The sequence below is a fragment of the Schistocerca nitens genome, chromosome 4 (genome assembly GCF_023898315.1).
Source record: "Schistocerca nitens isolate TAMUIC-IGC-003100 chromosome 4, iqSchNite1.1, whole genome shotgun sequence".
Lineage (NCBI taxonomy): Eukaryota > Metazoa > Arthropoda > Insecta > Orthoptera > Acrididae > Schistocerca > Schistocerca nitens.
The window spans coordinates 958799953-958923567 of NC_064617.1; the positions used below are offsets into that span (position 1 = coordinate 958799953).

The following is a 123615-nucleotide window of genomic DNA, read 5'->3' on the forward strand; positions in this document are numbered from 1 at the left end:
TGCGTCTATGCCAGCGGACCCGGGCCTCACATTTCAGATCTACTCGTGCAGAGTCCACATAAATTAAAGTTCCAGTTTCAAACCGCTGTAGAAACAGAACCACTGCTCAGAATGACGTAAAAATTGAGCAGCAAGTTATTGGTGCAGGGGAAAACGTCATGGGAAAAATAAATAAAAAATAAAATGAAAATTTGAGCAATAGATAGCGCTGTGAGCGTCAGAATATGCACACCCAACAACCGCGTGTCACAAAAGCTGTTCCTCAGTTGGCTACTTAGACGCCCAACATGAATGTGTCCATGAAGAATCGCGCGCTGCTAGTACAGCTCTTTAACGAGAACGTGACTGCGAGCCATTGTGCCTCCAGAAGTTCCGGACACTCAAAGGTGTAAAAAAAGGCATTGGCCCCGAAGTCTGCCCAGTCTGAAGAAAATGATAACAAAATTCTATAAGACACGGTCTACTGAAGTGCAACGCGACAGAGGGACGAAAGCAGTTGATCCGATGTCTACTGAAGACGTGATCACAGTATTACAGGAGAGGTCGAGCTGTGGTGTGCACAGGGAATTGCCAAACATTGAACATACCTACAAGCACGATGCGTAAAATCCTACGAAACATACCGCACTGCTAATCCATACAAAATCACCCATGTTCAGAAGCAGCTTCATGCTGAACTACCACCGAGACAAACGTTCATTCAGGAACATACTGACTTGTTAAAAGTCACTGAAATAAGACCAGTGCATAAAAAGGGAAAAACTACTGATGTACAAAATTACAGTCCTATTTCATTGACATCAGAACTTAGTAAGTTGTTGGAACGGCTATTTCTTGATCAAATGGAATCATTTTTCTCTAAGTACAATATATTAAAAAGTTCTCAACACGGTTTCAGGAAGGGCAAGTCTACAATAACAGCCATAGCCACATTTATTCAAGCAGTATTGAATAAACTTGATGATGGAAACAAAGTTATTGGCACCTTTCTAGACCTATCTTTTGATACTGTAAATCACTCCATTCCTCTACATAAGTTAGAAACCTATGGGGTCAGAGGAGTGGCATTAGATTTGTTAAGATCGTACCTTGCTGACAGGAGACAATGTGTTAAGTTGTATCATACAACCGGGGGACTTATACAAACAGTAAAATCATCTTATAAAATTCTTAACTGTGGAGTCCCTCAGGGAAGTATTATTGGGCCTTTTCTGTTCATTGTGTACATCAATGATATAATAATTCCAAAAAATGCAGACCTTGTGAATTATGCTGACGACACCTCCTTCATAAGCTGGGGTCCTACAAAACAGCTAGCAGTGCAAAATAATATGAAGAACACTAGCCTCATCACAGAATATATGCCTAAAAATAAATTGACATTAAATAAGGAAAAGACAATTCTAATGGAGTTTATGCTAAATTACAAATCAAGACAAGTGGATACTGAGCCAGAGTTATCAATTGAAACAATTGATAAACATAAATTCCTGGGTATTATAGTTGATGAACATCTTACATGGAAGGAGCACATCAGCTACATGTGTAAAAAAATCTCGTGTAATACTTACCTGCTAAAACGCATTTCTAACATAATAGCGTCACCAGTCTTAAGACAAATCTATTTTGGTATTATACACTCCCACCTACAATACGGTATTGAGATTTGGGACGGGGCACCAACAGTATACATGGATAGGGCTTTTAGAGCCCAGAAGAGAGCAACGCGAATACTAGTAAACGTCAATCCTGTAGAGGATACTTCATTAAGTATAACATACTAACAGTGTATTTATTATATGTTCTAAGGACTATACTGTTTCTAAAAGAAAATATGCAGCACAGAATAATAAATAGTGATATCCATAGTTATAATACAAGGAAGAAAAAGGATTACCACATAAAATTCAGAAATAAAAAAGCAACCGATCATAATCCATTTTCTGCTGGAAGGTTTTTTTACAACAGACTGCCAAATACCATAAAAATGTTAAAAGGAAACATATATATATACAATTAAATTAAAGCAGCTGTTAATTGCTAAATGTTTGTACTCCATCAAGGATTTTTAATGTTGTATGTACTTTATTTCTACTACTAAACTATTATTATTGTTCCTGTATGTACTGACTATGTCCACGACTGCAAAAGTTATTATGGACAAATAAACCATTATTATTATTATTATTATTATTATTATTATTATAACACCTTGCTCATATGGAAGTGCGAAGTGACTGGTCATGGACCATTCTGTGGAGAGGCGAACACTATTTCCATTTTCAAGGACATGTCAATATGCAGAATACCCTCGACGGTAAATCCGTACGCGCATCAATTGGTACCACATCATTCTGCACAGATGAACTATCTGGTGCAGGTTGGTTCCATCATTTATCGTAGGTTCGTATTTTTTTCGAGGAGATGAGTCCTGCGCATCCTGTTACCTGTACCATCACTGGTAAATGCTATGAGAGTCTTTGCACACCAGTGTCATTCCATCCCTTCTACTGCATGGACATGTGGGTAGGGTCAATTTTATGCAAGATGACGCTCCTCCGTGCATTGCACAACTAGTGAAGCGGCTGCTGCAAAGGCATTTCGGAAATTCTAGAATTATCAGTCGTCATTTCCTTACAGCCTGGCCATACAGATAGTTCAGTGTGCCAATTATGAAATGAAGGCATGCATTGCATACACATTCTGAATGTGACACCCGAGACATTCCGATCTGTTTCTTGATTTCAACTTTTGACAGGAAAGGGTGGACGGCATATTGAGATGCCTTACATCAGTCTCACAATTAGAAACTGATGCTTTTTATATGGTTTTTGGCCCCAGGGCAGTTGAAAATCGGTTTCATTTTGCTTTTTAAGTGGTTTTGGCATCAGGACAACTAAAAACCAATTTTTCCCCATCAATGTGATACGACCAAGCCATGGAGGATGGGGGTTACCTAACTAACAGTATCACACCTGTTGACTGCCAGACTTGTGCAGTCATGCACAATGAACAATGTGGATGGTGTAATGTGCAACTCAAACCGTAACCGTTGCATTGTGATTCATCAGTCATTTGTAGCTGACCCCATTTACATTAAGATGTTTACAGCGCCATCTATTGGTAAAAGTTTCGTTATTATTTTTTCCACGACACATCCCCATGCGTCAATAACATGCTGCTCAAATTCTCTTTCTACATCATTTTGAAACTGTAACATTGATTATGGACACACTGTATGTCTGTGAAGGACCTCATTGAAAGTACACTCTACGACAAAAAATAAAATAAAATAAACGAGGCACTACAAAGGAATTATCCGAATTAGATGAAAATTTTGTAGATGTGATATACATCTAATTCTGGAAACATGATTATTTCAGAAAAACTGGATGATTTATTCAAGTGAAAGACCTTCATGAACTGAGAAAGCCAATATTGCATTGCTCACCTCTTCACATCTGGCCCTTATGCAAGCAGGCAGTGATTGATAGATTTGTTGGATATCTTCCTGAGGAATACCATGCCAATTTTGTCCAGTCGGTGCATCATGTCATAAAAATCCCCAGCTGGTTGGAGGCCCTGTCCATAAAACTACAAACACTCTTAATTTGGGAGAGGTCCAGTCACTTTGCTGGGCACGGTAGGGTTTGGCACACACAAAGACAAGCAATAGAAACTTTCGCCCCATGTGGGTGTGTATTACCTTGCTAAAGGGTAAGCCTAGGATGGCTTGCCTTGAAGGACAACAAAAACTGAATGTAGAATATCATTGACATACTGCTTTGCTGAAAAGGAGCCGCAGATAACCAAAGGCATCCTACTATGAAACACAATTGGACCCCAGACCATCACACCTGGTCGTCAAGCTACAATGATGGGCGACAGTCAGATTGGCATCCGGGGTGTTTCCAGACAATTTTAAGTAGGGCTCATCACTGACGACAATTCTACTCCAGTCAATGAGATTCCAGGGTGAAGACATGTCTGGAGACAGCCCGGACAATGGTGGGGTACCACAGCAGTGTCCTTCCAACAGTGCAGTGGGCCAATCTCTTGCCAATTGGCTTGACCACTGGCTGGGTGGTCATTCATCAAAGATAGGCTATCTCTGCAAGATTCCACTATGTGCCACTGATGTTGGTGCTGTGGATCACACAACAGCGGTGCGCCCAGTACCAAATGCAGACGTTAGAAAAGCAAGGCTCCAGCACTTATTGCAGCCAGGTAGGTGGACTCTAGCCACCAGCTAACCAACTACTGCCCCACTCCTATGATGCAGGGGCGTGAATGCCTCCCCACTACACCAAAGAACCAAGGTATAAGTTGGAAATAATGTGTTAATTTTGACAGCCATTTCTTCCTGAGACTCGGCCTGCCATCCAGTCTGACCCCTAAGCCACCCAGACTCATGCAACCGCCCCACACCAACCCCACCGTTGGCTATAATTAAAACAATAATGTCATTGCTTCAAAGCTTCAAATTATTGATTGACAAATAAAGTTATGACTATGCTCCCTCTGAGTGCTAGTAGAGTAGCTTCTTCGCATGTCACACTGAATCATATGTGGGATGTTAGGAGTGGGGTCCACACTACAAGTTAGAAATAAAAATCCAAACTAATTGATTTGATATATTGAGAACTCTGTGAATGATTTCAAATGGTAACAAAAGACAAACTGTAATATTTCCTAACAGAATTTTTCACCTTGAGTGTCGGTTTGGTGGGGTTTAGGTAATTTTTTGAATCTCCGAAACTATTATATGTACAGATTTGAAATTTGGAGGAGATCTTCTTCTGAATACTAAAAAATAGTATACCAAGTTTGAAAATAATCGGTTAATATTAAGGGGGTATGAATATACGGTCGTTCTAAGTGACACAGAAGCCCGTTCTCACACTGGGTAGTAACAACAGATGTGCTATGAGTCATGGCTAAGACACCAGTTTGCAGCCTCCTGTATGTTCACTGGGCTCCACGTCTAGGTATCTTACTGCAATAATTGTTATCCCATAATAACTTGCGATGGCACAAGTTGATGTTACTTTTGTTTCTGTTGAACAAAGATCACCCAGCAACAGCTACTTTTGATACATTGAGAATGCTCTATGAACTCAAATGGGAATCCCTGGAGGGAAGAAGGTGTTATTTGCACAAAACTCTATTGATAAAGTTTAAAGAACTGGGATTTGCAAAAGATCGCACAGTGAGCCTGCTGCCACCAATATACATTTCACATAAGGACCACAAAGACAAGGTAAGAGTAGTCAGGGCTTGTGCAGAAGTATACAGTCTGTCATTTTTGCTCCCTCCATTTGTGTGTACAAGGGTAGGAACTTAAATAGTGGCAACTATTCATTCACAATTAATACAAAAGAGTTACATGTTTGCACCCATTACTGTCCTTCAAAGCAGTCACCAGTGTTGTGTAGAACCTGTTGCCAGTGATGTGGAAGGTGTAGTATACCGTTAGTAGAGCCTGTTCTGTTGATGGTGCGAATGGGGCGGTCTAAAGTTACAGTGATTCTCGTGTACGACTGCGATGGTGTTATCCTAACACATTACGTTCCTCCACGGCAGACTGTCAATGCATAGTATTACTGTTCATTTTTGGAGCATCACCTGCGACCAGCTTTGCGAAAGAAGCGGCGACACTTTCTGCGCAACCTACCCGTCATTTTGCACAACAATGCGCGGGCGCATACAGCACAAGCTCTGGCTGCTCTGTTCGGTCGATGGAACTGGGGAGTACTGTACTATCCACCATATTCCCTAGACTTAAGTCCTCGTGACTTTGACTTGATTCCGAAGATGAAGGAACCACTTCGTGGCATTCACTTCAGAACTGTTCCAGAGATTCGACATGCAGTAGACTGCTCCATTCACATCATCAACAGAACAGGCTCTGCTAACGGTATACTACGCCTTCCACATCACTGACAATGGGTTCTACACAACGCTGGTGACCACTTTGAAGGACAGTAACAGGTGCAAACATGTAACTGTTTTGTATCGGTTGTGAATAAATAGTTGCCACTATTTAAGTTCCAACCCTCGTGGGACAGTAAAGGGGATGACTGGAATGGTACTAGGTACATTCTGTTATGCATTGTATGGTGGTTTGTGGAGAGAACAGGTACAAGTACATGTAGACTATATGAAGTATCTGTCCTGAAGCACCATGGAATCATCAATTGGACTCCAGAGGAAAATGCTTGGGGATAAAAATGGTAGAAGGGGGACCAGGACTTCACTACAGTACGCAATGCCAAGAAGAAGATGTTTGCATGGGATAGCATAGAGGTGTGTCAAATCGGTCCCATAGTGAAGACCACAACAAAAATTTGAACCGATTCTGTTTTCTCAAGTACTATCAGTTAGTATGCTGTGTCAGAATCTACAAACCCCGCCTGACCCTTTCTTCTTTTCATTCTACGATTCCTTTCGCGACTTGTAACTCTTCCTTTGTGTTGTACGCACTTCTAAAGCCAGTTTATTCCTTTGCCTGACCAATGATTATTCTATTTGGCCGGTTTAATGTTAAGAAACATCTTGTACATTATTGAGAGGAGGTTGTCATGTCTATCTTCTTCATTTTTTGGGCAAATTGCAGCATTGTTCTAGTTTGGGGGAAGCTTCTTTTTAAATTGTAGACACTCTATAAGTAAATTTATAAGTTCCTTTTGAGTTACTTTGCCTTCTATTTTTACTAAACATACTAAACACAATAATTTCTAGGCACCTTTTCTTTCTTCACACTTTGACTGATTTTGTTCATCACATCTGGCGTCATTTCCTAAACAACATTATTTTCAGTATGATCTGTGTTTGTGATTTATCTCCAGTATAAAAAAACATTCGAACAAATCTACTGAACAGAATCATGTTTCTCATCTTATTATTTTGAGTTGCTTTGATTATTTGATTAATCTCATCCATTATGGGTGCTGAACCTCTGACCATGGGTAAAATATTGAATGCTTTGTACTGGTACTGCGACCAGTGACTTTATATTTTTTTAGTTATTCTATTAGCCAGCTTTTGAGCTACAGCAGGTTCATGTTAAGATAGTAGGCATTTGCACCTGGCATTAAACATAAAGAGCATGTACATATTCACAATCTGAAAACAAGTTATAGAAGGAATAACGGTGATTTTAAAAAAGCAATATAAAGTGATTGGACACAGTTTCAATACAAAGCATTCAATTATAAAATTTCTGTTCCCTAAATTTTCATGTATAACATATGTAACGAAAGGAAAATTAGCGTATTAGTTTTTCTTTTCTTTATTGTCCCTTTGCCGCAGCCCCCTCCCCCTTACAGCATCCCTAAAAAAGAAGTACAAATTGACAATGAAGTATTCGTATTAAGGCCATTGAGGGGAGATGACTGCATGGGTGGGATGGCAAGAGGGCAGGAGATTAAGTCAACATAAACATGGCAATAGAAATGTGCTAAAGTCCATTTATTTAACTACACTACTGGCCATTAAAATTGCTACACAACGAAGATGATATGCTACAGACGCGAAATTTAACCGACGGGAAGAAGATGCTGTGATATGCAAATGATTAGCTTCTAAGAGCATTCACACAAGGTTGGCGCCGGTGGTGACAACTACAACATGCTGACATGAGGAAGGTTTCCAACCGATTTCTCATACGCAAACAGCAGTTGACCGGTGTTGCCTGGTGAAATGTTGTTATGATGCTTCGTGTAAGGACGGTCAATGCATACCATCACGTTTCCGACTTCGATAAATGTTGGATTGTAGCCTATTGCGATTGCGGTTTATCGTATCGCGACATTGCTGTTCGCGTTGGTCGAGATCCAATGACTGTTAGCAGAATATGGAATCAGTGGGTTCAGGAGGGTAATACGGAACGCTGTGCTGGATCCAAACGGCCTCGTATCACTAGCAGTCGAGATGACAGGCATCTTATCAGCATGGCTGTAACAGATCGTGCAGCCACGTCTCGATCCCTGAGTCAACAGATGGGGACATTTGCAAGACAACAACCATCTGCATCAACAGTACGACGATGTTTGCAGCAGCATGGACTATCAGCTCAGAGACCAAGGCTGTGACTACCCTTGACGCTGCATCACAGACAGGAGCGCCTGATATGGTGCACTCAACGACGAACCTGGGTGCATGAATGGCAAAACATCATTTTTTTGGATGAATCCAGGTTCTGTTTACAGCATCATGATGGTCGCATCTGTGTTTGGCGACATCGTGGTGAACGCACATTGGTAGCATGTATTCGTCATCACCATACTGGCGTATCACCCGGCGTGATGGTATGGGGTGCCTTTGGTTACAGGTCTCCATCATCTCTTGTTAGCATTGACAGCACTTTGAACAGTGGACATTACATTTTGGATGTGTTACGACCCGTGGCTCTACCCTACATTTCAGCAGGATAATGCACGACCGCATATTGCAGGTTCTGTATGGGCCTTTCTGGATACAGAAAATGTTCAACTGCTGCCCTGGCCATCACATTCTTCAGATCTCTCACCAATTGAAAACGACTGGTCAATGGTGGTCGAGCAACTGGCTCGTCGCAATACGCCAATCACTACTCTTGAGAACTGTGGTACTGTGTTGAAGCTGCATGGGCAGCTGTACCTGTACACACCATCCAAGCTCTGTTTGACTCAATGCCCAGGCGTATCAAGGTCGTTATTACGGCCAGAGATGGTTGTTCTGGGTACTGATTTCTCAGGATCTATGCACCCAAATTGCGTGAAAATGTAATCACATGTCCGTTCTAGTATAATATATTTGTCCAATGAATACCCGTTTATCATCTGCATTTATTCTTGGTGTAGCAATTTTAACGGCCAGTAGTGTAAATAGGATTTCTCAAAACTTAGCTTCTGATGGGCCTGTAAAGGAAAGTTTACAATAAACGCAAAATGCTGGCTTTGACTTATTACAATGAGATATCGGGCTTTACAGCAGGAGTACCATACAAAAACAAAGGGTTACTCCGCAAACAATGAGACTGCTGTTCGCTACAAGGAGAAACAGGGTTACAAACACATGGACCAGGAGATTGAAGTGGAAGATGTAACTCTGATCCTAATGAAAATAAAGTGGAAGTGGCAGGTATTTAGAAAAGGCAAATTGGTAGTGGATGGACCATAGAAGTTCTTTAGTGGATTTCAAAAGACAAGAACTGATCAACACAATGTCCTATGGAAATTGGGTGGGTAACATTAAAAAATAGGCCATGGTATGTGTATGTACTGTTGAAGACCACAATGCATGGAAAAGTCTAGTGAAGCTTTTATGTAGCAGCTGATGTCAAGTGTAGGGATGGTGACAATCAAATGAAAAGAGTCGATTAAGTATGTTGTCATTTCGCTTATTGACTGAATTACTCATTCATTCTTTTCAAGTGTAACCAGTCTGTAGTTTTTCTATGTATTCATTTTTTCAACTGGAACCAACTGTAGTGTTTCAGTTGACTGAACTATCCACTCATTCTTATAAGCAAAACCAGTCTTCCCATCATTTAAAACTGACTATTATACTGCTGTGGACTATGTTCAACCAGACACAATTAACATAAAACTAATTAAGCCAATGTATTGTTGGACGTACAAAGTTGAGCATAACAGTTCTCTTAGGGATATGTGAAGAAGAAAGGAACATTGCCAAATTTTAGCAACTTATTGCATTCATTTTACTGAAAAGGTGTGATAATAATGCCCATTAATTACAAATGATTTGAATCTAGCATTTATTAAATACTCATTCAGCGATTTATATGTGTGGAAGCTAAATATATTTTCCAGAAAATTATGTTACCAGCTATGTAAGTTCAAATCACACCTGTGTACACAAACCTGTTTAAATTTTACAGTCTTTGTAAAGCAGCAAGTACATTATATTTACGGGCATACTATCTTAGTGGGTCTGTTGTTCTCCTTATGTAAACAAACAGGCACTTGGCCTAGCCTCCTTATGTACACGAACAATGCATGAGAGATGTTTTTATTTCGGTTTAATTTACGACCAGATCCTTTTAGCCTTTTGCAGAACATAGCAATGTGTATGAAATCTCAGTTATTGCTATATTACATGACATTGTTGCTGAAAAGACGGAAGGTCCAGCATTGCTGTAAAACCATACAATCCTTGAAGAACGAGGAACTGACCAAAGGAGAACTCCACTTAATTAACAGAGCAATGTATAAGAGGAACTATGATCCAACGGGGCAAAAGTCATTGCTTGTCATCCCATCCCATGTATCTTGAAGGTTTTCCACAACATTCCACCGTTTGGTCACCTGGGACTTGTGAAAACTCTAGACCCAATCAGATGCAAGTTCTCTAATGATCCGTTAAGACACTATGTGGTCACCGTAAGAAATGCCAACAACAGAACCATATGCTCCAATTACCTCCGGGGCATCTAGTACCAATCCTACCTGCAGCAGCGCCTTTACACTGAACTGAAATAGACCTCTTGGGGAGGTTTGCACAGCTGACAAATGGAAACCAGTGAATAATAGTCTGCACTGACTACCCCACCTGCTATGCTGGCATTGAAGCTGTGTTAACTGCCAAAACTAAAGAAATTTCGAAGTTTTTTGCAGAAGATATCATCTTGAAGTACAGAACATCTCATGCAATGATCTCTGATAATGGAAAAGTTTTCCAGGTGAGACTAGTAGCAGACATAATTTCACACTGTGGCATCACCGAAAGGATGACAATTGCCTACCAGTTGTAGACGGATAGCCTCGCAGAACACCTTAAGAAGATTCTGGTACATATGCTCTCAATGTATACTGATATTGAACAGGGGCACTGGGATACCACACTGCCCATTGTAACATTTGTTTACAAGATAGCGAAGCAAGACACGACAAGCTTCACATTTTCTGTTCCACAGTTGTGAAAATGAAATGAAAATGGATACTGCAGTGTGACATGTTGATCATTCAGAACAACGTGTTACACTTCTTCCTCTCAAGCTGACGAAAGATGTGCATGTAAAAACTTTGTTTATGTACTATTTAAGAAAAGAACTTCCCTCTGTGAGGGCTGTGCTTTAATGTATGTACAGCTGATGTGCAAGAAGTGCGACCACAGAACATTATCAAGGAGTGACGGTGATCGAGCATCTCCATCTTCAGTGGCAGGGTCACTTAGACTTTGGCATCGCAGCTTGTGGCCCTGCATCGCAGGTCCATACGGTGACAGCTCACTCTGGCTCAGTCCAGTTACAGACTTGGCTGTTACACTCCAATACACTGTTCCCACTTCAACCAGACGATACTTGTGCTGATTATGTGAAAGACTTCATCACCAGGACCAATTATGCAAGACACCTTGCTCACATACCACACTCTGGATGCCCAGTAGAAGGACTAAGACTGCTACAAAGCCAAGCACTGACCAGTGAGATACAGTGCAGGAGACTTTGTATAAATTTGTATGCCCTTAAGAAAAGTAGGACTACACAAAAACTTATTACAGTGCTAATTTGGACCATTTTATATCCTTTATTGCATATGATGTTGAGAATTATGATCCTTCATCAGAAAGCCAAAAACACAGATGTTGTCCATGTCCTCCACAGAAGTCCTGCTGCAGTCTAGAGACACACATTAATGATGGGAAGTTCAAAGAAACTGAAGACACACTCAATAATTGCAAAGCTCCGGCACGAGGAGATACCTTCAATGCAAGTCATACTGAAGAAGGTGGAACGATATGAACAGCCACCATACAGAAAACTACTGTCAAGACCTAAATCCAGGGAGCTGTAGTTGGCTACAATGAGAATTTCAGCATGTCACTGTTTCTCCAAGAGAGGGGACAATACCACAAGCAATGGTGCACGCAGAGTAGCACAGATGTTATAATCACTGCTTGGCACCGATACATTGCCAATTCAAACCTGATCACTAGTAGTTATTTGTCGTTTAGTATTTATCAATTCTGAGACGTTCTTGAAATATTTTATGTTTGTATATTCTGGAATATTCGGCGTTTATAAATATGATCTGTAATAGTTGACATCTAAGTAAATAGCTGTACTCTCCATCCAGGAGGTCAGTTCTGTTCTGCCTGTGTGTTGGTGCTTTCAGTTGTTAAGTGCTGTACTTCGTTGATGATCCTGCCTTCGGATTTGGATATGATTGTGTTTCTGATGTGACATATACTTCTTGGACCAATACACTACTGCTGCTGCTACTGCTACTACTTGTGAGGGCAGGTTATTTTCAACCTATTGTCAGCATCTAGTGCATCAGCAACAAAACATCAAGTCAGTCAGTAATAATAATAACAATAGCTTTATTCAACAACGAATGGTACACTGCACATGTACAAAGAAACAGTAATGATTAAAGTTATTTGTACAATAAGCAAGACACATTCTTCTTAATATGTCATTAATTTACAACAAAATTACAATAAGATGTTTACTGATTTCTATTCATATAATTTCACAAAGCGTTTGTTGTTCTTCATATAAGTATGGTACTCTTCTAATATGTAGAAAGGGTGTTTTACTAAAAATTTCTTAAGCTGATGTTTCAGTTTAATTGTAGGAAGAGCCATGACTCCACTAGGCAGTGCATTAGCTAATTTTATACCTGCGTACTGAGGCCCCTTTTCGTAAAGTGCTGTTCTGTGGCTGCCAATGTAAAATCTTTCTTTATTTCTAGTATTGTACTGGTGGAAATCTGAATAAGTGTTTGGGTGCAATCTTTTCACAAGCAATATGGCTTTTAGAATGTATGTGTTTATAACAGTTAACACCTATGTTTTTGGAAACAAGTTGCAACAAGATTCCCTATATTTTGCTCCACAGATTATTCTCACACCCCCTTTTTGAAGAATGAGTAGCTTATCTAGATTAGCTTTGGTTGTTGCCCCCCCCCCCCCCCCATTTCTATACTGTAGCTCAAGTTGTTTGAGAGGAGAGAAGAGCATAGTATGCAGTCTTTAGGACTACAGTGCTTTACAGAACTTGCTAATAGTACTGATTTCAAATATATTTTTTGACAACTTAGTTGCTAGGGAGTCAATATGTGTGTCCCATTTCAGGTTGTTTTGGATTGTTATGCCAAGGAATTTTACACTAGACTCTTTATTTACCAACTCGTTGCCAATGTATAATTTAATTTAATTATTCAAACTACTTTTGTTAAACTCCATCAAACATGTTTTACTGGTGCTTACATTTAAGTGGCTTTCATTAAAAAACTGAACAATTTATTTTGTCACATTATTACACTCAGCCTCTAGTTCACTACATGATTGCTTTTTACACACAATGGACGTGTCATTGGCATAAAGAACAATTTTGGAATTTATAGTACAGTATTTAATATCATTTACATAGATCAAGAACAGAAGGTTGCCCAACACCGTGCCCTGGGGCACACCATATTTTAAGCAAGTGATATCTGATTTGTAGACACCACTTTCCATTTTAAGAAGAACAAACTGTTTTCTATTGCTCATATAACACTTTATTAGATCATAAGCAGAGCCTCTAATGCCCATGTTCCATAGCTTGTCTCATAGGATGTCAACATTCACACAATCAAAGGCTTTTTCCAGGTCTAGTTATACACCTGCCACATGTTCATTGCTATTGATACGCCCTAACACAACTTCAATTAGTTGAGCAGCTGCAGTGCTAGTTGATTTACCTTTTAGGAATCCATTTTGATTTTCAAACATCAGGTTGTGTTTGTTAAGAAAATGTATAATCCTGTTGTATACAACTTTTTCAACTATTTTGGAAAAGACAGGAAGGATTGAGACTGGTCTGTAGTTTTCTATTTTGTTGTTGTCACCTTTCTTAAAAATGGGTGTTACCTGTGCTATTTTTAGTCTGTCTGGAAAGGCGCCTGATTCTATTATATTGTTGACTGCTACAGACAGAGGTACAGAGACATTTTGGCTACAGGATTTCAAAACATTAATATTTAGGCCATCATGTCCAGCTGAATTAGGAAGGACACAGCACAAAGAAAAAATGGTGATGCCAATTGGTCATGGTGTTGACAGAGATTTAGTAAGTTTTCTATCTGCAGTGGTCAAGAGAACAGGAGAATTTCAACAGGATTACTGGGCTCCAGTTGATTTCAAGTGAGCCATGACTGCAGCAGTTCGAAGTTCATAAACTCTCTTACAGATATCAACAGAATTCAACATACTCTTATCCATTTCAGCAATGTTAATGTTACGTGAGTGTCCAGACCTAATTGTCACTGTGGTAGGGCTAAGAATTTTGGCAATAAGGATCAATGATCAATAAAGTGTGCTGTACAAAGCAACTGTTGGACATTCTCAGTGAATATCACAAACAACTGTCATCACAGAAGTCAGTGAAAGAATGGCCAGTTCCGAAACCACAGAACACAAGAATGACAATGCAAAAATCACTTAGAGTAGTGGTTACCAACCTGCGGCTGATTACTCATTGTGGGTCAAATGAAAATTTCTGAAGGGTAAAGAGAAAAATAGCTTCATCGTGGTTTAGTCATCACTTAAAATCCAGTCTTTCCATAATGACAAATATTTATTAGACCTGCCAATAAACACACACATGACCTCCACTGCTACGTAACTGACTCTACTAGACTTTTCCAAACTTCACTGATATGCACCCATGGTGTCCTTGTATATTTTTTTTACTGTGATCTATACACCTTCCATAGTGTTGTTGTCCCAGTCATTTCTTATCTCTTGGAATTCAGCAAAGAACTTCCTCAGCTCATCACCTGACTAATTGTCTTGCTCACCTCCCTTTCATTTTCATTACAGTCATAAATACACTCCTGGAAATTGAAATAAGAACACCATGAATTCATTGTCCCAGGAAGGGGAAACTTTATTGACACATTCCTGGGGTCAGATACATCACATGATCACACTGACAGAACCACAGGCACATAGACACAGGCAACAGACCATGCACAATGTCGGCACTAGTACAGTGTATATCCACCTTTCGCAGCAATGCAGGCTGCTATTCTCCCATGGAGACGATCGTAGAGATGCTGGATGTAGTCCTGTGGAACGGCTTGCCATGCCATTTCCACCTGGCGCCTCAGTTGGACCAGCGTTCGTGCCGGACGTGCAGACCGCGTGAGACGACGCTTCATCCAGTCCCAAACATGCTCAATGGGGGACAGATCCGGAGATCTTGCTGGCCAGGGTAGTTGACTTACACCTTCTAGAGCACGTTGGGTGGCACGGGATACATGCGGACGTGCATTGTCCTGTTGGAACAGCAAGTTCCCTTGCCGGTCTAGGAATGGTAGAACGATGGGTTCGATGACGGTTTGGATGTACCGTGCACTATTCAGTGTCCCCTCGACGATCACCAGTGGTGTACGGCCAGTGTAGGAGATCGCTCCCCGCACCATGATGCCGGGTGTTGGCCCTGTGTGCCTCGGTCGTATGCAGTCCTGATTGTGGCGCTCACCTGCACGGCGCCAAACACACATATGACCATCATTGGCACCAAGGCAGAAGCGACTCTCATCGCTGAAGACGACACGTCTCCATTCGTCCCTCCATTCACGCCTGTCGCGACACCACTGGAGGCGGGCTGCACGATGTTGGGGCGTGAGCGGAAGACGGCCTAACGGTGTGCGGGACCGTAGCCCAGCTTCATGGAGACGGTTGCGAATGGTCCTCGCCGATACCCCAGGAGCAACAGTGTCCCTAATTTGCTGGGAAGTGGCGGTGCGGTCCCCTACGGCACTGCGTAGGATCCTACGGTCTTGGCGAGCATCCGTGCGTCGCTGCGGTCCGGTCCCAGGTCGACGGGCACATGCACCTTCCGCCGACCACTGGCGACAACATCGATGAACTGTGGAGACCTCACGCCCCACGTGTTGAGCAATTCGGCGGTACGTCCACCCGGCCTCCCGCATGCCCACTATACGCCCTCGCTCAAAGTCCGTCAACTGCACATACGGTTCACGTCCACGCTGTCGCGGCATGCTACCAGTGTTAAAGACTGCGATGGAGCTCCGTATGCCACGGCAAACTGGCTGACACTGACGGCGGCGGTGCACAAATGCTGCGCAGCTAGCGCCATTCGACGGCCAACACCGCGGTTCGTGGTGTGTCCGCTGTGCCGTGCGTGTGATCATTGCTTGTACAGCCCTCTTGCAGTGTCCGGAGCAAGTATGGTGGGTCTGACACACCGGTGTCAATGTGTTCTTTTTTCCATTTCCAGGAGTGTAAGTCTTAAATTCAAATCTGTCCCTTATTTATTTTTTTGAAGTCCATGTCTCGCTGATATAAGAAAAAATTAGTAATACCGACTGATAGTGAAACTTTCAGTTCCACACACATTGTAAGGTACGTTTCGAATACTTCATTCAGTTCACCAAAAACATCGCTGGCTATTTTTATCCTTTACATTTCTTTAACTGTCCTTCCAGTTATAGCAGTTGGTATTTTTGGGAAGTAGCAAATTCTATAGGCAAACATTTTGGAAAATTCACTAGTAATAGCCATCATTATGGCATATTTACAGCTTGTGAATGATTGTGGGCAAGTTTACATTATCACAAAAGCCTTAAGACTACTAATTTCATTTGTCACAAAATGTTCACATTCAAGTAGATTATCCACTAATTTCCATTATGATAGTAATGACAGCATAAGCAAGAAAGCAAACAGGATTGGGAACCACAGACATAGATGGAAGAAAACACTATCAGTCAAAGAATTTATTAATTTTTAGGTGTAGCAGGCATTTTATTCTGCAAGGCCACAACCACTTAAACTTGTGCATAACTCTTTTACAGTATACGTCCCAAGGAGATACATACACATTCCGCAAGCCAGCTTACAGTGTATGGAGGAGGGAACTTTGGAAACCTCTATCCTTTACTCCCTTTCCTGTTCGAACAACGAACACTGCAAGGAAAGAATGACTGCTTATAGGACTACGTATGAGCTCTAATTTCTCCAGTTGTCCTGTAAATCATTTTGAGACATGCATTATGTTACCTCACTCTTCTTGCAATGTTCACTTTCAGAACATAAAAAGAAAATTTCTCCCTGATGCACAAACCTTCTCTTGTAGTCCCTTTCATTGGTGTTTGAGGAGCACATCGACGATTCTCTAATGCTTACTAAATGAAATGTTCCTGTAGCGCCTTTTTCTTTTTTCCATGGTACACACAGAAATCTTCCAGTCATAATACTACATCACACCACTAGTGACATAAAACAAAATGGTGCAGTCCATTGTCAAAGTGTTACTTTGTTTCCTGCATTTGAAATGGAACAAAGCTGCAATAATCCATGCTGAGCTGCTGAAAGCATACAACAATAATACACCCTCATAGGTTTCCCTGTAGGCAGTATCTATCTCACCCCTAGTGATATATGCCTCTACATCCTTACATTTGTCCTCTATCCATCCCTGTTAGCCATTTTGCACTTCCTGTCGATCTCATTTTTGAGACATTTATTCCTTTTTGCCTGCTTCATTTACTGCATTTTTATATTTCCTCCTTTCATCAATTAAATTTAATATTTCTTCTGTTACCCAAGGATTTCTACTAGCCCTCTTCTTTTTACCGACTTGATCCTCTGCTGCCTTCACTATTTCATCCCTCAAAGCTACCCATTTTTCTCCTTCTGTATTTCTTTCCCCATTCTTGTCAATCATTCCCTAATGCTCTCCCTGAAACTCTCTACAACCTCTGATTCTGTCAGTTTATCCAGGTCCATCTCCTCAAATTCCCACCGTTTTTGCAGTTTCTTCAGTTTTAACCTACAGTTCAGAACCAATAGATTGGGGTCAGAGCCCACATCTGCCCCTGGAAATGTCTTACAATTTAAAACCTGGTTCCTGAATCTCCGTCTTATTATATAATCTATCTGATACCTTCCAGTATCCCCAGGCTTCTTCCATGTATACAACCTTCTTTTATGATTCTTGAACCAAGTGTTAGCTATGATTAAGTTATGCTCATTCTACCAAGTGGCTTCCTCTTTCATTTCTTAGCCCCAATCCATATTCACCTACTATATTTCCTTCTCTCCCTTCTCCTACAACGAATTCCAGTCAACCATGACTATTAAATTTTCATCTCCCTTCACTATCTGAATAATTTCTTTTATCTCTTCATACATTTCATCAATTTCTTCGTCATCTGCAGAGCTAGTTGGCATATAAACTTGTACTATTGTGGTAGGTGTGGGCTTCGTATCTCTCTTGGCCACAATAATGCGTTCACTGTGCTGTTTGTAGTAGCTTACCCTCATTCCTATTTTCCTATTCATTATTAAACCTACTCCTGCATTACCCCTATTGGATTTTGTATTTATAACCCTGTATTCACCTGACCAAAAGTCTTGTTCCTCCTGCCACTGAACTTCACTAATTCCCACTCTATCTAACTTTAACCTATCCACTTCCCTTTTTAAATTTTCTAACCTACCTGCCCGATTAAGCGATCTGACATTCCACGCTCTGATACGTAGAATGCCAGTTTTCTTTCTCCTGATAACGACGTCCTCTTGAGTAGTCCCCGCCCGGAGATCCGAATGGGGGACTATTTTACCTCTACTGATGAGATGTTGGTGTTCGACAGAGAGGAATTTAAAAAGTGTATTACCTGTAAGCATACAGTATCTAGAGGTCCATGGTTCATGGGCGGGGGAGGGGGGGGGGGGATTTTCATAGGAACAATGGTTACTTTCAAGGCGGAACATCTCCTGAGAGGCCAAAGTGCAGCCTTCTATAACCAAGGTCTCCACCGAATCATTCACCTTTAGGAGAAATATGCCACACTGAAAAATGAATTTCTAAATATGAACCAATACCTCTGCCAAGTCTCATGGGTTTTGAAAGTGAGTGAGTGAGTGAGTGAGTGACGTGCGCGCATGTGCGTGTGCACGGAGGGGGAGGAGGGGATAATAGAAGCTAATTACAACTTTATGACTACCCCCCCCCCCCCCTCATAAGCCCTTTATCAAGTTGAATACAAAATCTTGCCAAGGTGTTAATTTTTTGGCAAAAACAAGTATTTGCAATTGGTCACAAATCCTGTCTCCTTAAGTCCGAGATTCACCTTCTAAGTCAGTATCCACTGGTATCACTAAATGACTTAAGTGTCAAAAAATTGCTGGGAAAATTTACATTGATCAAGTGAATGTTGTCAGAATTATGCTTCACTTTGATCCCCCCCTTTTTTTAGTTAGAATCTTCTCCAATTTTTATCTCTTCAATGTTTATCATTACTCTTTTGGAGAACACACTTAAGGTTCTACATCATCATCGTCATCGTCATCGTCATCATAATCATAATCATAATCATCATCATCATCATCGTCGTCGTCGTCATCATCATCTACATCATCATCATCCAGTCTTCTACACAAGTTAATTAAGTTAGCTAATGGATGAATTTCAGTACACATTTTATTTTTCATCCCATTATTTACAGATAATACACTGCAGATTTCATCAATCTTCACTTCTGAAAATGACTATCCAAGATATAACATCCTACGTTCATGCTCACCACCTTCTGATTTACAAGTAAAGCAAGAAAATACTGACTTCTGATTCTTCTTTGACTTTGAACTGCTTAAAAATTAACTTATTTAAAGATTTAATGGTCTTAATTAATACAAAGGTTAAAATTACTTACTTTTTCAATTCAGTTTTCTAGAGATTTTATTAGTTTGCTTATATCAGCAATACTCTTCACTTTTGATAAAGTTCCACCTCAGTTTGGCTTGACTTCTAGTACTGTTTACTGCTTCAATTTCACTTAAAAAGTTTCAGCTTTGACAGCAAGTCCTGCATCATCTATATCAATCTAAATTCTTATATTGTGTCTAACTGGTTGGTTATCCATTTCCACATTGTACAAGTACCGTGCCAGCACACAGCACACTTCTCTGGGAAAAGTCATTTTTCCGGTTTATGCATTGCCTCCTTTTTTGTACCATGTGACGCAGAATCACTTAATTTACAGTTTCTTTCTTGTGGTACAGTATTTTCTAACTAACGTTCTATGGCTGAATGTGTCACACACTGCCCTTTGATCACAAGCATATTATAGCCTGTTTCAAGTTTATCCAACACCCTGGGTCAGCTCAATGATATGACACAAACAGAATCTCCCTTGACTAAACCTATACTATTACTTTATAATAGTCTGCTCATCATGTTTAGAGATACAACAACAGATCAACCTCTTCTATAATTTGTAAACCTGGCAGAGGAGTTAAAGTGGTGATGAATCTGACACCTCATTTTCCATTGTTAATACTGCTGAGACCTAATCTTTGAACCAAATCTGTAACAGTGCTACTAACCATGATATAGCATAGAGCAGACAAAAAATTGAAAGTTTCTTTATTTTTGTCTACATCTAGATGTAGGATAAGAAAAACAGCTTTCCAAGTTGATCAAACACACAAATTGTCTTCCTTACCTTGTATTTCTTCCAATGATGCTGTGGCATAAGAGCTCAATTAACCAGTCATTACGTTACCATCAGTGAGTACATTTTCCAAAAACAACGAGTCTGATACCCTCATACCACATGGATACTCAACCTTCAATCACAATCAGTAGTGAAGTATGCTTTAAGAACTCTTCCACACTGTGGGATGTTTCTTTAAGGTCAAATGAAACATTATGAAATATTTTTAGAAACTTCAACAGGTATGTCTCATGGTTTGTAATGGATACAAAGCTTTCTTTCATTTCAGTCTCTGAGGGATTCATTCTGCCAACATAAAGATCATTCAAGCTCAGCTTTCATCTCAACACAGCTCAGGCAGTACTCAAATAACATTTTAAATTGGAAATTTAAAAACTTGGTATTAAAAATAATGGAAATACCTGGATGAAACAAAACATAAAATAAGGAATAAGCAAACTCATCCATAGCAGACTGATTTGTGGAGCACAGAAATACGTAACACAAGACAGTGTGTATACTAACTTGTTTTACACATACTAGTTATTAATCATTTTTAATTTAAGCACAACCCCATAGCCCATTTCACACTAAAAAAGTGTCCTCTCTCATGCTCTTCACAATGACTATCACTGTACAGGTTTCAATGTGCAGTTCATAAAGTCAATACTGAAGCACAACTTAAAGACAAAAAGAAGTAATATATTACTGAAACTCAGTGTCAAAGCATACAGTTTTCTCTCTAAGAACCATAGAAAAACTTACAAAGGGTTAACAGATGGCAAAATATTTAAATGTGTAATATGTACTATTACTGCAACAGTTCCTAATGTCCTTCTGTACTTGAACACCCTCATTAATCTAAATTTTGGAACATATTCCAATTCCTCTTTCAAATAATAACAACTCCCATACAAAACAATTCTAATTCCAATTATCCTCAAAATTTTAAATTCAAGAAAGCTACTTCAGCAAGTCAAGTTTTGAAGTATTGTCTGAAGAAACATTCCAACACTCATTCGACTCTATTGAAGCTTCTTGAATTGGTCTTACTATTTGATAAGCCGTCACAACATAATTTTACGTTAAAGAGATCAGCTTTGCTACATCTCCGTACAGAGCTCCTTGTCCTGGCCTCACCATTCAGCATTATGGCAATGCGGTATGGAGAGGTACATGGTCAGCACACTGCTCGACCAGGTGTTGGGCTGGCTTTGCAGACTTTGGGCCCTTACCCCTTATGTAAGAAAACAGAACACCTATAGCTGTCCTTACAATGTTATTTATTATATGGCTATTAGTTTCAGTGCTTCAGTGCACCATCTTCAGGCCTTAACTAACACTGAGGGTTGCATCTCCAGCCATGAACTACCATCTCCAACTAGCTCCATGAGGTATCGTGAGCTTGAGCGCACTTATACCAGTCCTTTCACCACGGAAAAATCCTTAGCATTACCAGGACTCGACCCCAGGCTCTTCACATGGCAGGTGAGGTGGGCTCTACATCTCTATAGCCACATAAAAATTCCAGAAGTATGTAAGTATAAAATTCAACTATGGTTTTAAATATATTGCAGCAGTTCCTGTTTATGAAGCTGAAACATAGATTCTTCTCTGCCAATATATACATTACTAAATACTTTATTAAGAGGCAAAAGATTTTTTTTTCAATTCCTTTCAAAAACTCCCTGGAAATTAGTGTGTGCTAGTTAAACAACAATCTAATAGCAACCTCCTGCCTACAGATGTGTAATATCTGTACTACAAATGCACACATAATGATATGTGGTCCCCTCTCAAATCTTCTAGGTGGAAGAGTAATAGCAATTTATTGGCTCACGTAATCAGTACATTTACAACAAACTAACAATGTGTAACAAGCCCATTCATGACCATTGCTGTGATAGCCTAATGGAATGAGGTATCTATGGCGTAATGCAAAATGAGAATATCTTGCTTCTTGCATGAACCTGATCAGTGAACACTGTTACCAATTAGTTAATTGCAAATACAAATGTAGAAATAACCCCATTCTTGGTAAATTACTATCACTCTTTTACCCAATAGATCTGGAAGAGTTCACACACACTTATGCCACAAGCACACCATGAACTAGGTAGCAATAATATGAGTGTCCCCCATCCCCACTCCATTTAAGCACATCTCCCAAATCAATTAAGATTGCAATCCATGTGCCATAGTGGATTATGAAAGTCAAAAGCAGGAGGTCTTCAGACTATTTATCTTCTTTCTATCAGGTTATACACTAAAGAGGCAAAGAAACTGGTACACCTGCCTAATATCGTGTAGGGCTCCGCAATCATGCAGAAATGCCGCAACACAGCGTGGCATGGACTTGACTAATGCCTGAAGTTGTTCTGAAGGGAATTGACGCCATTAATCCTGCAGGGCCATCTATAAATCCGTAAGAGTATGAGGGGGTGGATATGTCTTCTGAACATTATGTTGCCATGCATCACAGATATGCTGAATAATGTTCATGACTGGGGAGTTTGGTGGCCAGCGAAAGTGTTTAAACTCAGACCAGTGTTCCTGGAGCCACTCTATAACAATTCTGGATGTGTTAGGTATCACTTGGTCCTGCTGGAATTGCCAAAGTCCATTGGAATGCACAATGGACATGAATGGATGCAAGTGATCAGAAAGGATGCTTATGTACGTGTCACATGTCAGAGTTGTATCTAGACGTATCAGGAGTCCCATATCACTCCAACTGCTCATGGCCCACACCATTACAGAGCTTTCACTGGCTTGAACAGTCCCCTGCTGACATACAGGGTACATGGATTCATGAGGTTGTCTCATATCTGTACAGGTCCATCTGCTCGATACAATTTTAAATGTGATTCATCCGAGCAAGTAACATGTTTCCAGGCATCAACAGTCCAATGTCAGTGCTGATGGGTTCTGGTGAGGCACAAAACTGGGTGTCATGCAGTCATTAAGGGTACATGAGCGGGCCTTCAGCTCCGAAAGCCCATATTGATGATGTTTTGTTGAATTGTTCACACACTGATACTTGTTGATGGTGCAGCACTGAAATCTGCAGCAATTTGCGGAAGGGTTGCACTTCAGTCACGTTGAACATTTCTCTTCAGTTTTCATTGGTACCATTCTTGTAAGATCTTTTTCTGGCCACAGCAATGTTGGAGATTTGATATTTTGCCGGATTCCTGATACTCGCGATACACAAGCAAGATGATCATATAGGAAAACCCCACTTCATCGCTACCTCGGAGACTCTGTGTCCCATCGCTCGTGTGCCGACTATAGCACCATGTTCAAACTCACTTAAATCTTGATAAACTGCCATTATAGCAGCAGTAACCGATCTATGGTGACCCACCAATCTGTTCTTTACTTTCAAGTCATATAGAAGTTCTGAAAATTCTAGAGTTATTAAAACAAAAGAAACATACCCTAATACAATTGTGCATTTCTTTTCAAATTTATTAACCATAAAAAATTCTCACTAAAAACCCCCTATTCACAGTTTCTTTCTTCTCTCTTTTCCACCATACGGTACATTCTCCCTGAGCAAGGTAAAATTATCAATGTCTTAAGCTTTTAAAGACAAACGCAGTTTTGTGTAATACAAGAATTTTGTATGAAAAGCTACTGCATATCAAAATCTTTTCTATGTCATTAATGTTCAACATGGTTGTGTTAAACTGCCTGATTTAATCTGGCATGGAAAATGGGAGGGATAGAAAAAATAAAGGCAGCCAGACAACATAACAAGAATGGTGTATTGCTGTACATTCACTAATGGAATGTTATATGAGAAAACTACAACAAATTTAGTACATAACAGGATCATACAGCAATATATTATATATTTCCAAACTAAATACATTTGGTACTCAGTACTTTCAGATACTATTTGGCGTCCACTGTGTACAACTGTAAACTGACTTCTTCAATATGACAATTTCAAAAATTGTAAAAAACTGAATATTCAACTTTCAAACATGTTTGCCACTGTAAAAGTAGTGTAAAATTCAATAAACAAGTTGCACTTTTTGACAAAAATGCTTACGCTTATTGTAGGGAACACTGAATGTAATACATTTACCGGATTCTACACATCATTCATGGGAGAAAGGCATTTCTTCTCCATTGTTCCTCGGCAGTAAAGAAACAACAAAAAACAGTTCACAAAATGATGCAAAAGAAATGAAAGAATGATTTGTGCCAGCTGAGGAGGGACTGAAAACACAGAAACAGGTAAACAAGTGTGTGTGTGTGTGTGTGTGTGTGTGTGTGTGTGTGTGTGTGTGTGTTTTTTCTGCAGTACGCCAATAGTTGCTACTGCGGTGACGAGTGAGCCCCCGCAGCTTCGGCTGCTGCAACAGCTGCCTGGTCTTTCGCATGTTTCTCCATCTGAAACAAGAAAGAAATCTGTAATACAGAACACTTAAAATTACAATCCTACTGTTGGGGAAAGGATGTTAAATTAATGCACACTCTGAGTGATTACCTAACCAACAAGTCATTGTGCAGATTCCCAAACCAATGATCAACTAGCACGTAAATGAAGTAGTTTATATTACTTGTAACATATTCGGCTTTCCATAGATTCAAGCACCTGAAATGTAAGTAAACCAAGATACTTCGCCAACAAACGGAGAAAAACATGGTGATGAAACATATGAAAGCATGAGATTAGCATATACAAGTAACATCAAATAATTGATTTGCTCCATTTTATAGGACCCCAACCCCCTTCTCCCCTTATGTATGTGTGCAGTTTGTTCGTGTGTGTGTGTGTGTGTGTGTGTGTGTGAGAGAGAGAGAGAGAGAGAGAGAGAGAGAGAGAGAGAGAGAGAGAGAACGAGGAATGGGGTGGGGGTGGGCACGCATGCACATAGTTGGGCGTGTGCATGTTTCCTGCTCACAACAGCAGTCTTACCACAAAAATTATACATGCTGGAGATGAACTCATAGCTCTAACAAGCATTTGGGTGGTGGTGGTGGTGTGTCTGTGTTTATAGCATGTTTTACAATTAGAATTACTGACAATTTGAATACCATATACCTTACAAATGTGTACAGAATAGCTTTTATAACTCTTAAGTTCGTATACAAAATTTTTTCCCATCACTAACTGACATACTAAATTTCAATTACAAGTGGTGTTGTCATACCATTTTTAAGACTGTATTCTCTGATGTTACATTTTGCCAGAAGGGAAGAATTAATAACAAGTCAGAGGTTGACAGTTTCTGCTCCCAGTGAACTGAAGAGTTTCTAACATCTTTTGCCACAATTTGTGGGGAATGAAGCTTTCTGGTTGCAAGTAAAAACCAATGAAATTATTTTTCTCATTCCATTAAAAAGTTACTAGTATAACACATCAAATTGCTGTTCAAAGTCATTGCACTATTCAGTATAATTACTAACATAGGGAAAATCCTTTACAGCTAGGTCCTCCCCAATTATCCCTGAACCTTTTGTTAATTCATTACTTGCGTATACGTAATTGGGCACTGATTTTTTTTCTGCTTTCTTGTTATAAAAGAAAACAGTATTTATGTTGGAAAAAAAGTTCTCAGTTTACTTGCCACATCAAATCAGATAAAATCCTGAGTTTTCGGTGACTGCCTTCATCATTAGTGACAGGGGATAAAAGGATCGATATTTTGAAACCTTCTATATGATGGTGTAGGTATAACAACCTACAGCCACACATCAAAGGGGCCTTCGTTTGTAAGTAATCAATGAAGAATAATTTCACATGCTGCTAATATTGGACATATTAGTCCTTACACAATGATAGATCATGCTTAGGTAGATTATGAAAATTCTGTGGTGCTTACTGCTAATACTAGACACATTCACTCTTACACTAAAATTGTCCAACACCGACATAAAGGGATGATGCAGACGAGGAGAATTTTGCTACAAGCTGACACAAAAGGAATATTTACATTCTGTAAGCATCACAGTGTATACTATCACTTGTACCCTTAATCTAGTTAGACTTACATTAGATACACAATATATTAGTTATAGAAATGCCACAGTGTTAATTTTAATTGAACTTTCCTGGATGGTTGGGATATTTTCGGCCGTGGCTTTGTTTTGGTGTTCTTAACTTTGATTTTTCATTTACATGAGGAATCATGCATGAAAATTTAAAGAGTTCCAAGGATGTGAGGTTACCACTGCTCCATCTTGAATGATATGAGAATAAATACCTCTGTGAGGTGAAACAGTGCACGGTTTAGCATCCCTGGTCTCAACAATGAGTTTCACAGATGCTTGCTTTTGAGGGCACACCTGCACAGTGGTCATTAAGTGGATACTATAGACGTATTGCTTCATGAACTCATTCACAATCAGAGGAAGCATTCCGAAGATATCAAATGAAACAATATGATTCCACAGAACTTTTCCTGCCAAACACCTTTGAGATATATATAACCCAGACCTTGGTACAAATTTTCGTTTTTTTACTTGCCTGCAAATATACACTACTGGCCATTAAAATTGCTACACCAAGAAGAAATGCAGATGATAAACAGGTATTCATTGGACAAATATATTATACTAGAACTGACATGTGATTACATTTTCACGCAAATTGGGTGCATAGATCCTGAGAAATCAGTACCCAGAACAACCACCTCTGGCCGTAATAACGGCCTTGATCCATCTGGGCATTGAGTCAAACAGAGCTTGGATGGCGTGAACAGGTACAGCTGCCCATGCAGCTTCAACACCATACCACAGTTCTCAAGAGTAGTGACTGGCATATTGCGACGAGCAAGTTGCTCGGTCACCACTGACCAGACGTTTTCAATTGGTGAGAGATCTGGAGAATGTGCTGCCAGGGTAGCAGTCGAACATTTTCTGTATCCAGAAAGGCCCGTACAGGACCTGCACCACGCGGTCATGCATTATCCTGCTGAAATGTAGGGTTTCGCAGGGATCGAATGAAGGGAAGAGCCACGGGTCGTAACACATCTGAAATGTAACGTCCACTGTTCAAAGTGCCGTCAATGCGAACAAGAGGTGACGGAGATGTGTCACCAATGGCACCCCATACCATCACGCTGGGTGATACGCCAGTATGGTGAAGATGAATACATGCTTCCAATATGTGTTCACCATGATGTGGCCAAACACGGATGCGACCATCATGATGCTGTAAACAGAACCTGGATTCATCCAAAAAAATGATGTTTTGCCATTCGTTGAGTACACCATTGCAGGCGCTCCTGTCTTCTGTGATGCAGCGTCAAGGGTAACCGCAGCCACGGTCTCCGAGCTGATAGTCCATGCTGCTGCAAACGTAGTCGAACTGTTCGTGCAGATGGTTGTTGTCTTGCAAACGTTCCCATCTGTGGCTGCATGATCCGTTACAGCCATGCAGATAAGATGCCTGTCATCTCGACTGCTAGTGATACGAGGCCGTTGGGATCCAGCACGGCGTTCCGTATTACCCTCCTGAACCCACCGATTCCATATTCTGCTAACAGTCATTGGATCTCGACCAACGCGAGCAGCAATGTTGCGATACGATAAACCGCAATTGCGATAGGCTACAATCCGACCTTTATCAAAGACGGAAACGTGACGGTATGCATTTCTCCTCCTTACACGAGGCATCACAACAACGTTTCACCAGGCAACGCCGGTCAACTGCTGTTTGTGTACGAGAAATCGGTTGGAAACTTTCCTCATATCAGCACATTGTAGGTGTCGCCATCGGCACCAACCTTGTGTGAATGCTCTGAAAAGCTAATCATTTGCATATCACAGCATCTTCTCCCTGTTGGTTAAATTTCACGTCTGTAGCACGTCATCTTCGTGGTGTAGCAATTTTAATGGCCAGTAGTGTACACTAGGTGTGTTTGAGACATGAAAACATCTCTGGAACAGTATAGTTTCATTGTATTAAAGCATCTATGCCAGGGTTTCAGGCAGGATACCTCATTTTCATTCGATGCTGAGATGCCATTCCAATACAGTTGGAGAGTCCCAGCAACGCTGTTCGAGTTTAGGGGGAATACCAAGTGGGGTGAGGCATGAATGAAAATTTGGATTGAGGAGGGAGGTGTGCTTGGATAGTCCATGCAGTTGTGCAAAGCTACTGCGCCAGGGTGGCTTACTAGTTAGAGCATCTGCATAGTGAGAAGGAGATCCGGGTTTCAATACCAGCTTTGGTACAAATTTTCATTCATCACTTCAGTCAGCATATAAACATTCCAAAGACAGCGAAGTAGTGTACTGAAATGTACAGTCACGCGTCTGAAGAATGAGGACCAGTAATCTGCCAGAAGGAATGTTGTCCAAGACTGAAGCCACCGTAACTGAGTTTACCCACAAACAACATTCACATTCATATTGCTCCTCCTCCGCATTCACATCACACAGCCACATCCAGTAAACAACAGCAAGCCAGTAATGCCACAAATAGTGAGTGTATCGAATTTCATTTTTTATTTATTTATTTATTTATTTTAACTTTGGAGAAAGTCGTTGGAAGTATGGTTGTCAAATTACTGCTAAAGTAGGTTTATGTATGCAGCTTGTACCGGGATATCTTCCTCTAAAATTACTTTTCCTCAACAAAATTTATGAAAAGGAATTACTTTATTTTCGATGTTACAATCAATAAGCACTGGTTCTGAATGTACAGTTAAAATTATTTTTCAGAAACATTTGAAATTACAGACTACTGGCACATTTAAAATTTCTACTATTAGTTACGCAATACTGCCTGGTTACTATGTTTATTTCTGACTTCATTTATGAAATAATAATCAAAAATATTAATGTAACAGAAACTAATAGAAATTCATTTGTCAAGAAAAATTGATAAGCCCTTTGGGATATTGTTATTTTTGCTGAGTGAGACAGTAGTAGGCATTCCCCTGATGTGACTGGATATTTTTTGCATTTTGTGCGAACAATGTAATTTTGGCTTTGTTAATGTGAGAAATCAAAAGGCTGTATGATATACTAAAATGTGACAAAATATATTAATGTAAAAACTAAAATTCTGCAACAACAATCTCCAAATTTATTTAGATCAATCCAACAGTGAGGACCTAAAATGTTACATTTTCAGCTTCAAGACTCAGACCCCCTAGACAAGAAGACCTGGAGACTACTCTACATAAGAAGCTAAGTAAACCAGAAAGTATATTATAATCTTCGCTCTTCTCAAATCTTCAGAAAAGACTTTACTTATTGTGGACAATAGCTGCAAGTCGGAAGGAAGAAGAAGATTACAGGCTTGAAGAATAAAATTATTGGGGAACAGGTAAGACACCAGGTCGTACCAAACTGAGTAAGAACAGCAAAGGTATCAAAACATTGTATAGTTGAAGTGTTAACTAGTCAATATGCGCATAAAGAAGACTCAAAATGTTGCTAAGCTTTCAGCAGTGTACTTTTGGCCCAGCAATCAGATTACAAAAACAGAAGACAAGGGGTTTGAAATCTTGGGTGCCCAGCAAAGTTTCCTCGAGTTGACCCATAAACAGCCACTTAGGAAGGTGTCATGTAGGTCCCCTTGGCCAAGAAACAGATTTGTTTGTACATCTTCCTCTCAAAGGAGTAGCAGTTTGTGTAAGGATGCAGTTTGTCTGGTGTATAATTAAGGTGGTGGTGGATTTCAAGTCATGACTCTGGATAGATAGTGTAAAAAGAAATAATTTTTCCAGAATTTCTTTTTGCTTACAACAAAAAGAAGATTTTCCTTAATAATTAATTTTGAAAGCAGTGACTGTAGTGGAGACTGACATCTTATCCAAAGGCAACCATGTCCATATTTTTTTTATCATCTACATTTAATTTTGATTCATTAAAAGCAGTACTATTAAGGTACACTATGGATTAAACGTGACACAAACAATGCTTTGAGCATCCATATGGAATCGTTATTTAATTACACAAGTCATGCTTTTAAGGGGGATTATGGATAAATTAGTTTGAGACTGAGGAGAAAATATTTTAAGTGTAAATGTGTACCCCTGTTAAGGTTAGCAGAGGAAAAGCTAGACCAACATCATCTATAACGAGTTAGTGCAGCAGCAGAATAGAAAAGATATACTGGGAATAAACTGCTTTCAGTTCAGTAATGTCAGTGAGGAAAGTACATAAAATCATTCTGGAGAGGACCATTTCACCCTATATCATGAACAATACATCATGAGCAATTTGGTAGAGTATACAACAATCCCAATAACAACAAATAAAATAACAGGTAAAGACTGCAGTTTTGTACATGGAAATGGTGGCCAATTTTCATGTTATGAGTGTACACAAAACACCTTGTAAAGAAGTTTATTACTACTCCAGATTGTCACAATAACAGCACACATGATGAAATGGAAACAGAGACATAAATGAATAATGAAGAATAAAAAACGTCCCATGAGCAATTGGCCAATAATCACAACAATCTGCAGCAGGAAGCAGTTAACTAACAACTGAGAAATTTCAACTCACAATTTGTGGTTGCCAGAGGAGGCAAGGAAGGTGTACCGTAAATTTATAAGTACCGGGTGATCAAAAAGTTAGTATAAATTTGAAAATTGAATAAATCATGGAATAATGTAGATAGAGAGGTACAAATTGACACACATGCTTGGAATGACATGGGGTTTTATTAGAACAAAAAAATACAAAAGTTCAAAAAATGTTCGACAGATGGCATTTCATCTGATCAGAATAGCAATAATTAGCATAACAAAGTAAGACAAAGCAAAGATGATGTTCTTTACAGGAAATGCTCAATATGTCCACCATCATTCCTCAACAATAGCTGTAGTCGAGGAATAATGTTGTGAACAGCACTGCAAAGCATGTTCCGGAGTTATGGTGAGGCATTGGTGTCTGATGTTGTCTTTCAGCATCCCTAGAGATGTCGGTCGATCACGATACACATGCGACTTCAGGTAACCCCAAAGCCAATAATTGCACGGACTGAGGTCTGGGGACCTGGGAGGCCAAGCATGACGAAAGTGGCCACTGAGCACACGATCATCACCAAACGACGCACGCGAGAGATCTTTCACGCGTCTAGAAATATGGGGTAGAGCGCCATCCTGCATAAACATCGTACGTTCCAGCAGGTGTTTATCAGCCAGGCTGGGGATGATGCGATTCTGTAACATATCGGTGTACCTCTCACCTGTCACGGTAGCAGTTACAAAACCAGAATCACACATTTCCTCGAAGAAAAAAGGCCCGATAATGGTAGATGTGGTAAATCCAATCCATACCGTGACTTTCTTGTCATGCAATGGAGTTTCCACGACAGTTCTAGGATTTTCAGTAGCCTTAATTCTGCAGTTGTGGGCATTGACAGACCCTCTGAGTGTGAAATGAGCTTTGTCAGTCCACAAAACGTTACTCAACCAATCGTCATCTTCCGCCATCTTTTGAAACGCCCACATCGCAAATGCCCTCCGCTTCACTAAATCGCCAGATAACAGTTCACGATGTCGATGGATTTTGTACAGATAGCATTGGAGGGTACGCCTAACTGCCAACCAAACAGTAGTGTATGGAATGCCGGTGCGACATGCAACTGCACGAGCGCTGACTTCCCCGTGCATAGACAAACCCGCTACAGTCTCCATTTCTTCCTGAACTGTCTCAGCTGCATTACGCCTTGTGCTCGGTTGGCCACTACAGGGTCTATCGTCCAAACAACCCGTGGCTTCAAACTTCGAAATCATTCTCGCCACAGCTGCATTTGTCAACGGACCTTTACCCGTTCAAATCCCCTTCCTATGGCGATAGGATCGTAACGCTGAACTAGCACATTCCCCATTCTGATTATACAGCTTCACTAAAAGCGCCTTTTCAGGTAACGTCAACATGCTGCGACTGCTGGCACATCTGATTCTCTCTCTCTTTACAGCTTCTTTTATACATGATTGTCATGGGCAGTCACTGACGTTTTGCTGTCCAGCGCCATCTGTTGGACATTTTGTGAATTTTTTGTTTTTTTTGTTTTTTGTTCTAATAAAACCCCATTTCATTCCAAGCACGTGTGTCAATTTTTACCTCTCTATCTACATTATTCCTTGTTTTATTAAGTTCCCAAATTTATAATGATTTTTGATCACCTGGTATTTGCAATGTTACATTGGTCATATTTTCTACAGGGGGATTACTTGTGGCATTATCAGTAATTAGTTATATATCAAGATTTGCATAAGTAGCTAATGGCATAATGTACAGTAGGTGGAACAAGAGAAAGGCTTATATGATACTGCTCAAGTGTATCACATCTAGTATGCTAAATCTATTTTGGTACGTACAATACCTTCTGACGGCGCAGCTTGAGATCTTCACTTTAAATGTATGCAACAACTAAAATCATTCGTCATCTATCGGTTGTACTATGACCCTTCAGAAGGAAGTCAGTACTTGTGTACCAGTGTTTTCTAGTGATATACAGGGATGGCAGTTGGCAGGTGCTAGTTTCTGTTCCTATAGGTTGTGAGCACACTACAGGGAGACAGGTCAGAACACAAGGCGATTTGGACAAGGTCGGGGGTACATTACAACCACCTATGATGACCAATAATTGGCCATATCTGCATTTTGATGTCATACTGCTGCTGCCAGAGCACTAGGCCCATTGGAGCTGCTGTGTCAGATCAGACTGTAAGGAACAGGTTACAAGAAAGAACCTTACAGCCTAGAAGCCCCAGTTTGAGTACACCACCTGATACGAAAACACCTCGCAGTTCACCTTCAAGTCTGCAGTTCCCATGTCAATTGGCAACTTCATCGCTGGCAAAACATGTTGGTCACAGACAAGTCCAGACTTACTCTGATGAAAGCTGACAGCCATGTTTGGATGCAAAGATGCCACAGCGAGCACTGTCTGCCAACTGTTGTAAAGGAAATTGACAGATTCAACCCACATTCTGTGGTGGTGTAGGGAGACATCTGCATAGCTAGCCGTACAGATTCTGTCATCTTACTGCCAGGAAGTACATGGTACAGATCCTATTGGACCACATGGTGGCTGTTGCATATGATGGTGGCTCTGAATTCCATCTCATGTACAAGGGGTCTGGATGCTGATGTAATGAAGTGGCCAGCAGTGTGTCCCAACCTAAACCACATCAAATGTGTGGGACATGCTTCACAGATGTGTTCATGGTCATCCAATTCCACCAAAGACTCTTCAAGAACTCTCCACAGATCTGAGGAATAGAAACAGATGCCACTGGGTGGCCTTTGTAGACCTATGGAGCATGCCACATAGGTCTCAGGTGGTGATAAAATGTTCATGGAGAGCATACACATTATTGAAACTCCCAAGTCCAATGAAAACCATCCAGGATGACAGGATGAATGTTTTCACTTTTCTTTTTTCAACACCTGTCAGAGATTTCAGTCCTTGTTATGTAAATGAATGAGGATATAATGTTTTTTGTGTGCTTAATTTGTGAAACATGAAGGCATAATTTGCTAACATATCCATTACTCAATTATTGCTCAATGGAGTATGGTAGACACTCAAAGTCATGTGCCCCTAATTATTTTGAGCAATGTATTAAGGTCTGCGTAAACATTATTTTGGTTTTTATCACATCAGTGATGTTTACTGACACAGAAGAAAGGAATGGAGATGTCTACATAACAGGAGGAAAAGTAACAATAGTTCCACTGATTAGTCATTGAAAAGTGACACCCAGCAGAGGTGTGAGAGTGATATACTGAGGTACTATAACTTGAGAGAAAATTAACTTTTTTTTCCTCTTCTGAAGGAACAGTGCATGCTGTTTACGGACATTTTCTTTGCTCGGTTCAGCTGTTAAGGTTTATAGTATTGCAATAATTCTGAAACACCTGGAGCAATTTCAGTTGAACTTTTTCATGAATATGACTGCAGCAGATGTGGGAGGTAAGAATATGGTAATATTTATGATTAGTTCCCAGAACAATTTCAATCAAACTCGGTACATACAGGACTCACTTAATATATATAATAGAGGGAAACATTCCACGTAGGAAAAATATATCTAAAAACAAAGATGATGTGACTTACCAAATGAAAGTGCTGGCAGGTCGACAGACACGCAAACACAAACATACACACAAAATTCAAGCTTTCGCAACAAACTGTTGCCTCATCAGGAAAGAGGGAAGGAGAGGGAAAGATGAAAGGATGTGGGTTTTAAGGGAGAGGGTAAGGAGTCATTCCAATCCCGGGAGCGGAAAGACTTACCTTAGGGGGAAAAAACGACGGGTATACACTCGCGCGCACATACCAGATCTCCAGTTGCTTTCTAGTTCACCTTTATCTCTCCCCATATATTTTTATCTTTCATTTTCATTTCAACCTCATGTTACACTTTCCACCTTCTAATACCATGTCACCCTCACAACACCCCCACAATGACCCCATTAAGTTTTATTTACATTCCCTCCGCAAACATGCCTTCACCCTAGCCAGATTACGCTCGCTATTTTATTTTCTCAGGCTTGTCTGACATTTGGCATAACCCCCAAAGGCCTCACACTTAAAGTTCCCATCTCTGGCTGCAACCCTTCTTTCCATCAGTCCCTATACCAGTTCCAAACTGAACAATCCATTGCCCTCACCCACCTAATCCTTCACCTACACATCAACTCAGCCAATGAACACACCCGCCAACTCCTATCCTTAATAAAAGTCCTCAATCTTTCCTCTCCCACATCCACACCGGCTATTCAGAGCATCCTCCTACAGGCCAACCGCAAATTAGAACAGCATGCCACCCTTCACCTCAAAAAACTATCCAATCTCCTGGTTTCCCACCTCCGGAAAGGCAACTCACTCACCCTTCACAACCTTTCTAACAAACCTCAACCACCTCTCATTGCGCACAAACCCAGTCTCTCCCATCTACTCAATCTCCCACTTCCAGCTCCACTCCCTCCAAAACCTCAAAATTCCAATCAACGCAATCTGGTACCACAACACCCTAACTCAGTAGTTAACCTTTCCTCCAAACCTCTCTCCCAATCCGAAACCTCTGTCCTATCCAAAGGCCTCACCTTCAGCCCCACTCCCAGATTCAACCAAACAGCCATCGTTCCCCAAGGTAGTGTTATAGGCCCTTTGCTGTTCCTAATCTATATTAACGATTTTGGAGACAATCTGAGCAGCCATCTTCAGTTGTTTGCAGATGATGCTGTCGTTTATCGACAATAAAGTCATCAGAAGATCAAAACAAACTGCAAAATGATTTAGAAAAGATATCTGAATGATGCAAAAAGTGGCAGTTGACCCTAAATAATGAAAAGTGTGAGGTCATCCACATGAGTGCTAAAAGGAACTCGTTAAACTTCAGTTACACAATAAATCAGTCTAATCTAAAAGCCGTAAATTCAACTAAATACCTATGTATTACAATTACGAACAACTTAAATTGGAAGGAACACAGAAAATGTTGTGGGGAAGGCTAATCAAAGACTGCATTTTATTGGCAGGACACTTAGAAAATGTAACAGACCTACTAAGGAGACTGCCTACACTACGCTTGTCTGTCCTCTTTTAGAATACTGCTGCGCGGTGTGGGATCCTTACCAGACAGGACTGACGAAGTACATCGAAAAAGTTCAAAGAAAGGCAGCATCTTTTATATTATCGTGAAATATGGGAGAGAGAGTCACAGAAATGATACAGGATTTGGGCTGGAAATAATTAAAAGAAAGGCATTTTTCGTTGCTATGGAATCTTCTCATGAAATTCAAATCACCAACTTTCTCCTCCGAATTCGAAAATATTTTGTTGACACGAACCTACATAGGGAGGAATGATCACAAAGATAAAATAAGGGAAATCAGAGCTTGTACGGGAAGAAATAGGTGTTCATTCTTTCTGCGCACTATACGAGATTGGAATAATAGAGAATTGTGAAGGTGGTTCAATGAACCCTCTGCCAGGCACTTGAATGTGATTTGCAGAGTATCCATGTACATGTAGATGCAGATTTATTCTTCAAATAGTAGCCATATTTTCAGGTAATTCTCACGAGCCATTCAGTGTCCATGCACTGTCAGTGCATAAATAAAAATTTATGTTTCAACAATAAAGACCTGGACTTCCCAAAATTTGTGTTTCCAAACTCACTATTCTTAGTTGCCAATACCACCAACGAAAGCTACATGTTTTCCAAAATGCAAGAGAGGAACAATACTGAAATTACTTCCCGTTTCACATTTAGCTAGAGAAATGATGATAAAGAGATATACATACTAAAACTGAGAGCTTAAAATACTGGATGTTGATGGCTTCATTCAACAAATTTCATTCAGCTGCCATATATTCACATAGAAAACATGTATCAAACTTATGCATAAATATAAACCATTCATACATAACAAATATTATTCATTTTAGGTTATCAATACTTTCCTAAAGAAGTAAATAATAACAAAGAAGCAAAGGCACCTAGCTTAAGCAACTATAATGTTATTATGCTTTTGCTTACCACTTTTCGGATGTGGAGAAAAGCTTTACTCTCTGAATCACCCCGAATATTTTCTAATTTATATGGTGGAGTGATGGTTATTTGCTCAAACACCAAAATATTGGGGCCTTGCCAGGTAACATCCTTAATTCTGAAAATATATCCAAAAAGCTGTATTAAACACTTTATTTAACAAAATTTTCTGCAAATACATGAGTTAAATAAGCTGGGCAAAGCTAAATTATTCCATGAAACACAACAGTAACTTCAGTCAACATCTGAGAGATCAAAAATAAAATCACCTGATATACTGGAAACCGACAAACTGTACAAAGTATGTAATGAATGACAAACTGCCTATTGGCTTCTGTCTCGGGTTCTTCGGCCGACGTTCATCTAATGATTTTTCTGACGTTTCGCCAGCACGAGTGGCTGGCATTGTCAAAGCTTCACCCTCCATTGCCGGTGGTGAACTGGAGGCGAGCTCGCGGCCGCAGACTATATGTACCTGGCGCGCCAACGTCCGAGGGCTTCTCCGCAGTCATTTCCGGTGCGGTTCTCCTCTTGCTACCTGCGACGGTCGTTCGCTGCAGTACGGGAAGCCAGGATCCGTTTACCTTAAGGCTTTCCTCTTTCTTGTTGAAACTGTTCGCTTGTTTTTGGATTTCTACAGCTTCTCTGAACAAGCGCGTGTGATAGTGCTTCTATACAGCCAGAACTTCCGTGTCGGCGAATTTTATAACGTGGTCGGTCTCATTCAGTGCGTGCTCTGCCACGGCCGATTTCTCCACCTGCCCCAACCTGCAATGTCGCTTATGCTCTTTGATCCTGGTGTTAATGGATCGTCCAGTCATTCCGACATAAACTTTTCCGCATGTGCAAGGTATACGGTATATTCCCGACATTGCAAGTGGGTCTCTTTTCTCCTTCGCCGATCTAAGACACTCTTTGATCTTCCTTGTCGGTTTGAAAATCGTCTTTACGCCGTGTTTGCGCAATATACGGCCGATTCTGTCCGTCACTCTGGGAATGTATGGCAGAAAGGCCGTACCCGACATTTCTTTTTCTGGTTCCTTACTTCGCCGAGTGTTTAGCTCTGTTACACTTCTAATGTAATTTGTGGAGTACCCACTGCTCCTCAGATAGAAGCCTCCAGTTCACCACCGGCAATGGAGGGTGAAGCTTTGACAAGGCCAGCCACTCGTGCTGGCGAAACGTCAGAAAAATCATTAGATGAACGTCGGCCGAAGAACCCGAGACAGAAGCCAATAGGCCGTTTGTCAACAAGTGGCCACGAAAGCCTTAACAATTTTGTATGTAATGAATACTGCCAGACATTAATGCCCCACCGGCACACCAGCACACATTCAAATAAGAATGTGTAATGTCTTGCTTGTAGAGTTTCCCAATGTAGTTTGTGGAATACATCTGTGACAGTGTTACTAATACAAATAATAATGTAAAATATGCAGCAAAAAAGGCAAACAGCGAAGCAGGAAAGAGATTTGTGCCCTTCAGACACATCTGTAGGCAGTCTGGAGAGAGCTAGTGATGACAAGAGAAGGCAATGATGAGGAAGAATGGTTCGCACCTGGCAGGAAGGCTATTAACAACAGGTTCCAGCTGCCAGAGTTGAAGGGAAACAAGTCTCAAGATGGCGTAGGACCAGGAAATGTGCAGTGCACATTGCCCATGCGTAGGTATCAGCAGGAACTGGTAAATTTTGTAAAAGGTCACTTATCTGTTATTACGGAGAAGTTGCAACAATATTTTCCAACATGTAGTATAATTGATGATGATGATGACTATGACTAATGGTTTGTGGGGCACTCAACAGTACGGTTATCAGCACCCGTACAAATTCCCAACCTTTGCTCAGTCCAATATCGCCACTTTCATGAATGATGATGAAATGATGAGGACAAGCGCGCACACACACACACACACACACACACACACACACACACACACACACACACACACACTGTAAACAATAGTGCCACCCCAAACCAAAGACGACTAATGTCAGATGTTATCAATATTGAAAATTAATAGCCAGAAGATGAAATAGCGTTAACTCCATCCCTCTGACAATGAGAGAGCAGAATTCCACAGAGAATAAGCAAGAGAAACCTCCATCTCTATGTATAAAATCGCTTTCTAATTTAATTTCCCCCCATGAACCATGGACCTTGCCAGTGGTGGGGAGGCTTGCGTGCCTTAGCGATACAGATAGCCGTATCGTAGGTGCAACCACAACGGAGGGGTATCTGTTGAGAGGCCAGACAAACGTGTGGTTCCTGAAAAGGGGCAGCAGCCTTTTCAGTAGTTGCAGGGGCAACAGTCTGGATGATTGACAGATCTGGCCTTGTAACACTAACCAAAACGGTCTTGCTGTGCTGGTACTGCAAATGGCTGAAAGCAAGGGGAAACTATGCCCGTAATTTTTTCCCGAAGGCACGCAGCTTTACTGTACAGTTAAATGATGATGGCATCCTCTTGGGTAAAATATTCCGGAGGTAAAGTAGCCCCCATTCGGATCTCCGGGCAGGGACTATTCAGGAGGACGTTGTTATCAGGAGAAAGAAAACTGGTGTTCTACGGATCGGAGCGTGGAATGTCAGATCCGTTAATCGGGCAGGTAGGTTAGAAAATTTAAAAAGGGAAGTGGGTAGGTTAAAGTTAGATATAGTGGGAATTAGTGAAGTTCGGTGGCAGGAGGAACAAGACTTTTGGTCAGGTGAATACAGGGTTATAAATACAAAATCCAATAGGGGTAATGCAGGAGTAGGTTTAATAATGAATAGGAAAATAGGAATGAGGGTAAGCTACTACAAACAGCACAGTGAACGCATTATTGTGGCCAAGATAGATACGAAGCCCACACCTACCACAATAGCACAAGTTTATATGCCAACTAGCTCTGCGGATGAAATGTATGAAGAGATAAAATAAATTATTCAGATAGTGAAGGGAGACGAAAATGTAATAGTCATGGTTGACTGGAATTCGTTGTAGGAGAAGGGAGAGAAGGAAATATAGTAGGTGAATTTGGATTGGGGCTAAGAAATGAAAGAGGAAGCCACTTGGTAGAATGAGCATAACTTAATCATAGCTAACACTTGGTTCAAGAATCATAAAAGAAGGTTGTATACATGGAAGAAGCCTGGGGATACTGGAAGGTGTCAGATACATTATATAATAAGACGGAGATTCAGGAACCAGGTTTTAAATTGTAAGACATTTCCAGGGGCAGATGTGGGCTCTGACCACAATCTATTGGTTATGAACTGTAGATTAAAACTGAAGAATTTGCAAAAAGGTGGGAAATTGAGGAGATGGGACCTGGATAAACTGAAAGAACCAGAAGTTGTAGAGAGCTTCAGGGAGAGCATTGGGGAACGATTGACAAGAATGGGGGAAAGAAATACAGTAGAAGAAGAATGGGTAGCTTTGAGAGATGAAATAGTGAGTAGAGGATCAAGTAGGTAAAAAGACGAGGGCTAACAGAAATCCTTGGGTAACAGAAGAGATAATGGATTTAATTGATAAAAGGAGAAAATACAAAAATGCACTAAATGAAGCAGGCAAAAAGGAATACAAACGTCTCAAAAATGAGATCGACAGGAAGTGCAAAATGGATAAGCAGGGGTGGCTAAAAGACAAACATAAGGATGTAGAGGCACATATCACTAAGGGTAAGATAGATACTGCCTACAGGAAAATTAAAGAGACCTTTGGAGAAAGGAGAACCACTTGCATGAATATCAAGAGCTTTGATGGAAACCCAGTTCTAAGCAAAGAAGGGAAAGCAGAAAGGTGGAAGGAGTATATAGAGGGTCTATACAAGGGTGATGTTCTTGAGGACACTATTATAGAAGTGGAAGAGAATGTAGATGAAGATGAAATGGGAGATATGATACTGCGTGAAGAGTTTGACAAAGCACTGAAAGATCTAGGTCGAAACAAGGCCCCGGGAGTAGACAAGATCCCGTTAGAACTAATGACTGCCTTGGGAGAACCAGGCCTAACAAAACTCTACCATTTAGTGAGCAAGATGTATAAGACAGGCAAAATACCCTCAGACTTCAAGAAGAATATAATAATTCCAATCCCAAAGAAAGCAGGTGTTGACAGATGCGAAAATTACCGAACTATCATTTTAATAAGCCACAGCTGCAAAATACTAACACTAATCCTTTACAGACGAATGGAAAAACTGGTAGAAGCCGAGCTCGGGGAAGATCAGTTTGGATTCCGCAGAAATGTTGGAACACGTGAGACAATACTGACCCTACGACTTACCTTAGAAAATAGATTAAGGAAAGGCAAACCTACGTTTCTTAGAGAAAGCTTTTGACAATGTTGAGTGGAATGTTCTCTTTCAAATTCTGAAGGTGGCAGGGGTAAAATACAGGGAGCGAAAGGCTATTTGCAATTTGTACAGTCCCAAGACCATAGAACAGTGGTTGTGTTTCACCATGGTTTAGAGATGAAGCCCACTTTCATTTGGATGGGTTCATCAATAAGCAAAATTGGAGCATTTGGGGACTGAGAACCTGCATTTTGTCACCAAGAAGCCTCTTCACCTCAATGAGTGACTGTGTGGTGTGCAATGTCCAGTCATGTAATAATCTGTGTGAGATTCCTTGATGGCATAGTGACTACTGAACGGGACATGAAGGTTCTGGAATACGATTTCATACCCATTATCCAAAGTGACCATGATTTTGACATGATGTGGTTCATGCAAGGTGGAGCTTGAGCCCATTGAAGCAGGAGAGTGTTTGAGGTCCTGGAGGAGCACTTTAGGGACCACATTCTGGCTCTTGGGTACCTAAGGGCCACTGGCATGGGATGCCACATTCTCCAGATCTAAACACATACAACTTCTTTTTGTGGGGCTATATTAAAGCAATGTGTACAGCAATAACCACAAAACTACTGCTGAGCTGAAAACAGCCATTCAGGAGGTCATCAACAGCATCAATGTTTTGACACTTCAGCAAGTCATGCAGATAGAACATGTCATAACCTAAATCCGAATATCTGTAGTGATGTTTACATGTTTAATAAAGTGTGTGCATGCTGTAGTTTGTAATTAATTTACTTTTTTTCATAAAGTTCAATAACTGTAACCCTGTACACATTAAGAGAAACTCAGGTGCCACAATACACACAAAGCCATTAGGTGACAATTTTGAATATTATCACCTTCATGGAAGACTTCCATGTCCTTATTTCTTTCAATGAATCACAATCTGCTATTTGCCATGCCCACAATTATATTGTCTCTCTGCCCTAAATCCTTCTCAATCAGTGCCTTACGTATGATGGGTAAGACAATATCCCATGATAGATCAGTGGTCTAGTTGTCAACAATGTCAGATGTTTTTGCCCATTTAGGCTGCGGAGAAATATTTGTCTATAGCACAGCATGAGATCTATGTTTGCTCCATATCTGATAAACTGTGAGGTAAATTCAGAAAGCTTTTTTACTTAACAGACAAAGTTCCAACAGATATTTTGGTGCATATTATCTAAAAATATTGTACATCAAATATGAAAAATGCAAGACAGCTGGGTTTGGGGTGGGGATGTCACTATGTAGCTCTTATTGTGATTGCTACTTATAAAATTTGAGGTACTGGTGAATTTCTCTCATTTTAATCATTTAATTAAAGGATACCAGCGATCAAAATTATTCAGTGTTGCAAATACTACATTTTGTGTATTCTAAGATCTCCATCTTAACACAGCTTGATTATTTTAAACTTTTAAAAAATGAAGATAGCTCATCATTAGTACTTAAATATTCATCTTATACTTCTATTTACTGGACTTTCCATTGTTTCATTTTATACTCCTAAAACTTACGTCCTTGAGATTGCCAGAAAAAGTTTTTGTCCCTCTGGAGATACACCTGCTGCTAGTGATGCTACAAGCCTTCTCTTCTCTTCTATCTGCTTCCGTACCCTCGAATTTAGCTAGGTAAAATCACATATTTGAGTACTGATGAGCCAGTGTGCAAAGCAGCTTAAAACAGTATGTATCAATTTAAGACATATTTAGAATATTAAACAAACCAAATTTTAGTTCATTAATAGAAGAAAAAAGGTACTTCTGCAATTTGATACTTGTTTTCATTCAACAAGCTGTAAAAATATAGTTATATTAATTTAACAAAAACACTTACTCTTTGCAAATTAAGTGAAGCTGGAGCTTCTGGTACCGAGTTCACTTCTTTCTTCACTTGAACATCACTGACAAGAGCCAAGTTCACAATATGAACATCATTCAATGACGCACGTCCACTTGAAGCAGGACATTCTAAATACTGTGTTAAGGAAAACTGAAACTGTTTAGTATAAAATTAACTGGGTTTGCATGCTCATCTATAATGTATATTCTACTGAAATTTACCTACATTTCTTTCATGTGACATTTTACATGGTTAAAGTGCAATTACGGTGTTAGCAGCTCTTGTGTGGTGTTCTGATGGCAATTCACAGACGCTGGTCATAGTCAATCAGGTGATGGTATACACTAGTCAATAAGAATCGTTGAATCTAATGATTCCTTTTGACAGAAGATATGAGTTGATTACATCTGTTTCTGATATGAAGGGTGCCAGAACACTGATCTGGTTATTATACATGTTAAGGTTGGTTACTTATTTTCATATTTTATTGCTGACTGGAAGAAAACTAGACGAGCTGGGACAACTGACACGTAATGAAGCCTGAGGCCTGCGTTAGGTTGGAATGTGACAGTTTGGTTGGGAGATGGCACAGCCAACAAATCTCAACATAAAAATACTACTGCCATAACAAAATGATGTGTAGTACAGCCGCGAGACATACATTCATCGTTGCAATACTTACCTGTACGTCTTATTTGCAATTTTACCAAAAATTTCAACAAACTGGTTAAATTGTAACCTAATGAAACACAACACCAGCTACATTTATTTACAAACCACAGGAAATTGTGAAGGAGCATTCTGATTGGCTACCGACAACCACCTCACAATTCACTGTATTCAGTTCCCATTGTTCAACATGCATGATGTTACAAACATTGGCACATGATGCAATATCTTTTGACACCCTAATTTCACTTTTGGCATTCAAACAACTTTTGTTCCAAAAGGAAAATTCAAAGAAGAAAACTAATATTATGGGGAGAAAGAATGTGTGGGCAGGTAAATTCTAAAAAATCAAGTGTACTGCTACTTTATGACACAGTGACAACAAAAGTATACTTGGAAGGAGAGACAACATTGGTCGTATTTTTTTGTTTTATTAACCGCAAAATCGATTTTCGGTCACTTAGTGACCATCTTCAGTGCTGTAATATATAATTTAAATTATTATTACAGCACTGAAGATGGTCACTAAGTGACCGAAAATCGATTTTGTGGTTAATAAAACAAAAAAAAATACGACCAATGCTGTCTCTCCTTCCAAGTATACCCATTATCTGGTCGTGGTGCACAGGACACTCCATGGAGTCGCCAATCAAGAAAACAAAAGTAATATTATTAAATGCACAGCCCAAAATTTTTTATATAAATTTATCCTCTGTGCTGTAGATACTACGCATCACAGTCTCTATGCTCCATTTGCAATAGCTGGCCGCTGTTGCCGAGCCGTTCTAGGCACTTCAGTCTGGAACCGCGCTGCTGCTACGGTCGCAGGTTCGAATCCTGCCTCGGGCATGGATGTGTGTGATGTCTTTAGGTTAGTTAGGTTTAAGTAGTTCTAAGTATAGGGGACTGATGACCTCAGATATTAAGTCCCATAGTGCTCAGAGCCATTTGAACCATTTGTAATAAATAAAAAAGTTAGCTAACTAACAATATATTTATCATTATTTGTTGGCCCTTTCTTTTCTTTTCTTTTTTCCTTCCTCTCTTTTAATTTTACTTTGACACCTATGCTCTTATTTTATTTCAAAATTTTTTCTCACTTCACATTTTATTTTGTATTTCTAAATCTTAATACTAAATGTACATATTTCTAATCACTACGTTATTACCTACATCACCTACAGAATGTTTACCAGCTGTTCCATTTCCACATCACTGTTTACTGACCTAATCACAGCATGAACTAAAACTAATACTCAATCTGAAGATAAACAGCAATACTCGATATAAGTCACCACCGCTGACAACTGTCGTAGGAAACACGCGAAGAACGCCATAAACAACGTGGTGATTACAATGCGATATTGGTGGAAATTTTTTCAAATGTGCTAAGCTACTGATGAGTCAGCCCCCCCCCCCCCCCATACTGGCTTTGTCAAGTAACAACAAAACTTGAATATAAACAACCAAAAAGTCACAGCAGCCATTAACATTATGTCAGTGATCACAGATGATAACTCTTATCAAATTCCTCAACCCCAATCCACCTTACAAAGAATAAAATACTTATAATGGCTGAATGAGGTTGTCAGTGTCACATAGGTAACTGAGATGGATACAAACTAGTATTATGAAATGAGAAAAGCAATTGTATTTTAAAAAATATTAACAGTTTGTCCGAGATGCAAACTGATATGTAACAAGTTAATTCAGGGTGGGGGGTATTGCACCCACACTCAAGACCTTTCTGTTCAACGAAATAAATGTAAGTGTGGCTGTATGAGCACTGCTGATTTGGATTGTTTGATACCCATGTATATTTTTTTCTGACGAAATTGTTGATAATAATCAATAGCATTTTGTCAGAAGACACTCACGTTAAGATTCAAAGGATTGGTGAAATTGTAGGCAAGTTATATAATTGGATAACTTATATTCTGATTTAACTTCCACACATTATAAAAAAATTGAGTACACAGTGGGTGTTTACTTTTAAGGAATCTGCAAACTCAGGTTTTAAAAAGTTGAAGCACAAATGTTGGCACTTAATAGTGAAATACTTGTTATGTCAGCAATGAGCTATCGTGTACAATCTCTTCACCTATTACACGCATTCTCAGATATATATGCTACATGTTCTGTGTAATATGCCTTTGAGTACAGCTGAGAACACATTAAATATTATAAAAGATATGTTCCTGAATAGTTTTTCTTGATCAAAATTATGTTACTGATCAAATCCAACAAGTTATGCGTCCGGAAAGATTGAATTGAAAAAGTTTGACTAGTAAATGGTGAAAACTTAATATTGTTTGTGAGTAGCTTGTAATTTACAGTAATTATATTGCAACTGCATACATGGCTTCTGCCCAAATACCGCAGATTGAGAAGCTCATGGGTTGAGAGAATTATGCAATTTGGATGTTTGCACAGTAGAAGCTTACCTACAGTTGGATGATCTTTGAGATATCATTGATGGGTCCTTAAAGTCACAGATTTAGATTTCCAGACAAAGATCGCAAGGCAAAATGCAAATTAATTATTCTAGTCGATCCTGTAAATTACGTTCATATGGAAATTGACAGCACAGCAGAGGAAGTGTGAGACAATCTAAGAAGAGCTTTTGAAGGCTGAGGTTTAATTAGGACAGTGGGTTTGCTAAGAGAGCTCACTACCACACAATTATATGAATATAAAAATGTTGTTGATTACGTAAACAAAATCACCTACACTTCAAATAGTGTAAGAAATATTGGATTCGATATTGCTGAAAAAGACTAGTACCTTGTTTCTAGTGGGATTAACTTATATGCATTCCCCCATGATAATGGGCTTAGACAGTTCAGGGCTACCAAATACAGGTGACAGTATAATAGTCAGGAATTACTAGAAGTTACAAATGTACAAGAATATCCCATCCAGGACAAGGAAACCACTTTATGTTGAAAGTACAAACAGAAGATATGTACTTGATGTTATAAATGCCAAGGAATGGGACATTTTGCATTGTACTGCATAGAAAAAATAAGTAGGCTACACAAGAAAAAAAGTGAGTTTTCAAAAAATCCAGAAGGGAAGGCAAGCAATCCAAGCAATAAAGGTAAGGCACGTACTGCATATTTTTCTTATGGTAAAACTGAAATTAAGAGTAGTCTGGTCCCTGGATTCCCAAAAACAAATATTGGTGTTTCAGCAGTGGATGGTTCTCTGTTACAATGTAAACTGGCAGGAAAGGTAAACTTTAACTGAAAAGTTAAAGGAGAATCATAAGATATTACAGCACTTGATGCACATTATGTGAAAAATGTTGCTACAAATTTGCTTTTAGTTAGTGAATAAGGGCAACAAGGTAATGTCTGATTTAAATGGTGCAGAAATAATCGATCAGAGCAGCAGCAGGATAGCCACAGCAAGTAAAGAAAGGGGTATACATAAATTAAACATTCTTTGAGTTGGAAATAGTTATTCAGTATATTCAACAAAAACTTTTTATGGCACTGAAGACTCCGACATCTTAATGGGAAAAGTATGACCTTGTTAAAAAGTATGGCAATGGGGATAAAGGAATGTAACAGTTGTTAACTTACCTTGTGAAATTTGCGTACAAGGAAAACAAGTAAGATTACTGAAACTTCCTGGCAGATTAAAACTGTGTGCCAGACCGAGACTCGAACTCAGGACCTTTGCCTTTCGCGGGCAAGTGGCTCTAACAACTGAGCTACCCAAGCACGACTCACACCCCATCCTCACAGCTTTACTTCTGCCAGTACCTCCGTCTCCTACCTTCCAAACTTTACAGAAGCTCTCCTGCGAACCTTGCAGAACTAGCACTCCTGAAAGAAAGAATATTGCGGAGACATGGCTTCAAGTAAGATTACTGTTTAAAAATAACTAAATATAGATCTGCCAAGCTTTAACAGCTAATACAGACAGACGTTTGTGGGCACATGGAAGAAGAATCTATAGGGTACAGTTGTTATTTCCTTACCTTGATTGGCAACTTTTTGAGATACACCCACACTTATATTCTTAGAACCACAAATTGAGCAAAATATTTGCCGGTTTTTGCACCATGGTTGAAAGACAGACTGGTAAGAAGATAAAAGTTATCAGATCAGCCACTGATACCGAATATGTCAATAAACAGTTCAGGCAACAATTGAATGAATTTGAAATCTGACAGCAATCTATAATTTGCTATAATTCTGCTCAAAACAGAGTAGCAGAACGGGATAACAGAACAACTGCAGAGGGAGCAAAGAGTGTGTTAAAGGATGCAGCTTTACCAAAATGTTGTTGGGCAGAAGCAGTATCAACTGCAGTGTTTCTAAATAACAGATCATCTACTAAAGCTGTTCCAAACTAAACTCCATACGAAGCTTGGACTGGAAAGAACCCTGATCTTGACAATCTAAAGGATTTTTCTGATATATGGCCATATACAAGTTGCTGTAAAAATTGGAAGAAATGTCTCTAAATCATATATTTTGGATACTGTGAAGTTTCCAAAGGTTACAGATGAAGACATGCATGAACATGCAAAGGAACCACTAAATTTAGAAACTGGAGAAACTGAAAAAGTTGTTCAAGAACAATTAGACATGTTTATCAACACTGAAATGGATAATGAGATCCAGGAAACTCCAGCAGCAGACGAGGTAACTTTATGGTCTTCATCAGAAATAATAAAACTTAAGCTGTATTCAGGTTATGAGATGTACAAGGCCGCTAAAACATTCAACAATGAACCTCTTACTGTTGAAGAAGCCTTGGCCTGCCCAAATGCACGTTAACTGGAAGAAAGCCATAGAAAAGGAATTAAAGTCTTTTTCCCAAAATGATATTTCTGAATTGGTTGATGCACCACAAGGAAAGAAACCATTCTGTGTGAGATGGGTCTTTAGTACTAAAATCCCAGAAGTAAAACCACATTTTAAAGCTCGTCTGTTAGTTTAATGCTGGTCTCAGACAGAGGACACAGGCTATAAAGAAACATTCTCACTCGCAGCGAAATATGCTTTGTAAGATATCTTCTGCTGCTGTAAAATAAAATTTATTAATCCACCACATGGACGCCAAGACCGCATTTCTTGATGGAGAACTGGAGGGAGAAATTTTTATGATTCCACCTGAGGAAGCCAAGAAAACTCCTCAAGAAGAGAATAAAATTTGGCGTTGCAATCAGTGCTTACATAAAACATAAGCAAGGATGAATAACAATCAGTGAGCAGCTGATCCTGGTGCGTATCACAGAAGAAATGAAAAATAAACTGTAATTTTGGCCATATTGGTTGATGATATTTTTATTCTGACAAAAAGTGGAAGCTCAATAAACAGTTTCCAGAAACAACTTCAGTATGAATTCGATATGCATGTTTTAGGTGAAGTGAAACAGTATCTCTCTATGAAGACCATAAGAAGTGACAATGGAGAACTATTGTCAATTGACCAATCAATGTAGCCTACACAAAGAGACTATTTGACAAAAATTTGGAATGAAGGATTGTAAGCCAGTTTCCACACCTGTGGAACTGAGAGTGAAGATGTCAGTAGTAGTAGTAGTAGTAGTAGTAGTAGTAGTAGTAGTAGTAGTAGTAGTTGTTGTTGTTGTAGTTGTTGTTGTCTTCAGTCCTGAGACTGGTTTGATGCAGCTCTCCATGCTACTCTATCCTGTGCAAGCTTCTTCATCTCCCAGTGCCTACTACAACCTACATCCTTCTGGATCTGCTTCGTGTATTCATCTCTTGGTCTCCCTCTACGATTTTTACCTTCCACGCTGCCCTCCAATACTAAACCGGTGGTCCCTTAATGCCTCAGAACATGTCCTACCAACTGATCCCTTCTTCTAGTCAAGTTGTGCTACAAACTCCTCTTCTTCCCAATTCTATTCAATACCTCCTCATTAGTTATATGATCTACCCATCTAATCTTCAGCATTCTTCTGTAGCACCACATTTCAAAAGCTTCTATTCTCTTCTTGTCTAAACTATTTATCGTCCATGTTTCACTTCCATACATGGCTACACTTCCCACAAATACTTTCAGAAAAGACTTCCTGACACTTAAATCTATACTCGATGTTAACAAATTTCTCATCTTCAGAAACGCTTTCCTTCCCATTGCCAGTCTACATTTTATATCCTCTCTACTTCGACCATCATCAGTTATTTTACTCCCCAAATAGCAAAACTCCTTAACTACTTTAAGTGTCTCATTTCCTAATCTAATTCCCTCAGCATCACCTGACTTAATTCGACTACATTCCATTATCCTCGTTTTGCTTCTGTTAATTGTCAGTAGTAGAGATGATAAAAGGTGTACAAAGGAAGTGCAGTATCTTACTTGGAGGCAGTGGGAAGTCTTTTATAATTAGCTCAAACTTCCAGGTCAGATACTGCCTTTGCAACTAATATTGTCAGCAAATTTTACAAAGACCCTAAAATTAAACATTGGGTTGCTGTTAAAAGAACATTCAGATATTTCAAAGGAATTGTTGATTACAAATTAAGGTAATGTAAGACAAGAACCTAGAATCTGGAGTGTTACAGTGAAGCAGATTGGGAAATTAACTGTATAACTGGCATTCTATTACAAATACCTGTTTCAAGTTGATGGGAATACCAATACCCTAGTCTTGCAAGGAGCAAAGAATAGTGCCTTTGATTCCTGATGACACTGAGTATATGCATTGTCTTTCACCATACAAAAAGTGATATTTTCAAGGAATCCAATAGGTGAAACTGAGCCACATACAATTATTGTGCTGACCTATGTGTCTTACAACAACAAGAGCACTACAAAATTAGCTCAGAACCAAATAACAAGTGTGCAATCCAAGTTCATTAATATGAGGCACCATTTTATTAGGTATCATATAAAACAAGAGGACATTACAGTAAACTATTTGTGTACTGAATAAATGTTTATCGAACAAGTCTCTCATTAAAAATAAATTCCAGAAACTGAATGACTTAACAAAATAAAGTTCCATGCATAGTGCTTTGAGGTGGTGGTGTGTTCAAGATTGCTGTCAGCAAACAAAAATATTTGTTCAGCTGTGCACTCATTAAAGTATATGTTCCTAAACAGTGTTTCTCCATCAATGGTATTTTACTGTGCAAATAAATAATTCAAAAATAACCTTCCCATTGAAAAACACAACTGCAGTTAAAGCAGAATGGTGGCAACACAGGGAGTGCACATATACAGAACCAAAACTATTTTGCTAAGAGGAATAGTGTTGATAGCTGATAAGTCAGATAAGTGTTTCCATCATATTTTACTATTTGGATAGTGGCAATACAATAAAGTCTTATAAGACAATATTACAGTACCATTCGCATTGCGTGCTGTTGCTGAAGATGAATGTAAAAAAACTGTGTTCTTACACAATGACACTATACCTCTCACATAAGGGCTAATGCAAAGTAAAAGTGCATTGTAAGTACTCCTAAACATTTCACCAGCCACTATTTGCTCTCATGTTGACATAGTTCTGTTTCTTATACTGAGAAAATGACTTGAGGGAAAGCAAATGTATCACATGAAAATGTTACCTGCAATCCAAATATGTATTTGAGTTGGAACCCATACTCACTGCCACATAAAGATTACAAAACTATGTAGTTTTTGTGACTCAACTGGCATGTTCCACATCATAATAGTATGTGGATTCAAGGTAGGCTTACACACATTCACCTAACTGCTTGTCAAAATAGCAAAAAATATATCCCAACAGGCATACAAATGAGAAGATCACAACAAATATAAAAAGTACAGACTAAACACAGAAGCCATCTCATATATATAGCCAATGTGTGTGTGTGTGTGTGTGTGTGTGTGTGTACAAATACAATGTACACACAAAGTACAGAAATAAGAATTAAATCCATGGCAACATAAGACTGAGGGAGGAAATGGTCTAAAATAATGACAGAGATCACTGGGTAGGATATGAGGAATGTAGAATAAAAGTATGGGGATGAACTGACCCCATATTAAGACAGCAGAACATTATCAGTATTAAATGTTACTGAGATAATGTACAGGTAAACTTGAAAGCTTGATAACAGTATACATTTCACCAACCAAAGTAAGAATGTAAATGAAATAATACTATATTCAGAAAATGAGAATATACACCCACTTCTAACTATTATAATATTATTCTGTGAGATGTTAAAACGACAGAGGGCATAATATAATTTGCCTAATTCTATTATCTAGGACTTAATTATGAACTGTCATTAAATCAATGCTTTAAAGTAGCATGAAAAATGTATGTACTAAGATAAAAACACTACTATTTCTATTGAAACATTACTCTGCAACATCTGAACACCTACAGGGACCACTACCAACAGCTTACAGAAAAGTAATTCCCATTTCAATTCATCCATACATAAAAGGCATCCGTGTTTATACAGCACTCTAGCCAAATACAAACTAAATCTTGTCTTGTCTTATTCTGAATCGACTACAGGAACGACGCGTGTCGTGTCCCTGATGAGTTACTGTATGATTAAAGATAAAAATTAATATTTCATATGACTTCTCCTTTAAAGACACAAGGAAAAAATGCAAATCAACATATAAACTGGTTCGTAAAGCATCAGCAGACAAACAAAAACATATTCTTTTATCGAATCATGTTACTATGTCTGTATTTGCCAGTGATTTTGCTGCAGGGCTGATTTTATTTCTTTTGTTATTCGAGAATGTTATCTTCTGCTATTACTCTGATTAAATCGCACCGTAATAAACACAGCAGCAGCAAGCAACAAAAGAGGGAACCCACAGATTTCGTCACTATTCACAGCACAACTATCTGGCGCACAGTAACAAACATTTCCGTTTTGTGTACAATACAAACTAGCCTACAAACTTTCAACAAACACGCGCGATCAACTGCAGAGAACAGTAACAGTATGAGAAAAAACTATCATTCTCAATTAACGCGCTCTTAAATCACTAAAAGGATACTCAGAATTAACATTTTTGTTGTTGGATCAAATGCCAGCACTTCTCCTTCAATTTCTTTGTTGTAACATGTTTTACAGACCACTATACTCCCAATACCGAACCATTCGTTCACTCCTGCCATATTCTGTCTCATCTTCTCTTGTTTGCTATCACGTCGCTACAGTGTTGTTAACTGTTGAGTACTAGAAAGCTTTCCAGGGCTACCATTACGAATCTACAAATACGGAAGAAGATGTTACGATTTGGTGCAATATCTATGGCGAGTTTCGTGTTTTGAATGCAAGCGCTTAATATGTAAACAAAGGATAAGGAAGCTATAAGGCATAAGTTAATAATGGCGGCATACTTGAGGGAATTCGAAGAAGAATGGCAGACACACAAGAATCGGTTTATGGAATATTTGATTACTTTAAGCGAACCCGTCCCTGTTTACTTTCAAGGTAATGTTACTCATTTTTCGGAAACCCTTTGTTTCAAGTGTCATAAGCCCTTGCGGTATATAAAATCGTTGAGAATCTGGTGTGAAACAAGCATGTGGGCTGTCAGTTGCTAATTATACCTTGTGTTTACGGTCTGCCCTAAATGTATGACACCGGCACAGTGTATTGCTCCAATACACAGTTTTAGTCGACATAATCATGCTAGTAGACTCGTCCCAGGAACTCAGATCTTCACATAGGTTAAAACACCAGTCGAAACGTAGTCGTGGAACATTTTCGCAATTCCTCCTGCGTTCTTGAAAATTATAACAGTCCAAATGCGAGTTAGAGAACTAGCGACCCCCCCCCCCCCCACACTCACACACACAAAAAAAAAACTATGTAGGTTCTGTATGTTTAAGTGGAAGACCAACAACAAAAATAAAAGTCAACAATCATCAGACCAATATGGTATAGTTCTACATCTTTATACGCGTCATTTTTTGTATTAGGTGTAATTAGCAGCGAAAATCATTGATGAAATCACACAACACATACTGTGACGGCAGAAAATTTAAATGTTATGATTTTTGTATCATCATGCACATAACATTCCGTGCCATGTGTTTTTATTATTATTATTATTATTATTATTATTATTATTTTTATTTTTTTTTTTAATACCATCAGTAGTTCCCATCCATATTCTGTATCCCTTTTGCAAGCTCTGTTGGGTACTATTTTTCAAGTTAACTCATTAGTTGCTATAAAACATACATTCCAAGTCATTGATTCCATAAAAGTGTTAACAAATCTCTTCTCTCAGATTAGTAACAGCTTAAGGAGGTTAAACCCTCATGTCAAATATTCATTTTTTTAGCGGCAATGGCATACAACCCGTTTACTAACTTGTCAACAAGTTTTGCCCTGTAATTTTCCTCTTTCACACATTCTCAAATATGTATGTGTAAAGTAAGTTTTTTTACATTCACTCATTATATGGTACATGTTTCCAGTTAAAAGGTAACAACTTCTGAAATCATAGAAGCATCTCACATAAACTTATTGAAATATATACATCTTCCTCCTCCCTTCTGACTCTCTCAGTAAAATTAGGATTTGTCATTTTGATAATAGGTGTAGTCATTATGTATTTCTTTAAAGCACCTGGTGTCTTCAAGAAGATTAATAATCCACAATGCTGTATCATTTTCTTTTGTGCCCCCATTTTATTGGTGGACAAGCAGCATTATTGGATTTTAGCAACTGTTTTCGTTTGAGGCTAGCTATTACATCTTTCGTGTATCCTCTTGTGCATAAATTTAACATTTAGCCATTCGGCATGTCCATCAGCTGAGTGCACCATGAGAGTAGTTTGCTTTTTCTTTATGTGCGTATTATAAACTTCTGCTAGCACGCATTCGATTTAATTCAACCAATCAACTTGATTCCTTTTCACTTTTGAACATGTCATATTATCAGTCCGTTATGTCGTGCAGTTTTGCTGCCTGTGACAAACAATTCTTTAATTGAATTAGTTCTTCAGTTGTTGCTTCTTCAGTATGCAAGTTAAATATCAGTGGTGGTGGTAAGTGCTCCAGCCTTACTCCTTCCCTAATAGTGTCATGTTGCACCCCTTTGTCAGAGAGATAAAGAGGATTATTTAGTACTAGTCATTGGCTTTGACCAGTGACAAAGCAACATGACAAACATTGTAAAGAAAGTGGGGACTATAATGTGATTAAAAGGTGATCCCCCTCCCTCCCCAAGCAGGCTAAGCTACAGATCAGTCTGTCACAACAACCAAGTTGTCTGCTTTTTGTTGGCTTCGCCAACTTGCAATGAAATTTTCACCCTCCAACCCAATATTGATATTGGGCTAAGGTACAAATCAGCCTATCACCACAACAGGCTTTTTGCTTTCGCGTCCATTAGCTTTGCCAACTCACTGCCAAACAGGCACTTTCGTACCTAAAATAGACTTAAGGGTTAATTACAGATAAGTCTCTCACCACAAGGTTTCTTCCTTTTATATTTAATGGCTTTGCCAACTAACAATGACTGAAAATATGTATCAACAGGTGGCATCAAAGCAGCCATTCACATCAGTGGCCAAAGCCAATGATTAGTATTGAATAGGTCTCTTGACCATCTCGGAAATACTATTTTGATTTGCTCCATTTGCAGAGGATGGATCCACCTTCTTTCTCTGTAGTTGATGCTGCAGTGCCCAAGAATGGGAATCATTTTATTCCAGTCCACATTTTCAAAAGCCAGCTCCATATATATGAATAGAGTCCGCAGCTCGTGTCCTTGCGGTAGCGTTCTCGCTTCCTGCGCACGGGGTCCCGGGTTCGATTCCCGGCGGGGTCAGAGATTTTCTCTACCTCGTGATGACTGGGTGTTGTGTGTTCATCATCATTGACGTGCAAGTCGCCGAAGTGGCGTCAACTAAAAAGGACTTGCGATACGGCGGCCGAACTTCTCCGCAAGGGGCCTCCCGGCCAACAATGCCATACGATCATTTCATATATATGAATACAGTGTTTGTTTCTGTTTTTCTCTAAATCTGCCCGTTATTGTTAGCCATAGTACTGAAATTATATCTTGAATGCTCCTACTTCTACTGGAACAAAGTTATTCCCCTCTTTATCTACTTTCAGTATCATATTCCTGTCTTTGATAAAGTACTCTGGTAATCGTTCTTGACGCATGTTGTACCAGGTTAATTCTGGGATAGTTTTCACATATATCTGCTCTTGCTTTCTTAGGAAATGTATTAAGCCTCTACTCCCCCAAAACATGCTGGAACTCTTCCCTTCATGAGCTTGTATAATTCTTGCTCTAGTGTCCATAAGAATGAGGATGGTGGTTCATCAAAAATTGAAGATCTATAACTTCATATTTAATGCAAAGATTTTTGAAATTCATAAATATGAATTCACTGCCTCTGTCATCCCCTAGTGCAGTGTAATAATTTCCCCTGGGCAACTATGAAGCTTTTGTGGACACTTTTTCCATTTTCTCACACTTTATGCTATTTCATTTCTGTTTAATCTTTCTTATTTTTAATTGCTGTGCTTCTAAAAATGTTTGTTCAGAAGTCTATGTACAGCATTTGGGTTACTGTGTTTCAATTTTTTTTCCATCTCATGATGTATTTCCAGCTTTTCATTATTAGCTATTCTAGGGAGGCTATCCAGAAGGTAATCTTTGTTAGACTGTGAATGAAAAATAACAATAGTTGAAGGAAATGTATTATAAAAATCTGAAAACAATACCTTTATTTCTGTATATCATTTTAGTACAATGTCACCATTTGGATTTAAACTTTTGCCATACCTTTTTAATGAGTTGACAAATTTTCTCTGCACAAAATTGTGCCACCTGAAATTGCAGCCAACCCATGAAAAACCTAGGAATTGTTCCTCGGAGCCAAAGTGTTATGAGCCAAGCCATTTTCTCATGTGCATAAGAAAGTGGAAATCACTGGGAGCAAACTAGGATCTGTAGGGCATACGTCCAAAAACATGACATTTGAACTGGCACAATACTTTAGTGTTCGCCAGATAGTGTCTTGCAAAACAAACCACCAGTAGTTGAGAAACCATGGCACTTGTTTTGAATGGATCTTCTCTTTTTTCTGAATGTCTCATAGTAGGCTTGAGAATTAATTATCCTTCCACAGCACAACATCCACAAACAAGGTTGCCTTATTGTCCCAAAAAACAGTTGCCAACCTTTATGGTTGGCAGAGTTTGGCATACTTCTGTGATATATTAAGGTAGTACAACCCTAACCATTCACTGCTGTTTTGTTTCCACTTTAGCAAAGGGAACACATGTTGGTCACTGGCCATGATTCTGACACAATGTGCACAATATTTATTTCTCAATAATTTCACTTCTCGTGATTTATATTATTGATGTTCACTTACAGCATTATTGAATTTTAGTTGTTTGTTAATTCCTTGTTGGCATCTGTTTGTTAATTCCTTGTTGGCATCTACTTTGAATGGCTTTCCTTATTGGTCCTTATACTTTTTATGCTGCATTTACTACACCTCTTTTGAGGTTATTCTATTAGTTTTCCGTGCCAGCAACTCCTTGAAGTGTCATTTTTTTTTTTTTTTTTTTTTTTTTTGCCACATGTTCTTCCTAGGTGATCTGTTTTCTTTAATTTGTCTGGCATCAGAACAGTTGAGAGCCATTCTGTGCACCTGCCTCATTTAAAGTTGTTATCACGCATTCAGATTTCTACATGGAACACTATTTTTTTGTTTCATCAAATGTAGTTTTATGTTTATTCAATAGGCTGATTGCAGCAACCAAGTATTTTTCTGTATCATAATTTTTATTAATGTGCCATTGGTACTCTACATAAAGTTAAGAAACGGTATGCATTGATTCATTATTATTGTTTCTACTCTTTTAAGGAATGCTGCTTTCAAGACTGTGCGTAACCAATAAAAGATAATCAGATGCAGAATGTCTTTCTTCTTGGGTAAATGGGAAGCAAGTTTTATCTCTTATCTGCCTTGGATCCAACCTGGTTTGCTATCTGTGTAGTGCTAAATTTTATGAAATGCCCACGGGCCCTGCAGTGTTTTCAAAAGTGTCTATTCTCGTTATGGAACATTTTGAGGAATGTGGCCTAATTCTGGTCCCCTTTGCTCGTCTTCATTGTATAATTCTGTTGATCGCCACGCGCTGTTAAAGCTCTTCAGTTTCTCACTCATATGAGTAGCATGCACCCTAACATCCACTTCACATTGTAATGGAGACAGAAGGCAAGCTGCTGCAATTAGAGATTTTGGTAGAATATAAACCAGATCCAGGCAACTCGGCCGCTCGGTATACCGCAAGTCAGTGAACACCACCATACATCTCAGAAAAGGGCAATTTATAACTAATTCTGAGAAAGACAATGTGGATTATGAGATAAAATAATTATAGTATGGTATCATAAAATACCACTGAAGAGATCAAGATACTAAGTTAATCCTTTTCAAGAAACACACATGAAGATCTTCAGAAATTACAAAAATATCCACCAGTTGTACTTCTTCCTCTCTGCGGATTGCCTCTTGCAAAATAGATACATTGCTGGGCAGACAAGACATTATTCCTATTTTACTACCACCAAAGAAGGTTAAAGAGGACCTGCACCTTGTTAAAGGCAATCTTTACTTCAGGGTCCACATAATTTACATAATCCCTTCTCAGTTCAGAAGTGACTACATTGTTCACATTGTCTCTACAGTTCCCTAACATTGTGCAGAACACCAACTGTGCATTAAAAATTGTAATTTAGAAAAATCTAAAGTTGCTAACCACAGCCTCACAAATTGAGCTCTCAGCTTTAAGAAACAACAGGAAAATGCACATGTCCAACAGGTATCAAGATGATCTTGGACAGCATGACAGCGGCCAACTGTTCTTGGTAAAGACAGTGGGGGTGACTGTCAAAATCTCTAATGTGATGTAGCAAGAATGAAAAATATTTTATACTTTGGTGCCATCTGTCCCAGCCTTTATCCTCCAACTTTTTCTTCATACTTGTCATCAACGAATGAAACATTTGTTCATTTATTCTTAGAATACTGAGAATGGATGACGGGAGCACAAAGCTGCGCTTAAACCTTTGTATGTCTGATCATACAGCTTCACTGTAACAAAATAGAAATGTTAAAATTTTAACATTGGTATTGACCAAAATAGAAATCTGCCCCTATCAAACCTAATAAATCTGTTTAAATAACAGTGAGTAGATTGGGTTACATGAAAACTACACTAGTGGCAGTGAGCAGGTAGAAATTTCTAACAGTATCATACCTAAAAGCAAATTTGCAAATACTCCAGCAGCTGAATTACAATCTCTGTCACTCTGTTCATAGCATAGTTTCTAAGCTGGTGTGTGTGTGTGTGTGTGTGTGTGTGTGTGTGTGTGTGTATTAGTTTCTAGAGGGAAACATTCCACGTAGGAAAAATATATCCAAAAAACAAAGATGATGTGACTTACCAAATGAAAGTGCTGGCAGGTCGACAGACACACAAACGAACACAAACATACACACAAAATTCAAGCTTTCGCAACAAACTGTTGCCTCATCAGGAAAGAGGGAAGGAGAGGGAAAGACAAAAGGATGTGGGTTTTAAGGGAGAGGGTAAGGAGTCATTCCAATCCCGGGAGCGGAAGGACTTACCTTAGGGGGAAAAAAGGACGGGTATACACTCGCGCGCACACACACACACATATCCATCCACACATATACAGACACAAGCAGACATATTTAAAGACAAAGAGTTTGGGCAAAGATGTCAGTCGAGGCGGAAGTGAAGAGGCAAAGATGATGTTGAATGACAGGTGAGTTATGAGTGGCGGCAACTTGAAATTAGCGGAGGTTGAGGCCTGGTGGGTAACGGGAAGAGAGGATACATTGAAGAGCAAGTTCCCATCTCCGGAGTTCGGATAGGTTGGTGTTGGTGGGAAGTATCCAGATAACCCGGACGGTGTAACACTGTGCCAAGATGTGCTGGCCGTGCACCAAGGCATGTTTAGCCACAGGGTGATCCTCATTACCAACAAACACTGTCTGCCTGTGTCCATTCATGCGAATGGACAGTTTGTTGCTGGTCATTCCCACATAGAATGCATCACAGTGTAGGCAGGTCAGTTGGTAAATCACGTGGGTGCTTTCACATGTGGCTCTGCCTTTGATCGTGTACACCTTCCGGGTTACAGGACTGGAGTAGGTGGTGGTGGGAGGGTGCATGGGACAGGTTTTATACCGGGGGCGGTTACAAGGGTAGGAGCCAGAGGGTAGGGAAGGTGGTTTGGGGATTTCATAGGGATGAACTAAGAGGTTACGAACGTTAGGTGGACGGCGGAAAGACACTCTTGGTGGAGTGGGGAGGATTTCATGAAGGATGGATCTCATTTCAGGGCAGGATTTGAGGAAGTCGTATCCCTGCTGGAGAGCCACATTCAGAGTCTGATCCAGTCCCGGAAAGTATCCTGTCACAAGTGGGGCACTTTTTTGTGGTTCTTCTGTGGGGGATTCTGGGTTCGAGGGGATGAGGAAGTGGCTCTGGTTATTTGCTTCTGTACCAGGTCGGGAGGGTAGTTGCGAGATGCGAAAGCTGTTGTCAGGTTGTTGGTGTAATGGTTCAGGGATTCCGGACTGGAGCAGATTCGTTTGCCACGAAGACCTAGGCTGTAGGGAAGGGACCGTTTGATGTGGAATGGGTGGCAGCTGTCATAATGGAGGTACTGTTGCTTGTTGGTGGGTTTGATGTGGACGGACGTGTGAAGCTGGCCATTGGACAGGTGGAGGTCAACGTCAAGGAAAGTGGCATGGGATTTGGAGTAGGACCAGGTGAATCTGATGGAACCAAAGGAGTTGAGGTTGGAGAGGAAATTCTGGAGTTCTTCTTCACTGTGAGTCCAGATCATGAAGATGTCATCAATAAATCTGTACCAAACTTTGGGTTGGCAGGCCTGGGTATCCAAGAAGGCTTCCTCTAAGCGACCCATGAATAGGTTGGCGTACGAGGGGGCCAAGGGGGACAAGGGTTCCACGACCGTGGTACTTGATCGTCGGGAGTATGTGGCTGAGGGACTGCGTCAGCTTGCAGACAACACCACATACAAAGTTTGCCAAGGTAACCCCATTCCCGACGTCCAGGCGGAGCTTCAAGGAATCCTCAGAACCTTAGGCCCCCTGCAAAACCTTTCACCTGACTCCATCAACCTCCTGACCCCACCGACACCCCACACCCCTACCTTCTACCTTCTTCCTAAAATCCACAAACCCAATCATCCCGGCCGCCCCATTGTAGCTGGTTACCAAGCCCCCACAGAACGTATCTCTGCCTACGTAGATCAACACCTTCAACCCATTACATTCCTTCATCAAAGACACCAACCACTTTCTCGAACGCCTGGAATCCTTACCCAATCTGTTACCCCCGGAAACCATCCTTGTAACCATTGATGCCACTTCCTTATACACAAATATTCCTCACGTCCAGGGCCTCGCTGCGATGGAACATTTCCTTTCACGCTGATCACCTGCCACCCTACCTAATAATACAGTATATGTGTGGCCCCCCAGGGGATCCACAACTCTTTTGTGGATACGTGCGTAGCGAGCACGGGACCCCGAGCTGATGTGGCCTTCCTTCCTTTCCGGGCTGCATACCTTCCCTTTCCGCATCCTTCCCCATCCCCCATCTTCGCCCCCCCCCCCCTCACCTCTGGCTCTTTCCTTCCTTTTCTCCCCCTCTGGGGGAATGGTTTGTGCCTACGTCCGGAGACGGACGCTTGTAAATGTACCACATTCTTCGCCTTCCTTACTTGTAAGTCTTCGTTCTTCCTTTGTCCTTCTCTTTTCCTTACCTCTTCTCTCTACCCTTTTCTCCGCTGCGCCGTTTGAGACCTCTTTTTTCCTTTCCCTTTCCCTTTCTCTTTCTTCCTCCCTGTGCGTGTCTGAAGGCCGACCCACGCACTTCCATGCGTAGCCGGTGACGGGGTAACGCGTAATTCCCCGCCCCGGGTAGACAGGTAGGACACGTACGTACCCCCTGGTAACGGCCAGGCCCAGGGAGGGGTGATTACCCGAGCTGATACCTTCCGAAAGTGCCGATTGGTCCCTCCGTCCGTTTGTCGGGAGGTGTGACCTGAGGTGTGAACAATCACCTAAGGCGGGAGTGCCCTCAGAGAGGGCCCCCACAAGGGAGGAGCGCGCCATCGGAGACGCCGGTAATCATGGGGGATTCTTCCGCAATGGTTTCCTCACCTTCCACTATGTCTGCTCACAAACGTAAGTTCACTGAGTCTCAACCACAGTCAGTTCTTCCATCGTTGCCACAGTTCCTTGTTGTTTCTCGGTCTGTCGAAGGTCACGACTTCTCCACAGTCAACCCTTTCATTATTCAGAAAGGTGTCGACGCAATTGCTGGTCCTGTAAAGTCTTGTTCCAGATTACGGAATGGCACCCTGTTGTTAGAAACACACAGTGCCCTCCAGGCACAAAAATTGCTGCGTACCTCACTACTACACACTTTCCCTGTCCGGGTGGAACCGCACCATACCTTAAATTCCTCGCGTGGAGTAGTTTATACACGCTCCCTCGATGGACTGTCTGACGAAGAAATTCAGCACTACCTGTCAGACCAGGGCGTAACGGCTGTTCATAGGGTTATGAAAAGGGTTGACACGAAGATCATTCCAACCCGCACTGTCTTTTTGACATTTGACAAAGTGCAACTCCCATCGAAAATCAAAGCAGGCTATGAGATAATTTCCGTTCGTCCTTACGTCCCAAACCCTACGCGTTGCTATCGGTGCCAGCGATTCAATCACACCAGCCAGTCCTGTTCTAATCCGGCCAAATGTGTTACGTGTGGCAGGGATGCCCATGAGGGTGCTTGTCCACCTCCATCCCCTCGCTGCATCAACTGTATGGGTGACCACGCTGCTTCCTCTAGAGATTGCCCAGTTTTTAAGGACGAAAAGCTCATCCAGGAAATAAAGAGTGAAGGAAAAGGTGTCGACCTTTGCTGCTCGGAAATTATTCGCCAGTCGACAGCCCACCGTGCCTCAGACAGGCAAATACAGCACTGTCCTTGCTTCTCCTCGGCCAACAAAGGAGGCGGCCACGCAGACTTGCGACCTCACCTTTAGTGCCACGGTCGTCCGATCGGCCAGCGCAAAGATCGCCCGTTCAACTTCACCACTTTCGCCTGCCCACTCTTTGGCTCACCCTTCTTCGGGTTCTGCTAAATCTCGAGCCCAAAAGTCAGACACCAAGTCTTCGAAGAAAGAGCATACTCGTGAAGAGTTTTTACGTACGGCAACTTCACCACCATCGGTTCCTCCTTCCTCTAAACCTCATACTTCCAAGAAGGCTACAAAGAAACCCAGTTCCTCTCCTTCTCCGCCAAGGCGTGTCCCATCCACAGCGCCACCTGGCGGAAATCGCCCGCGGCCGTCTTCTGTGTCGCCGAGGCGCACTGCTGGTGGCCGGTCAACCGGCCGATCGCTGGTGGCAGGAGCTGCTCCTGACCAACCTATGGATCAGGATCTTCTGCCTTCGGCTGAATGCCATTCCATGCTGTCGGTCGCAAGCTCTGAGCAGTCGTTGAGTTGACAGCACCCTTGGTCACATTCCTCCATTTTCTGTTCACCCTATGTCCATTATCCACTGGAATATCCGCGGCATTCGAGCCAATCGGGATGAATTGTCGATCCTCTTACGATCCTACTCGCCGGTCATCTTCTGTCTTCAGGAAACAAAGCTGCGTCCTAATGACCGCTTTGTTCTCCCTCATTTTCAGTCCGTCCGATATGACCTCCCCTCTGTGGAAGGCACTCCAGCCCATGGAGGACTCATGATTCTTCTCCATGATACTCTCCATTATCATCCAATCCCCTTAGACAGTTCCTTCCAAGCTGTCGCCGTCCGTCTTTCCCTTTCTGGATACACGTTCTCTCTTTGTACTGTATACATTCCATCATCCACACCGATGGCACGAGCTGATCTCCTTCATCTTCTTGGTCAGCTTCCACCCCCCTATTTGCTGGTTGGGGACTTCAATGCCCACCACCCGCTTTGGGGATCTCCACATCCTTGTCCACGTGGCTCACTATTGCTAGACGTCTTCCACCAAGCGGATCTAGTTTGCCTCAACACTGGGGTCCCCACGTTTTTGTCTGCCTCCACGACAAATTTATCTCATTTGGACCTTGCGATCGGTACTGTTCCGCTTGCTCGGCGCTTCGAATGGTTCGCCCTTGATGATACACACTCGAGTGACCACTTTCCATGTGTCCTTAGGCTGCAGCCTCAACTGCCATATATGCGCCCGCGACGCTGGAAGTTTGCCCAAGCCGATTGGACACTTTTTTCGTCTCTAGCGACATTCGATGACCGTCGCTTTCCCAGCGTCGACGATGAGGTCACACATTTTACCGACGTTATTCTTACAGCTGCGGAACGTTCAATACCACGCACCTCCGAATTGCCCCGGCGCCCCCCAGTTCCTTGGTGGACCAAGGCATGCCGTGACGCAATCCGTGAGCGGCGACGTGCTCTTCGCATTTTCCGTCACCATCCTACTTTGGCAAACTGTATCCGCTATAAGCAACTCCGTGCGCGATGCCGTCGCGTCATCCGTGATAGCAAGAAGGCAAGCTGGCAATTCTTTATTAGCTCCTTTAACACCTTCACTCCCTCCTCGGAAGTTTGGAGTCGGCTTCGACGGTTCTCAGGCGCGCCTAGTTTCTCCCCGGTCTCTGGGCTCACTGTCGCGCATGATACCTTAGTGGACCCCGTCGCAATTTCTAACTCATTGGGTCAGCACTTTGCTGAGATTTCGAGCTCTTCACATTACCCGCCAGCGTTTCTCCCGAAGAAACGTGCAGCGGAAGTGCGACCTCTTGCTTTCTCCTCTCAAAATCGCGAAAGCTACAATACTGTTTTCTCCATGCGGGAACTCCAACATGCCCTCTCTTCTTCTCGCTCCTCCGCCCCTGGATCGGATGGTATCCATGTCCAAATGTTGCTGCATTTATCAACCCATAGTCTGCGTTACCTCCTTCGCCTTTATAATCGAATTTGGACCGACAGTACCTTTCCCAGACGATGGCGGGAAGCTATCGTCGTTCCCATTCCGAAACCTGGAAAGGACAAACATCTCCCCTCTAGCTATCGCCCCATTTCTCTCACGAGTAGTGTCTGTAAGATTTTGGAGCGTATGGTGAATTACCGTTTAGCTTGGTGGCTGGAATCACGCAGTCTTTTAACACCTGCCCAATGCGGATTCCGAAAGCATCGCTCTGCAGTTGACCATCTTGTTGCTCTCTCCACTTATATCATGAACAATTTTCTCCGGAAACGCCAAACGGTAGCAATATTTTTTGATCTGGAGAGAGCATACGATACCTGTTGGAGGACAGGCATCCTCCGCACACTGTTCTCTTGGGGCTTTCGAGGCCGGCTGCCCCTTTTTCTTCGCGAATTTATGGCAGAGCGAACATTTAGGGTGCGGGTGAACACTACTCTCTCCCGTACTTTCTCTCAAGAAAACGGGGTACCCCAGGGCTCCGTGCTGAGTGTTGTACTGTTTGCCATCGCTATAAATCCAATTATGGATTGTCTCCTTCCTGACGTCTCGGGCTCCCTCTTTGTGGACGATTTTGCGATCTACTACAGCTCTCAACGGACCAGCCTTCTTGAACGCCGTCTTCAAGGATGTCTCGATCGCCTCCACTCTTGGAGCCTCGAAACCGGCTTCAGTTTTTCTCCCAGTAAGACCGTTTGTATTAATTTTTGGCGACGTAAGGAGTTTCTTCCGCCCTCCTTACATCTAGGTCCTGTGAACCTTCCGTTTTCAGACGTCACTAACTTCTTGGGTCTTATGTTTGACAGAAAACTGTGCTGGTCCTCCCACGTTTCCTATCTTTCGGCTCGCTGTCTGCGAACGCTCAACACCCTCCGCGTCCTGAATGGTACCTCCTGGGGAGCGGACCGAGTGGTCCTTCTCCGCCTCTATCGCGCCTTAGTGCGCTCGAAATTGGACTATGGAAGCATAGTCTACTCCTCTGCTCGGCCGTCTATTCTTCAGCGTCTCGACTCTATCCACCACCGTGGATTACGTTTAGCGTCTGGAGCTTTTTACACTAGCCCTGTGGAAAGCCTTTATGCTGAGACTGCTGAACCTCCACTGTCCAATCGGCGAGCGGTCCTTCTGAGCCGTTATGCTAGCCATCTGTCTTCCATGCCTGCTAATCCAGCCCATGACCCTTTTTTCGACGCCTCCTTTGATGTAGGGTATGCAGGCCGCTCCTCCTCCCTACTACCCCCGGGAGTCCGCTTCCGTCAACTGCTCCATTCTCTTTCCTTCCACTTTCCTAAAACCTTCTTGACAACTTGGGGTACAGCACCGCCTTGGCTCCGTCCCCGGATCTGTCTGCTCCGTGATCTTTGTCAATTTCCCAAGGAAGGTACACCTTCACTTGTTTATCGTCGGGCATTTGCTGCTCTATGTGCACAAATGACGGACGCCACCTTTATTTACACCGACGGCTCGAAAACATCGTTGGGTGTAGGGAGTGCCTATATTGTTGGCGACGCCCCAAATCACTTTCGGCTTCCCGACCAGTGTTCGGTTTATACTGCGGAGCTTTTCGCTGTTCTCCAGGCTGTCCACTACATCCGCCGCCATCAGTGTATACAGTACGTAATCTGCTCGGATTCTCTCAGCTCTCTCCTCAGTCTCCAAGCTCTTTATCCTGTGCACCCTCTGGTCCACCGGATTCAGGACTGTCTGCGCTCGCTCCACCTGGGGGGCGTCTCGGTGGCGTTCCTCTGGCTCCCGGGACACGCTGGTATCTGTGGGAATGAGGCGGCCGATATAGCGGCCAAGGCTGCAGTCTCTCTTCCCCGGCCAGCTATTCAGTCGCTTCCCTTCACCGATCTACAGAGCGGTTTATGTCGCAAAGTTGCTCATTTATGGCTTGAACATTGGTCAACACTTCCCCGAAATAAATTGCGGGAAGTGAAAGCCCTTCCTTGCGCTTGGACCTCTTCCTCCCGAACGCGTCGTCGGGAGGAGGTGATTTTAGCTAGACTCCGGATAGGGCACTGTCTTTTTAGCCATCGACATCTTTTAAGCGGCGATCCTCCCCCACTCTGTCCCCACTGCTCTCAGCTGTGGACGGTAAGACACCTTTTAATTGAATGCCCCTATTTTAATCCGTTACGCTCCCGTCTCCAGCTATCGCCTGATCTATCGTCGATTTTAGCAGATGACACGCGCTCAGCCGACCGCATTCTCCAGTTTATTAGTGACAGTGAAATGACGTCAGTCATTTGAAGTTTTATCGGGGACCATCAACCCCTCTCTGTAGTGGACTTTTAAGCCTTGTTTCTGCTTTTAGTGTCTCCAATTATTTGAGTTTCGTTCCCATTTTTGCTGTTTTCCATTTTCAGTTTTTATTATTTCCTCAGTCACGGACCGGGCGCTAATGACCATAGCAGTTTTGCGCCCTAAAACCACAAACAACAGTATATGTGTGGATGGATATGTGTGTGTGTGTGTGTGTGCGTGCGCGAGTGTATACCCGTCCTTTTTTTCCCCCTAAGGTACGTCTTTCCGCTCCCGGGATTGGAATGACTCCTTACCCTCTCCCTTAAAACCCAAATCCTTTCGTCTTTCCCTCTCCTTCCCTCTTTCCTGACGAGGCAACCGTTGGTTGCGAAAGCTAGAATTTTGTGTGTATGTTTGTGTTTGTTTGTGTGTCTATCGACGTGCCAGTGCTTTCGTTTGGTAAGTCACATCATCTTTGTGTATATATATATATATCAGTTTTTCTAAATGTAATATAATTGGATAGATAAAAAAATCTACTCACCAAGCAATGATAGGATGAAAAGAGTTAAGGAACTATGCAAGCTTTCGGAGTCGGTGGCTCCATCTTCTACCAGAAGAGTAGAAGGGAAGAAGAGTGTAGTAACTAAACCAGCCGCGGGAATGCCTTGGGCTGCGGGTCGGAGCCGCCAGGCGGGGAAGCCGCCGGCGGTGGAGCACGCACCACCGGGTAAACACAGGACGAGTCGGGCGACAGACCAACGACAACTGACCACGACCAACTATGACCGACACAACAAGGAAGAGATAAACAACAGAGGCTTGTGGAAACCACAACACCAAACACCAACAGTAAATCCACTCGGAACCAGAGCCAGGCAAATGTCAACAACGAGCAACGACCAGAACGCAGTACCGCCGAGATAGAAACGAAATCCAGAGCGAGTACCAGACTGACTGGACTAGGGCAGAGCGGGTCCCTATATATGAAACCGGAGGGAGTGGCGTAGCGGTGGCGCCCTCGCTGCGTGAGAGCTGCTGCGCGGAATAGCGGAGGCGGAGCCCTCTATGGGCTGACATTTGTTCTGGCGCGTGTTCGACTTCCGCGGCGGAAGGTACTAGAAAGAGGGGTGAAGGAAAAGGATTAGTGAGGTTTAGGAAATGGGGAAATTTATGGAAAAGTTACCCACAACCCAGTGATAGGGAAGACTTATTGGACAGGATGAGAAGGAAAACAGATTGTTGGAGACGGGACTGGAAGAAATTTTAAAACCCTGTATCTTAAAGGTGGAAGATAGGGTAATAAGCAAGACAGAGATTACTGACCAAGCATCATGCGACAGTTAATAAGAGTGGAAAGCTAAGTACATTATTCATGGTAGGGATAGGGGATGAGAAAAGAGAGAGAGGCAAGAAAATAAAAGATATAGAAAATTGAAAGGGAACGGAGAAAGGAACAGTCACTGAGAAGAAGTCCTGAGTCTGAAGAAAATAATATAAATTAAGACCATGTAGGTGGCAAGAACCAAGGACATGTTGTACTGCTAGTTCTCACCTGCAGAGTTCTGAGAAACTTGTGTCAGGGGGAAGAATCCAGATAGCACGTGTGGTGAAACGGGCATCGAGGTTACGACTGTCTTGTGGTAGAGCATGTAGTACAACGGGATATTGTGTTGCCAGTGTACACTCTGTCCATTCATCCTAACTAACTTGGTGGTAACATGTGCATGCTCTGTAACATTAGTGTTGATCTCAGTGCTTGTTTAACCCCACATGAATTCTGGATTCTCCTACCTGACTCCAGTTTCTAAGAACTCCACAAGTGTGAACTGGCGTTACATGTCCTCGGTTCTCACCACCCACCTGGCCTAAGTTTATGTTAATTTCTTCGCACTCAGCATTCCTTCTCTGTAGCTGTTCCTTTCTTCAATCTCTCTCAGTTTTCTACATCCTTATTTTTTCACCTGTCTATTTCCCCCCTACCTCTACCATGTATAATGTACTTAGCTTTTGTGCAGTCCCAACAATCAGTCTGTCCTTCTCAATCTGTCCATTAAGTCTTCCCTGACTCGGGGCTGTAGGCAACTTTTCCATCAATCTCCTTATTTCCTAAACCTCACCAGGTCACTTCTTTCATCCCTTTTCATTCACTTAGACCTTTCTGGTAAAAGAACAAGTCACGAACTACAAAAGCTTGCACATTTCCTTAACTTTTCTATGTGTTTGTTCCTGCCACTGCTTGGTTAAAAAGATTTTTTTTAACTATCCAGTTACATTATTAAGTACTTAAATTTCTCTAATATGTAAAACTTCTCAAGTAACCTGTTTAAACATAAACTCAAATCTACTTACAGGGGAAGAGAGAGATGAACTACTGAATAAAATGCGACAAATGGCGGAGGACACTTGCGAATTAGATATAAGGCATGATGAAATGATTCGAACTACTAAGAGAATTGAAAGTAAGAAGAAGAAAGCTACTACAGGAGACTCTTCTGAAGTAGAATCTTTCAAGAAAGTCAGTATTTCAAATTAAGTATATGGTCTCCTTGTAAATTCATTTGTATAATTCTTATCTTTTGCTGTTTTGTCTTACTGACTTAGTAATTTTCTAGCTTGTGCCTAATTATTGTTGTTTACTGGCTAACTGTTTCACTGCATTAATTGTATTTTTTGACCTCCCCCATAGCAGAATATTGTCAAATGATCATTCACAAAACCCAAAGAAATTCTGGTCTTATGTTAAGGCTGGTAGTGACATCAAAGTTAGTGTCCAGTCTCTAGCGAATGAGACAGGAACTGAATTGAGGGTAGCAAAGCAAAAGCTGAAATACTTAATTCCATTTTGAAATGTTCCTTTACAAAAGAAAACGTAGGAGAATTGCCCCAATCAGAGAAATGAGTATTAGTGTCAGTGGTATTGAGAAACAGGTGAAATCATTGAAATTGAACAAAGCTCCAAGACCTGATGGAATTCCTATCAGATTCTGTACTAAATTTGCGGCAAGTTAGCCCCACTTCTAACTATAATCTATCATAGAGCCCTCAAACAAAAAACCATGCCCAGTTCTTGGAAGAAACCACAGGTCACACCCATCTACAAGAAGGGTAGTGGAAGTGATTCACAAAAGTACTACCTAATATCCTTGACATCAATTTGTTGTAGAATCTTAGGACATATCGAGTGTGATTCAAAAGTTTCAAGACTTAACTCAGAACTAGAAATTTATTGGACTTTTAAGTACAACAGACTAAAATTCTTCAAAATATGATCCTTCAGCATCAACACAGTGCTGCCAGTGTATCTTCCAGTGTTCATAGCCCTTCTGGAAGGCCTCGGGCATCATGCTGTCGAAGCCTGCTGGATGGTATCGATAGAGTCGAATTGCTTCCCTTTTAGGCCTGTCTTAATTCAGGAGAAGAGGAAAAAGTCACTTGTAGCCAAGTCGGGGCTATAGGGTGGCTGCGGCAGTGTTGTCACGTTGAATTTGACCAAAACTTTGGCGGTGGTGCGCGACGTGTGAGCGGGCGCGTTGTCATGGTGGAGAATCCAATCGCCCTCGATCGCCGGGCGGACGCGGTGAACTCGATCCCTCAAGCGGCAGAGCACTCCAGCATAAAAGTCACCTCTGACAGTCTGTCCACAAGCAACAAACTTCTTGTGAATCACTCCTTTACCTTTTTTTTTAAAAAAAAAAAAAAAAACCAGCATGCACTTCACACACGACTTGCTCATGCAAGCCTTCTTGAGCTTCGGCGATGAAGCAGTGTGCCATTCTGAGCTTTGACGCTTCAACTCAGGGTCATACTTGTAGACCCAGGTCTCATCACCAGTAACCACTTTCTCCAGAAGGTTCGGAATAACATTCAACCGTTGGAGCATTTCCTGGCAAACAGTCATGTGCCGTTTCTTCTGATCCACCTACAAAACTTTTGGCACCAGTTTGGCACACACTTTTCGCATCATCAAATTCTCCGTCACAGTCCTCCACACCATACTCTGACTGAGTCCCAGTTCATCGGCAGTTAATCTATTACTAAGACTACGGTCATTGTTTAAAAGTTCCCGCACTCTCGCCACATTTTGATTCACGTGGCTTGATGATGGTCTCCCAGAGCGGTCATCATCTTCAACATTTCCGTGTCCATCTTTGAAACATTTGTGCCACATGAAAACCATTGCACAGGACATGGTTTCTTCCTTAAAGGCCTCTTGAATCATACCGAGAGTCTCCGTGTGGTTTTGTTCAGTCGCATGCAAAACTTAATCACATAACACTGCTCCAAGTGCTGCTCCATTTTCGCCTCTCCCACTTTTCGACCGAGGTCAATGACGTGCACTCATGCTGCAAGGGATGCGCACTCTCCAGGATTCCGGAGGCAACTGCCGCAGTGTCAGTTCATACCCTGAGACCCCCCACGACGTCCCCCACCCGGCGGAACCGGTCCGCGCGCGCTCCCCTACTCAGAAATGAATCGGTCTTGAAACTTCTGAATCACACCTTGTATTCTGAGCTCAAACATCATGAGATATCTCAAACAGAATGGCTTTCCCCATGCCAACCAGCATGAATTCTGGAAGCATCGATCATGTGAAACGTAACTCGCACTCTTCTCACATGACATATTGAAAGCTTAGGATCAAGGCAGTCATGCTGTATATTCCTATATTATCTTGTACATATTTACAGGAGATAATGTGAACATCATTTTTCTGGAATGAAATTTTCTCTCTGCAGCGGAGTGTACGCTGGTATGAAACTTCGTGGCAGATTAAAACTGTGTGCCGGACCGAGACTCGAGCTTGGGACCTTTGCCTTTCGCGGGCAACTGCTCTACCTGGTAGAGCACTTGCCCGCGAAAGGCAAAGGTCCCGAGTTCAAGTCTTGGTCTGGCACAGAGTTTTAATCTGCCAAGAGGTATCATTTTTCTGATTCAACAAATTTGCTCAGGAGTTTAGGCATAATTTTGAAAGCAAGTTCTTGTATTTAGGCAGTAATTCATTAATTTATTATTGGACATTACTATAGTGTACCATGAATGGGAAGTGCTCGACTTATTGTAAAATACTGGGCTCTACTTTTGATGTGATAGTTATTATAGGTGGTTTTTTTTATTTTTTTTTATTTTTTATTTTTTATTTATTTATTTTTTTTTTTTAATTGAGGTGTGTGTGTTTGTGTAGGGTTGGATAATGGGAGAAAGAAAAATGAAGCTCGTGTGATATGCTCCATCCAAACAGGCCGTGGAAGACCCACAGTACAGACCGACCGCCTTGTCATCCTCAGCCAATAGGTGTCATTGGGTGAGGATAGGGAGGTGCGTATGGTCAGCACACTGTTCTCCCAGCTGCTGCCAGGTTTTATGAATGGAGCCACTACTACTCAGTCACATAGCTCCTCAGTTGGCTTCACAAGGGCTGAGTAAACACCAGTTTCCAACAGCACTCAGTAGACCCAAAGGGTCACCCATCCAAGTGCAAGCCAAACCTGATAACAGTTAACTTCAATGATCTGATGAGAACCAGTGTTATCACTGCATCAAGGCCATTTGCCAGTGTAATAGATACCATGATAATGTCACAGGAGGAGAAGATTGCTGTATTTTGATGTGAACTTAGATAACGCCAGAAAAGTTGTTGACAATACAACACATCCTTATCCTACAAAATATATTGAGCACATTGAGAGGGGTACCACAGCAAGATGATCTGTAGTATACCACAGCAAGTTGATGTGTAGTATCTATCACTTGAATTTTGAGGACTCCTTGGTTGACTAACAACTGCAAAAACAGCAAGACTTGTTATATTTATTAGCACTTTTTCATCACACAGTTCCACATTGTGTGCCACTAAACAAATGCTTAAAGCAAAGCAACTTTTCTATGTATATTTAGAAGGAGAACACTAGAGGGAGAGTGATTCTAATGCTAGAACTCGAGCGTGCCAGCCCAAGATAACAGTCAGCAAAAATTCACATAAGGGAGCCCAAAGAGAAGTGATGCTGGCATGCAGTGCCACTTGCCACCAACAAACTCTTGCTTTGTTGACATGCAACAGTTACTTCTTACATTGTTGATACAAGTGAACACGCTGTCCAGTGCTATATTACAATTATGGATATTACATATTTTACATCTCCCCATAGCAGAAATTTTAATTTTTTGGTATAAAATGTATTTAAAAATAGAAAACCAAAAATATTCTTCTAGACTTTCAGAATAGTTAAGTTACATAATTTGTAAATATTCATAGATTGTGGTAAATCATCCCAAAAGCCTTACGAAGTATTACTATTCACACAAAAAACAAAGCAAAGTATCTGTATATCAGTATCTATACTACTGTATAAAGACAGGTAATTGTTTAAAATTGTTACCAAAACTCTCAGAAAGCGATTTACCATTTTTCTACAGATTTTTACACAATAATGAACATTCAGACACACAAAGGCCATATATATTTTTTAAATAAATGTATGTGTAATATACAACAGAGAAATGTTGTTACCACAAGTCTCAAAAAGTTTTTGGCCTATTTGCTTCAGATTTTTATGTGGTACAGTAATAAACATTCAGATGGACAAAGGCTGTAGCTTTTTTAAACAACAACGTGGATTTTCTGTTAATACTGACTGTAAGAAAGAAAACACTGCATTGTGAAAATGTGCAGTTTTTTGTTTTCCTCGCAGTCACTTGCAGCTACAACAGCAAGACGTGAATCATTAGACAAATTGTTTCTCAGATATATTTATTGTTTCTCCTTATATATAATTTCAAACAGAAATTGTTCACACATAATATGTAAGAAACATCAAAAATAATCTGGAAAATCAAAAGAACATTTGAAAAACTTAGCTTATAGAAATACAAGAAAATTTTACCAAACATAACACTAGAAATTTTTACCAGACTTTTAAACATGTACTTAAAGTGTATCAAGGAGCAAGTACTTGTTTCAAAGATGAAAATGCCAAAATAAAATTAAATAACAAAGACAATTGAGAAATACTAGCAAAATTTTTTGACAGGCTCTTAACTGTCCAGTTGCAACATTTAAATTGGAATTTCAAGCAATACCACAAAATTTGGAGGAAGATTTACCACCAACAAAGCAAGAAATTCATAAAATCACTCAAAAACAACAAATCAAATGGTGGAGACTCCATTACTGCAAATTATTAAAATAGTCAGAACTATAGGTCTACAACTACTTTTTGAGAACATTTTGAAAACTGAAAAGATTCCAGCAGAGTGGAAACTAGCATTATCCACCCACTATACAAAAAGGGAGACAAACAAAGTGTTAACAGTTACAGAGGAGCGTCACTTCTCCAAGTGGCATGCAAAACATTGCCAGAAATTCTCCTGGTCAGAGAGGTAGAAACTTTAGACAACCAGTTGGGAGAATATCACAGAGGTTTTCTAAAGGGAAGATCCTGCACAGAACAGTTTTTAATCTAAAATCAATAATTCACTACAGTAGGTATCATTTATTGATTTCAAAAAGCATTTGATTAGGTAGACAGAGAGGCAATAGATAAAATCAATAGAGAATTTGGTGTTAAAGCAAAATTAGCAAATATAATTCATGAAACTCTAACAAAGACAATATCTAAAGTTAAATTTATCAGAGAACTATCTCAGCCATTTCAAATAAAAACTAGTGTTAGACAAGGGGATGGTGTAGTTTGGAGCTAAAGAATCACAAACTTGAGCCAATAATTCTAGGGAGGAAAGCAAATGGAATTAAGGTAAACTGCCTGGCTTTTGCAGACTATTTTGCAATCAGTACTTTTGGAAAATCTGACAGCAGTTATTCAAATAAATCTTCTCAAAGAAATGGCATATAGAACTAGTCTCAAAATTTCAGCTGAAAAAAAATGGCAAATATAAAAATTGCACCAAAATTCATAGAAACACAAATAGGTAAAAATAGAGTGAGTAAGTAAATTCAGATATCTTATAGAAACTATACAACAGAGTGGACTAGAAAAATTTGCAGTAGATGTAAGATTTATCAAAATGGAGAGAGCATATAGTTTGAAAAAAGAGTATTTACAACAAGAAATGCATATCTAGAAAAACCAAACTTAAACACTATACCCCAGCGGTATGACCAGAACTTTTACATGCATGTGAATGCCTAACAATGAAGTATAAGCTGGACAGAATAGAGATACTTGAAGGATGGATAGTTAGAAAAATAATGGGTGCAATGCAAACTACAGATGGTTGAATGCAAACTATAGATGGTTGGAAAATGAGAAGTAATGAGGGGATCTACAAAAATATAGAGAAAATGTCAGGAGTAATCACTTAAAAAAGCTTAATATTTTTTTGGACTCCTCTGCCGAATGAATGATAACAGGCTCATAAAGCAAATATTTCTGTACTTCTCGAAGAAGAACTCGACAATAGCTTGGATTACAGAAATAAGGAAAGGTCTCACAAGAAACAACATCAACAAATCAGAAATAACAGACAGAAACCTTTTGAAGAGTAAAATATTAAATTTAGAAGGCTTTCAGTGTAAAAGAAATAAGAAACTGGGAACAACATGAACAGAAGAAAGGAAAAGACAGCACAGGGAGAAGATGAAAGTGTGCTGGAAAAATAGAAAAACAACAAGGAAAGAAGAGGAATTGAAGTTGTTACGCATGACCCTATTTGGCAAAAATTGCTGCTTTGTTTTCTTCCTTGCTGTCAGTTTTACAGAAAACAGGAATGGTGTATTTATGGCTTATTTACTTACGTTTGGTTACGATTAGAATACTACTACAGAATCTGAATCATCCAAAACTTTGTAATCCTTCACATTCATGGAATAAAACTATGCAAAATACTTTTATTGAAGCTACTATCCTCACAGATGCATCAACATGAGAGGTCTCAGTCATACCCTATATACCAATTATCCCAACCAACTTACCCATTCATTTTAAGCGACTTCAGTTCTGTTTGCAGTAACAATAAACAAAGCTCAAGGGCTGAGAGAGGGGTAAAGGTGGTGATGAACAGAGAGGGAGGAGAAAGGAGGAAGAGATGGTCAGAGAGGGAGGTGGAGGAGTTTAGGATGTATGTCCAATTCCAGTATATACTTAGCAATTGTGAAGCAACTGTAGTATCGCACAAAATCCTTAGTCTGTAAAGAGAGAGAGAGAGAGAGAGAGAGAGAGAGAGAGAGAGAGTGTGTGTGTGTGTGTCTACCAAAAACAAAACACACACACACACACACAGCTAAACCAGCAATGCAAACCTTAACTGGAATTATTGGAAAAACTCCACTGCAGTGGTTACTATTACTGAGTAATATAACACCTTCCCAAACTAGATGACTGGCAACCCTCAAATCAAAATTGGAGAAATGTTATGCCATCCCACCCCTTCCCACACATGTCAATGCACAGTTCCTTAAGACTTTGGAAACTGTCCACTTAGAAGAATATCAAACCTAGGAAAATGACATTTATGTCATTATTTAAAGTATTAGTAGCACATATTTAATTGATATATCTTCCAGGGCAATACATACTAAAACAGGACCAAGGTTCAAGATTTATTTTTCATATTTTGTGTAGTTCTTTGATAGATAACAAATTTTAAAATAATGATTACAGAAAGTATAATTATACTTCCAAGAAAAAAGTGTGATATGAGTTGCTGAGCAATTTCTTGCTCACAAAAAACGTGATGTATTTGTTGCAGAATCACAGAAAACTGCAAAATTAAGGAGTACACACACAAAATTGCCAGTGTGATCATATTGGCTCAACCATTCGATAGCAAGACACCCGTATGTTGTTCTCGTATGAAATGAATCCAGTTATTGAGTGACAGGTGGCTCATGTGCTGAGAAAATCACGGCCCGACCTATAGTTAAGCTATGCTTGGGCGTGGCCTCAGAAGTGTTAAATGGCAGGAACAGAGAGTGAAGTCAAGACATCAACCAGTAGCAATTGCGAACCAACTCAACAGTTTCAATATCAGCAATCACTGTACATTCCATTGGCAAGATCAGAACCTCATGACAAATCTAACTTTCAAGATACAAGGATTTTCTCTTCCCAGAAGACAATGGTGCAACATCAATAGGTTTCTCACAAACCACAGTACCTGCAATGAGAGTCTCACTCAGTGGAGAGCTTTAGAATGCACCCAGTGTGAAGCCAAAGAGGTTACAAGATGTCCATGACCTCACCACTGAAGCATTGGAATGGCTGACCCACAGTGACCTGGGTTTCTGATAAGAAAGTGCAATTGATAAAATAGAATAGTTTAAATCTCAATAGTTATTGTAATTTTATTATCACTTCCAGTTAACTTAAGCAATTTAAGCAGTGCACTCCAGAAATTTTTTCAGGTGGGACGAATGTTATCTGTTCCATATTTAAGTGGCACTGAAGTGACATTTTGTGGCAGTGACGGGAGCTGCAATATATCATACTGCCTAGGTTGGCCTTCCAACTCCAACACTAGATTGCGCAAGCCACGTTTTCTGTGTGTCCTTTGCCTACTTTTCCTTTCACATCATTTAAACATTAATTCTATACCAAAAAAAATTTCTTGTCAGGTTAATACCTGACATGAGTAGCCCATTTGCAAAACACACTATATGATAGAAAATTCGATTTTAGGGTTTTCATCCCGCAGCCTTCTTTACCTTTGACCAACAGATTTTGCTGTAATCTGAGTTTAAGTGTGCTATGTGGCTCAGTCATGCACTTGCAAAGTCTGCTATATTCCTGCAGAAGTGCAAAAGCCATTGTATTTACCGTACCCATATTGCCACAGCCTTGTCACTGAGTTTAACACATGCAAAATCAGCTAATTTTCCTACCACTCTATTGATCTCTTCTATCTGGAAATAAAAATTAATCTTTATGCTGCAGTCAGTAAGGGCAGTAGGCAGTGAGAGAAGATGGCATTTTTCTTTACTCTGTCAAGGAAATAGCTTGTCAGGTTGTAATTTGTTTTCTGCAGAGTCCACGAATACACATGCTTGACAATGCAGCCATTCTGCTCTTGTGTTGATAGAGTTGTTTATCTGATTTTATTTGCTAGAGATATGGTTTGTGGTAGAATGAAAAGCCACTTGCAGAAGCAGAAGAACCTTCAGTAGTATTAGAAGAAGAAAAATTTAGTGTACCAAAGGGGGCTGCTACATAGATTAATAAGCTATTTTTATTAAAAGTAATCAGTTGTCAAGTACATTTCTGATAGTTTGTGCAAGTTTTTAATCAGCACCCAAAACTTTCTTATAGTGCATATAGTGGATTTTGTATATGTGCCACTTATATGTCTTGTATCACATGTCCTTTTAGAAGCCAGTGATAACTTACACCAGCTTCCAGGTTGGGGTTGCTTGTGCCAGCCCGGCATGACATTCATCACAGTTCAGCCAATTTGCATGAAATATTTACAAATTATATACACGAACCTGCCTCATGAATGAGTCCATCTATTTGTGAAATCCATATCAAAATCTTCACATTAGTACTTGAGATTAGCTCAAATATACAGGACGCTTCTTAATACGAGGTGTGTTTATTAAGTAAGTGCCGTTTTGAAATTAAAAAAAGATGTGCTAAGATATCTCAATAATTTTATTTTTACATGAAAGCCTGTACCTTAATCTACTTTTATACATAATTTCTGTCAATATTGAGGCACTTGTCATAACGTTGTACCAGTTTTTGAATACCCTCCTCATAGAAGTCTGGCGCCTGACTTGTTAACCACTGCATCACCACTTTTTTGACTTCGTCATCGTCTTGAAGACGCTGACCGCCCAGGTGTTTCTTCAAGTGCAGGAACAGATGGTAGTCACTGGGCGCAAGATCGGGGCTGTACGGAGGATGACCTAGAGTTTCCCATCGAAAAAATGTGATGAGATCTTTGGTCTGATTCGCCACATGCGGACGGGAATTGTCTTGCAGCAAAACGATGCCCTTGCTCAACTTCCATGGACTGTTGCTTTGATTCTGGTGTGACGTAGGCCACCCATGTCTCATCGCCCGTAACAATTTGGCTTAAGAAATCATCACCGTCGTTGTGGTACCGCTCAAGGAAAGTCAATGCACTGTCTAAACGTTTGGTTTTGTGGACATCCGTCAACATTTTCGGTACCAAACTTGCGCACAATTTTCGGTAATTCAAGTGCTCGGTCACAATGCCATACAAAACACTACGAGAACCATTAGGAAAGTCATTCCGCAAGGAGGAAATAGTAAAGCGTCTGTTTTCTTTCACCTTATTGTCCACTTCCTGCACCAAACTTTCATTAACGACCGAAGGAGCCCACTCCGTTGTTCGTCATGCGCATTTGTGCGGCCGTCTTTAAATGCTCTCACCCACTTTCTTACCATTTGATCACTCATAATGTTTCCTCCGTAAACTGCACTGATCTCACGATGAATATCGATCGCTTTTAGGCCTTTAGCACTAAGAAATCTTATAACAGCCCGTACTTCACAGTCGGCGGGACTCACGATTATTGGAGGCATCTATAACACTCAGTACACAATGTAAACAAGTAAGAATCAGACTGTAATGGCGTCAGTGCGTAGATTAAGGTACAGGCTTTCATGTAAAAGTAAAATTCTTGAAATATCTTAGCACGTCTTTTTTTAATTTCAAAACGGTACTTACTTAAAAAACGTGCCTCATAATATTTAGAAAACCCTGAAGTGACATACAAATAGGTGATGCTGAGACGAGTAATTTAATATAAGACACACGTGGCTGCTAATGCCAAATGCCGCAATATCCCAAAAGAGGACGACAAATGCTGGACATGTGACGTCACCAGATGACGTACCTCGCTGCACATTTAGCAGTTGAGGTTATCAATCTGCCATGTCTGATCATCCCAACCTAAGTCAGGTATTCACTTCAGTATTGCTACAGGCCCACATGCACAACTTCAGTTTGTGGTTCCGAGGGTTTGAATCTTGCGTATGACAGGCAGTATATGTTTCACTGCTTTAGGCTATTACGTGTTTACATTGAAGTAAGATTTATTATTTTATTTACGCGTCTCACGGTCTCCACTGGATTATTGCAAAAGTGCAGTATAACGGAAACATACTGCATTGTGTCACAAGTAGATGAGTATGAGCTTCTGAATTTCATCATTACCAGTGACCTATGTCTCCTTTACTAAAGCAAACAAAAAAAAAAAAAAAAAAAAAAAAAAAGGGAAAAAAGGAAAGAAATGCAAAATAAGAACAGCTTTTGCTTGGTTACATCTTGTGATGCCACTTGTTCAACATTTGTCATCCATTTTTGAGGCATTTCCCAACATTTGCTGCTCCATGTGTCTTATATTAAATTATTTGTGTCAGTGTCATCTATATTGTTCCAGGGTTTTTTTAATCTTTAATAAGAATCATCCTGTATATGTAGAAACCACAGTATGGGACTTTATAGATTAGATTAGATTAGATTAATACTTGTTCCATAGATCATGAATACGACACTCCATAATGATGTGGAACGTGTCAGGTTAATAAAAGATGTCAGTACAAGATATTACATTACACAAAATATTGCATGACACTAATGTTTAAGTTTTTTTTTCCTTAATTTATATCTAAAACTTCAGCCAATGAGTAGAAGGAGTTGTCATCTAGAAATTCTTTTAATTTATTTTTAAATGTTAGTTGGCTACCTGTCAGGCTTTTGATGCTGTTTGGTAGGTGACCAAAGACTTTTGTGGCAACATAATTTACCCCTTTTTGTGCCAAAGTCAGATTTAACCCTGCATAGTGAAGATCATCCTTTCTCCTGGTGTGATAGCTATGCACACTGCTATTACTTTTGAACTGGGTTGGATTATTAACAACAAATTTCATAAGTGAATATATATACTGTGAGGATCTCTAGATCCTTAAATAGATGTCTGCAGGATGACCATGGGTGGGCTCCAGCAATTATTCTGATTGCACATTTTTGAGCAATGAATACTTCCCTACTTAACGATGAATTACCCCAGAATATGATGCCATACGAAAGCAGTGAATGAAAGTAGGCGTAGTAAGCTAATTTACTGAGATTCTTATCACTAAAATTTGCAATAACCCTAATAGCATACGTTGCTGAACTCAGACGTTTCTGCAGACCATCAATGTGTTGCTTCCAGTTTAACCTCTCATCAATGGACACACCTAAAAACTTTGAAAATTCTACCTTAGCTACAGACTTCTGTTCAAAGTCTATATATATTACTGGAGTTGTGCCATTTACTGTACGGGAATGTATATACTGTGTTTTATCAAAATTTAAAGAGAGTCCCTTTGCTGAGAACCACTTTATAATTTTGTGAAAAACATCATTTACAATTACATCACTTAGTTCTTGGTTTTTGGATGTTATTACTATACTTGTATCTTCAACAAAAAGAACTAACTTTGCATCTTCATCAATGTGGAATGGTAAGTCATTAATATATATCAAGAACAGTAAAGGACCTAAGACCGAACCCTGTGGGACCCCGTACTTGATAGGCCCCCAGTTTGAGGAATCAGCTGTTGTTTTAACATTACATGAACCACTTATTTCAACTTTCTGCATTCTTCCAGTTAAGTATGAATTAAACCATTTGTGCACTGCCCCTCTCAAACCATAATGATATGTGTATGGATATATAGGTGCATAGATAATTTTTAAAATGTGACTGACATGTCCTACACTGTTGTGCTGAATACTCAAAGAGCAATGAATAAATACTATGGTTGTTTAATAGGTGAAAGGAACTGTTTGTGAACTAGGTTACCCCCGGAAACCATCCTTGTAACCATTGATGCCACTTCCTTATACACAAATATTCCGCACGTCCAGGGCCTCGCTGCAATGGACCACTTCCTTTCACGCCGATCACCTGCCACCCTACCTAAAACCTCTTTCCTCATTACCTTAGCGATCTTCATCCTGACCCACAACTTCTTCACTTTTGAAGGCCAGGCATACCAACAATTAAAGGAAACAGCCATGGGTACCAGGATGGCCCCCTCGTACGCCAACCTATTCATGGGTCGCTTAGAGGAAGCCTTCTTGGTTACCCAGGCCTGCCAACCCAAAGTTTAGTACAGATTTATTGATGACATCTTCATTATCTGGACTCACAGTGAAGAAGAACTTCAGAATTTCCTCTCCAACCTCAACTCCTTTGGTTCCATCAGATTCACCTGGTCCTACTCCAAATCCCATGCCACTTTCCTTGACGTTGACCTCCATCTGTCCAATGGCCACCTTCAGACGTCTGTCCACATCAAACCCACCAACAAGCAACAGTACCTCCATTATGACAGCTGCCACCCATTCCACATCAAACGGTCCCTTCCCTACAGCCTAGGTCTTCGTGGCAAACGAATCTGCTCCAATCCGGAATCCCTGAACCATTACACCAACAACCTGACAACAGCTTTCGCATCCCGCAACTACCCTCCTGACCTGGTACAGAAGCAAATAACCAGAGCCACTTCCTCATCCCCTCAAACCCAGAACCTCCCACAGAAGAACCACAAAAGTGCCCCACTTGTGACAGGATACTTTCCGGGACTGGACCAGACTCTGAATGTGGCTCTCCAGCAGGGATACGACTTCCTCAAATCCTGCCCTGAAATGAGATCCATCCTTCATGAAATCCTCCCCACTCCACCAAGAGTGTCTTTCCGCCATCCACCTAACCTTCGTAACCTGTTAGTTCATCCCTATGAAATCCCCAAACCACCTTCCCTACCCTCTGGCTCCTACCCTTGTAACCGCCCCCGGTGTACAACCTGTCCCATGCACCCTCCCACCACCACCTACTCCAGTCCTGTAACCCGGAAGGTGTACACGATCAAAGGCAGAGCCACGTGTGAAAGCACCCACGTGATTTACCAACTAACCTGCCTACACTGTGACGCATTCTATGTGGGAATGACCAGCAACAAACTGTCCATTTGCATGAGTGGACACAGGCAGACAGTGTTTGTTGGTAATGAGGATCACCCTGTGGCTAAACATGCCTGGGTGCACGGCCAGCACATCTTGGCACAGTGTTACACCGTCCGGGTTATCTGGATACTTCCCACTAACACCAACCTATCCGAACTCCGGAGATGGGAACTTGCTCTTCAATATATCATCTCTTCCCGTTACCCACCAGGCCTCAATCTCCACTAATTTCAAATTGCCGCCACTCATACCTCACCTGTCATTCAACAACATCTTTGCCTCTTTGCCCCTAAGGTAAGACTTTCCGCTCCCAGGATTGGAATGACTCCTTACCCTCTCCCTTAAAACCCACATCTTTTCATCTTTCCCTCTACTTCCCTCTTTCCTGACGAAGCAACCGTGGGTTGCGAAATCTTGAAATTTTGTGTGTGTGTTTGTGTGTGTGTTTTTTTTTTATTGTGCCTATCTACCAGTGCTTTCCCATTTGGTAAGTCATAGATGATGTGACTTACCAAACGAAAGTGCTGGCAGGTCGATAGACAAACTAACACAAACATACACACAAAATTCAAGCTTTAGCAACAAATGGTTGCTTCATCAGGAAAGATGGAAGGAGAGGGAAAGACGAAAGTATGTGGGTTTTAAGGGAGATGGTAAGGAGTCATTCCAATCCCAGGAGTGGAAAGACTTACCTTAGGGGGAAAGAAGAACAGGTATACACTCTCTCGCGCGCGCGCACACACACACACACACACACACAGATGTCTGTGTATGTGTGGATGGATATGTGTGTGTGTATGTGTGTACGTGTGCGAGTGTATACCTGTCCTTTTTTCCCCCTAAGGTAAGTCTTTCCGCTCCCAGGATTGGAATGACTCCTTACCCTCTCCCTTAAAACCCACATCATTTCGTCTTTCCCTCTCGTTCCCTCTTTCCTGATGAAGCAACTGTTTGTTGGAAACATTCCACGTGGGAAAAATATATCTAAAAACAAAGATGATGAGACTTACCAAACAAAAGCGCTGGCAGGTCGATAGACGCACAAACATACACACAAAATTCTAGCTTTCGCAACAAACGGTTGCTTCATCAGGAAATAGGAAAGGAGAGGGAAAGACGAAAGGATGTGGGTTTTAAGGGAGAGGGTAAGGAGTCATTCCAATCCCGGGAGCGGAAAGACTTACCTTAGGGGGAAAAAAGGACGGGTATACACTCGCACACACACACGTATCCATCCGCACATACACAGACACAAGCAGACATTTGTAAAGGCAATGAGTTTGGGCAGAGATGTCAGTCGAGGCGGAAGTAAAGAAGCAAAGATGTTGTTGAAAGACAGGTGAGGTATGAGCGGCGGCAACTTGAAATTAGTGGAGGTTGAGGCCTGGCGGATAACGAGAAGAGAGGATATACTGAAGGGCAAGTTCCCATCTTCGGAGTTCTGACAGGTTGGTGTTAGTGGGAAGTATCCAGATAACCCGGACGGTGCAACACTGTGCCAAGATGTGCTGGCCGTGCACCAAGGCATGTTTAGCCACAGGGTGATCCTCATTACCAACAAACACTGTCTGCCTGTGTCCATTCATACGAATGGTCAGTTTGTTGCTGGTCATTCCCACATAGAATGCGTCACAGTGTAGGCAGGTTAGTTGGTAAATCACGTGGGTGCTTTCACACGTGGCTCTGCCTTTGATCGTGTACACCTTCCGGGTTACAGGACTGGAGTAGGTGGTGGTGGGAGGGTGCATGGGACAGGTTTTACACCGGGGGCGGTTACAAGGGTAGGAGCCAGAGGGTAGGGAAGGTGGTTTGGGGATTTCATAGGGATGAACTAAGAGGTTACGAACGTTAGGTGGACGGCGGAAAGACACTCTTGGTGGAGTGGGGAGGATTTCATGAAGGATGGATCTCATTTCAGGGCAGAATTTGAGGAAGTCGTATCCCTGCTGGAGAGCCACATTCAGAGTCTGATCCAGTCCCGGAAAGTATCCTGTCACAAGTGGAGCACTTTTGTGGTTCTTCTGTGGGAGGTTCTGGGTTTGAGGGGATGAGGAAGTGGCTCTGGTTATTTGCTTCTGTACCAGGTCGGGAGGGTAGTTGCGGGATGCGAAAGCTGTTGTCAGGCTGTTGGTGTAATGGTTCAGGGATTCCGGATTGGAGCAGATTCGTTTGCCATGAAGACCTTGGCTGTAGGGAAGGGACCGTTTGATGTGGAATGGGTGGCAGCTGTCATAATGGAGGTACTGTTGCTTGTTGGTGGGTTTGATGTGGACGGACGTGTGAAGCTGGCTATTGGACAGATGGAGGTCAACGTCAAGGAAAGTGGCATGGGATTTGTAGTAGGACCAGGTGAATCTGATGGAACCAAAGGAGTTGAGGTTGGAGAGGAAATTCTGGAGTTCTTCTTTACTGTGAGTCCAGATCATGAAGATGTCATCAATGAATCTGTACCAAACTTTGGGTTGGCAGGCTTCCTCTAAGCGACCCATGAATAGGTTGGTGTACGAGGGGGCCATCCTGGTACCCATGGCTGTTCCCTTTAATTGTTGGTATGTCTGGCCTTCAAAAGTGAAGAAGCTGTGGGTCAGGATGAAGCTGGCTAAGGTAATGAGGAAAGAGGTTTTAGGTAGGGTGGCAGGTGATCGGCGTGAAAGAAAGTGCTCCATCGCAGCGAGGCCCTGGACGTGCAGAATATTTGTGTATAAAGAAGTGGCATCAATGGTTACAAGGATGGTTTCCGGGGGTAACACACTGGGTAAGGATTCCAGGCGTTCGAGAAAGTGGTTGGTGTCTTTGATGAAGGATGGGAGACTGCATGTAATGGGTTGAAGGTGTTGATCTACGTAGGCAGAAATACACTCTGTGGGGGCTTGGTAACCAGCTACAATGGGACGGCCGGGATGATTGGGTTTGTGAATTTTAGGAAGAAGGTAGAAGGTAGGGGTGCGGGGTGTCGGTGGGGTCAGGAGGTTGATGGAGTCAGGTGAAAGGTTTTGTAGGGGGCCTAAGGTTCTGAGGATTCCTTGAAGCTCCGCCTGGACGTCAGGAATGGGATTACCTTGGCAAACTTTGTATGTGGTGTTGTCTGAAAGCTGACGCAGTCCCTCAGACTGAAAACAGCTTTCGCATCCCGCAACTACCCTCCCGACCTGGTACAGACGCAAATAACCAGAGTCACTTCCTCATCCCCTCAAACCCAGAACCTCCCACAGAAGAACCACAAAAGTGCCCCACTTGTGACAGGATACTTTCCGGGACTGGATCAGACTCTGAATGTGGCTCTCCTGCAGGGATACGACTTCCTCAAATCCTGCCCTGAAATGAGATCCATCCTTCATGAAATCCTCCCCACTCCACCAAGAGTGTCTTTCCGCCGTCCACCTAACCTTCATAACCTCTTAGTTCATCCCTATGAAATCCCCAAACCACCTTCCCTACCCTCTGGCTCCTACCCTTGTAACCCCCCCCGGTGTAAAACCTGTCCCATGCACCCTCCCAGCATCACCTACTCCAGTCCTGTAACCCGGAAGGTGTACACGATCAAAGGCAGAGCCACGTGTGAAAGCACCCACGTGATTTACCAACTAACCTGCCTACACTGTGAAGCTTTCTATGTGGGAATGACCAGCAACAAACTGTCCATTTGCATGAATGGACACAGACAGACAGTGTTTGTTGGTAATGAGGATCACCCTGTGGCTAAACATGCCTTGGTGCACGGCCAGCACATCTTGGCACAGTGTTACACCGTCGGGGTTATCTGGATACTTCCCACTTACACCAACCTGTCAGAACTCTGAAGATGGGAACTTGCCCTTCAGTATATCCTCTCTTCTCGTTATCCGCCAGGCCTCAACCTCCGCTAATTTCAAGTTGCCGCCGTACCTCACCTGTCTTTCAACATCTTTGCCTCTTTAGTTCCGCCTCGACTGACATCTCTGCCCAAACTCTTTGCCTTTACAAATGTCTGCTTGTGTCTGTGTATGTGCGGATGGATACGTGTGTGTGTGCGAGTGTATACCCGTCCTTTTTTCCCCCTAAGGTAAGTCTTTCAGCTCCCGGGATTGGAATGACTCCTTACCCTCTCCCTTAAAACCCACATCCTTTCGTCTTTCTCTCTCCTTCCCTCTTTCCTGATGAAGCAACCGTTGGTTGCGAAAGCTAGAATTTTGTGTGTATTAAACTGACATATAATCCTAGTACAATTAATGTGTTCTTAAATTCCCTCTCTCAACTCTCAAATCATATTAAAGCTTCCCCTTTATCTGTTTGCTCGTGTCCCGTACTGCTATTAACATTGCAAATTGCTCTGACTGGACAAGTTGGCCCATTTTCAGTATTCATTATCTGGTCATATAAAATCGCTGAGACGATATTGCACTCAATGCCAGTGTCTGCCAAAATATCTATGTTTATTACTTATATTTCAGTCTCTAAAATAGGTATAAAAATTCAGTATGTGTACTTCGTTTTCGTGTTACAGATCTTTCCATACATCCTTCTGGTCTTCAGATTTTATGGTCATGATGGAAAGTGAACTGTTTCCAGTGTTCATTCCCAACGAGGTTGCATTAGAACCTTTTTTTAATTTTCTGATTCTTGGTTTATTATCATGTGTTCTCCACAGATATTCCTTTCTGCTGATAGGTTTAGTGACCTGTAACTATCATTTAAAACTTCACGGTGATCATTTCACTACTGTCCTCCGTGTGTCGGTTGATTTACTGAATTTTGTGATGCAACAGTGAAACTTTTCCATGCATGGCCTAGGTAACCTTGGAATCAAAATCTCCATCTGTTCTTCGCTTACTGAATAGTGTGGCTGTGCATCCTTGTTCCGATTTTTTTTATAAATTCTTTCTAGTTCAATTTGAATAATGTTGGGAGCCAAGAGAGTCATTTTCATTGACTATTGTTTATTTATGACCAATACTTGTTCAGAAACATCTCTTTCAATTGTTCATAACTCATATTCATCACTCGCTCTGCAACCACAGCCATGCCTTTCTCCTTTTATAATGTCAACACACAGACTCATTTTTGTTCATTCTAATATACAACAAGTGCATCTCTAAGCTGTTTTACAAATGCAACCAGGTGCATATTGCCTGTTGGTTGAATGACTGATATTTACAAACACATAGATGATTATCACTCACAATGCTAGTGGTGCTTACAATAATTTGTTTTTGTTTAGCTTTAAACATCGCATCAATTTCTTTGTGCAGTTTCTCCTTGTATCTTTTCAAATCAATTACACTTTTGTCAGAGAATACAAGTATTTGACCAATTCGTTACTGTAATTTCATTCCACTGAGTCAGGTTCCAGCTGTCACCTGCTACACACCTGGAGAGCAGCAAGTTACGTTTAACTTTGTCGATGTTTCCTGAGTAGTACGGAGATGAACAGGATGTGTGCACGCTGTGTGGTCGCAGGTGGAGCTGGCTGCAGTTTGCGAATGGCAAAAGGCACTTTTGGGTACGGTTAGCCATCTTCAGGTTGCTGCTTCAGCATGTAGCAGTGTCGGGGCACGTGGTGCATTGCGTGGGGCACCTCGGACATCGTTTGTTTTGTGGATGGGCTCTGCTGCTGAGACCCCTTCCAGTGGACCCAACGTGGGGGATCCACCCTCACTGCAGGGCGAGTGACAGGTGGTAACACATTTTCATCATTGGAGGCAGAGGGCTAGTGTGGAGGCTGGCATCCTAGCCTCACCCATTCAGAGTGTGAGTGGACAGGTGGCCACTCTTTCACCTTTGCCTGCTCAGATTCTTTCAGCAGAGTCCGAGCAGGCACACGGGGGGAGTGGTTTGCTAGTTATCGAGAGCTCCATCGTCAGGCACATTTTGGAGCCTCTTAGGGAAGTAGCATTCGGGACCAGAAAGAAATCTGATGTGCACTCTGTATGTTTTGTGGGGGCTTCATCTAAGGCGTGGAGGAGGCCTCGCATGCAGCTATCGAGCACGTAGGGTGCAGTCGTCTGCAAATTGTGGCTCACATCGGCATCAGTGACACGTGTAACTCAAATTTTGAGGCCGTCCTCAGTTCGTACGGATGGCTGGCAGAAGTGTCGAAGGATGTTGGCCTCGCACGTGAGATACGAGCGCAGCTCACTATTTGCAGTATTGTTCCCAAAGTCGATTGGGGTCCTTCGGTTTGGATTCAAGTAGTGTCTCAGCCAGTGGCTTTATTAACTCTGTGATGCTCTTGGCTGTAGATTTCTGGATCCTTTTTGTCAGATAGAGAGTTATAGAACTTCATAGGTGAGGTGCACATTATACAAAGGAAGTATCTACTCAGGTAGCAGATTACTTGTGGAGTGCACTTGGTTTTTTTAGTGCTAGGTGGTAGTTTGAGGTACTCAGATGAACACTCGCCAGTCGACATGCAGATAGCAAAATCAGCCGTGTTCAGTGTAAAGACACTTTGACTGTCAAAATTTTATCAGTAAATTGTTGAAGTATTCATATCTAAGTTCCCAAATTGACTGCCATCTAGGATATTTGTCATGCTCATATTATTCTCAAGACTGAGAACTGGCTGAATCCAAAGTTGAAAGCTCTGAAATATTTAGGGAGTCGTGGAACATATATCGGAAAGACGGTTTAGATGCCGTAACAGGTGGATGTGTATTGCAGTTGACAAAAATATTGTGTCTAATGAAGTTGATTTTGAGTTATCTGGACACGTATAACAATTCTTCCATGACAGTTTTAAAGTCATTCGAAGAAAGTCTATACTCAGTAGTGTGGAAATATTAGTTGGAGCTGACATTAACCTACTGATTATAGACTGAGACATCAGCGGATTCATTGCAGGAGGCACGGACAGGCAGTCTTGCGAAGTGCTTCTGAACACAGTTGTCTGAAAACTGTCTTAGCACCTAAGTCAACAACGCACATGTAGTGCAAATATTTTAGACCTTCTAGCTACAAACAGTCCTGACCTTGCCGACGGTATCAGTATAGCGACAGGAATGAGTGATCGTGATGTCATTATAGTGACAGTGGGTACTAAAGCTAGCAAATCGGTCAAGAAGGTTAGGAGAGTATTTTTGCTCAAAGAGCAAATAAGCAGGTGCAAGCATCCCACTTTGACAATGAATGGACATCATGAAGTTCCAGTGTGATGCAAGTAGAGGAATTGTGGAAAAAATTAAAACAGATTGTGAACTCTGCTCAGGAGCAGTATGTACCGAGTCAATGGATTAAGACTGGGAAAGACCCACCCTGGTTTAATAACAAAATTCAGAAAATGCTGAGGAAGCAAAGATTGTTGCACTGATAGTAGTAGTAGTAGCAGCAGCAGCAACAACTTTATTCATCCGTAGATCTCTTTTTACAAGGATATAGGACATTTCAAAGTATTTACAAATTTAGACCAATTTAAAATAAGCTAATTCGTATACACATGTATTTACAGACTTCGAGTTAGAGACAATCATTAGATTTACTCCTGGTATACAATACTTTTTTTACAGATAACTTATTAAATAATGTATTGCCACACTTTTCACTCATATCTTACTATCAGTCACTGCACACAATATACCACTATACGCACATTGTTTCATGACACTTCACTCACTACACACGTGCGCACGCATAAACGCGCGCACACACACACACACACACACACACACACACACACACACACACTCGTGATCTCTGGGCCATTTTCTGTACCACAACTTCCCATTTGCCATCCTGAAAAAACTGAGTCAGCATTCCTCCATAATGAGTGAGTTGTTAAGCTCAGAAAGTGGAAGAGGTGTTAGTATTGTGCTATGCGTAGCTTGGGGATAAGTATTTCTAAAAAGGAAAAAAACATAAAGTGAAGGTGTTATGTGGAATGTTGGATGTTTTGTAATCATCATTATTATTATTATTATTATTATTTATTTGTATAACATTTTTTTATCAAACCCCTACTCCGTTTTATCTAAGTAATACATCAATGTATAAAATGTATTGCATAACAGGTACTTTTTAGCTGCCTTTTTAAATAAGCATATTTTTGCAATTTCTTTAATCTCTTGTGGTAATTTATTGTACAGTTTTATTCTGTGGTAGAAAATGCTGTTTTGAGTTTTATGTTTATTTTTTCTTGGTAAATGTAAGTTGAGTCTATGGTCATGGACAGAGCTGTTTGTGTAGTAATTACCAATGTTATTTTTGATGTGTACAACTGACTGGTAAATGTATTCACATGGAGCAGTTAAAATCCCCAGTGTTCTCAACAGATCTTTACAATGAGCTCGACTAGTATTTTTGGTTATTATTCTTAAGGCTCTTTCCTGGAGTTTGAAAATTGTGTTCATATTTTGTGCGTTTGTTCCCCAAAAAAGAATGCCATAGCTAAGAATTTGAGTGTAATATGAATAATATGTAACTAAAAGACATTGCATGTTACACACTGATGATAGGATTCTAAGGGCATAACATGCTGATGACATTCTGTTTGCATGTACCTTTGTGTGTTCACACAACTTCAGCTGAGAATCAATGTTCACTCCTAGAAATTTTGCATTTGTTATACTGCCTATAGAGGTGTCATCTACATTTAATTTAACATTGTCATTTTTACTCTTCAAACTGAAATTCGTGGCATCAGTTTTCTTTATATTCAATATCACTTTATTGCTTATTGACCAATCATAAACTTCCTTGAGAGTTTCATTTGCTGTCTCAGCAAGGAGTTCTCTTGTTTCCTCAGGGACTATAATATTGCTGTCATCAGCAAAGAGAATTTTTTCACCATGAGTAACATTACTGGGAAAGTCAATGATGTATATCAGGAATAGTATTGGTCCTAATATGCTACCTTGCGGATCCCCTATATTAATGTACACTCCTGGAAATTGAAATAAGAACACCGTGAATTCATTGTCCCAGGAAGGGGAAACTTTATTGACACATTCCTGGGGTCAGATACATCACATGATCACACTGACAGAACCACAGGCACATAGACACAGGCAACAGAGCATGCACAATGTCGGCACTAGTACAGTGTATATCCACCTTTCGCAGCAATGCAGGCTGCTATTCTCCCATGGAGACGATCGTAGAGATGCTGGATGTAGTCCTGTGGAACGGCTTGCCATGCCATTTCCACCTGGCGCCTCAGTTGGACCAGCGTTCGTGCTGGACGTGCAGACCGCGTGAGACGACGCTTCATCCAGTCCCAAACATGCTCAATGGGGGACAGATCCGGAGATCTTGCTGGCCAGGGTAGTTGACTTACACCTTCTAGAGCACGTTGGGTGGCATGGGATACATGCGGACGTGCATTGTCCTGTTGGAACAGCAAGTTCCCTTGCCGGTCTAGGAATGGTAGAACGATGGGTTCGATGACGGTTTGGATGTACCGTGCACTATTCAGTGTCCCCTCGACGATCACCAGTGGTGTACGGCCAGTGTAGGAGATCGCTCCCCACACCATGATGCCGGGTGTTGGCCCTGTGTGTCTCGGTCGTATGCAGTCCTGATTGTGGCGCTCACCTGCACGGCGCCAAACACGCATACGACCATCATTGGCACCAAGGCAGAAGCGACTCTCATCGCTGAAGACGACACGTCTCCATTCGTCCCTCCATTCACGCCTGTCGCGACACCACTGGAGGCGGGCTGCACGATGTTGGGGCGTGAGCGGAAGACGGCCTAACGGTGTGCGGGACCGTAGCCCAGCTTCATGGAGACGGTTGCGAATGGTCCTCGCCGATACCCCAGGAACAACAGTGTCCCTAATTTGCTGGGAAGGGGGGGTGCGGTCCCCTACGGCACTGCGTAGGATGCTACGGTCTTGGCATGCATCCGTGCGTCGCTGCGGTCCGGTCCCAGGTCGACGGGCACGTGCACCTTCCGCCGACCACTGGCGACAACATCGATGTACTGTGGAGACCTCACGCCCCACGTGTTGAGCAATTCGGCGGTACGTCCACCCGGCCTCCCGCATGCCCACTATATGCCCTCGCTCAAAGTCCGTCAACTGCACATACGGTTCACGTCCACGCTGTCGCGGCATGCTACCAGTGTTAAAGACTGCGATGGAGCTCCGTATGCCACGGCAAACTGGCTGACACTGACGGCGGCGGTGCACAAATGCTGCGCAGCTAGCGCCATTCGACGGCCAACACCGCGGGTCCTGGTGTGTCCGCTGTGCCGTGCGTGTGATCATTGCTTGTACAGCCCTCTCGCAGTGTCCGGAGCAAGTATGGTGGGTCTGACACACCGGTGTCAATGTGTTCTTTTTTCCATTTCCAGGAGTGTATTTTGGTTCTGATAAGTGTTTTACTAAATGTTTAGATCTATTTGAAGTATGTGTTATCTCTACTGTTTGTACCCTATCTGCTAGGTATGATTGAAACCAGTCATTAGCTACCCCTCTTATTCGTAATGCTTCTAATTTATTTAATAGAATCTTGTGGTCAACTGTATCAAAGGCCTTAGAAAGATCTAAAAGTATGCCTGTGACACACTCATCTTTATCAAGAGCATCAAGTACAACTTTTGTGAATTCTGCTGTGGCTGACTCCGTATTTTTGCCACTTTGGAAACTGAACTGTGATTCGCTTAAAATATTGTATTTATTCAGTTAATTTGTTAATCTGTCTTTCATAGTTGCTTCTGTTATTTTTGAGAATGGTGACAGCAGGGAAATGGGCCGGTAATTTTCTATGTCTTTTGCATTACCTTTCTTAAGCAAAGGTACAACTCTTGCCTGGTTTAACTGCTCTGGAAATGTCCCCTATGTGAAGGATTAATTTATTATATTTGTTAAGGGGGCTTGTATAATCCTTATGCATTGATTCAGTACACACAGTACTTCATCTAAGCCTACTGACTTTTTACTTTTTAGATTTTGAACATTTTTATTGACTTCATTCTCTGTGGTTGGAAGTAACATCATTGTATTTAGTGCAACATTATTTTATATTTGTTTTGGGGAATTTTTGCTGTAACTTCTCTGCAATACTTGAAAAATGCTCGTTTACATAGTTTGCTAAGTGTTGTGGATCATTTATTACCTTATCCCCCTCCCCCTTAGCAGTATGTTATTCTGTGTTTGTTTGCCTCTCCCCGTTTCCTTTTGTATAACGTACCAGACTGCTTTGCTTTTATTGTCTGCATTATATATTATTTTGTCATTAAATGACTTTTTTGCAGCAATCGGCACCTTCCTATAAATCTTTTTGGATCTATGATAGAAATTTAAGAATTGTGGATCATTACGAATCTTTTTCATGGAACTGAAGTGTTTAAGTGTTTGGGAGGACTTCTTAATACCTGCTGTTATCCATCTGTTTTTGTGAGATTTTGATACAGACATGCATACTTTTGGAAATGCCTTTTCAAAGTTCAATTTAAACAATGTGGAGAATTTAGAGATTTTCATATTCTCATTGATTTCCTTATACACTTCATCCAAGCTTTGTTATTCTAGTTATTTTGAAAAATCTTTTATTTTCATTTCTGATAGATGTCGTTTGAAGGCTTGTAGTTTAGGGAATGATTCAATGCCTGATTTTACTTTTGTTATTTGACAGAGATGGTCTGATAGTCAGAGATCTTTTACAGCTACATCATATTTTTGCCTGTCCATATTTGTGGCCACATGGTCAATTACTGATGCAGTCATTGTAGTAACCCTTGTTGCACTATTGACCAGTAGGAACATGACAAAACTTTGAAGGATGTTCATGAAGGTGCTGCTGGATTCATTTATGATATTAGTGTTGATGTTAATGTCCCCACACAGAATTATGTTGACCTTTGTACTTGAGACTTTAACTAAAACTTCTGTTAATTTATTGCAAAAAGTGTCCACACTACCACTGGGAGATCTATACACACACAAAATGATTAATTTCTTGGTGATATCAAGCCCTGTTAATTCAATAGCTGATATTTCAAAGTGTTTGTCTTCACTTACTGAACTGAGGTCATGTCTTGATTTGAACTGTGTTCCTTTTCTGAAATAAATGCATGGTCCTCCACCCCTTGAAGTAGTTCTGCAGTAAGAGTTTGCCCTTTCATATAATGATAATACTATATGTTGGATTTCTGTGTCTCTACACCAGTGCTCAGTAATACAAACTACTGTGCAGTGCAAAGAATGGAGCTCAACTTCTAATAGTTGTATTTTATTTTTTATTGATTGCATGTTTTGAGGGAGGATTGTTAACTCTGTTGTGAAATGTCCCATGTTACTCTTTCCAATGGTTTGTTTTTCTTTGTGGCATCTGGTATGTGTGATATCTGAAGTGTTAAAATCTGTCTTGTGAGTGATTGTTTCAGTATTTTTTAAACTACTGGAGATACTCTTTAAGTAGGGGAACCTGTTGTCTGGATTTATCCCAAAAAAGACCTACTTTACCTACATATGACAACAGGTCCTGTCCTGTAACTGAGGGCCTACACCTCGCCCATGGCTACTACCTAGCAGCAGCACTTTCTTCTTCCTAACACTTCGTACACTCCTAGCTTCTTGGCCGTGGTTGAAGTGTGCTGCACATTTCCTGCTTCTCGTTCTACTTGAAGCTCTTCTGCACTTAACTCTGGCAGTGGTAGATACCTGTTTTTGGTGTTGATGATAAAACTGTCAGATCGCATTCTCTTTCTTCCTATCCTCTTACGAGCTGCCAGTTCCCAGCCACCTCCTCCCCCCTATTTCCCTTGATCCTTATGAATTCCTTCCTTGCTTCCTCAAACTGTGCCTGAAGAGTACAGATGTTCCTACTGCATATTACTTTGCAGTTCCAGGAGAGAGCCTCTTCTGTTCTCCCAACATTCTCCCCACTGCATCCCCCCCCCCCCCCCCCAGTGAAAATGTTCCCTACAAGATTGGCAACAAACTTTCACGAATCAGCTGTACCAGTCTTCCCTTCCTAGTCCTGTTTAGGTGTAGGCCATGCCTAGTGAAACCCCATCTGTTGATAGTCCCGACGGGCACCAGATAAACATGAGCAAAGTTGGCTATCCTCAGACCAATCCCTAACCCCACATTGATTTGCCTCACAGCTCCATCAAGGTGTGGTCCATAATGACGCCGGAACAGCTCAACAAAGTGTACGTTGGTGCCATGAGTCAGGAAAGCTATCTTGTCCAGGTCACCACCTATATCATATTCTCCATCCGTGTCCAAACTGTTTCCTGCCCTACCCACTATCACTACATGGTCTTCTTTTGTAAAGTCCTTACATAAAGACCCTAGGTCCTCTATCACATGACTTAGCCCTGCATTTGGCTTGAAGATACTGGTGGTCTGGTATGCTGCCCCTAAACTGTCCTGTAACTGAGGGCCTACACCTCGCCCATGGCTACTACCTAGCAGCAGCACTTTCTTCTTCCTAACACTTCGTACACTCCTAGCTTCTTGGCCGTGGTTGAAGTGTGCTGCACATTTCCTGCTTCTCGTTCTACTTGAAGCTCTTCTGCACTTAACTCTGGCAGTGGTAGATACCTGTTTTTGGTGTTGATGATAAAACTGTCAGATCGCATTCTCTTTCTTCCTATCCTCTTACGAGCTGCCAGTTCCCAGCCACCTCCTCCCCCCTATTTCCCTTGATCCTTATGAATTCCTTCCTTGCTTCCTCAAACTGTGCCTGAAGAGTACAGATGTTCCTACTGCATATTACTTTGCAGTTCCAGGAGAGAGCCTCTTCTGTTCTCCCAACATTCTCCCCACTGCATCCCCCCCCCCCCCCCCCCCCAGTGAAAATGTTCCCTACAAGATTGGCAACAAATCCCTCTACTCACTACTCTATAACAGCTCCCACATTTCTCACTCATTATCAGTTTGGAAGGAATAATTAAGTTTAAAGAATGTTTTAAATTTGTCAAGGAAGCAAGATTGTCTGTGTGTAAACAAAAAACGACACAAAGGCCTTATGTGCGGTGGTTGTTGTTTTTGTACTGTTTTAGAGATACGATGACAGAAGAATGAATCCATAATTACTTTGCTTTTAGACAATTTATGTTATCAGCAGTATTTGGTCAAGTTTTTAAATGTTTATAACTCGGAAAATTTAGGCCTAGATCACACATATCTAACTAGTAAACAATACGAAATGTGTTAGTTAAATACAATTTAGAAACTTTTAATTACACTTTTATTGCAACAGTAGACACTGATGAAACTTTTAGCTGTCTTTTTTTAAACAAATTTTACGCTATCAAGAAAACCTGAATAGAATTTTTTGTGTTTATGTCACGCAAAATTTCGGATTATGTTGCGATTATCGAGACTTCAACTAAAGAACAAGTTTTTTCAAGAACAAGCTCTGCTGGGATGCTAATATTCAGTTGTGTGACAAGAACGGACACTACAGCAAGCATACAAAACTCTCTGCCATGCACCGTACAATGTCTTGTGGAGCATGTATGCAGATGCAGATTTTCAAAGTTTAAATCAAGGAATTGGTTAGCAACCATTTATTAAAGTCAAAGAAAATTTCAGTAACTACTCTTTCTAAAACTATACTGGATTTGCTATTTATTCCGATGTTTGTATCACCTGCAGACAAAACAATCCTGGCTTCTGGTAACGTTATGGGGGAAAAGTGATACAGGGTGCATTTGTGCTGCTACCTCACTGCTCTCTTCTCACCACCATGGCCGAGCAGTGATGAAACAAAGCCACTGAGTCTTACTGGACCATTTAACCTGCACCATCACTGCTTCCCCTGTTGCTTGCTCCGATCCTCGCCAGATGATTATCTCTGTCTTGTTTGTTTTTTGTACCCTGACCATCACCATATCTCCTGAGACTTGAATCTTGATTGGCTGCTTCAAGGTCACTGAAACAGTGCCATGTAACAGTTGCAGGGTAATTACTCCTGGCGAGGAGCGAGGGTGCAACATAAAAGTACCTTAATATTCTAATTTTACTCGGGTGCCGATGACCTCGCGGCCTAGTACTCTAAACCACTAATCATTATCATCGTTTCATCTAATTTAGTTAAAAGGATGTTGTGATTTACAAAGTAAATTGCCCTTGACAGGCCACAGAATATACAAATAGTGTGTAACTTGTTATGTAATGAATTAAATAAGTTCTCACTGCATACATTATAAGGCTCCTCAATATCAGAACCCTAGAGGTCTGAACTGTGACTTTGGTAACATATTATTTCCAGTGATATTATTAATAAACCAATTGTATATTTCCCTTCACTAAAATTTTCGCCAGCAAAAGTAAAATTTGCCAGCATATCTTTATCTCCTCCTTTAGACAAAGGCTTAACTTCAGTTTTACTTGAATCATATTGTTTACCAGACTTACTTACAAGGTCTGGGCACAAATGTGGAAACACCACAAAATATGCATGCTTGAACATAAATGTTGATGCTAGCCAAGCCTGCAGCAGGTCGCACTGTTGTATTTAACCACAAATGGCACTTTCACAATGTCATCAATACGTTGCAAGTGTCTGTTCGGTCCAAATAGTATTCTGTGTGGTTGTGAGAGCATTGTATCAAAGCTAAGTGAATTCAAATGTGGGCAAATTGATGGTGCCTGTATGGTGGGTGCTTACATAACCAAGGGAGTTGAAGTGTTTGGTGTTTCAAGAGGCACCTATCAAAGATTTATACCACATACCGGGAAAGTGGAAAAACATCATCTGCACAGTTACAACCCGGATGAAAGTTTGTGTGGATTGATTGTGGTGGACAGTTATTGAAGAGTATTGTGACAGAAAATAAAGGGGACAACAGTTGCAAAAGTCACTGCAGACCTGAATGTGACATTCACTAATCCTGTCAGTACCAGAGCAGCATAAAGAGAGTTCCACAAGCAGGGAATTACAGGGTGCGCTGGAATTCCAAAACCACCCATGAATGTTGCAAATGTTCATAATTGGAGAACTGGAAAACATGGTGCCAAAGCCATAAAACCTGGACTATGGAGCAGTGGAAGAATTTACATTCTAAGACTGAAATATGACAGGTGTTTGGTGATGGTTTGGGCAGCTGTACCATAGCATTCTGTGGGCCAAATGGTTACTCTGTAACGTCACATTATTCCCAATGTGACCATTTTAAGCTGATCGGGTGCATCCCATGGTTCAATGTTTGTTTCCCAGTTGTGATGCTGTGTTCCAAGATGACCAGTATCCGTGTTCACACAGCTCCCATTGTCCAGGGCTAGTTTTTTGAGCATGATAATGAATTGTCACATCTCTTCTGGCCACAACAATCTCAATATTATTGAGATCTCAATATTATTGAGATCTCAATATTATTGAGATCTCAATATTATTGAGTCTTTGTGGTTTGCTTCGGAGAGAAGGGTGCATGATAACTATTGAGGCTTTTATGTCTATCATATTGATGTCATCATCATTACACTATTGGTGCAGTAATGTGCTGTTTACTGTTGCCAAATAATATAGTCAATTTGTCAACCAGCAACATTTTATTGCCACAAGCACTGACTGGACTCTGGCAAGGCACTGAAATCTTTGCAAATTAAGACACTTAGGTTTACCAGCGACAGTTGAAGTTACACAGTTCCTCCAATGCTTCAAAAGTAGCTCATGCATTGTCATATGGAAACAAAGATAGAACATTCACTACAATATGAGCTTGAATTAAAAAAATATTGTTTTACCATTCATGCCAGTTTGCACATTTTGAACCATAGAGTATCCTGACTGTTTGCAAGTATCAGATCAGTATTGATCACACTCTGTACCACTCCGATACATTTTGGACTACAGTGAAGTTTCCTCTAACACATCTTGTAGGAGACGGACAAATTATGTTATTTTAGGAGCAAGACAAACATTACTTTCATAGGTAAATGTAATCTTCAGTAAAACATTTACAATCATAGTAACTGTCTCTTTTTTTAATTTCTTTTACATCCTTGAGAATTGTTATAAATCTTCAACTTGATATCACTCATCCTCTGTTTTGTATAGGGTGAGATGGCCTAGAAATGAGCACTTTCAACTTTTTTGATGTCGAGCAATACCTTAATTTGATAAAGTGGCACCATTATAGCAAGCCATGGGATTCTTTTTCCGTTGTTCGTGCCCTCCCCCTTTTCCAAACACATCACACACCCCATTCCACTTACTTTACTCTGCTCACTATTTGAGCATTTGATGATGTGATGTGATTGGAAAATAAATTCAATTTACAAAGTGACTATCTCTGTGGTATAAGTGTTACTAGTTAACACAGAAAAATAAAATATTCTGATTTTGTTTCCAGTTGTATGAAAGACTTCTAAATGAAGAAGCAGCTAACAGACAAAATCCTAAAAGACATCAGATGTATTCCAGGTTAGAAAAAACCATTAAGGATTCTGTGGACAGAGGCATGTAACTAATTTATATTTTTTATTTTTATGTGTGTATTTCATTGTAGTTGTGTCAAATTGAATGTATTAATAAGAGCAGATCAGTTTCCTTGTGACTTCATATTTTGATGTACATATGTAATTTTTTAAGTTCGTGCAATAGAGACTGATATACTTTTGTGTAACTACACTCCTGGAAATGGAAAAAAGAACACATTGACACCGGTGTGTCAGACCCACCGTACTTGCTCCGGACACTGCGAGAGGGCTGTACAAGCAATGATCACACGCACGGCACAGCGGACACACCAGGAACCGCGGTGTTGGCCGTCGAATGGCGCTAGCTGCGCAGCATTTGTGCACCGCCGCCGTCAGTGTCAGCCAGTTTGCCGTGGCATACGGAGCTCCATCGCAGTCTTTAACACTGGTAGCATGCCGCGACAGCATGGACGTGAACCGTATGTGCAGTTGACGGACTTTGAGCGAGGGCGTATAGTGGGCATGCGGGAGGCCGGGTGGACGTACCGCCGAATTGCTCAACACGTGGGGCGTGAGGTCTCCACAGTACATCGATGTTGTCGCCAGTGGTCGGAGGAAGGTGCACGTGCCCGTCGACCTGGGACCGGACCGCAGCGACGCACGGATGCACGCCAAGACCGTAGGATCCTACGCAGTGCCGTAGGGGACCGCACCGCCACTTCCCAGCAAATTAGGGACACTGTTGCTCCTGGGGTATCGGCGAGGACCATTCGCAACCGTCTCCATGAAGCTGGGCTACGGTCCCGCACACCGTTAGGCCGTCTTCCGCTCACGCCCCAACATCGTGCAGCCCGCCTCCAGTGGTGTCGCGACAGGCGTGAATGGAGGGACGAATGGAGACGTGTCATCTTCAGCGATGAGAGTCGCTTCTGCCTTGGTGCCAATGATGGTCGTATGCGTGTTTGGCGCCGTGCAGGTGAGCGCCACAATCAGGACTGCATACGACCGAGGCACACAGGGCCAACACCCGGCATCATGGTGTGGGGAGCGATCTCCTACACTGGCCGTACACCACTGGTGATCGTCGAGGGGACACTGAATAGTGCACGGTACATCCAAACCGTCATCGAACCCATCGTTCTACCATTCCTAGACCGGCAAGGGAACTTGCTGTTCCAACAGGACAATGCACGTCCGCATGTATCCCGTGCCACCCAACGTGCTCTAGAAGGTGTAGGTCAACTACCCTGGCCAGCAAGATCTCCGGATCTGTCCCCCATTGAGCATGTTTGGGACTGGATGAAGCGTCGTCTCACGCGGTCTGCACGTCCAGCACGAACGCTGGTCCAACTGAGGCGCCAGGTGGAAATGGCATGGCAAGCCGTTCCACAGGACTACATCCAGCATCTCTACGATCGTCTCCATGGGAGAATAGCAGCCTGCATTGCTGCGAAAGGTGGATATACACTACACTAGTGCTGACATTGTGCATGCTCTGTTGCCTGTGTCTATGTGCCTGTGGTTCTGTCAGTGTGATCATGTGATGTATCTGACCCCAGGAATGTGTCAATAAAGTTTCCCCTTCCTGGGACAATGAATTCACGGTGTTCTTATTTCAATTTCCAGGAGTGTATTTATGATGCAGAAGGCTTGAATATAACTGTGTATTTCATTTTGTACATTAAGTGTTAATTTAATCTGGAAGATGAATAAGTCCTATATATATTATTCTGATTCACAACATGGTCTTTTTTTCCTCATCCTCCCTCTTCATCATCACCACCACCACCACCACCAGCCCACTGACAGGTCTGATATGGCCCAGCATGATTTTCCCTCTTGTGCCAACCACTTCATATCAGAGTAGCACTTGCACCAAACATTCTTCATTATTTATTGCGTATTTTCCAGTCTCTGTCTTACTGAACAGTCTTTAACCTCTACAGCTTCCTGTAATACAATGTAAGTTATTTCCTGATGTCTTAACACTTCCGTCGTATCATCCTGTTCCTTCTTTTTGTCGTAGTTTTCCACACCGATTCTGTGGAGAACCTCCTTATTTCCTATCTTGTCAGTCCACCCAGTTTTCAGCATCCTACTATAATATCATGCCTCAAACACTTCCACCTAACTTTCAACAGTCTTCTAAAATATCACATCTCAAATGCTTCGCTTATCTTGCTCTTCAGTTTCCCACAGTCCATGATTCACTTCCATACAATGCTGTACTCAAAACATACATTCTCAGAAATTACTTCCTCAAATTAAGGCTGGTGTTTTACATTAGTAGACTTCTTTTGACCCAGAACGTCCTCTTTTTCCAGCGCTAGTTGCTTTTTATCACCTCCATGCTTCGTCCTTGATGCTTTATTTTGCTCCCAAGGTAGCAGAATTTCTTCTTTTATTCTATTTCATGGTTTCCAGTTTTGATGGTAAGTTTATCACAATCTCATACAAGGTAGCCCTCATTACTTTTGTCTTCCATCAATTTATCCTCAATCCATATTCTGTGCTCAGTAGACTGTTCATTCTATTCAGTATGTTCTTTAATTCTTCCTCAATTTCTCTGAGGATAGCAGTGTTATCGGAGAATCTTATTGTTGACATTCATTCGCCCTGAATTTTAACTCCACTCCTAAACCTTTCCTTTATTTTTGTCATTGTTTCTTTGATGCACAGATTGAACGTTAAGGGTGAAAGACTACATCGCTGTCTTACACCCTTTTTAATCCAAGTACTTTGTTCTTGATCTTTCATTCTTATTGCTCCTTCTTGATTTATATACATATTGTAGACCTCTCATCTTTCCCTATAACTCACAACTATTTTCATAACAATTTTTAACATCTTGCATAATTTTACATTGTTGAACACTTTTTCTGGGTCGATGGATCCAATGAGGCGTCTTGAGAAAGATCACATCTGCTTTCATTATCAAATGCAACATCAGAACTGCCTCTTTGGTGCCTTTAACATTCCTAAAACCACACTGATCAACACCTAAGAGCTCTTCAGTTTTCTTTTCCATTGCTTTGTATATTGTTTTTGTCAGCAACATGAGTGCTTGAACTGTTAGGCTGATTATGCAATAATTCTTACCTGGCCTTAGTATCTGCAGAATTGTATGGATGATATTTTTGCAAAAGTCCAATGGTACGTTCCACTCTCACAGATTCTATACAACAACTTGAATAATCATTTAGTTGCCATTCCCCCCCCCCCCTCCCCCACCCCCAGTGATAGTAGAAATTCCAGAGGAATGTTATCTATGCTTTCTGCCTTATTTTATTTCAAGTCTTCCAAAGCTCTGTTGAACTGTGACTGTAATATTAGTTCCCCTATATCTTCCGTGTCACCTCCCATTACCTCTTCTATCAAGTCTGAAGACTGTTCCTCCCCCTCATAGTGATGTTCAGAGTATTCTTTCCACCTATCTACCCTCTCCTCTGTGTTTAACAACAGAATTCCTTCTGTGATCTTCGCACTATTAAGGAAAGCAAGAAAGCGTACTGGGTTCCCTTCATCAGCTCGTTCAACACTTTTACTCTGTCCTCTCTCGTTTGGGGTGGCCTGCACCGTATTTCCGGAACTACCGCCCACTCCCCGATCCCTGGTCTGACTGTGGCAGGAAACATCATAGTCGACCCTGTCGATGTTTCCAACGCTTTGGGCCGGTACTTTGCTGAGGTTTCAGGCTCCACCCACTACCATCCTGCCCTCTTTCCTCGTGCGATTTCTTTCCTCTCATTGAATCGAGAATGCTAGAATACTCCTTTTACTATGAGGGAGCTTTCCTCATCCAGGTCTTCTGCTTCTGGGGCCCAATACAGTCAACATCCTCATGCTGCAGAAACTTCCTCCTGTGGGAAAACGCTTTCTCCTTGATACCTACAACCATATTTGGACTGACGGTGTATTTCCCACACTTTGACGTGAAGCTATTATTGTTCCCCACCTAAGCCTGGTAAAGATAAATCTTTTACTTCCAACTATCATCCAATTTCCCTTACCAGCACCGTTTGTAAGGTGATGGAATACATGATCAATGGTCGATTATTGTGGTGGCTGGAGTTATACCATCTTCTCACTAATGGTAAGTGTGGGTTCCGAACGCACTGTTCAGCGGTTGATCATCTCGTCACCCTGTCGATGTTCATCATGAATAATTTTCTGCAGAAGCGACAAAAAGTGGCCGGCCTTTTTGATGTGGACAAAGCCTACGATATCTGTTGGCAGACATTCTACGTACTATGCACACATGGGGCCTTCGCGGTCTTCTTCCCACTTTCATCCAGGAATTTTTAACAGACCGAGTTTTCCAGGTATGTGTGGGTTCCTCCTTATCCCACACCTTTTCACAGGAGAACGGGGTGCCTCAGGGCTCCGTAGTGAGTGTCATCCTCTTCGCCATAGCCATCAACCCAATTATGGACTGCCTTCCAGCTGGCATTTCGGGCTCTCTTTTTGTTGACAACTTTGCTATTTATTGCAGCTCCCAGCAGATGTGTCTCCTGCAACACTGTCTTCAGCATTGTCTGGATCGTCTCTGTTCGTGGAGTGTCACAAATGGTTTACACTTTTCTGCTACCAAATCCATTTGTGTCAAACTTCTAACAGTACAAGGCATTTCTTCCACCATACTTGTGATTGGGCCAAAATGCTCTCCCATTCGTGGATGCAACGAAGTTCTTAGAGCTTACGTTCGATAGGAAACTCAGTTGGTCTCCCCACGTGTCCTACCCGGCTGCACTCTGCACCCGGTCCCTCAATGTCCTTCGTGTATTGAGTGGTACCTCTTGGGGTCTGACTGGACTGTCCTCTGCCTCTATCTATCTCTTGTACGCCCCAAGCTGAATTGTCTACTCCTCTGCACAGTGGTCCATCTTATGCTGTCTAAATTCAATACACCATTTGGGGATCCGTCTCGCCACTGGTGCCTTCCATACTAGCGAAGTTCAGAGTCTCTACACAGAAACCGGTGAACTACGACTGTCATACTGGCGCGACATCTTACTCAGTAGGTATGCATGTCGGCATTCTTCCATGCCAGGCCACCCTTTTCTTGATGACATCCTTGACTGCCAATACGAGATGTACGTTTCTTCTCTGTGGCCTCCCAGCATCTGCTTTCGTCAACTGCTTCAGCAGCAGCAGTTCACACTTCCTGTCACTTTCCGAATGGGTGAAAGCCCTTCACCACCTTGGCTTCAGGCACAGGTTTGTGTTCATTTTGACCTCAGCTTGTTCCTGAAGGATTTGACTCCCGAGTTGACCTAACACTGCAAATTTCTCGAACTTCGCTCACAACTTGCCGATAGCATATTTTTGTAAACTGATGGTTCCAAGTCCGCCCACAGTGTTGGCTGTGCTTTTGTCGTCGGGGATGATAAGTTTCAATACCGGCTTTTCGACCAGTGCACACTTTTTACCGCAGGGCTTTATGCCCTCTATCATGCTGTTCACTACATCCGGAGGCACCAGCTCACTCACTGTGTGATAAGCTCTGACTCCCTCAGTGCCCTTCAACGTCTGAATGATCCAGATCCAGTCCACCCCATCATTTGACAGATCCAGAACTGCCTCCATTTGTTCATCGATGGGGGAGCCCAAGTGATGTTCATGTGGGTTCCTGGCCATGTTGGTGTGCCTGGGAATGATGCTGCAGCCAAGGCCGCAGTCCATCTCAGTCTTCTATTCCCTTGCAAGATATTCGTACTTTTCTCTATCATCGTATTACATCACTTTGGCGTGATGATTGGTGCTCCCTTCATGGGAACAAACTCAGAGAAGTCAAACCTCTCCCCACAGCCTGGTCGACTTCCTCCCATCGTCTCACCGTGAGGAAGTAATGTTAGCTCGTTTGCGAATAGGGCACTGATGCTTCAGTCACTGCCACTTGTTGAATAGTAACCCTGCACCCAGCTGTCCTTACTGTAGCCAGCCATGAACAGGCTTTTTGCCCTCAGGCATTTCCTGATTCTCTGCCCCTATTTTAGCCACTTATGTCTCAGGGCTGCCACCCGCTTTGACATTTTAGCGGATGACGTGAGAGCTGTGGCTCGCGTTTTAAGTTTTTTTAAAAGCAGTAATATGACAAAGAGATTTGATTTCTACCTGGTGACTCCACTGTCTTGTCGCTGTCTTTTAGATACTCTTTCTTAATGTCTTGCCTCGGGTACCACGCGCCGCGGAATTTGAATCCGCGCCAGACGTCATGGACGTCGAAGACCCTAGAGGTCTCTGCACCATTGCGCCGTAAGCTGTGGCGGCGTGCACCTCCTGGCCCGCTTTTAGTGCTTTTAGTGTGAGGGCGCCACAGTGGAACACGTGGTTCCAGCAGCCAATAGTGGCGCCCCCAATAGAGTACTTAAGCGCCTGCCTCTCGCTCAGCCAGTCAGTCTAATCTCGCGTACGTCTGTGGACACATCGCCTCGTGTTAGACAGCTTACTTACTTGTTCTGTACGAGTGGACGTGTTTGTTAGGTTTCCTGTGACTCCATTGTTCAAACTTGTTGTTGTTTGTTCTGTCGTTCGTTGGTCGTGTCCGTCCTCTCCCGTTGTGTTGTTGTTCGCGGGCCTCTCCGCGGGTCCCGCCGCGCTTTCCGTCATTTCAGTCCCGCGACCATCCCGGTCGCAGTTACAACATTGCCATTTTAGATTTGTTTTTTCTTCCTTTCTGTATTGGACCTCGAAAAGGCTTTTTGCCCTCGCAGTCCCAGCATTCTATGGTTCTGTACTGGGCGTTATGACCTTAGATGTTTTGCGCGCTAAAACGCCACTAAAAAAAAAAGTAAAAAAAAAATCGCACAGCCGACCAAATCCGCTGTGGCAGAGCACTGCATCTCACATGGACATGACATGAACTGCATGGCACAAAGGTGTTACAGCAGTTGAACACCTTCTGGGATTGTCTCCTCAAAGAGGCATTGGAGATTCGGCTGCATGACGAATTAATAAATAAAGACAGTGGTTTCTAGTTTAAAAAAAGCCTGGGATCCAGCTCTGAGTATGATTAAAACACAATGACAGTCTACATGGAAATCCGCTCCTGTCAGGACACCTGAAGAAGAAGAAGAAGGAGCAGAAGCAGAAGCAGCAACATTGTCACCACGACGGCAGAGTTCTGCAAGTGGCCGCAGCCGGGGAAGCACTACGGCCCATAATCTGTCGTGGGACACCGCATTTCCCCCACCACCCAGTGCCGCCCTTCCCCCACCACCAGCTGCGGACCACTCGGAACTGCCCAGACGGAGGCTGCGGGAGAGGGGTGGAGATTATATAAAGTCGGCATCCATCAGAGATCAATCAGACACCGAGAATGCCTGAAGATGGCAAGAAGTCGGCTTGCCGAAATATCGGGCCTTTTGGACGACGCTACCTGGCTGAATACCTGAGAAATTTTCAAGAGTTCTGTATGCTGGGAAAACCTCAGATCACACACTTCTATTTTGATAGCACACTGAAAGAAGAAAAGGAGTTCATGTTTTATAACTTCCTTGCACTCTGTGGGGCATGCAAATTAGTTGGTTTCTTCCTGTTTTGCCAAAGCATTTATTAGAATTCACAAAAAAATCTTTATTTTACACTGTCCTTATTGTCCTGAATCAGTGGCAGTTTCCAAACTTCTTCATATCCTGTCCTCACTTTTGTCTTCTGCACTCTTGAGGTATGATATCCAGGGGAATAATGCCACCGCTTACCCTTGATGTGGCATGATGTCCATCTTTATCAAATGATTCTACCACAAAAATCCTCATTTATAAATAAAACCATGTTGGAATTACATTCTGAAAGTACCTTTAACTGAAATCTGAAAAAGCATGCCATGTGCTTCATTCCAAACCTTCTTTGCAACAACTCTCTGGAATTTCTTTATAGTTCACATCATCCCCAAAGTCGTCTACAACATCATATTCTGAAAAATCAGTGGCAAAATACTCTAAATCAAGATATGACTCTGATTAATTTCATGACAGAAACAGTGCACTCCAAAGATCCACAAAAAGAAAAAATACACGCACCTCCTTAAACGTGCTCGCACCGTCCAGTGATCTATACTTGCAATACAGTGTCTACTAAGAGTCACTGTTGTGTTTGAATCATTATAATACACACAGAATAAACATTAAGGTAATGGCCTGTGAAATCACGTTGCAGTGAACTTTCAGAAAGGCTGACCACATCTGTGTTTTTTTTCTGGATGATGATCTGAAAGTGTCAAATGTGAAATTTTATGTAAATTGTAGTTAGTAGGTTGTTCTTACCACAAGATATCACCAAACTTCTAAATGCTCAGCAGTAGATTGTACACAATGTATGGACTATTTCATAATTCATATAGTATATCACACTGCAGTTAGGAATTCTTATCACTGTTAAATTTCCTTTCTTTTTTTTTTTTCCTTTCAGTGAGTGAAAAGGATGATATAGTCATGACAGATGCACAGATCAACATCATAGATCCTATAACAATGACAGTGCTTGAGAATCCAGTTCGCAACCGTCTGTGTAATCATGTATATAGTAAGAAGAGCATCCAAAGTTTGTTGAAAAAACCCAAACAACTCAAGTAAGTGTGCTGCACAGCTCATTTATATTGTCACTAGAAGTACTTATTCTACAAGTGGATGAAATATTATTTCTGCTACTTCAAAATGAGTGGGTGCAATCCTTCATCTCTTCTATTCTGTGCTGATCTTTTTATTTGTGCATACCGATTACACCCAAGATTCTGCATAATCTATTTGCTTATTTTAATCCATTTCTGCTCTTGCAATGCTTTCTTCTTTCCTCTCTACGATTTGCTAATTCAGGTTTGTGGTTTCTGGAAGCTGCAGAAGATCTTCCACTAACTTAGCCCTTCTTCTGGTAATGCTTTTCCATAGACTGTAGGTCATCCTTATTCTTTCTAGCACATCTGTGTTTCTTACTGCATTGGTCCATTCAATTTTTAAAATAGCTATTGAAAGAAAGATCATTATTGTAGGAAATTATAAAAATTGTTGATTGAAGCAAAAACATGCCTTAATTGTGCCTTCCTGCAACATAATTTGTGTTCTTTACGGTAAGTAGCACTCTGTCTTTCCTACATTGTTGATATTCCTACCTGGAGTTTCGAATGTTGCATTTCTAATGATTACAAAGATAAGCATTTGCAGGTGTGTAATGTCATTATGAATTTATTTTCTCAGGTTTGTATGTTGTTACTAATTGTTTGACATATTTCAAATTCAGAGCAGTTCATAATACTTTTTGAAATCTGTGCATTATATTTACAACAGTTGACAATAAATTTACAGCAGTTACCAGTTTTAAACAGTTCACAAGAAATTTCCACCAGGAACTTCAGTATACATTTTTATTCTTTCTTCTCTTAGAGCATCACTATAATCCTTATTGGGGGCAACAGTGGTCATGATGCTTCGTAGCAATTTACCTTGCATTCTATCTTTCATCTGTTCACTTCTATCTTCATTTATTCCTGGAAAAATCTTTCAACAGTGTTGAGAAATGTAAGTTACTTGAAATGGCTAGGAAGTCTCAGAGACGTCTAAAAGTCTGCATGGGATTTTCAATTGTTTGTTGGGTAAGATTGATATGTATTGAGTTATTTTGTTACAGTTCACTCCAAAAAATTCTGCTTTGGAGAACAACTATTTGTAAGTCATCACACAAGGGAATGCCTGCAGCACACTAGTCAACCTTGGAATTCTTCATCATTGCGTAGTGGTTTTTGGGCTTGCAGGTCCGCTTTCCATTACTTCAATGCAAATGCAGGAAACGTGTCAGAATTTTGTATGTAATACCAGTATATAACAATACAGCTTGTCTCTTCTCCATTAACATAACTTTTTTAAGCATGTAGAAAAACTACTCAGCAGTATTTGGCTTCTCTGGTGTCTCACTATTCTTTTTGACAGAAAAACATTCAAGTCCACCCTCCAAATCCCACATCCAGCTGTCCTGACAATCATCTAGCTTGAATGATGAGTAGGCATAGTCACTTGGCAAGGATTGCATAAATTTGGAACACATTCTCATAGTTCTGGGATCCTCATGTTTATCACGTTCTCAGTAAATGTCATACATATCATTAGTTTTAACTTTCAAACTTGGTAGAGACCAAGATTCTCGGTCTTCAGCTTTAATTTTGATCCAGTTTGTGTTCATTTTATTGCCTCAAGATCATCATCTCTGTACATGAAAGCCTTCCTCCAACATCAGTTGAAGCTACTGCAGTTTTCTTCTGGAGATGTTATTTCTTTACCCATGTAACAGACTGGATGTAACTTGCCATCATCTGATGATTTTTGTAATAACACAGTTTTAAAGCTCTCTTTGCTTGCATCTTTGTGTTAATTCAGTCTTCTATCTTTTATGCTAGGTTTTTAAAACAGGATCTGAGGAAGAGATATATTTGTAGATCTTGAAGTTTTGCTTCTGCACTTCTTCAAATTTATGCTCCTGATTATCCCTCAGTTAATCACTTAGTTTTGTAATTGTAGAGTAATATAATATAAGCTTGTTAAAGGACCCTAGAAAACTTTGTATGGGTGTAGTAAATTTGTTCTGGAAAGTTTTGAAAGGCTTTTATCTTTTCAGAAGTAGGTTGAAGTTGCCCACACTGTATGACACACCCGAAAAACTCAACTGTTCTTGACAAGAATGTGTATTTTGCAAAATGAGTTTCAAAGCCGTATTTTGATGAACTTTATTTTGTCATTCCTTGATCCATACCTGGACATGGATGTCGACAAGTGTCTTTCTCTCCTGGTGACAATCATCTGCATCTGCTATATTTTCATTGCCCTACTTTCACAAAACTCTACATTGTGGCATCACCCATTTTCATATTTGTGGGTTGTAATCTACAGGATGATTATTATTAACATTTTAAAAAAAAACTCCAAAGTGATGTAGATGACACTGAGACATGTAATTTTAATATAAGATACATGGTGCCACAAATGTTGGGAGATACTGCAAAAGTGAATGACAAATGTTGAACCTGTGACATCAGCAGGTGACGTACCTCGTTGCGCATGCAGCAACTGGGCTTGTCGATCCTACTCTCGCTGGTAAGGGATAGTGCTACGCATCGCTCTGCTAGCTACTCTGCTTTTGCAAATGTAAACAGATTCATCATAGTCTTGTATTGCCACTACCATGAGCACTACACCCTAACAGAAGCAATGTGCATTACTTCCCCTACTGGCACGTAAGGATCAACAAGTCCAACTGCTGCACATGTGGAAAGGTATGTCATCTGGTGATGTCACATGTTCAGTATTCATCATCCACTATCGGAGTATTTCCCAACATTTATGGCCCCATGTGTCTTTCATTAAATTAATTGTTTCATCATCATCTACATTACTTCTGAGATTTTTAAATGGTTCTGGGGTTTAAATGTTAATAACTAACTAAGAATTGCACTGTATATTACTGTATATGCATGGCACCTGTTACATAGCCTAGTGGATATATCTGGAGCTGTAGCAGTTTCTTTTTATACACAATAATTCAGTTTAATTTTTTTTTCATGTAATGCAAAGAAGTGAATTGTACCTATGTATTTTTAGTTTTTTGTGACATTTTTAGTCCATCAGTACTCGGTCGATTGACACTTACCTGACTGTGATTGGGGAACAATGGTGGGTTCGTGGATCTCTGGGTAGTAGGCAAAGGTGGGTATCAACCACATGGCTCCCCCTTACTCCTCAAAAATAGGATTAAGGTATTACATACTGCTGATAGTTCACACGAGCCAGACTCTCCTTTAGGGGCTGTGGCTGATCGTCTGAGAAGGCCAGCCGAACACAGAGGATATGATTACTTGACATTAGGACCACCAAAATTAGGCGAGTTATGCAACCCCACAGGGAAATGGCTGGTAGGTCAGGAAAGAAGGGCAATGTCCACTCCGTTTGCTTGTCAGGGGCATCTCATCTGAGTTGTGGAGGGGGCTCTTTCGGCAGCGATTGAGCACACTGGCTGCATCCAGCTGAAAATCATAGCTCATGTTGGCACAGATGATGCCTGCTACCTGGTTACAGATGCCACTCTCACTTCCTGTAGCACACTGGCTGATTTGGTGAAGACTGCTAGCTGTGTTCACAGGGTGGAACCAGAACTAGTATCTTGAAACATTGTCCCCAGAATCAATCACAGTCCTCTAATTTGGAGCTGAGTGGAAGCATTAAACTGGAAGCTCCGATGATTCTGTGATGATCTTGGACACAGATTTCTCTATCTCCGCTATCGGGTGGAGAAATGTAGGACTCCACCCCACCGTTAATAGGTCACAAATGCACTACACACAGGAAGTATCTACTTGGGTCGCGGAGTACATGTGGTGTTCATGTGTGTGTTTTTTAGAATACAGACATCTCCCCACAAGCCTGATAAGATACTTCCTGATTACAGACAGGGTAGCATTCATCATAGTAGATCAGAGAAAGAAAATGTTTATATAGTATTAGTTAACTGCAGAAAATGTCCCAGAACTAGTCTCACTTATAAACATTAACAATGCACACATAATATTAAGGCAGAAATCTGGCTGAAATCAGATACTAATTTGTACAAGGAATGATATGAGAGTGTAGTAGAAACACGACTGAGGTTTGCACCTCTGCAGTGCTAGTTTTACAGTGTGGCTGCGGGCACCGATCAGATGGCGATTGGGGTATGGCTCACGCATAGCGCTGAGGCAGTGATAGTAGCATTTGCAAGTATTGGTAGCACTGCCTAGCAGCTGTCATCCAGGCCCATGCACCCGATGGCTTTTGAACTTGTTGGAGCTTCGTCATTGGGGGATGGCTAAAAAGATGAGCTAAACAAGTTTTTAATACCAGAATGAGATTTTCACTCTGCAGCGGAGTGTGTGCTGATATGAAACTTCCTGGCAGATTAAAACTGTGTGCCGGACTGAGACTCGAATTCGGGACCTTTGCCTTTCGCGGGCAAGTGCTCTATCAACTGAGCTACCCAAGCACGACTCACGCCCCGTACTCATAGCTCCAAGATGGCGTAAGGCAGTTGAGAGGGATGGAAATTATGTGGAGAAATGAAAATATTGTTCCTAAAGGATGTATCTACACACTGTAAAACTTTCAAACATGTAGAATAAAAGACGGATTTTTAAAAAAAGTGTGTATTTCTTTTGGAGTGACCCTCGTACATTAATTGTCCTATTTGTATGTTTGTGCTACATAACAGTGATGTTATTATAGGCTGACTACATCATGTGCCCTATGCTCTGAATCACTACTTTTACATGCGACACATCTTTCCGAAAGACGGAAACTGAATTTCTGAAAAAGTTTTTCGCTGTCGTGTTTACATGTCAAGGTCTGAAGCAGATTTGCTAGCCCAGTTAACTACGGCGCCTGGAAAACAGCAGATGTAATTTTTGATTTAGACAGCACAATCGCTATTTCTCTGTAGTTAGATGAGGTGCAAACAGCTTCAGTCTAATATTTCTACGTATCCTTCGCTGTACAAAAAGCCACTCCGTCAATACTAGCTGAAATTTTTAAAAACAAGACGAAACATGACAGCCCAAGCACGTTTCAATACCAGCTGTGTTTACATGCAGCGAAAATCGATTGAGGGACTGGAAAACCGGCAACCAGAAACGTATTTCCAGAATCGATTTTGAAGTGTTTACGTGACCACCCAGGAGAGGTATTGAGACATCGGCTTACAGAATCCGGTTTTGGGAGCCCCATGTAAACACATTGAATACCTGCTATCATCGGCTTGCGATATAACGTGACATGAGCTATGACTAGGCTTACAAAAGCGCATCGTGATCATGATTTCAATGCTTCAGAAATTTAACGTTCTGTGTTTGGTGGTTCGACTATATACTTTTGTAATACGAAAATATGCAGTGTACATGTTGCTGCAAATCAAAGATCCTTCCAAAACCTCTTTTTTTTTGCGTATTTTCACCCAGGAGAAATTGTATTTTTTTTTTTTTAACCGGGAAATCCAGGAATTTTTTTTCCTTGTCCATGTATACGTCCTGTATTAGTAATAAGATGACTACTAAGAAGTAGGAGAGAGCCCCAAATCACATGTTAGTGACGATTAATGGAATCAGCTCCTAGTTTATTTGGGAAAGATGGAATTTAAATCTCTGGCTGGCTGTTTTTATTAGATTTGATGCATGTTTTCAGCACCACTTGTGAACCAGGTGCCAAGATTTTTTCAACAAAATCATACGCAGTTTCTTTTGTAGTCTTTGTGCAACTGATCTTGTGGTCCACTGCAAATGAGCTCACATTGAACGCAAAACACTATCTGAGAAGAGAAACAATGGCAAGTTTGTACTCTTACTGGGTTGCAGTTATATTAGTACTTTTGTGTCATGCAAGTTGGATAATACACATAAGTATCTGTGCACATAGAATGGAACATACACTTTTGATTTATTTATAGAATAAAATTGTTGAAATGATCATCTGTGATTCTACCATACTTCAGGTAACAACAAAACCAATCAATAAATCTACCCACTAAGCGGAAAGAGTCTTTCCTTCTCATCCCGTACAGTAAGACTCCCCTGACCCGTGGTTCTGGGTGACTTTCACAAAATCTACCCCTTTTCCTAGACATCTTCAGTCCTTTTCCTTCACCCTTCTTCTTTCCCCTTCAACCCTTCTACCTGAAGAAGGAGCCACTGGTTCCGAAAGCTTGCCTATCACAACAGTGTTGTAGGTGTGTGTTCTGCCACCACTTGGTGAATAGATTTTTTTATCTATCCAATTAAATAATACTGCAGCTGTAGGGTATACCCGCAGTGATTGGAAAATATAGTGTTCTTTGTAGTCATTGAAAGTTTGTTACTGGTCTTGAAGTCAGTGCAAACTCTGCCATTTCCTTTGGCTTAACAGTGATGTCAGTGCTGCCCTGCAGTGAAGCCAGGTGTGGACTGCTCTGTCACTGCCTTTTACATGGCCTTATCAAGCTGACTCCTGAAAATAGTCACCAATTCCCTTCGGACCTCTCTCTTTCCTCAACAGCCCAACATAAGTATGGCCGTAGTATAGGTTGATGATATCCACTGCCATATCCCTTAAAAGGGCACCCACACCCCCCGTTCTGCACGTGCTAATCAGTGCAACAGTTTAACTTTTGTCCATGCACTTTCTTAGATGTGTTGCAGCTTGCTTGAGACTATAGTCTGATTTAAAGTAGTTGTCACTTGACAGGCAACGGGCTGCAGGGCTCCCGCCACCAATAAACCAATGGCAGCCGGCGCTGTCAGCTGCCACTGCGTTGCCACTTCGCTCTGCTGAGCCGACTAAGGCATTGTGCCAGCCAGTCCTCAGCGAGCTGTTGTAGACGTGCGGGTGAGAGATTTGAGTGACTTGTAGCTTCGCATGTTTACGATGTCTGATGAAAGCTCCAAAAAGTGGCGGACATGGCGTCGTTATACGCAGTCAGGCGCGTGAATACGTGTGTTCCTTAAGGGAGTATTTTGAGAGAGAGACGGATGCAGGAGGGCCTCTCGTTCCTTTGGATAAGGTGGTGGAGCGAACCACAGCTGCTCTACAAGTTAGCGAGCGATCAGTAATAAGAATCTGCAAGGAGAAATTTACGAAAGAAGGCTCAAGTGAATCATCTAAATTGGAGACACCTGGGAAAAAGAGGCAACTAGAGAAGAGGGTCACAAAACTTGACTCTTTTCAGGAAGATGCCATTCATTGTCAAATATATGCATTTTATTCGAGGAAGGAGTATCCAACACTCAAAAAACTACATGCTACCCTCACAGCGGCTGACCTGTTTCAGGGTAGTAAATAGTCTTTGTTACGAGTCATGAAAATGTTAGGATTCCGCTATAAATCCATCTCTGGCAGAAAGTTACTAATGGAACGCCAAGATATTGCAGCCTGGCGATGCCGCTTTCTTAGAGAATTAGTGGGGACAAATTTTGATGATATCGTTTGGCTTGATGAAACGTGGGTGAATGCAGGACACAGTTTAAAAAAAGGCTGGACAGACGGTACCATCAGCGGAAGTATGGCAGCTCCGATCGGCAGAGGAAAAAGGATAATTGTAGCACATGCCGGAAATTCGAAACGTTTCATTCCAAATTGTCTGCTGTTATTCAGTTCGAATAAGACCTCCAACTACCACGAAGAGATGAACCACAGTACTTTTGTGAAATGGTTTGAAGACTGTATGCTCCAGAACTTAACAAAAAACTCTATCATTGTTATGGATAACGCTCCTTATCATTCAATAATACAAGACAAAGCACCCACAAAGGCAACAAGGAAAAACGACATTGTTAGCTGGTTACAGAAACATAAGGTGCAGTTCGACAGTAATTTTACAAGGGCAGAATTATTAGGACTTGTATCGCAACACAAGCCAAAGAACCCGATTTACATTGTGGATGAAGTAGCAAAAAAATGCGGGCATCAAGTGCTCAGATTGCCTCCTTACCATTGCCATTTCAATGCAATAGAGCTGATTTGGGCTCAGGTTAAACGGCATATTGCTGCAGAAAATAAGAAATTCACCTTAACCGAAATGGAACGCCTTTTAAAAGAGGCAGTTGAAATTGTGACCTCGGAAGACTGGCAGAAGGTAGTACATCACATCAAACGAAAAAATGGCTGACATCGAAATAAGTGTCCAAGGAATAGAAAAGCAACTGGAATCACTCAACAGAGGAAAGTCCACTGGACCTGATGGGATACCAATTCGATTCTACACAGCGTACGCGAAAGAACTTGCCCCCCCTTCTAACAGCCGTGTACCACACGTCTCTAGAGGAACGGAGGGTTCCAAATGATTGGAAAAGAGCACAGGTAGTCCCAGTCTTCAAGAAGGGTCGTCGAGCAGATGCGCAAAGCTATAGACCTATATCTCTGACGTCGATCTGTTGTAGAATTTTAGAACATGTTTTTTGCTCGAGTATCATGTCGTTTTTGGAAACCCAGAATCTACTATGTAGGAATCAACATGGATTCCGGAAACAGCGATCGTGTGAGACCCAACTTGCTTTATTTGTTCATGAGACCCAGAAAATATTAGATACAGGCTCCCAGGTAGATGCTATTTTTCTTGACTTCCGGAAGGCGTTCGATACAGTTCCGCACTGTCGCCTGATAAACAAAGTAAGAGCCTACGGAATATCAGACCAGCTGTGTGGCTGGATTGAAGAGTTTTTAGCAAACAGAACACAGCATGTTGTTATCAATGGAGAGACGTCTACAGACGTTAAAGTAACCTCTGGCGTGCCACAGGGGAGTGTTATGGGACCATTGCTTTCCACAATATATATAAATGACCTAGTAGATAGTGTCGGAAGTTCCGTGCGGCTTTTCGCGGATGATGCTGCAGTATACAGAGAAGTTGCAGCATTAGAAAATTGTAGCGAAATGCAGCAAGATCTGCAGTGGATAGGCACTTGGTGCAGGGAGTGGCAACTGTCCCTTAACATAGACAAATGTAGTGTATTGCGAATACATAGAAAGAAGGATCCTTTATTGTATGATTATATGATAGCGGAACAAACACTGGTAGCAGTTACTTATGCGTGCGGAACGATTTGAAGTGGAATGATCATATAAAATTAATTGTTGGTAAGGCGGGTACCAGGTTGAGATTCATTGGGAGAGTGCTTAGAAAATGTAGTCCATCAACAAAGGAGGTGGCTTACAAAACACTCGTTCGACCTATACTTGAGTATTGCTCATCAGTGTGGGATCCGTACCAGATCGGGTTGACGGAGGAGATAGAGAAGATCCAAAGAAGAGCGGCGCGTTTCGTCACAGGGTTATTTGGTAACCGTGATAGCGTTACGGAGATGTTTAATAAACTCAAGTGGCAGACTCTGCAAGAGAGGCGCTCTGCATCGCGGTGTAGCTTGCTCGCCAGGTTTCGAGAGGGTGCGTTTCTGGATGAGGTATCGAATATATTGCTTCCCCCTACTTATACCTCCCGAGGAGATCACGAATGTAAAATTAGAGAGATTAGAGCTTGCAAGGAGGCTTTCAGACAGTCGTTCTTCCCGCGAACCATACGCGACTGGATCAGGAAAGGGAGGTAATGACAGTGGCATGTAAAGTGCCCTCCGCCACACACCGTTGGGTGGCTTGTGGAGTATAAATGTAGATGTAGATACAGGATGCATGGAACAATGAAGTTATCTTACAACAAAGTGTTGAAGACTTGATTATATCTGTCAATACGAGCAGCGAGACGGATAGTTCCACTGACTCTGACTCTGAATTAAGCGGTGTTTTCGCATTGTCTGATTAGTGTGTAGTGTACTTACTGCCATTAAATATTGTGTTTGTGAATTTATTTCGATTAATTCTTATTTTTGTTGTGAGACTAAGAAACACTGTTTGGCCAGCTCTTGTCATCTCCTTACGGTAAGTTAGACTGAATTTTAATTCTATTTCATTTTGTATATACACCAAGATGTTATTCAATATGTGTAGGACGCGAAAATTTCTCACACTTCAATAGTTAATGTAACAACGGCCCTAATTAAAATTAAGAAAATATATTTGATATGCTTATAGATACCACTGATACCGATACTGTACGTAAATTTCAAAATATTTACATAATATTTATAGGAGATAGAGATTTTAAACGTCATACTTGTTTCGAGTTCAGTACTGACAGGGTTGCTTAAAAACGCTGTTTTTAGAAATTTATATACAGGAAACGTGATGCACTACGAAAACTTTTAAGGATTCTTTGCCGAGTGCATTATTTTGGTAATGAATGGAAAAAAATATTTTGCTGTGACACCAATAGTTTTTCAGTAATGACGTGATAAGTTAGAAGCTGTTTGCGAAATCGAGAATTTAAATGGTTTCAAACAACGTAACTCTTGTCCTAATTAAAATTAAGAATAGATATTTGACAGATTGAGAGACATTGTAGAGATATACATCGTATGTGGGTTTGAAATTTTTTACTGACTTTTTGTAGAAGATACAGGCTTTAAAACGACTTTCTATCGCCGGGGGTAGCGATGCGCTGAGGCGGCTGCCTCCAGCCAGTGCTTGACGTGACAACGCCGCAACTTCGCAGCGCAGACGTCAAGTGACAACTACTTTAAATCAGCCTATAGATTCGTTTTACGTGGCAGAGCTATTTTGGCACATGCTGAAAGTTTCATTTTATGAAACAATCTTACTTTCATCTGTGGCACGTTTCAGATGTTAAACATGTCATTCCCTGCAGTAGAAGCTGATATTCTCCAATTCAAAAGTAGTAGCTGCGCTGCTCAGTATGTTGATATGGAATTAAAACATTCTGCAACACACTGGTAGGGCTACCCAACATCTTTTCAATCTGGCAGCATGAGGACTAGCTCACCCACACAGAATGTTTGAGAAAATGACATCTTTTGTGTAAGCAAGACTGAAGATACAAACTACCCTTTGGCAATTTGTGCAACAAACCGTTGGGAAATATTATTCCATGGCTTGTTATTGGCCAGTGAAAGGCCCGCAGTAGTTGAAGATTATATAAATACAAGAACTTTTTATAAAGTACTCTCCATAAGGTAGTATGAGATGTATCACGTGCTACAACAATGTGGATTTTCTCGGCGGTCTACAAAATGCATTCTTCTTGGTCAGGGACATAATCAGTCTGGGTCTACCTCAATTTGCTGTTTATAGTGCAACAGCTCATATCCCAGCAATACGACAATGAACAGTAGTGGCTGTCTGTGTCCTGGAAATGCTTTTTGATTCACTCTCATGTGCATTATAACTTATGTGGCCTTACGTAAAAATTACATTTGCCTGTTCACAAAATTTTCTGCATCTTCATTTTTGAGGAGTTATAGCAAGTGTCACTTTGTGATTGGCTATTTTTGTTCATGTCCATCAGAATTATTGCAATAGCTCTGGTGTTTGTTTTATTTGTGATGTTTAATTTTCGGTGTTAGGTTAACATTCTTGGCATAAGAATTAGTGAATTAACATGTATGGTAGTGTAATAAATATGATGATGACTTATACTTTTAAAATGATGACTTATACTTTTAAAAAATGTGTCTCTTTAATAATATGACTCTTCTGATGCTTAAGAAATTAGTACCTTTAATTTGTATAAAAAATGTGTCTTTTTAATAATATGACTCTTCTGATGCTTAAGAAATTAGTACTTTTAATTTGTAATAACATTATAGACTCAGCCTAATATTACAAATATGTGCCTTTATAGGTGTCCAGTGGTAGGGTGCCCTATCAGAACAACATTCACCATGGATGATTTGGAGTCTGATCATGAGTTAGAGGAGCATATCAACAAGATTAAGTCGGCTGGTGGAAAAAAATGATGTTTTTCTGGACTATCCATGTTGGCTGTTTTCTGTAAATTCTGTGCCCACATTTACTTATTTCATAGGCCTAATATAGTGATCAGTAGTTCCAAGTGGCTGTGCAGTACACACAAGTGGATGCAGCTGATCACAAATTTGTTAAGTCTTTGTGACTTTCATAAGTATCTGTTTTTGTACTGGTTTTTATTTTTCAGTTGCATATTTATTAATAAAGATTAAACTTTCATTAAAATAGATGAAATAGTCATCAGAAGTGACTACAGATCAGTGTACATAGTGAGATTGAGTTCAGTGTGACATATTGTTTTAAAATAACTGATGTGAATATGCACCAGGTTGTAAACATGATGTGTGTTTGAGTTTCCATTAAATGTTTGAATAAGTCTACTATCCATTACAACCCTTGTCCCTCCAAACTATTTACATTCTTTCAGTCCTGTTCAATATTTCATTCAGTCTTGCTGTGGGCTATACTGTAAAATTAGCAGTGTCTCCGAGAATGGTGGTGGTTGAACACATGATTTTACAAAAGCTAGACTTTTTTATAGTGTCATATGGAGAACTGTGACCACTGCTATATAAAACTCTGCTACAGATGAAGATACTAGCAATAGTGAAGAGATTATCATACTTTATCCTCACTGCAGATAAGTTTTCTGTCTGTCATACAGGTGCTATGCTTTATTTGCAGAGTGTCAAAATCACAGTAAAAGTAAACCAGTATCAGCTGAGAAGACAACCATGATCTTCTAGGTTGTGTGGATTAAGAACAAACTCTTGTCAGTCAGAATTCCATGCAGACTGTAGTAATAGCCAATTACTGTTACCAACACAATGCAATAAATTCCTGTTTGCATAATTAAGTTAAAAGTTCAAGACAGCAGCTAATCAATGTTTGTGGGACATTAATTGGACACTCTTACATGACCAAGTGGTTCATTGCTTTGATTGGCTGATACTCGTGTCATGTCTGGTGACAGGTACGACACATGTGATACGCTTTACGTGGTGTGTTGCCTACAGAGAGCTTGGCCTTGAAGGTAGCATTACCTGAGAATTTGGCAGACTGTGAATGTAACTCTATCTGTAGGAGAATCTTCAATATTTCTGGCTCTTAATTGTTTTTGGACCAGTATACTAAGAAAATACCTAAAGTCTCTTTCTTGAGAAACTGATGCGTGAGATGGAAGTGCAGAGTAAATTTTTTAGGTGTATTATATTGTGCTATGAATGTCAAGACAACAGCTTGCTCACTTATTCCTTATTGCTAGGTAGAATCATAGCATTCTGTTCAGTACATATCTACTTCTATATACATACTCATCGCACCACTTTTAAGTGCATGGCAGAAGGTACTTCCCATTGTACTACTGCTAAGTTTTCTTCCTGTTTCATTCACATATGCATAAGACTGCTTAAATCCCTTTGTGTGCACTGCAATTTGTTTAATCTTGTCCTCCTGAACCCTGCAAGAGTGACGTGTAAGGGGGTGAAGTACATTTGTACATTTTTCACTTAATACTGGTTCATGAAGCTTTGTAAGTTGACTTTTCCAGGATAATTGGCATTTACCTTCTAGTGTCTGGCAATTTAGGTTTTTCAACATTTCTGTGATGCTCTCCCATGAGTTAAACCAACCTGTGCCCATTTCTTTGTACACCTCCAATGGCCCCTGTTAATCCTATTTGGTATAGGCCCCACACACTTGAACAGTATTCGCCCCCATTTGCGAGTGATGTGACATACAAGCGTTTAGTAAGAAGTCGTTTCAGCATATATAAATGCCATCTTCAGAATTTTTGGCCCCCTATGGCTGGTGGTGATGGCTCCTCGGTTGTCTCGTGATACCACGATTGTACACTACTATATGCTGGTATAGGTTAAGATCCCAGGTATCACATCCTGCAGCCATTAACACTGGTGGGCCCCCATTTGCGAGTAATCAGCAAATCAATAATTTGGAAGTTTTCATGGCATTTAATCGCTGTGAAAAAGTGGTGTTGTATAGACTGGTTGCATAGCATAATATATAGGATGAGGGCCTTACAAGCAGAAGCTTGTGAGTTCGAATATTGCCAGATGAATTAATTTTTTTATTTTAAAATCATTATCATAATGATTTTGATCATTATTTTCAATTAAGTTAAATGGTTTAGATGGAATTTTTTACTTCTATTCCTTTGTCACATCATTTTAGTCATCATATCAGTTTTTTCTTTTGATTTTTCTTTGTCATTCTTTTTCCACTTGGAATCTCTGTTCATGTGATTTTAATTAATTTTATATATTAATTTAGAATGCATTTCTTTTATCATACTAAATTTTTGTCCATGTTATTGCATTCATTATTTCTATTCCTCATTTTGCTCGACTTTCATTTTGCTTATTATCCTATAACATGCAACACGACAGCTGTTACGCACTAGTGCAGAGAAGTGAAGTATTCCTGTTGTGTATGTGTACATGTAGTGTCGTGTGGTGTAACTGCTGAACTGCAGCTGTCAAGGTAGTTCTGTAGGTGCTGTATTTCATGTGCAATAAGGGAATCTCTGTGTCAAAGAGTTATGCGCCTTGCCACCAGTGGTGCAGAATTTTCATTTTTCATGTGTGTGTGTGTGCACTGTCCGTGCGCAATGTTTATTCCTATGTTTTATGTTCAGTATTTTTTAGTGTTTTATGTTCTGTACTGTCACTCTGGGTTACAATTCAATTAGCCTCTTGCTCTCATTGAATAAACAGTTTCCCACTGAGCAAAATCCTTTGGCATCTATTTTATCAGTAATATTAGGTTGATCGGTTCTAATTCCATTGATTCTAACAACTGGTGACCCAATGTGTTCTGGGCCAAAGAAGAAGGTTGAGCAACTGCTACGGAATTTAAATATAATGCAAGATACAGACATCCTAACAGTGTCTAGACTAGTGGTCCATTTACATCCGTTCTGGCAGATCATTCCAATCTTACGGTTTG

General features: G+C 41.2%; 2 protein-coding genes across 2 annotated transcripts; one reads left to right on the forward strand and one right to left on the reverse strand.

The window, feature by feature from the left end:
• Positions 1 to 24211: 24211 nt before the first annotated feature.
• LOC126253637 (protein LSM12 homolog) lies at positions 24212 to 52936 on the reverse strand. Its single transcript, XM_049955124.1, has 5 exons — positions 52779 to 52936; positions 43122 to 43255; positions 42803 to 42912; positions 36947 to 37076; positions 24212 to 24866 (listed from the first exon to the last, which is right to left on the reverse strand). The coding sequence occupies exons 1-5, from the start codon at positions 52909 to 52911 to the stop codon at positions 24792 to 24794; spliced, it is 582 nt and encodes a 193-aa protein (XP_049811081.1). The 5' UTR covers positions 52912 to 52936; the 3' UTR covers positions 24212 to 24791.
• Positions 52937 to 53004: 68 nt separating this feature from the next.
• On the forward strand, positions 53005 to 120876 carry LOC126253636 (E3 SUMO-protein ligase NSE2-like). Its single transcript, XM_049955122.1, has 5 exons — positions 53005 to 53218; positions 69426 to 69589; positions 100237 to 100346; positions 108717 to 108872; positions 120527 to 120876. Exons 1-5 carry the CDS (start codon positions 53113 to 53115, stop codon positions 120639 to 120641), a joined length of 651 nt encoding a protein of 216 aa, XP_049811079.1. The 5' UTR covers positions 53005 to 53112; the 3' UTR covers positions 120642 to 120876.
• Positions 120877 to 123615: the final 2739 nt, after the last annotated feature.

What these genes read in the sequence shown, in the direction of transcription:
- LOC126253636 (XM_049955122.1), top strand. Translation starts at nt 53,113, where the DNA reads ATGGCGGCATACTTGAGGGAATTCGAAGAAGAATGGCAGACACACAAG. An exon ending in AAGTAGAATCTTTCAAGAAA is followed by an intron (nt 69,590 to 100,236) that starts GTCAGTATTTCA and finishes TTTTGTTTCCAG; the next exon opens with TTGTATGAAAGACTTCTAAA. An exon ending in GATTCTGTGGACAGAGGCAT is followed by an intron (nt 100,347 to 108,716) that starts GTAACTAATTTA and finishes CCTTTCAGTGAG; the next exon opens with TGAAAAGGATGATATAGTCA.
- LOC126253637 (XM_049955124.1), bottom strand. Translation starts at nt 52,911, where the DNA reads ATGAGACAGAATATGGCAGGAGTGAACGAATGGTTCGGTATTGGGAGT. An exon ending in CTTCACTTAATTTGCAAAGA is followed by an intron (nt 42,913 to 43,121) that starts GTAAGTGTTTTT and finishes GATTTTACCTAG; the next exon opens with CTAAATTCGAGGGTACGGAA. An exon ending in TTTCTGGCAATCTCAAGGAC is followed by an intron (nt 37,077 to 42,802) that starts GTAAGTTTTAGG and finishes ATATATTTTCAG; the next exon opens with AATTAAGGATGTTACCTGGC.